The sequence below is a fragment of the Excalfactoria chinensis genome, chromosome 2 (genome assembly GCF_039878825.1).
Source record: "Excalfactoria chinensis isolate bCotChi1 chromosome 2, bCotChi1.hap2, whole genome shotgun sequence".
Classification (NCBI taxonomy): domain Eukaryota; kingdom Metazoa; phylum Chordata; class Aves; order Galliformes; family Phasianidae; genus Excalfactoria; species Excalfactoria chinensis.
The window spans coordinates 125216067-125360245 of record NC_092826.1 but is presented as its reverse complement, the minus strand read 5'-3'; the positions used below and the strand labels follow the sequence as shown (position 1 = coordinate 125360245).

At 41.9% G+C, this 144179-nt stretch overlaps 3 protein-coding genes across 3 annotated transcripts; 1 reads left to right on the top strand and 2 right to left on the bottom strand.

The window, feature by feature from the left end:
• The first annotated feature begins 835 nt into the window (after window positions 1–835).
• On the top strand, window positions 836–36828 carry C2H10orf67 (chromosome 2 C10orf67 homolog). The gene is made up of 13 exons (XM_072329956.1): window positions 836–942; window positions 1493–1613; window positions 3598–3741; window positions 4482–4556; window positions 5693–5842; window positions 12853–12997; window positions 14117–14175; window positions 17705–17770; window positions 29401–29504; window positions 29599–29658; window positions 33283–33370; window positions 34301–34381; window positions 35806–36828. The coding sequence occupies exons 1-13, from the start codon at window positions 836–838 to the stop codon at window positions 35815–35817; spliced, it is 1212 nt and encodes a 403-aa protein (XP_072186057.1). The 3' UTR covers window positions 35818–36828.
• Window positions 36829–48255: 11427 nt separating this feature from the next.
• On the bottom strand, window positions 48256–49178 carry PTF1A (pancreas associated transcription factor 1a). The gene is made up of 2 exons (XM_072330014.1): window positions 48554–49178; window positions 48256–48465 (listed from the first exon to the last, which is right to left on the bottom strand). Exons 1-2 carry the CDS (start codon window positions 49176–49178, stop codon window positions 48263–48265), a joined length of 828 nt encoding a protein of 275 aa, XP_072186115.1. The 3' UTR covers window positions 48256–48262.
• Window positions 49179–80422: 31244 nt separating this feature from the next.
• ARMC3 (armadillo repeat containing 3) lies at window positions 80423–136514 on the bottom strand. Its single transcript, XM_072328943.1, has 19 exons — window positions 136399–136514; window positions 134120–134266; window positions 129088–129136; window positions 122513–122630; window positions 120955–121080; window positions 119825–119893; window positions 119338–119513; window positions 117853–118047; window positions 116888–117071; window positions 111622–111774; window positions 111399–111504; window positions 97707–97956; window positions 96429–96565; window positions 93242–93410; window positions 92279–92379; window positions 91120–91215; window positions 85500–85703; window positions 82447–82609; window positions 80423–80953 (listed from the first exon to the last, which is right to left on the bottom strand). Exons 3-19 carry the CDS (start codon window positions 129133–129135, stop codon window positions 80744–80746), a joined length of 2505 nt encoding a protein of 834 aa, XP_072185044.1. The 5' UTR covers window position 129136; window positions 134120–134266; window positions 136399–136514; the 3' UTR covers window positions 80423–80743.
• Window positions 136515–144179: the final 7665 nt, after the last annotated feature.

The following is a 144179-nucleotide window of genomic DNA, read 5'->3' as shown; positions in this document are numbered from 1 at the left end:
CAGCTTGAGTTCGAGCAAAGCTGAGGTGATTTTTAGTGTAAATGCTAAAGTCACTGAGACCAGAACACTACAGATCATATACTGCATTCAAATATTATTAACTAAATTGTTTTTCCAGATGGCCCATACTCTGATGGACTTCCATCAAGGGAGAATTATGAGAAAATTAGTCACTGTTAATCATCTCACTGTTATCTCAACTATTTCAACGCTAAACTGTCAAGCAGACAGACACTATTAACTCACATTTTACATCATCTTCTATCCTGCAGTCTGAATCTGCAAGAAATTGCATTTTCTTCTACCTGTGTCACATAGGCCGCTGTTCCTTATTTGATTCATCTTTGGTTCAGTCTCACATACTTCAAAGAGCCCCATTCGGGCTCCTCGCCTCCACATTCACACAGGCTGGAGCAGGGAGGGCTGGGTTAAGCCTAAGGACATGCCGAGAGAATTGCTGCATTTGGGTGCAGTGATGTATCGTAAAATCTCCTTTGAAACACGCTCTGATGTCCCTGAGGCAGATGCGTTTCCTGGCCTGGCAAGAACTAAAGCGCTCAGGTTGAATAGCAGGGAAAGGTTTTTCATGAGAGCGGCAGACATGGAGCAGGCTGTTCAGGGTCGGTGACGGTTGCGGGTCCCTCCCAACTCAGGATAATCTATTCATTCCGTACGGGTGAAACAAAGGCGGGGCTCTCGACGCGAACACACCGACCAGCCGCCAACGGCAACACAACGCACCCACCACAAGCCGGCGCCGACCGGAAGCGCCGTCCGCCTGTTTCCGCCTCTCTCCGAGAGGCGCGGCGGGCTGGGGGGCGGGTCGCTGGTTGCCATGGCTTCTGTGGGGCGGGGCGGCCCGCTGCCGTGGGCTCGCCTGCTGGCTCCGGCGACGCTGGAACTGTTGGCGCTGCCTTGCGGCCTGCAGGAGACCGAGCGTCGGTGAGGCTTTCACCAGCCTGTGGTGGTTTTCCTTTGGGCCTCTCAGCTAGCCGTCCGTCCTGCCCGCTCAGTGCTGTTCTGTGCCTCTTGCTCCTTGGCCTAGCAGGGATACATTGCATCTGACAGCAGCACTGCACAGCTGCGGCTGCTGCAGCTGCACTGTTTCCTGCACAAATATACTGCCCAGGATTCTCATCCCGGTTTTGCTACAGAACACTGAACAAATAGTTTACTTGCTATTAGAATGCATTCTGTTCTTTGGCATTTTCTTATACGTTCTTCAGTGTAACAATTGCATTGCTTACATTTCAGTTGTTATTCAGTATTTTATTGAAGACATTTGTCTTCATGAAACAAACACAAGGAAGCTGCTGGTGTGTTTGTTACACTCTTAAGTTCCTGACTTTAAAAATTGCCATGCAAGTGAAATGATTAAAAAATACTTACTTTATAGCTGAGTATCCATTATTGATAGAAGAATGATTAACCTGATTAATGCAATTGCTGCTCTATTTAAGTTGTTTATTCAAATGGATTTTTTTTTTTACAGGCCTTGCATTTCAGATGATTTAAGAATAGGAAATGACAGCAGAGATCATGCAACGCAAACAGATATCAAAGAAATACCAGAATTAAATGAATTAGCAATTGCTACACAAGCTTTAATTGAGGTAAACTAGGAAGATAACTGAGACTTTTTCATGTTGTAGAACAAATCCTTTTGTCACTGTCACCTGTTTTATATAATACTTAGTCAATGTTTTGACATTTATCCTATTTTCACATACCATATAGATGAATTTTTATTTTCAAAATAAGCCAACATAAAAATGTTGATAGGTGAATTAGAGGCTGGGCTACTCAACTAACTGAATCAGAGAAGATTTCATCAAGATTATCATTGTTTAATTTTGAAAGTGATAAACTCTAAAGTCTCAAACCTGTCTGATCATGGCTGAGTGTGGCAATAAATGGGCCTACCAGTTCCATTTATATTCGCCTTGAGTCAGTTATGAGCATAGCTAGCGTGCCCTGCTGCTTCTGCTTAAATGAAATAGCGTAGTGCTTTTGCTTTGTACAAATCATATACAGAGTTAGAAAGAAGATCCAGATGGCATTATCTGCACTTGCTTAGGTAGATTTGTAATGTAAACAGAGTCGTACTGAAATTAAATGCTTAGATTTTGGAGGGAAGATGCAGTCCATAATGAGGAAAAGTAAAGCTTTCTTAACATAAATGCGAGAGTTTGTGAAGATAGATGCCTCTAGGGACCTGTAGAGGGAGATCTGTTACATCAAAATGGTACGTTGCTATCTGTCCCTTCACTGTGTTAAGAAATTACAAAAGAAGATGCTTCAGGATATGGAGCAATCATGTGTGCAGGGAGTTTAATTTCCTTGAAGAAAAAAAACAAAAACAAACAAAAAGCAAAACAAAACAAACAAACAAACAAACAAAAACCTCACATCTTTCCAGATCATGAATAGGGTGTAGATATAGAAAAGGGCAAAAATTCAATGTTTTTGGTTCTGCTTATATTTCTACCTTGTGCCTCATAAAGGTTTCTGAGTGCTTTGCTCATCAAAGTCAGTGGAAAGTCAAATGTATTTCCTTTAACGCTTCCTCTGTTACATCTTGCTAAAATACAGTCATTTTTGCTCATTTGCAGTAAAAAAAGACTTTGCAGACTACCAGCTTAGGTTTTATGGACATGTTTTGACCACTTTCTAGGATTCCATTGTGATACTGATGTATCCATACATCTGTATGGATCTCTGCTGCAGAACCCAACTAATGACCATCTGGCAGAGACTTGAGTATTCCAAAAATAGTTATTTCCTAAGGAAGTCATGCAGTCATGAAAATTCTCTTCAGAACTGAAGGTTTCTGAGGGGCATTTTTAATTTGGCAGCAAGCACTGTACATGTGGATGCAAACTATATCAAGGGTCGGTTCTCGTTATGCTTTCTTTGCTTGGTGTTATTTAATTATGTATGTAATATTGTATATTCAAATTTTCTATTTCATGAGTTATAGTTTTCTAAGTTTCATTTTTCAGTATTTATCTTCCAGAGTAGCGATACAGTAGAGTGGTGCCTACAACTTTTTGTCTCATGGAAGTAACTTTTAACTGAGCAAGGCAGCTAAACTTCTCATGCAGTGAGTGCAGATCTATCCTTGCAGTCAGTGGAGATGTCTTGGGATATGATACTTTGTCTCTGGTTTCAGAAAGGAACAGGTTTCTGTCACCTCCACCAGCCCTGCATAAGATGACTTTTATACCCCGTTTCTTATGACACTAAGCCACATGTGCATGAGGAACTGGGTCAAGTGCCCCTGAGTTCATTGTGACAGAAACTTATTCATCTGTTTCCTATGTACAAAGATACCAAATTTGAAATTCTACTCTGCATGCTGGAACCCATCTTTAAGATGTCCAAACCATGGGCATAAAGCAGGGAGCTCCTGCCAGTGTAGAGACACGTGCTATTCTAAGCTGACTGTTGCAGACCAAAGGGGATACCACAAGAACTGCATTAGATGCTTGTGTTTAAATGAATAATTGGCATCACTGTATCATTTTTGTTGTTGTTGTTGTTTTTCTAGTTTACTTTGTGTATAAGAATAAGTAATAACAGGATTTTTATTTTTAGCTCACTCGTTCCCTCCAGAAAGATTTGTTCATCTACAAAAGCGCCATTCAAGCTCAATATCAAGAAAAAATTGAAGAGCAAGCTTCAAATCTCTATAAATATGTAAATGATAGACTGGCAGACATCGAGACTTTTCATAAACAGGTAAAGAGAAAAGTTCTTGTTCAGTCAAGTGTCAACCTTCACTAGATTCCAGTTCTTATTTCTGTATCATTGTTCTGCAGATTGATGTTTTATTTAATGAAAAATAATTCACAGAAGTATTGAAAATAAGCAGATAAAGCAAAATATTAATATAGATTTTTTTTAATGACTAAGTTGTCTTTGGAAATTTGCAATTAATAAAACATGGATTACATTGTACTCTGTATATTAACAACCATAGCTATGAAGATGCCTTACATTCTAGTGCAGTTATTTCTAAAATGCATCTATATACATTATTTACAGTTCTTCTCCACATATTTCTTTGAAAATATAGATTCACTGATTTTTAGATAGTAAACCACTGCCCACACCAGCATTAATGCTCCTAGGCAACTAGTGAGCACTCACTACCAAGGGAGAAACAAGAGTCAACTTTCAGCCTTCAATATGTTCAAGCTTCTGATGTGAGCATATGAAAAGTAAAAGTTTAATTAATGTGTTAATTCCTATCTTAAACATCTTTAATAAGTGCTTGTCTCTAAAGCGGTTTGGAATCTTCAGTTTCTAGAGGAAGAGATACAGTTTCATTAATTAGCCAAAAGCTAAGAAGAGACTGAAGAATGAAAGATAAAAAAGGAACACAAGTGTAGTGTTTTCTCTGTTTTTTCTTTATTTGTTTGCTTGCTTGCTTAATTTAGTGATTGCCTGCCTCCTTTTTTTTGTACATTAAATTCCAGAAAGAAGTCCAAATTCGACAATGTTACCAACAACAGTTATGTGATGCACTGGCTGTTCTCAGAGCAAACATTGAGGTAGGTTTTAACCATTCACAATGTTAAATTGTGAACTGCCAATTGTACTAGTGAGAGGTCATAAGCCAATTCTGACAATATCTGGAGAAGGATGTATTTGTGTAATTCATGAAGACTAAGCACATAAATCACATCAAATAGAAAGAAAATAGCACAAAATTACAGTTTTTACACATCCTGTTTGTCCCCTCCCGTCGTGTTGGACTATGTAGTTTTGCATACTTGAATGCTGTTTTAGAAGAGACAGAGGATATGACTGGCTCTCTTCATAAGAAGAAAGATAGTAGTCACATGTAATAGTGCTTGGTTCAATCAGAAATGAATATGTCTCAGTAGATTTGGAAATTGAATGCTCAGGCTACAAGAGAAGGATGACCAATCGTACACTCCTGGTGACTTTTTACTATGCTCTATGAACTGTGCCTTAAGCTTTTGTATCAACAGATTTCAGAGTGTAGTATGAACACTAAGCATGATCCAATTTAGAAAGTTTGGAACTTAAATTTGTCATCCTTTTGTTATAAAAATGAGGTTACAAGCTGACATGCAGATGTCTACATATGATCAGGTCGCTGCTACACAAGCCACATGGAAAAATGTAAATTTCATTTTGTACTTTGAAAAGTTCCCTTTCCCACCTCCTGTTCATGTAATCATTCTGCAGTAAAAATAAAGTGCACATATACTCCATGGAGTCTGTAGTAACAGTGTTCTCAGTAGGAAACTGCAGGGTTAGGTTCCCTTTGCTTGGCCTTCCCCTTGTAAAATCTGGTGTTACTTTTCAATTCTTTAAGTCCAGCTTCAGTAAACAGGTAGAGATTCACCCCATGACAGATGAGTATAATTCAGTAGGCAGGGTGCTCTGAGAAAAAACTGTGTTTGACTCCTTAATAAGTGCTACAAATATGAATGCATTGTATTATTATAGATTATATACAAGATATAATACATTTCTTGATTAAATATCTGAAATATCAGATACAGTAACATTTTATTCATTTTATTTTCTGTACCAGATACTCTGGAATGCGTCCTATGATGTGCTCAAATTGAAAATCTATATATTGTAACATTAGAAAAAAATGGGCTATGTGTTTTATGCCATAATCTCATTAAATAATCTCTTCTTCTAATAGAAGTATTACAACATAGATATAGAAGAAATCGAATGTTCACAAGGAAAACTTTTGAGGTTTTTACGTGACAAACTGCATGAGAAAGAGTCCATAATTGAAGATATGAAGAGCAAAATGTGGGAATATCAAGAAAACAAAAGGACTAAAATGGTATGTTTAGGAAAAAAAAAAAAAAAGACTATAAACATATTACCAAACCTAGGAACATTTAAACACTGAAAAATGTGAATGGAGAGTTTGGCAGAGAGGAATTCCCAAGGACAAGTGTAGAGTCCTACAGCTGGGGATGAATAACTGAAAGCATCAGTACAGGTTAGAGACTGACCTGCTAGAGATGAGCTCCACAGAGAAGAATCTGGGTGTCCTGGTGGGCTGTGAGCAGCAGTGTGCCCTTGTGGCCAAGCAGGTCAGTGCTATCCTGGGGTGCATTAAAAATAGAGTGACCAGTAGGTCGAGGGAGGCAATCCTCCCCCTCTACTCTGCCCTGGCAAGGTCATGCCTGGAGTGCTGTGTCCATTTCTGGGCTCCTCAGTTCAAGAAAGGCAGGAACTTCCAGAGAGTAAGCAGAGGTCCACAGAGATGATAGGTGAATTGGAGCACCTCCCCTATAAGGAAAAGCTGTTTAGCCTAGAGAAGACTGAAGCAGGATCTTATCAATGCTTATAAATAAAGGGCAGGAGTCGAGTGGATGTGGCCAGGATTTTTCAGCAGTGCACAGCAGCTGAACAAGGTATAATGGGCACAAACTGGAACACAGGAAAATTCTCATGTCCATACAAACATGAGAAAGAACTTCTTTTTTGTGAGGGTTACAAAGCAGTGGAAAAAGCTACCCAAAGATGTTGTGGAGTCTCCTCTGGAGATTCTGAAAACCTTTGAGGATACTTTCCTTTGCGATCTGCTGCAGGGAACCTGCTTTAGCGGAGGGTTGGACTTTGCTCTCCAGAGGCCCATTCAGACCCTTACAATTCTGTGATTCTGTGATTTCTGGTTTCATTATTTTCCCAGTAAACATAAAGATAGGAAAATATAGAACACTTCTTTGTGATATCTCTCGCTAAAGATAGGTATTTTGACTAAAGGAGTCTATAGTACTCTATTAATGTCACTCAATTCAATGTGATAGTGTAATCAGTGATAGTTTGACTAAGAGATTACAGATAGTGTTTCTTTTGATCTGTTTTTAGTAGAATAAAATATTTTATAAGATATTTTTGTGACTCCTCAAGGAAAAAAAAAAAAGAAAAAAGAAAAAGAAAAAAAAATGTTTAAAAATGTAGTACTTTGATAAAATATTGCTCTGAGTTCCATTTCAGTTACAGAAAAGTCCACCTCTGTACTTAAATTACTTCTCTTGTTTTCTTTGTTCCTTCTGAAATAAATCATTTTCTTCTTCAGAATTGTGTTGTTGGTCATTTAAGTTGGCATTTCAGATGTCCAGATGAAGATCAAAATCCTTCATGTTTAATTTTTCTTAACTCCTGCAATAGTTCTCAGAGTTCAACAACCACTTGGGTATAACCATTCATAGACATGAGAAGACCCTTTGAATAATTTTCCCCACACAAATGTAGACATAAATAGCTAGTTATAATGGCTGAGAACTGTCTTAATTATTCATCCTGTAGCCTTCAAATGGGACACTTAATTCAGCTACATATTTCTGTCTATCATTTCCCTTCAGTAATATAAACATGTCCTTCCCAAGTTAACAACTCTTGTCAGCAGTTCACTGAAATGTGAGAAATCTGTAATGCCTTTTTGAACTTCACATATACTTTAGTCTGATAAAAAGCATTCTCAAGTTCTACAGAGGTTTTAGCTAAGCCTGACAGTAGATTGCTTTTTGATCTCAGCTCCCTGTGCATCATTAAAATGTATGGTAGTAATGAAATCCGAAAGTGCCATCTTCTGCTGGCAGCCACATAAGTTAGACAGTGTTGCCTGTAAAGGGGAAAGATGAAGTCTCAGATGTACCCTCTGAGGAAACAAGGTATCTCTCTCCATTTGGAATTGATAGCTATGCAGTTCGAGAACAGGATTTTTTAAGCTGTGTCAGTAGTTCTTGTTAACAGAAGGAACTGATAGTAATTCATTCTTGTAACAGTCTGTTAGCTACAACAGTCAACAGCAGTACATTTTATTTATTCGCTGCTTCATTTGGGCATCTTCCATTGCTTTGCATTCCAATGCACTGGGTATTTGCTATTATTGGAAGTTTTGCAAGGCTTTAAAATAGTGAAGCAAAGAAAGGACTATAAATGGCAATCGTAGAATCATAGAATCACTCAGGTTGGAAAAGACCTTAAGATCATCAAGTCCAACCATGACCTAACAAACAACCCTCTGCTAAATCATGTCCCTGAGCACCACATCCAGACAGCTCTTAAACACATCCAGACATGGTGACCTCCCTGGGGATCCTATTCCAGTGCTTAACAGCCCTTTCTGTAAAGAGGTTTTTCATGATATCCAACCTAAACTTACCCTGGTACTTGAGGCTGTTTCCCCTCATCCTGTCACCTGTCACCAGTGAGAAGAGACCAACCCCGCTCTCACTGCAAGCACCTTCCAAATACTGGAAGAGCAATAAGGTCTCCCCTCAGCCTCCTTTTCCTCAGTCTGAACATCCCCAGTTCCCTCAGCCTCTCCTCATGGGCATATTCTCCAAGCTTTGTTGCCCTTCTTTGGACCTGCTCCATCACCTCAATGTCCTTTCTGTACTGAGGTGCACAAAACTGAACACAGTACTCAAGGTGAGGCCTCACCAGTGCCAAATACAGGGGGAGGATGACTTCCCTAGTCCTGCTCACAGATTTAGATGTCATGTGAATAAAAAATCTTAACATATTGGGAGTGGCTGTAATTGTATGAGCTTATAAGTAGGTGATAGTTGTAGAATGGTTAATAACGTGAAAACCCTGGGGGTCAATGTAAAAAAAGATATGCTCTGTGTAGGAGGAGGCAGAATGGTGTGCTTTTATTACAAAATAATGATTACTTTCCGATTTATCAACCACTAAAAAGGATTCTAAATATCTGCAGAAAATAGTAGATGGGGAAGCCAAGAGGCTTAGATTTAGGAGCCCCACAGAAACAGCTGAGCTGTTTGTGATAGGTGTTTTACATAACAGAAAACTTAGTGTGGCTTTTCTTAATCAGCATTTTCCAACAAGGCTGATTTTGCTATTTCAGAAGATTCCACATTCAGTTGAGCGATACCTGTGAACACAAGATATTGGCAAGTTGTTTAGTTTAGTAGCAGTGCTTAAAAGATAGCATTCGGTGTGCTATAGTAAGATATGTCCTGCCTTAGAATTTAGTGATGTGACCTTCCACTAAGGAGTGGAAAACAACCATAAGTCTTTAGTTTCAGACCTCAGGAAGAGGAAGGTAGACACAGATGAGACCTTTTGCCTACCAGGAAAACTAGGAAGGTATAGTGGTGATATTTTCTCTTATAAGAAGTTCAGTCCATGTTAGTAACACTGGCTGTGGAGTTTGTAGGCTAAATATCTACAGTTATATTTGTCACTCCAGTAAGATGGGATGCTGTCCATTAGGGTAATCTATAAAAGAGGTAAAATATTCTTTGAGCAAAGCCCTCATTAGCCAGTAAGAGATCTCAAAAAATACATGGAAATAAGGAATTAACTCTACCTGTTCTCTGAGAATTCTGCTTTCACACAAAAGGGAGCATTCTCTATTTTCCTGTCGAGGAATTTGCAATGAAATGCCTATTCTTGTTCCAAAGTTATGCTGTCTGAACTTCTTTTCCAGCTCTCATTTGCCTTAAAAAAAAATGAAAGGATTTATCTGGGCCAGTAGTAATTTGTTAGTCCCATCCTTTCTGATGCCTCCATTTTGTTACATTTAAAAGACCTGCATAGTTGACATAACAAAATACAGTGTCCAGAACATGAACTACACGGGAAAATGATTGCCACTTGGAGTATGTTATCAGAGAATCTTGGTCCCCTGAAATCTCCTGGAGGACTGGAAGCCCTTTTAGAATGTACCCATTAGTTGAATTGAAGATAAGAGTGTAATAGAAAAGTAATGTGTTGTGTGCAACCAGTGGCCATACTAAAACCTTCCACTTTCAACCTTGACATTTTAGATGTAAAAGTGAAACAGTTACAATTATAAATGTGCTCTGTAGCATGTTATGGATATATGATTTTCCAACAATAAATGTAAATAAATAATAGAATAATCATTTCCCCTGCAGCTCTAAACTGGCGTACTTTGCGTGTTTTTTATGACGACTTGTACAATTGCACCCTCTTGTGGTGTAAATAATAAGCTTTAAATGCCTAAAATACAGCTTTGGAAGGAAAAGGCAGATGATAATTTAAATGACAGGTTTTCAACAGCGATTTTGTTACCAAGGCAAATTCATAATAAGCCAACAGCAATAACAACTTCAGTTTATAATTTTAACTGAAATATGCTCAAGTGTTGTCTTTTTTGGTATCATATGAGAGCATCAGCAATTTTCATTGTGTATTTTTGCAGTAAAAGAGAAAAAATCCTACCTGTTTTTCAAGCACCCCTTTACTTATCTTGTGTGCATACGAAATACTTTGAGATACCAAAGAGAATAATAAATAGCATAATAAATATCTGTATTCTCCCACCTTTACCTCAAGAGCCATTTGCCTTTAAAACTGTCATTATAGGTGGATAAATGTAGTATAAGTTTTTTATGGTCCAAAATTATGAATGCACATAAATACCTAAAGTACCTAATGTATGCAGGTAACAACCTGCATTATGTCACTTTAATGAAAGGGTAGTTGGATTTATTTAGGCTTACATATACTTCTATTCATTTATTTATTTGTTTGTCTTAAAGTAGTAAAACTGTTAAAGCGGAGATAATAAAATAGATAAGGTGAGAAATGCTGAAGTCTCTTGTCTAAGCCTTGTCATAATTGCCTTCCAGCCTCCAGCCCTTTTTTCTTACATCTTAAAAGTTCCCCAGTTTAAGCAAGCCAAACGCTACCGCTGTGGGCAGATGGTAGAGAGAACATTGCTACAAAACCTGCCACTCAAAGTGTAACAGATGACTGTAGCTACAGAAAATTGTCCCTTTGTTCATTTTGCTAATGAGTGTCCTCATTGCAGCAGGAGTCTGAATAGTTAATGACGTGCAGTTCTGGTCCTTGGCAGGCGGTGGGGCTACAGCTAAAGGCTGCCTCGGTAACGTGCAAAGTCCAAGTGGAGAAAGTGGTGTGTGGGGTGTTTGTATCCTTTCACTAAAACACTAAAGGACTACGCACGCACTTCTTGTTGTGGCACCGTTTAACACTTATTCACGGGAATCATTGAATCGTTTGGGCTTTACGATAAACTCAAGGTTCTTCTCCGAGCATTGGCTGCTCAAATACCTCCTGAGGAAGGGACCTCAGCCTGTGAAGAGCTGTAACAGCTTCTTAGAAGCTCACTAGAAATCCAAAGCTGGTTTTGCAGTGGGCTGAGTTGGCTACGGCCAGAGCAATTAACTCTGCAATATTGCACGTGCTTTTCTCCTAGCGCTGCTATTTCCTTTGCTTGGTGCAGCTTCTCAACACAAACATGCCATCTGGTAATTACCATGTAAGAATAATTTAAGTTTCTTACTGCACAAAGATTGTTTAAGGCGAGATCCTGTTGAAACATTCTCCTCGAGTTTCTGAAGATGCCTTGCATTCATAAAAGTAACGTTTTTGCTAAGAATACTTGCTCTTTATGTAAACTTTATTCAGGAAAGGATGGGGAAGCACAAGCTTGTATGAATTACTTTTCAGAACTCTTCGCATTTTATTTACACAATTTCTTATAAAACCAATGAAAACATTGCAGCCAAAACTTTGTATAGAACAGTGATAATTTGTTCTTGTTACTCTGAGATCAAAATTGTTTTTTCTGAGGCAAAACAGAAAGTTCTGGGCAAAATGTTACCCCTAAGTACCTTCCAGTTCAAGTTTCTGTGCCATTTGAAAACCTCAGTTTTGTTTTCAAGTAATTTTTTTAAACAGAGTTCATATTTTTACCAAGGAAAGCAAACAACATCCTAAATTTTCCTTAGTAAGCAAAGTAGCTGCTGTCTGAGTCTTCTCTTTTGTGTTAATATTTTAAAGAGATCCAGGAGTTAGTTAATATTCTGGTATTACTATAAAGATCCGTGCCAGTGCTGAAAGCTTTTCTATAATTTTAAAAGAAATATGTGGCAGTAAAATCTAGACAGCCATAAGACAGTATATTCAAATGTTTTCAATAGCTTTGAGACCAACAAGAGAAAAAGAGTAGCTGTCCCAATAAGCTTCAGTTGCATAAGAAGTCTTTTCCATAATGGACGTGGCAAGATTTAAACAAAGGACACGCATAATAAAAATGTAAATGAGTTTGCTTTACTAAAACTATAACTTTAAAGTCTTTTGTTGTATGTTATCCTGGAACCTTCTTACAAGGTAATCACTGTTTGCATAGAGATTTAAACCGTTGTCTTCAATAGCATTAAACCCCTGCACGGTCTATGTGTGACAGGCATGCAAAGCCATGTTAATGTTCAGAATATGAATTGCCTCTGGGTGGCTCCGACACCAAGTAGCAAACCAACTGTGTTGATATCAGAAGGCCTGATGGACTCCATGCGGCTCCCAGCCTGAAAACTTCACCGCTTTGACATGTGATGTGCTCCTCATGACACTGGCAGCACTGTCACTGAGAAATGGCACAAAGGCAACAAGCCCCCCTCCTTAGCCATGCACTTTGCAACCCCCTGGTGTTGCCTGTCCGCAGCCTCTCCTGCCTGCCTAGTTACGGACAGCGCTTCAGAAACACGGGGGGAAGTGTGGGTGGATAGGCCCCAGCTGCCTTCCTGGACTCAGCCTCCATAATAAATTGACCTGAATGATGAGGGCACACAAACAGTATGATATGCATTATTCCTGTCAATAAAACGTCCCCATGTGTTATAGTCTTTGTATATAATGTACTGCAGCCTTTCTTCTTGCAGGAACCTATTTAGAGCCTCAACTTTTTTCTATTCACATTATGACTCTGTAATAGAATTCAGAAATTATATGATACTGTGTTGTATAATATTATAGCAGCGCAGCATACTGAAATCCCTGATTCCTTACTTATAAATTCAAGGCACTGCGATCTTTTAGGTCGTCTTTGAAGACGATGACCGTGGAAACAAAAAGCCTGAAAAAGAGAATGAAGAGTTCAAAGAAGAGGTTTTCAAGCTACGCAATGAGATTGCTCGTCTTGAAAATTCCCTGCAACACTCTGAAAAAGAAAAGCGTGCATTAGGTAAAACTTGAAGCCGATGTGGTGCAGGATGTTTGGCTGAAATGCTGCTGAAGTAGGAATTAATTGTTAGTGCACTTCAGAAGGATGGTGACTTATTTCTGGGCTGTTGTTTTTTTCTGGTATTCAATGCTAATTTTGTGTGTATTTGTACAGAAAATCATACATATTTATTCTAATTTTAATGCATATATTTACATATTTTTATTTGATGACAAAGGAATATTTGCTGTGGCTTTTGGGACTCGTAATGTTGCCTAGCAATGCAGTTGAATTTATATTTTGGGGCAGATAAGTGCTGTAAAGTTAGCGAAGTAGAACAGCATTATATGTCAATATGTTTGCTTTTAAATGACAGTCTGCTATTTTATCTTCATTATATGAAATTCTATCTGGGGTAGTTTTTGAGCTTCTGCAGAATATCCAAATGTACACTTTTTCATCTAATTACAGTACTTCTGTGTTTCTGTGGAAGTTTCCTAACAGAAACGGTTTCTCTCAAATAATCTATCACTACTTTTGATATTTTTGCTTTATTACAGTTCTGAGAAGGAGATTTTTTCTTTTTTCCCCAAAATAAAGTACAATGTTTCTTGTATATTTTCTTTATGAAATTTTTAATGAAGAACTGGAAACTGTGGCAATAAATTCAGATTTGGCTGTTTAGTTTCGTAACATCCATGTGGTTTAGACCCAGTATAGTCTTTATTAGGTACAAGATGAATTTGACACAGAAAAAATTCCTGATTCCTGTTTATCATCTGATTCAATGGTGCTTCTTATCTTATGGAAGTTTTGTGTGAACAATAAAGAACCACCTGCTAAAACACTTTGTACTGGCTGTGACTAACAGCAAGGATGTCCAGAATTAGTATTAATGAAAAGCTGTGGGCTCTCAGTCACACTTGGCTCTTGAACTTACTTCTCAATCTCAATCTGACCAGCCAGACAAACAGCAGGAAGAAGGCTGTGAATGTCAAGGGCAGTGATGAAGGTCACCATTCTGCCAGGACTCTTCCACTGTGCATTCCATTGGGTTTATAGACTGACATGCAAACATTTTGCATACAATAATGAAGGCATATAATTTCAAGGTATTTCTCTTTCTCCTCATGTTTTCAGATAGGCAAGTTCAAAGAATGCAAATAAAAATGGAAAGTGATGAGCAAACCATTCAACAGGTATGGTAATTTTTACATTTGTGAGCTACAGTCCTGGAGGAACATTAACAGACTTGGACTGTTAGCAGTGTACAGGCCAAATAATGCTAGGAAGATGAAAAATAGTCTTAGATTTGAATGATGTTACGTTAAGTTTTATGGTAGTGTGACTCACTGTAGAGTAATAATGAACTGGTGTTCCTTTAATCAGTATGGTTGTTTCTTGGCCCATCCTACTGCATCATTTTGTTGAAATACAGTGAAAGTTCTGAACTTCAATATACAACACTGAAGTGATTGACTAGTTTAGTACAGAAAGAAATACATTCAATAAGATTTTGAAGGTAAGAGCAAATAACTAGTTACATCCACCAAAGGCCTTTTAAGTAACCAACAATCTGTAAAATATTCCATTATCCATGGACAGACCCATGACTATTTGTGACTTATTATTTATGTGTTATCTAAGCAACACAGTATCTGAGCAAGGCATAAAATACTACTTTCTAAAAAGCGTTTCTAGCGCTAATATCTGTTTGGTAACAAATGATAAAACATGGACAGGTCTCAGTGTTTTCTTGGTATAACTTCTAGATATCTTTCCAGTGGGCTTTCTGTCTTGTGACAGTTCTCAAAGGACTTTTTTTTCTGCAGGGCTCAGATTTCATTCCTGAGATCTATTCATTTTTAATAGAAAATTGTAAAACAGACACAAATCTTCTTCCAGTAGAGAACATTCCTTCTGTGAAAAATCCCCAAGAGATTCTGCAGAAAACTCACTTATCTGTGGTAAATCTGAAGGGAAATAATGGCATTTCTTTGTGCTTATTAAGGATTACAAAATTCTTGCAAAACTTAATGTTAAAAAAAAAAAAACAAAACAAATTGAGGGTGAACTAAGGCATTGGAATTCTAAGGTCATCCCTTTCATTGGCTTTCCTTGTGACTGTGGATGAATCCACCTTCTATGACCAAGTTTCCCACTTCAAAATACAGAAACCTACTTATCTGTAAAGGACTATTGAAAGGTTACATTCATTGAAGTTTAAAAAAGAGATACTGTATATGAAATCTAAAATTGGAAATGGAAAATTAGTTGGTCAGCCTACTCACTGCACTGTCAGGGAAGGGATGCTACTGTTATCAATATGGCTACTAAGGTTTGACCATGTCCAGGAATACCCCTCAGGTTTGAAATCTCATTACGCTGAAAAGAAAGTGCCAGTCATCAGTTCCTATACTATGTAATTCTTCTTTTGCAAAGTCCAAATAATAAGTCCAATATTTTTTATTGCACATTATTTTACGCCCTTTCACTTACAGGGTTTTTTCTCCTGAAGCTTACTTTTTGTTTTCCTTTTCTTCACTTCATCTCAGTGCAGTGGAGGTTTTTGTCTCACACACTGCATCTTCCTGCAGATTCTCCCTCAGCCAGTGGATTTGAGCAGCAGTGTAGGAACTCTTCTACCTATCTCTCATGTGATTTCAAAGTGCTACATTTGTGTAAATATGGATCACACACTTTCATCCCAAACTTCTTCCAGTACCACAATCCATACAGGTAGCCCTTCATGACTGCTGCACTTTCTGTCAAATAGGTAAGACTGAAGTACTGTCAGGAGCCTTTGGAGCAGTCCTTCTCATTATAATTCTGACAACTGTATCTATAAAAGAAAAATATATATATATACAGTTCCATAACATTAACTACATTACTGATGTTTCTGATATTTTTTTTCATATCTTCTTCATATCCCACTGAAAGTTATTCTTTTGGTAGCCAGAATATGGTAAAATTCTTACATTAGAAAACCTTCATTTTTAGTAAGAGGAGTTGGGCCAGAAGGCACACACTGCTGTAGTGCTCAGCAGTTGGACTTTTCACTCCAGAAGTAGAGTTTACAAAACTGATACAGATGCCAGTTTCTTATACACGCTATACAAGGAAAAGTCGAGGCTTAAAAATGAAACTGAGAGCACACTGTGTTGAGTCAGTAAGTGATGGTGAAACATGCTGGGAGCACTTTTACTTGGACTAATTAGAAAATATTGTTCTATGTCTTATAGTTAGGAATCAGAGTCTGACAGGTTTCCCTGTGCCCAGGCAGCCCAGCTGTGCCCAGCTGTGCCCCAGCTCTCTAGATTCCCTCAAAGCATCATGAGAGATGGCAAGCACTGGCTTTTTCCCAAGGACTTGAGCGCCTGCCCAGCATTCTGCTCACTGGTGAACTTGAGGATGTTTGAATAGATAGCTCTATATAGCAGTGATTTTAGTGCTTGCTTACACTGTGGTCTGATTGGAAAATATTTTCTTTAAGGAAGAGCCATGCTCTCTAGAGTACAGGCAAGGATTCTCCACATGGAGAAAGGAGTATTTCCTTAAGTTTGTTCACTGAATTATTACAGAGTATCTGTGTTTAGTTTTTATGTGTCCATATGCATTGTGTGGGTTTGTAGTTTTGTTTGTCTGTTGTTTTTTTCTTGTGCTCTAATGTAAAATTCATAAATGATCCAGCAAGTCATAACACAACATTCCCCTTTCTCATGCAGTCACGGCTCTGCTATGCCGTGAAGCTCATGCGTGAGCATTCTGTATCTAGTCTCATGAATTTCATATTCTTTGAGTCGAATGGCACAGCTTGAACAGAACTGGTGGCTTATTCTCATCACAGAGTGGTAGTTAAGGCACTTTTCCATGACTTGGGATATTGTAATCAAGCCCCATAAAACTCCCAGAGGCACACAATGTGGGCTGCCCTGATTTGTGGCTGAGCATTCCAGCTTCTGGGTTATTGTGCTGAAGGGGAGCGTTTCTCCATTTTTATGAAAGAAAATGAATGACAGTGTTGTGTTCAACATTGTCTGGTTTTAATAATGTCCTAAATGCAAATTCAGTAAGCAACAAACTCTGCTCCTCGTCACATTTGGAAATATAGATGTTTAAGTTGCCGGTCCTGACTGACAGCAACAGTGACAGCTCCAACCCAGCAGAACCCAAGGACACTTTGCCGTGCAGTGTAATGTTTAAGTGTGTTTGATTCTGAAACTTCTGAAGAATCTCTGAGAAATCCTTCTTGCGCTCTTCTGTAGGCACAGCCCTTTGTCCTTGGCGAGACCAGATGTATCATTTGCTGACAAATCTTATTTCCTGCAGATCTTTTAGAACTCTGCAAACTATTCACAACTCTGCCATCTTTTCCACAAGTGTGTTCTTGTCTACAAGACACATTTCAGAGAGTTCAAATCTCTGTTTCTGATGTTTTTGTCATCTTTCAACCTGCTGTGACATCACGCTCTGTTTTACTTATATCAGAAGGCTTTTATGTCCACAACTCATGACACTATTAAATCCCACAGGAAAGTGGCTAGCTGTAAGTCAAGATCCCTATCTGGTACTGTAGCTGGTAGTGCTGCTACCAGCACTAATACAGAACTGTTTGTCCATGTGTCATCTCATGATCAGGGAATTGTCTCTAGAAATAATTTTCAGAGAATTATGCCTGCCTGGAATACAAAATCCAACATTAGTCTTCATGTGCTTGCATTTTAGTTGGTTGAATTTCAAGAACAGATGAAGGCAGAACTTGAAAATGGAAGATCATTAGGAAAAAATCTGGTAAGATATTTGTGTAAACCTTTGTTTGTGTGAACCATCACTTATTGAAAATATAATAATATGTACAAAGCTTTTTCAATATCCCATAGATTAAATGTGCTTGTTCTTTAGGTCAGCATGTTGCTTTACAGGTGAAAAAGCCATTGCAAATTTGTGTTAGGGTTTTGTTTTGTGTGTGTGGTATTTTGAGAGGGATAGATATAAACAATGCTACTAGAAATGTTTAGGAAAAAAAAAAACACAAATATTTTGTTTTAGATGGGCTTGGAAAACATTTAATACAAGTAACGTTATTTGTAAAGGTTTACGGCTGCTGTTAACAAATGCCGTAGGCAAAGATACAGAGTTTTGTCTTTAAATATTTTTGTATTCTGCATTAGTCTCATAAGAACACAGCCTTTTATTTTCTTTTTACATGATTCAGGAACTTTCCAGACGGCTGGTCCTTTATTTTGCCATTTGACTTTTTTTTTTTCCTAGCCTGATTTCGTACTGGCTTTCACACTGATCACCACTAGTATGTCTTTGTTACAGTAAACTGACTGGGTTTATTATAATAAAAAATAAAACACAGCTTGACTTGCGATCTAAATGTGCTGGAAAAGAATATGATACTGTTTAGAAGAGAAAAGGTTGTGAATAGAAAATCAGTACCACTTCAGTTATTTAAACATTTGCTTTTCTGCAGCTTGTCAAACTTTGTGCCAAGTCATAGCTGCTGCACTTTGTTTTGTTAATCTCAGCACCATGTGTCGTGGGCTTTTTAGCGAGGGGGCCAATCCTGTGCTCCTTCCTCAGTTCTTGGTTTCAGTGAGTCTGGGTGAGTATTGTAGGACTGCGTTTTTTTAAACTGGAGGAAAACAAAATGTAACATTATAGGACAGGACTTTCGGACCAGTTTTCGAAGGTGAGCAGCCACCAAATAAATTCCCTGTTATATGAATCCAAATCAGCATCTTCATAATGAAAATAATTTTCATTATGAATTAAAAAAAAAAAAAAAAAAAAAAAAAAAAAAAAAAAAAAAAGATACATGCACAATTCTCTTGGAATTAGGAAATGATGAATGAAAGAATTTAAAATCTGCCTCTCTGAATTTAGCCTGCTAAGACAGGGCGTGCAAGCTGCTCTATAAAGAAATATCTTTTGGGATAGAAATGCAGAGTAGAAAATCCTGGCTGATGCTAAGAAGTGCAGTCTGATCTGTGGATTTGTTGTATCATATATTTATCAAAAATGCTTGAACACAATGTTGTTAGATGGTGAAGCTGGGGGTTGATTTGGTTTCCTAGTTTGTTTCTGAACTGATTTATAACACGAGAAGAACTCAGACTTCTGGACCTGAAATCATAACTGAGGTGCCTGGAGAAATCATTTTAAGTTACAAATTGAGTTGTGGTAGTTCTAGAAATCCCTGAGGAACCTCCAACACTGAAATTTAGGCAGTTGGGATTGATATATCCTTTATATATATTAAAAACAAACAAACAAATCCACCAGAGACTGAAGCTTTTAATAATTCATGAGTAAAATAAAAAAGTTCTTAAAATGAATAAATACTGATTCTTAGACATTCAGTTCTATTTTCACCCTGGAGTTAGTTCCATATTTTACCTAGAAAATACTTCATCTTACTGAAAGAACTGCGAAAACATTCCTAGCTCAGAAATGGTCCAAGTTCCAAACAAAGGAGTGCATGGCAGCCCACCCTCTGCAAAGGATATTGAGCAAGGCTTGGCCTCATTCTTCCCTCTCCTCCCAATTCTCCTTGAAGTCAAGCACAGTTACCAAATATCTAGGACTCACATTGTGAGCATGGCTCTAAGGTCCCATGGTACCTTAAGATAAACATGGAATGTCTGCATTGCAACAACTTATGAAACATACTAAAGATGCCTCGACTACCCCACAAGACCTACTAATTTAGAGTATATCTTTTTGTGGACTTATCTTTTCATTGTGTATCATCAAACAAATCATCTCAAAACATGAAAGAAATACAGCAGTAATGCAGTAAGGCTGACAGGTTGGAGCAGTAATGTGCACAGTTAAGTGGCATATTATCCGGAGGGAAACAACAAGGAAGGGGTAGACTCAGTGCAAACTTGCACACTTTGCTCACTGAGACTTCTTGTTGGTACTCTGAGTGCATACAAATGTGGGAATGAAAGATGGACAAGCAAGAGAATAAAAACCAGCTCAGAACACATTGATCACATGAGTAATAGAAGTGAGTGCTGAATGTCAAAAGTTCATTGCATGTAAGGTTGAAATGTAATGAAAATATAAATCCTATGACATATGGTGGAATAAAGCATCGCCACTCTCAAAAGGTCTCTAAGTACTGGCAAGCTTTTAAAGGATTGCCATGAAGATTATTATGTGAACTAATTTCTGTATTACCACAAACTTCTGCATATTTTGACTTTATTACAATAAATGTCAGAAAGTGATACAGAATGGCATTTCCTAATAGTGTAAATCTTGGCAAATGTAATATTGTTAGATTAAATTACGTAACAGTATCAGTAAAGCACACAAATTTGAAACAAGAGCAGAATTCTAGAATAAATCTAAGGAGAAAAGCATTCATTTAAATGTTTTTCCCTTTTTGTCTGCTTCAGTGATTCTTTCAGTATTTGGATCAGGATCACCATTTATAAATTTTGCTTTCCTGCCATGTAATACAGACTCATAATCAGCATTGAAAAGTAACAGAGAAATGATTGGCTCTGTTACAGCTCAGTGCCAGCCAAGGATTTGCTGTTTTCTGTTGTTTCCTGATGTGGTTAACTGTCCCAGTTCATAACCAGTGGAGATTTCAAAGGCAAAGTGTTTTTCTAATTATCGCGTCCCCTGTCTGTGAACAAGTAATTTTGCCTTCTCATAGATCAAGATTCAAATGCATATTTATACAACTTTCTGTCAATAGAAAGTCATTTGCCTTTTGAGCACACTATTTATAAGGTACTTCTTTTCTCATTTTAAGAAAAATTGTCAGTAAATGATAACAAGGAATTAATATTAGGCTTTTTCCAACTCTGTGCCTACGATTTCATTCGTATCTCTCAGTAGTATGCCAGTTGTCCTGGGTGGTATACAAAGAGTAATATACAAGTTTTTGTTTTAAGTAAAATACAACTAGATTTTATTAGCCAATGTTTCAAAATGCCCTGCTTGTGTCATGCCTCTTTTTTAATTGTCTTAATCCAGTTTTTTCTTTTCCCACTGGTTTCCCTGTAAACTTGTGTTTTAGTTGAGTAAAAGAATACTTTCCTTGTCCTGCACTAGTAGCACTCTACTCTCATTACAACTTTTTTAGTCTCTTTTTCATTTGCTTCCAGATGGAGTCAAGTAACATCGCTCCTAGACTTTATCCTTATCTCAATACCCCTTTGAATCTAGATGTTCCTCACTGTTCCTTGCTCTTTAATCTAAGTGGAGCAAAGGTAGCAGACCATAGGGGATGATGTTTGACAACTATGGTTAGCTGGTAAGCATAGCTCAAGGTCCATCCATGAAAATGAAAATCTGTTCTATATACAACACAAGAATCTTATGGAATAAATCATTTTATTACCATTTTACTTCATAAATAGCTGAAAATACTGAACCTATAGCACCGGGCTGCTAATCCTAGCTTTGTGCATGGGCAGTAGTATTTTACCTAAAAAAAAAAGAGATAGAAAACCAGGGTGTTGTTTGACATAATATCTTCACATTTCAAGAACAAAGCAGTACAAAGTCAGCTTTAAGTTCATGCCATGGTACTGCAGTAGGCCAATATCTTACTGTGCTGTACGGCACTGCAGGTTTCTAAAAGATAGTCTTTATTTATATTAAATAACCTTCAATTTCTGAATTTGTTAAGCTGAGAATCAGTTTTATCCACATGAGAGAAATATTTCCTCTTCTTTATCAAGATTAACAGTAGGATATGATCCTGAAGGAATTGTGAAAATAGAAAATAGAAAAGCAAAGATTACTGCAAAACAAGAAACATCTCTGAAGTATAGAGAAGCCTGCAAATTCATGGCTACCAAACCACAGTTAGAAAGGGGTTTTAATACTGAGTGTAATTTTCCAGAGCCTGAAGTCATCTATCTACTGAACACTCTCATGGTCAAACAAGTGTACTAATTCCACGGAGTGGTTCATTCACTCCTTCATGAGAATCTAGTTTCATTTGAGAGTGCATGGGAGGGGATATCTGCAGCAGAGGCCTAAAGGATTTTGTAAGAAAATTACGTCTTTGTATTCCAGTCAATATTGATGGAGTTATTCTCATCTCATTATTCCCTTCTATTCATGCTTAATGATCAAAAACACTTATCTGATTTACAGAGAGAGAGAAAGGATGGTCTGTTTTACTTGAGTTGTCCTTCCTTCCCAAAGATAGCCCCTTCTTTTAAGTCCTTCTCCTTATTTGCCAAATTTGGAATTCTTTAGATAGACAAACGCGTGTGAACAAGGAAAAATCTTGAAATATTTTAATAGCATTCGAAAGTTTTCCTTTATAATTGACACTTTCCTCCTTGTAAGAATGATTAGCCCCTGTGAATCTAAAACCTGTAAGGTTATTTGAACTATTAAAGCCATCCCTCCACTGTGGGTTTTATGATTGTAATCATAATCAAATAAGAATATTATCTATCATTTGTACCTACTGCTACATCCTGTCATTCACCAACAGTGAGAATAGATAAAGGGTTTGTATTTCTCTTTTGCTTTGAATTGTGTTGTAAATGTTTTAGAGAAACAACTGGCTGAAAAGGGCGTACGTATTTGAGGATGTTTTTTAACTTTTGTAGGATATATTCATAATATCAAAATAAACACAGAGAATCACTGTAAAAACAAAGGACTTTTCGATTATTTATTACCCCTGAAGTTATATTGAATTCAAGTTTAATAGTGTACTTCTTTCAGTGGAGGACTGCTGATATCCCTCGTCTTCCTAAAAGTTGAAATAATGTTAAAAACAAACAAAAAAGCCAGTGCTCAGAAGTTAATATCTAAATTTTTCTCATCAGCCTGACATTTGAAGTTGAATTTCCTTAGACAGTTATTTGACATATCCTATTAATCAGAGTTACACTTGGAAATCTATGGCATGTGGTGAGAACGAGCCATATGCTGAGATAAACTGAACATCTTGGATGGTTGGAACACATGCAATGTTTGAAAGCAGCATGTGATTGCCTTAAAATAAACAAACACACAAACACAAAACTATGGTATACTAGTAGTAATTTTCTATCTGTTGGACTTCTTGTAGCTCAAAACACTGTAGCAGGAGGAGATTTTTGTCCAAAGTCAAACAAAGATGCTTAGATACTATGAGAATTTTCTTACTACAGAATTTTTCCTGCTCTTGCATAGGTACACATCCTAAAAGTGTAGGGGTTGAAAGTTAGGTCTTCACCAGCAACTTGGCTGACATAGCTGTGATGTTGAAAGGTGAGGGCATAAAGAACTCTAGGCATCCATTACAAGGTTTCCATACTCAAAAAGCCCAGGTTCAAGTGTTTCTGCCTGTTTAGACTCCTACCAGCGTGCTGTTAGAATTGCCAGCAAGCCTTGCCCAGGGGTGGACTTGTCTGTTTGGAGAGCAGAACTTAAGCTAAAGGTAACACAGCCAGCTGCAGGGAAGGAAAGGCATGAAACTGAAAAGTTAAAAGAAAATTCTAGATTATGTAAAGAAATAGCACTTAACACATATGCATGAATCATTCTTCAGATCTCATTTCTTATCCCACAACAATTTGATTAAATAATAAGGTTGGTTTCTTAAGTATTTTATTAGGCATAGTTTTTGTTGTTACAAATGCTTTGTTCCTCTTGCTTCTTTTTGTAGTTTGTGAATTTTACTGTTAGAACTGTGTCAAAAACTACTGAGGAACTGAAGGAGCTCTGGATTACAGTTTCACCTTTACAACATCCCATCTATTTTTTCTCCTGTTAGAAATGTTTTGATGAGGTTGAAATGTTGCTTACATTTTCCCATATTTCTTTAATACCTGATTCTCCTGTTCTATCCTTTATTACCCTTGGCCACAGACTATTACTTGACCGACTTAGTGCTGCCATTTCATAATCTTTCTTTTCTTTTTTCTTTTTGTTAACTGAATCTCCAGGAGTATTCCATCCATAACAATTGTAATTCTATTACAATCTTACCAGTACTCACACAGTTGTTCTTTCCAGTGCCTACAACCCTTCATAATTGCTATTATGCTTAAAAACATATCAAAGATAGTAGGATTTTGGCTTGGTGAATTGAAAATTATTAAACCTGTACTGTTTAGTATTGGCATTGATCAATACTGTATTGATTCTGCAAAAGAGTACATGAACCCTCCTCCTCCTCTCCTTCACATGCTTATCAAAAAGTAGTTCTTACAAAAAGCAATGCATGTTTATTCCATTCACTCTCTTAAGTACATGCATAAATTCCCAGCCCTGATCACTCTTCAGTGACCATCCCAAAGGCCACAGTGTGAACATCAAGGCCTAACCAGACATACTGCCTATGTAGGACAATGTTTCTAAGAAAGTACAGAGAGTTCCATGCAGCCTCTAGTGTTTTCAAGATACAGTCTGTTTGTAATTAATAAAACCATAAATGATACTGATGTCTCAGATGTACAGGGTTATTAAATTTTTGAGTGTGGATTTGAAGGAGCACATAATAGTACATTCAATAAAGTAAAATTACTATTCAATTACTATTAAGTACACATACGGTGTTAGCTGATATTTTGTTCTGTGTTTGTACTGTAGCAGACTTGATTGTACAATTCTGTTTTGTAGACAGAGCAAGCGGACACCTGCATTCACCTCACAAATTTTTATGTATCTAGATAGGGATTTTATTTACATTGGAAAAAAGAAGAAAAGAAAAAAAGAAAAAAGGAAAATCCATTTTGTTATAGATTAAGATACCAAAAATAATAGGATATCTGTTTATACTGCTTCTGTGGTAGCTGATGACTGCATAATGCACTACTGAGCAAAGAGGAGATGGATGTAATTTTATTAGGGTAACAGTAGGTTGGAGATGGAAAAGTACATTGTTCTACCTGCTTTCATCAAACAGATTTAAAATATTTTTTACAATATTTTCTCTATTTAGAGCTAATAATTCATGTTCAAGAAACGTAATAGCAAGAAGGGTATTGTAGTCGTACAGGATGAATGTCGAAGTCTTGTCATGGTTCTTCTGAAATCTGTTTCATAGCTTCATCATTTTCAACTTCATTTCTTGGTTCCATTTTATTCTCTACCTTCCATAAATTTGCCCCTTAGCTCGTAGTGTTTAGTACAGACTCTATATTTTGATTATTTCACGCATGCTCATTTTTATTGTAAAATCCTGTAATCGTTATAGTTATTGGGAAAAAAAAATACTTACTGAGGTTAAAATCTGTGGTTCAGATTTCAAATAGTATTGAGGCTCATTCAAGTTCTCCAAACTTTTTGAGCTTAAGAGCAAAATGTAGTTTAGTTTCTCAAGTAGGTGTAATTTCAGAACTTATGAAGAAAGAAATAATACTTCTGAAGCTCCCCAGTGTAGAAGATTCTCAGTCAGGTCACTGTGTCTGATATAACACTCATCTGCATTAGGTAGAAAGTAAAGTCTATATATCCACTGCATTTTCATCCATCTCTGGGCCTTCATGTCTGTTGAGCCCACAGTGATCACATTTAGAAACTTTCAGGCAAATAGCAGTCTTCCCAAGGTGAATTTCTCTCTGTAATAGAAATAATTTTTGTTCTAAGTACGGTACATTGAGTTTCACCTTTCACCTTTTAAGATGAAAATGAGACTTGGATGAGGGGATATTCTATCAAAATAATAGGTGCCGAGTGCTCTTTCCCAGCTGTCTTTCTTTCTACCCAGCAAGTTGCAGCTCCAGTGTCTGAAAGCCAAGTCTATTTGAACAGTGGATGGAAAGCATACTAAGCATGTAAAGCTTCAATTATTAGATTCCGGCTATTCTGCATTTTCTGGAAATTAATTATATATTTTATTACAGGTAGAAATATATGAAATGTCTCTCCCAAAATGTGATTCTTATAATCAACAAGTGAATTTGCTACAGAAGACCAACACATCCCTACCAAAGTTAAATTTTGGAATCCTTTGATAGGATTCATATTTTGTTTTCCAGAAGACAATAGACTTTTTTAGCAAGGTTTAGATCAAGGTTCAGTTCTTTTAGGTTGCCTGAGGTTCCGAGGTGTTGTAACCATGCTGAAACCATCGCCAGTTAACTACTTCCACAGCTAAATATGTAGCTTGCTTTCATCTCTACTAACCTGTAACAGGTAAACATAATATATGTAACGAATTTTTGAAGACAATTTTGTTCAGTTAAAATAACATGCCCTCACAACTCCTGTTACCTAAAAGCTTACACAAGTAGACAAATATATAGTTATGTGCTGCAAATACTTCATTAATGACACAGAGAAAGGATTTCCTGTGGAACAGATGGCCCTTGTAGTGTTAACCAAACTGCTCATCTAAACCAGCATTGTCTGGAACCTAATGCCCTCAGGCAAGGGTCCGACCCAGTTGTGGAGAGGCACCATGCAATGATGACAGATGGTCATGTGTTGAGGCAGTCCAAAGACCATGCATATGTACCATGGGTGGCTGTTGAGAGCTCAGGTTCACAGTGGAGATTACTCGGGAGGCTTATGGATGGGGTGTCCTAATCTGAACAACATTAATCTAACATGGGAACTTAAATCAGATGGAAAGACGAAAGCAATAGTTTCTCAGCCCTTCAGCAGCGTTTCATTGGATAGATCAATAGGGGGCAGAAATTTGTTTCATTAGCTTCAATCAGCTTAAAGAGGATATAACATTTAGTCAATCACTCTGCACTAAATTGAGTGACTGACAAAAATAAATACCTATAATGATACAACCCTAATTTTGAAAAGCAAAAATGAAAACTAACTAATAATTCAAGTGATGGGAAGAGGCAAATAACCTTTACTGTTTAGATCAATTTCATATTTAGTTCTGAATAAAATCTTAATTTGCCTTTGTGAGGTTTTCAAACTAAAGGAGAAGAAGAATACAGTAAATAGCAAGGATTTTTGTGATTAAAAGTTTGATTAAGATTTCTTCTGTATTAAGAATACACTTCTATATGCTGGAGATGCTCTTGGCATGGGGCAGGAGTTTCACTTATCTCCCAAAGTTGATCTTTTATCCAGTTTATGGTTGCTTTCCACTTTTGCAAAGATATTTATTCTTCTTTTCAGACAGGAAGTGCATCATTTGAGAGATACACCTGATGACAGAGATTGAAGAAGATTTTATTATTATTTTTAAGTTAAAAAATTACAATCCCTGTAGGGGATTAAAGTTAACTATTGTTTTTTTAATCCATTTTTTCACATGAGAACAGGTACAGATCCCATTTTCTTTTTTACTTCCATCCTGAACTAGGGCTCAGAACAGCTACTGCTTCCTCAGGGGACCATTCCAAGAGCTAGGGATCTTCCAACAACTAAAATACTTTAGATGTGGCCTTATCTACCCTAACCTGTCTCAGCAATCAGTGAGAGGATCAGTCAAGGTTACATGAACACTATTAGCCTTATGTTTCTAGCATCTGTAATTCTTTAAAAGAATCAGCTGGAAATGAAATCTTAGGACTTCAGAGCTGCCTTGCAACATTATGTAGACGGTTTCATATTTTGTGTGTAGTTACAGTGGGCCTAATTCTGTTTTTACAGCTCTGCATTTACCCAGCTGTATTGCTACTGAAATCCGGAGTGTTAACAGTGAAAATCAGTGTTGGAAGATGAATTTGATCATGTGATTTTCTAAAAGTCTTTTACTAATAATTTATATCTGCAATTAATTTAATTTGATTTTTAATAGTATCTCAGTAAAATGTCTTTATTTAAAAGGCTTGGTACTGCCCTGTATCTGCAATACTATCTGTTCTTTAACTCTGATGTTTACACCTCTGAAGTAGCCACACAACCACCAGCATCTGTATTTGAGAGAAAATGGAATGCATCTGCAGCTGAAAAAACAAAATGATGACTTGATGTGGAAAGGGCAAGGGTTTAATACAAAACATTACTGACGGCTTGAAATTTCTATTCAAACAGACAAGTGCAGAACATACCAGATTCAAGTACAGTGTGTCTGTGTGGAGAACTGTGGAAATATAACAGGGATTTAATGTTGCTCTTGGAGGAAGGGATACGTACTTGGATGAGGTGTGAAGAAGAAGGAAATGACTGAGGAGTAGACTGAGGCTTCTCATCTTTATTGTTTTTTTTTTCATTTGATTTTTTATTTTCCCTGTGTAGTGTAGGCTATAACTTACAGTTGGAGAAAGTAGTATCTATGACATCTTGCTGAGAGAGAATGGTGTGTTTGAGGTGGGTTAGTGTGTTGCAGATTCCTGACATGTCATGCCCTATTAATGGCATTCCAATTTCATGAAGGATAAAAGTATTATAGGATACTAAACCAGGTTTTCGTGGCCACTATTAGATTTCAGCACTGCAAGTAGAAGAAAAAGAAATTGCAATAACTAATCTGCCAGTGTGACATGAATCTGAAACAGTGCTGCCTGAGGAGAAAATGTAATTTCAAAGAGAACTTCTTATGAAGAGAAACTGTGGAATCATTCAGGTTGGAAAAAACCTTCAAGATCATCAAGTCCAACCATAACATGACCTCCCAAGTCCCATGCCCTTTAGTGCCATGCACAAATGTCTATTAAATACCTCCAGGGATACGAACTCCACCACTGCCCTGTGCGGTCCATTCCAATGTTTGACCACTCTTTCCTCTGAAAAAATTCTTTCTAATATCCAATCTAAGCCTCCCGTAGCACGACTTGAGACTTTTTCTTTGTGTCCTACTACTTGTCATGCAAGAGAAGAGGCCAACACTCTCCTTGCTGCAACCTCCTTTCAAGTACTTGCAGGGAGCAATGAGGTCTCCCCTATGTGTGCTCCACTGGCACCTGTGTATGTCCTTCCATCCAGTGATCCATGCTGGAAATGGACTGCAGCTTCCTTCTTAGTCTGGCATTTCCTGCCCTTACACTTGATTTGGAGCTGATTAGTGGCAGGTCATCCACACAGAACCAAAGATCAGGAAGTATTACTGGGCTCAAAGTAGAGACACAACTGTGCAAATTGGGTCTAGATCTGATAGTCAACATTTTTCTAGTTTCTTTACTGTATACTTTCCACATACATTTTGCTGGTTTTGCTCTGGGGAATTTTCAGTGATCAGTCTTATGTCCTCCTACATTTAAGGCAGTGGTAATTTTCCCACTCATAGTACTAAGATGAGGTTCAGACACATAAACTTAGGCCAGGTGTATTTAATGGCCCACTGTGCTGCTTTTGTTACGATTGCCAAAGCATTGCCTAACTGTCACCATTCTTAGAAACAAAACTAAAAATGAGCCGACTTTGAACTGCTGGCTTAGGCTACAAAATCTTTCAATTATTAGCAGAGTACTGGAAATATTTAATAGACGAAAACTTGTCACAAGAATAACACTGCATATGAGCAAAACCTGTATTTGTTTTTGCAAGATGATTAAGAAAATAAATGTTTTACTTATGTTTAGATAACCAATGTAGCACCTGAGCAGCAGCCTGATGAAAAGTCCCTGACTGCTGAAAATGGGGAACTGAAGAAATGTGAAGGTCAAGAGAGACAAACCATAGCAAGGTAGTGGTCAGCATTTCTAAGATGTGCTTTGAAGACATTTGAGAATCCCCTACACGATTTCAACCACTTCTTTTTCTGTTTTTATCCTTTGTAGAAAGAAAGCTGAGGAAAGTAATGCTATATGGAAAAAGAAATTCCAGATTGTCCAAAACAGGTGTAGTATTATAACAGTGTTGATAAAATACTAAAATACAGACATTGCAAATTATATTCATGAAAACTGAGGTTGCTATATATATTGCTCAGTTACATAGTTATTAGCATCTGATGATAGAATACCTAGATTTTAAAAACTGAAATTAAATAGCACTGAGTTGAATAATACACTTTTCACCTGCTTGTAGCAGATCATAAGCACTTCAAGCAGGTAATTTTGTATAATTCAGTAAATAGTAACCAAATAGAAACAAAACTTGTGTGCATAGACTAATTTTTCATTGAGGACTCTCTGTAATGTGTTCGAATGTGGTTTCAATCTGCTAAAACCCATGTTCTTTAACCAGTTTGTTTCTCAGTGACTTCCTTCCTTATGCTCCTCTTTCTATCAAAGATCTTTTTCATCTCTCTTCTTTCATGTTTTCGTATGTTCTGTAATTACTCTCTATCCCAGAATTAGAGGACTTTCTTCTGCTTTTTTCATGTAGTCGCAATTGTCTTCTCTGTGTGCTCTTCTACTCAGATGGTTTTCTTCTTCATCTTCCTTCTCTGCATTCTGAAACGTTTTGTCTGGAACAGGCTGGTTTGTTTCCTTCAGTTGTCAAATGTAACAAATTTCTAGCAAAAGGATTCCATGGGTTGCTGCCCAGCCATAGATACCTATTGAGAATTGTGATCTGTATCACGCCCCTTCAGCATAGTTTCCCTGTTTGTCTGTTAGTCTGTGACTAATACTGAAAACTCTGGAAAAGATAGGAGTTCCCCTTGTTCTTAAGCCAGTCTTTTTACAAATCCCGACAACTGGAAAGCCCTGATGGTGTTTCAAGGGCAAGAAACACTTGGGTAGCCAGGTGTGCTATGACTATTCTTACACTGGCAAGTAATTTTTCATTATGAAGAAAACTACATCACTCATATATTCTCATTTGGAATAAAGCAATCAGTTCTTCAAGATAAAACCCTAGGGCTGTTCTGACTCTTGTCTATACTCTATAGGCAGCACAGATCAGATGGCATTAGGTTTGGCTCACTCTGCACTATGCAGTCCCCTGCTGCTATCTCTAGAAACCTTGAATTTTCAAACACGCACATAACACCAATCTGTATCTTAGAAAGAGCAACATACATATTTGGAACCATGGTGTAAAAACACAATTCTCGTTGGCCATGATAGCTCCATGATAGTGTATCCACATATCATAGAATCATAGAATCATGGCACCACAGAATCATTAAGGTTGGAAAAGATCGTCTAGTCCAACCCCAACCCACCCCCACCCCCCATGCCCACTAACCATGTCCCTGCTATCCACATCTACATGGTTCTTCAACAGACAGGTTGTTTTCTGAGAATTTCAAGAGAGTTTCAAATCCAACTGGGCTGATATCATGTTTTAGAAAGACAAATTCTCCTCCATCTGCATACTCTACTGTACTTCAGGTGGTTATTTTCCTTTATTTTTTTATCTCTGCAACACTTTTCAGTGGTGTGAGAATGCTGTAATTCCTGTCCTACAAATGGCGAACTGTTATGAAGGTACATCCATTGCACAGCAAACATTTGTCCTTTGTGCTTGTACAGTTTGATACAATACCCCTAAGGTCAATGGAGAGCTTCTTGTCAAGTTTGTTATTCACTGAAATTGGCCCCAAGTTATCCTCTCATCTGAAAATTATGAGAATACATTCTGTTGATACAGTGATAACATAATGACAGTCTTATCAGCGTTCTTAGCAATTATACAAGTCTATGTAGAAAAATAAAATTCTATTATTGTTATCTACTCAGCTCTATCTTAATGAGTATTTGCTGTGTTACCTGAATGGGCAGGGACTGGAGCATTTTTTAACGGAGAACATTAAAATCAGTTGCTTAAGAAAGAGATTAATTTCTCACTTTATATGCAGCAAGGAACTCTCACATCATGGAAACAGATAAATTTTGATTAAATAAAGGCAATTAATGATAAGATATAAATAGTGTATAGGGAGGAAAAACATTATTTTGCTTCTTTTTTCTGCCTGACAGTTTATTAATGGACTGTGCAATTTACTTTTACATGACAGTAGGATTACCTGGGCAGCATATTTACCTTGAATTCTATGCTGTATATTGCTATAAATTGTTATTCTCTTATGTTCATAGTTTAAAAATTTAACAATAAAATATGTGAGCCCCTTTGTGACCAGAAAAACTTGTATGTGTTTATGAATATCATCAAAGACTGTGGCCTGGTGGATGAAATGCCTGAAAAAATATCTAGATAGCACTGAATGTTGGTTGCTCCAAAAGTGATGCCTTCTATTTATTCCCAGTGAAATGACAACTGATACGAAGAGCACAATAATAGCATTTGGTAGAGCAAATTCACACCTACGAAACACTATTTTTCAACTCAGTCACCACCATTAGCTACGCATTTCCTCCAGCAACAAACGAAAGCCTGCATGCCATGCTTCTAAAATCTGGACCATTGGAGGTGGCCCACTGTCACTGTCTCCACTGTTGAATCACACCACCACCCACCACCTCACTGTGCTCACATTCTCTGGTTGGTCTCCAGAAACATACAACAAGCATCAGTGAATGTCAATGGATGCCATTTTATCCATATGGAGCAATTAAGTTACACTCCTTTACTTCCTATGAACTCTCATGTCAGATGCCATTCAGTCATACTGCACCTCTGATGCCATCTCTCACACAGCAGTGAAATGTGCCAGAATATTGGCAGGAAGGCTCAACCCCTACTGCCATACCACCAGCATCCGCCTCTGACAGTGTGGCCAACACAGTAAAACAGGAAGCATTACTTTTGGAGCAGCTTTCATGTGGCTCTGGTGTAACAGCTGTGAAAGGTGCTAATTCATGTAAAATGTTTTTTGTAATTATAAATGTCACAGACTTGAGTCATATCATGTCATGTTGTCTTCTGGTATTACTTAACTGCAACTGAACTTCATATGTTTATTTTGTGGCACAAGAGGCTGTTTAAATGCCTGTTATCAAACTAATGACAAATACAGAGAAAATAATCCAAATCATCCAAACTATTACCCTTACTTACTATTACCCTTACCACCCAGTACAACTTTCATCTTAGTTCTTTTCCCTTTGCTTACCTTAATTTAAAATTCCCGTATCGGTATTGTAATACCTTTCTTTGTACAGAGAGAGGAAAAAAAACATACAGCTGTTCAAATTACCTCCTGAGCTGGACCTTGAGAAATTAGGTAGCAATTTTCATTGATTAGATAAAGTATCAGCTCTCGGTGGTTATAGATACAGTAAATTTACAGACAGGAAAATTAAAGTATTTAAAATTCCAGTTCTGTTTCTATTCCTCCCAGATTTTTCCACTGCCTAGGATCTGTTACTTTACTCATGTGTTTAGTATAATATAATTCATATAATATGTTAATGGCATTTTAATACATATGGATTGCTGAATTCTTCCTGGTTATTTGCACAATTTTTGCTGACCAATAGTGTTTCCCTAACTATTTCCCCTGGAAAAGATGATTTTCTCTAACTGGCAATTTAAAACTTTAATGTTATATATTGTAACTCTTAAGAGTGGCAGCATAATGTAAGTTTGTTTAATGTGAGATTTTTTTTCAGTCTGCATGCAATTAAGGACGAGATGTTTCTTAGACAAACACTGCAACGCCAGTTACTGGCACTCAGATATACGTCTCCTGGTGAAACAGTAAGTAGAGAGACAGCAGCTGGATTGTGGTCTTAATTGTTATGTCTTTATTGAAAGTCATGCTGACTTTTCTAATATAACAAGTCATAGAAGCCAGCCTATAGCGTAAAGTCAAACACCTTTGATAGCAAAAATTGTGGAATGGTAAATCCAATGAAGACAGATTGTCAAGGCTGGATATGCTCAGCTTCACACAGCATAATATTGTGTACGTAATACGTGTACAAATATCACATGTTTTACATTTGCTGGAATAAATCACTAGGCTGACATAATGTCTATCTGCAGCATATGAAAAAGTTTTGATGATAACTTTTTCAGACTGTGAATTTGGACTAAAACTATAGACTTCCCCTTGTTTCACCTGACAGAAAGTAGAGGGATTAGGAACTTTAAGACTTAGTGCATTTCTTGCTCTGTGGGCTACTCACATTTTATGTCTTAGCACAGCAGGGAGAGCGGTTCCTAAAAAGGTACCTATCCTCCTCCTATGCAAGTGTGTACAAATGTCAAGAGTGGCATTTAGACCCTTTTTTCTGGAAAAGTTTAATAGGGTGAAATACACCCTAGATTAAGGTACAGGACTTGCACAGACTTATTACTTCGGTTACTTCAGATGACTTTTCTTCTGATAAAGGAAATATATCTGATACATTCATACATACATAGGATATTAATATATCAACTTTAGTTGCAAATATGTTCAACTCCTCTTGTAAATAAATGGGCAATTCATGAAAAGACAAGTTGAAGTATATTCTTCTGATTTATAAAAGATTATGCATTGCAATTCCAAATTCAATAAGAGTCAAAAATGTTGCATCCTTTTCAAAATCTTCTATTAATGTTGATTTCTTGCTTATCAGCTCATATGTTTAAACTAAACTGTCTTAAAATGTGTTTAATACATATCTGGTCTGCCATTTACAGATGGTTTGCCCTGTTTGTATTGAAAATGACATAAAAGGCACCAACAGATTCAAAGCTGGCTCATATTTACCTTCAACTTTGGTAAGCATTCTTCTTTTTCAGAACATAAAAGCTTAGATATTCTCTGCAGTCAATAGGGGTAGCATTTTTGACAACTTCGTGAGGCATAAGACTTCAATGTATCCAGGTATCAACATTCATAATTCTCATAATGGGCAATTGTTTCAGTGAAAGGATTTCTCAATGTCAGACAATGTCTTGTTGCTGAGACAGAGATATTTTTCTTTACAACATGAATTATGATTATTTAAGTGCATTTTACATGATAGTAATATTTAACATATTCATATCTTCCAAATGTTTTCTATCATATGCATGCAGTAACACTTATGTAAAGCAATCTACATTCAGTTTCAAAACTAGTGTAACTTGAAATAATAAATAGATGTTTGTGGCTGCAACTGTAACTACCTGACTATGAAACAAATTAGCATTGTCTCTGTGAGTGACACGACTGATAGTAGCTTGATTCATCTAGTATCAAAATAAATGGGAAGACCAGAGTGGCTTAAATGAGAAATAAATGACATTCTAAAGTTCTGAGTAGCACAGTTGCCCAAAATAATAACACTGCGTTTTTTCTTTTAAGCCTAATGCCTCAACCTCAGTTGATGGATTATCAGATAATTTCAGGGGAGGGATCCAAATTACAATAAACCAGTAGCTTCTAATGGTCTTCAACAAGAAAATATTTCTCACCTAGCTCCCACTGTATTCCCAGTCTACTGGAGAGTAGAAAGAAGACACAGATAAATTTCCTAGGCTTCCAAACACAATAAAAATGGCCAGAGTTTGAAGATGGTGAATTTGAAATCTTTGATGCAACATACCCTATTCTGCAATTTAAGTATTTGTTTCTAAGTCTTTATTGTATACTTGAACATAATCATATTTCCCCATCTTTTTATTGCAAACCTTTGATGTATGCAGTGGTTGGGGGGTCTCCTTCTTTGGTGATATTCAAAACCTGCGTGGATGCTTTCCTGTGCAACCTACTCTAGGGAATCTGTGTTAGCAGGGAGTTTGAACTAAATGATCTTCACACAATCAAATTAACATTACTTTCCTTTACTCTTTGAAGTCTGTCTAATAAAGGCATAACCCCTTTAAATACCTACCAAGCAGGAACTTGTCCAGATAGGCATTGTTACTAGAAGCTCTTAGTAATTGCCAGTGTTTGAGCCAAATGTTGTATTATTCAAAACAAGAGCACCCTTATTATGCAAGACTCTCCATGAATCAAAGATTAAACACATTACATAGAACTATGTGAAGTATGTGAGGCTGTATTTGTTATATTCAACAGATTATACTAAGTACAATTAAACAGTTATAAAGCCAAATAATATACAAATAAGTAGACTTGGAATTCAGATTGTGAGCTACTGTGTTTTTTTCTACTTTGTTTTTGCCATTGTTGTTTTGTTTTGTTTTGCTTTTAACAGGACCAAGATTAAAAATATTGCTGTGCTGTAGTGCTTTTTCATACTGTTCATTGATTGTTAATAGAAGAAGCCACACAGTAATTCAGTTTGATTCTTTCCATGCAAGCAGAGTTCAATCTTCTAGCAGTTTTGCCTACATGAGGTCTTTCTCTTACCAGATCTCCCAAACAGATATGGACAAATATAGGCAGTTTTGATGTTTCTTTTGCAACAAGCTCCGTCTACTGACTGTCGTTTTTTCTGAAAAGAATTGCTGCTAGCATTTTAACAAGTGCTGATCTTTGTGAAAAAGAGAGACGGGAGAAATTTAACCCAAGTCCTAGACCGCTGCCAGCCCCCCGGCCCACAACTACCTGAGGCCGTGCCATCCACCCACGCCGAGCTTCAGCACCACGGACAGGTGCCGCGCCCCGCTCCGCGCTTCAGCACCTCTGACAGCTCCACGCCCGCACAAGGCCGCGCACCGACGGCCCCGCCGGAGCCGTAGAACAAACCGCAGGGAGAACCACCAGCTCCGGGGGCGGCTTCCAGCTCTGCCGTGGAAGCCATGGCCTTGCTGTCCTTCCTTTCCAGCAGCCAGCCTTTCAGCCCTTCTCAGTGCCTGTTATCAGAGACCTGTCTGCAAACAGCCAGCGGAGAGTATCTCTGATACGTGCAGATGTCATTTTGTTCAAAGGTAGAACGGCATTCTGCAAAGATTGCGTGAGTTCTAGTCAGCGGGAAGTTATTTGATGATTTTGTATACCTTTCATTTTGTTGTTGCTTTAAAAGTACATGATAAACAGATGAATTTAAGTGTGTGACAGGATTGCTTGAATGTCCTTCTTAAGCTTGTGCCTCACTTGCTTCTTGGCTATTCCTCTTAAAGGCATGTGCTCAAACTGCTCCACAGGCATTAGCAACTGGGCCTTTCACAAACAGCAGCAGCACCTGTGCAGAATTCAGCCTGCTCTTGAGTAACTTTCCACTTTCGGAAACACACCTGCTTTTGGAACATTTTGGAAATACATTTTGGAAATACTTATGGTTTTGTTTTTACTTTTTTCTCGCAAAACTTAAAAATGATACAAGGTAATTCTTGCAGGGATTTTAAAAAGTATTATTCAAATTAACATGAGACTTAGAAGTTTGGTACCACTCACCCAGCTGCGCACTTCAGCCTGCTCATGCATAAGTGCCCTCTACTGTAGATTGGGTTGGAGCTGAGGTTTTGCCTAGTTTTATTTATAGTTTATTTAATGTACAAGCACAGATAAAAGAATACTGGGAATGTGTATGTTTTAATATTAACAACATGTACATATAACTCCAATGTGTTAGGGAAGAAAACACTAAAATTCCAGGCCTAAAGGCACCTCTTAACAACTTAAACCTTTTCAGGGCTCAGGATCCCTCGGGGTGAATGAAATTAATGAGCCCCAGTGAGATCAGTTATCCCGTTAGAGGATGACCCATAAACGTAGCCATAGAGTTATCCCATCCAGGTCCTCTGTGTTGCAACTGGACTGATTATTAGTGCTGCTGTTTTGTGTAAGAAACTAAAAATACCTGCAAACCATAGTTCAGTTAAACCGTTCACTAAATTTGCCATTAGGAAAGGTTGAGGATAACTACAGATCAGCCTCCGGGAATGACAAAAGGAAGTGCACAACACTGGAAGGCAAAGTTTTGCCACAATATTTACTCCCATTACTCTTGTTTGAAGATGATAAAACGGAACACCTACAAATATCTATGCTTTCCATTGTATGGCATCCACTGCTGTTGGTTTTTATGTACCCAGGGAGATTTTTCTCACAGTCTGGTGTTTGCATCTATTGACTTTGTAATCTGTAGACAGACTCTTAATGAGCAGAAAAGACAAGAACCACAGAGATAAACCCTTAGAATAACAGTGGGCCTTTACAGCTTGTCAGCAAGAGAAAGCTCAAACATAAATATCTGATTTACAGAAGTAACACAACTTATTTTGATAGATTACATTGTTTCTGTTTCAAATTACTCTGTCAAAAGGGGAAGAAAAGGTTATGAGGTCATAATTTTACAAATGCTTGAAAGGGCTCTTTCAAGGGTTTGGTTGGTTTGGGGTGTTTTTCTTCACAAATATCAACCCTATGTTTAATCAGTTATTCGTGGTGGTGCATGAGCTCTACTTTGCCTGCCTGTCAAAGGTGATGATTTTGTTAAATTCAATTCTAGAAGTCCCCTCAAATGGGCAGGAACGGGATCTAAAGACCCCAGAGGCGGGCAGCAAACTGGAGACATTATTTGATGGTTTTCCTGTTGAGCGAGGTTTTCTTTGCTGCTTTGAGTCCCTTTTCTTGAGAGTAGGGGACTTTTAAGCAGAAGGGAGTTCAAAGTTTGCCTTTCTTTTTTATTTATTTATTTATTATTTTTAAGAAAGTTTTAAACAACGGGTATCCACTGTGACACGAGGAAGTCAAAGAGATCATATTCACACGGTTTAATCCGCGTCAAAAGAGAAGAAAAAATTCTCCTGGCAGCGTGGGGCTGAATCAGCTATGTTGGCTATCAGCACAGCATCCCCCGCGTGCCCGTACACCACAGACAGACCCCTCTGCTTCTCCCACACCTGGCGCCGGTGCACGGCCACTCAGCGCCCGCCCCGTCTGGGGCAGACAGCGGGACCGGCTGAGGCCGGGGCCCGACGGGGACGGGGTGAAGGCACTGCTCGACACGCGGGACGGCGCCTCTCGTGGGTCCCCTCGTGCTGCGGATCCCGGCGCCGCCGATGCGCGGTGCGGGCGGAGCGCGGGCACGGCCCTGCCCCGGGCGCTCGGTTCACCGGCAGCCCGGAGCCGGAATAAATCACAAAGGCACGTTTAACGTTAGTGACTCTTTAAATGGAATTTTTCATTCAAACTTTGTCATTAAAATAGAAAGGCCTTTTGGCCGTGACCATACGAGCATAATAAATTGTATATGTTTGCGATACTGAATGAATCTCGCCCATATGCTGCGCTGCAAGGCTACATGAATGAAGCATTTACCAAATCAGGCCCACCACATTAAACAGAAAAACAATCTTTATTCATGGTAACTTATCAGTTACAATTAATCAACCTCGACAATAGAAATTCTGATGTGTTCAAGCAACTTGAAAGCAATAGGTCATCTCCAGGGCAGCCATGTTGTGTCTTTGTGCCTATGGCTTCGAACAAAGCAACATCTCCGATAAATGTACATCCCCACACACATGTGTGCGCCTCCGTGGATAAATATCTCGGCACGCCGAGGGCTGCGGCGTACGCGCACGGCTGCGCGGAGAGTGTTTATCTTTTTGTCATACAAAAAGTAATTGTTTTCTAGTATTTTTGAGCTCCGCAAGTTTAAACAAAAGCAAAGAAATTTCCATTGGATGACCATCCTTTCAGTTTCTCTGCTGCTATGTGAATAGCATTGTGCAAACCATTCCAACGGTATTGAAAAGGGGTAACCATTGGTTTGATTTGGTTACACGGTTTCGTAAAGAGCTCCCTCCCACTGCCTTAGGGTCTGTGAAAGGTCCGTGACCTGTTTAGAACTGCCGAGGGAAATGTCATGTCGCCCCTCCCAAATGGGAGTATCTGCATTCATTTGATCAGTATAAAAAATGATTGGGGATGGCGAGATCAGGGCTTTTGAATTGCAATTTATAGCAGTTTACAAAAATGCACATTGTTGGAAAAGAAAACATGGAAGTGTTGCTTTCTAAATTGCATTACCTGTGAAATGTCATTAGTCTTTTTAGGATATCGCGTCCTATTTTTTATGATCTCAGAGAGAGATTAAACGCAGAAGTTCGGTGTTTGCCCGCGATCGGAGCGCACAGGGCGCTACCGGTGCTGCGCGGCGAGTTTCGCCGCCAGGAAATGTCCCCCGGTTCTGCCCCGGGCTCCTCCTGCGGTTCCGCTCCCACCGCGTCGAGGGACGGAATCGTTTCCCGAGACCCCTCCGTCCCCGTTGGAGTCCAGCCGTGCTCGGGGCTCAGCCTCCACCTCCCTCCGAGCGGAGCGCTCCGACCGCCGCCTCCCCGCCCGGTCTCGGAGTCCTTGAGCGCTGAATTTGTCATCCTGCCGCCCCGCACCTTGCAAAAACCAAACGCGGGGAAACTGTTACGCTTCGTTTAAACCATCCGCCCTCGAATGAGTCAGCTCTCGCACGCGGAGGTGGCCGTCGGGGAGTCCCTGTTGTCCCGTTCCGTGCCTCTGCCTGGCGGTACCGAGAGGGTCCGGCACGGAAACGGGAGCGGGGGTGAGCTGCGGGACGGGGCAGGCGGGGCCCCGGCAACACCCTTCCCCCCGGAGGTGGCTTTCACCCCCAGGCTTTTCTCTGTGGTCCACAGGAGCGGCGGGACACTCCACCCCCACCCCCCGCTCTCGGGGGTGCCGGGCCTCGGCTGGTCCTCCTTGGGCCCTTTCCCCGGCCTTTGCTCTTCGGGAGCCAAAAGTTGCTCGCCGAAAGAGGAGACTCACAGGGAGCCTCCAGACCCGGAGGTGTCATCCCTGACACCGGGCAAAAGTTTGGCTATGCCTCCGCCCCGGTGGTTTTTAAGTCCCGTAGCAGTCGCCCACGGCCGAAGCGCTGCAACGAGGCGGATAAATTATCGGAGGAGTCAAAGCCTTGAAGGGCTTAATTGGGAAACGCGGCCTCGGTTCCAACCAACGTCCGTACAATTGCACACTGCGGTCCACCATTATTCGAGCTTCATCTACTATGCACTATATACCACCGCCTCCAAAGGATTGTTGCCCTAGAAACTTGTTTTAAATCTCCAGCTATATATCAACACCTCGTTTTAGCAGTCCTTGGCTGAATTACAGTTACACAGTTTGGCGCTTCTTTCAAATTTCCTCCCATCACTTTGGCCAAAGAAAGGAATTTTTCTCCTTTAGAAATGAATTGGCTTAATTAGTAAGTAGATTAATGGCAATTGCTGGTGAGTTGGTTTCCAGCAGAGTTTCACCAGAGAGGGTTAATCGGAGTCAGGTCTGGAATCTTTCCCAGAACTGGCTGCCAGCCATTTCCGTCAACCAATCAGCCCCTAAACAAACGCCATCCGCCGAAATGGGGCTTCTTTCTGACTGTCACCCGCCGGAGCCGCCGCCCCGAGCGGACCTCGCGGAGGTTCCGAGCGGAGCGCCCCGCGTGGGGACCGCCGACCGCGACCGCTTCCCCAAAGCATCGGGAGAGAGCGAGAGGAGACGCGCTGCGCGCACGGGCACCCGGCGAGCACAGAACCCGCAACCCGAACCCTCCTCGTTTCTCTGTCCCGAGTTTTTCCCCTCCGAGGAGCTGCGAATTCGAGGCAGAAGCCGTTAGTAACAGCACGGGGCGGCTCGCAGCGCTTTCCCAAAGCCAATGCCTCGGACAGGGGCGGGCGAGAAAACCTCCGCCGCGGAACTTTGACATCTTTTACAGCCTTTCCGACGATCTTTTTCTATCCCGATCAAACGCATTCATACTCAGCTCGCAGCTGCATTAGTCTTGCAAAAAAAAAAAAAAAAAAAAAAAAAAAAAAAAAATCCCCGCTGAGAAATGCATATAATAGGAAAAACAGATCGGTCGGACAGCGGCGTAATTAATGCCAGAAGGGCCGAGGCCGGTTTCATAGTTTGTCTTTTGAGGATATCGAGACGAGACCTGGTGAAAAATGACGCATGCTTTAACATTTCAGAGAGCTGGCAACGGGCAGCTCCCCCCGCGCCCCCTCCTCCTTTTTTAACTTTATGCCTCGGAACAAAGGGGTCGGCAGAACTAGCTAGGTTGTAATGAGTCCTGTGTCCCTCGCACATTGAGTGCATCATGGAAACATATTGTATCGAAATAGTTCGGAGGAGAATACTGGGGATGAAAGAGAAAGGGTGCTTTGATCAGCTCCCTGGGGTCCTGAGTGCGCGCAGACCGACTGCAAGGCCGCATTCAGCTCCAGCGAGACACACTTACAACGCCATTCAAAGAAATTTGCATATCTGTAATTTATCACATTGGTCCCGAACATTTTTGCAAGGTAAATAAAAGTTGCCTGAATAAAAAATATCAATCATCACGGAGCGGAGCGAGCGGGAGAGAGAGGAGGGACGAGGGTTTATTCAGCCCCGCTCCGTTTGGAAAATTCCGGCGGAACGCGGAGCAAAGCTGCCGAGGAGCAAAGCTGTGCGCGGAGCGATGCGGAGTCGTGCGCGGCCCTCCCTGCCCTGAGCCGCCCCCCACCCCCCGTCACTCCCCCCGCGGCCCCGCGCCCCTCCGCGCTGAGCTCGAGTCTGTGCCACCGAGCCCCACGAGGAGCCGTTCGGCACAGACAGGGGGAAGAACGGGAAAAGGGAGGTGAGGGTGGAAAAACCAACTCCGGGAGCCCCCCGCCCCTCACCCAACCCACGAGGGCCCCGCGCCGGGCATTGTTCGTCAGCGAAACCGCCACCGGGATCTTCAACTTGACCTTGGAGAGAGCTACGCGCCTTCTCCTCATCAGTCACCCGGCGCGCTGACAGCGACGCATTCGCGGCATTGTCGCAGCGGGGCACGGGCAGAGCCGTCGGGGCCGGGCCGGGGCGAGGAGCCGAGGCTGAAGAGCGGCCGTCCCTCCTCAGTGCTCTGTGCCGGGCGGTGGCGGGCAGCAAAAGCCGTGGCGAGCCGCCTTCGTGGTTAATCGCGGAGCAGCCACGTTTCCGTGCCCCCGAGGACGGCTCGGGGCAGCTCGCCGAGGTGCAACAGGCATCGCGGAGCCTCCCGGTCGAGCCGCCCGCCCCGTCGGGGCGCGCCTGCCGCTATTCGCTCGCTGCCACCCGTCCCTGTTCCATTTCTCCGTGCTCCCCCGCTCCACCACGTCCTTTTTCTCCCAGACTCTACCGGCCTCGGCCAGGCACCTGCTGGGCTGCCCGAAAAGCACTGAGCACTGACGGACGGCCTCGCTTCCCTCCTCCGGGACGCGAGGCATCCCCTGGGGCTGGGCTCGGCGCCGTCGGGGTAACACCGCCGTACGCCGGGAAGCCCCGAGGCCGGGCGGCGGATTTCCCTCGTCCGTCGCTCCGACCAGGGCTGGAGAACGGCAACTGCGGCGCTGAGCGGCCGTTCTCGGTCCCTGCGGGTTCAGGAGGCGGGGGAGGGAATCCGCCGTCGCGTCCGAAGGAGACATTTTCTCATCACCACCTCCGCCCGCCAGGCGCGGAGTTCCTCCGGCCGCAGCTCGCGTCCGCTCGGCGCGCACCGCGGAGTCTTAGGGCTCTGGATCCCCGTCGGGGCTCGAGGTGGCGGCGGCGTGAGCCCGTCCTTGCAGCCTCGGGGCGCTACCTAGCCCCGGGGGCGGGGAGGCTCCGCCCGGCGGCGCCGCAGGTTCGAGTCGCGCCTCTCTGCCTGGGGTTGGTGGTGCGGAGAAGGCCGGGGGACCCGGCCGGGGGTACCCGGCGGGTCAGGGTGTAACCGGGCTGAGAGTCCGGAGGTGCTCCGAGCTCCGGGATTGCCGCGAGGGGGGCCTCTCCCGAGCCGTGAGCGACGCGGTTGGGCCATCCCGGGCCTCTCCAAGCCGCTCAGCGTTAACGAGCCGCGCCGAGCAGGTGCACGGGAAAGCCTCGAAGACGAGGTCGGCCGGGGCGGTGGGCGGCGGCGGGGGACGCGGGGGCCGCTGTGGAACGGACGCTCCCGCGGGGCCCCCCAGGGCGCGGCTCCGCGCCGCTCCGATAGCCACCGCGCCGGCCGCCGCCGAGCCGAGCGCTGCCTCCGGAGCCCGCGCCGCCACCCCAGGGGCCGCCCGGGGGGAACCCCGCTTCGCTCGGCGGGGCCGCCGCCAGACGGGGCTCCGCGGCGCGGCTCCGCGGCCCCACGCCGGGAACCGTTCGGGGCCGCCCTCGGCGGAGCCGCCGCTCCGGGGCGCCGCCGCCCTCGCCTCCCAGGCCGCCCCGCAACCGGGCCCCCTCTTGGAGACCTCCATGCGCAACGCGGAGCGGCGGGCAGGAGAGCCCCGCCGCAGTCGCCCGCAGCCGCCCGCGGGGGCCCCGACGGCGGCGGGGCGGCGGCGTGGGCCGCGGCAGGGAGCCGCCCCCGGCGCGGGGCCGCCCCGCCGGGCTCCTCCAGGGCGCGGGGGCGACGCGGGGAGCGGCGGGGAGCGGAGGGGCGCACGCGCGCCCGCGCGGGGTCCGGTCCCGCGGCGGGGAGGGAGGCGGCGCGGGCGCGGGGCGGCTCGGGGCGCGGGCGGGCGCGGGGCGGCGCGGAGCGGCGCGGGGGCGGCGCGGGGCCCTCGGTGCCCTCCGGGGCGGCCCCCTCGAGCGGCGGGAGCGGCGCGCTCGGCCCCGCCGGGCGGTCTCCGGCGAGGCTCGCGGCGGCCGGGAGCGCTTCATTTACAGCCGGAGCCATTCATCCCCCCGCCCCTTTGTTCGGCCTGAAAGTAATGCCGTGAATTAAAAGAAATGACAATATTTCGTATCTGCTTGAAAGTCCACGAGAAGGGCCCTTGAGCTTGGCAAAAATCAGGCGAATCATTCATCGTGCCACCCCGCACCTGTGGGCTTGGCATTGAAAACCCCGCGGACCTATTCCTATTAAACTTAATTATTCCCCAAAGGCGCACAATGGTTGAAATGGAGCAGGTTGGAGTCTGTTTATTGGTCGTAAATGTTTTTCTGAAGATCTTCTGAATCTCATTGTTAGCTCGTTGTTTGAGGCTGCCCTCTTTCTTTCAGACTAGAGTAGCCTTGGACTTTTCAATTTTCAATCGTAACATCTGCTTAATCGTACGGATCAAAATATGGAGACACAAAACATATGTAATGGTTGATTTGTTAAATCCTGGTAATGAGTTATTAACAAGGGAAAACAATGGGGCAGGATGGTGAGAGCCTTATGGTAACAGAGTCACTTTATGTAACGCCTGACGTTTCCCTTCTTGATAAATGGAACTAAGGTCTGAGCGCCAGGTGATAGCAAGAAAATCAATGTCTTTAGGGGCCAGCCCCGAGACTTTTTTTCTATGTGAAAAATTAGGAGACGTAAAATTTAATTGGCCGATCGGGGGAGAAGCAGTGGTCTTAAGTTTAATTGCCAGTGGGCTCAGCGAGGGAGACAAAACAAGGTTTGGGCCTGTTTGTTTGCTCGCGTCCCAGCCCCGAGTCCAAGTGTATCATTGAAAATGTGTTTTATTATAACACATGTCATGCTTTACAGTTCCCATATTGTGTAAAGACAATGGTTAATGGTACATTAAAGACAAGCAAACCATGCCAACACGTCTTGGACACATTGTAAGGGCCTCTCTCTTTGCTCGCTTTAGGCAGCTGCAATCCAGGACCCAGAAGCACAAAAAGAACAAGTTTGAAATACCAGGTGCATCCGAGAGAACCACGACAGGGATTGATATGTTATAGCCCAGGACATGAACCTAGCAATAAAGATATCATTGCGATTGTTTGCGGCTTCCACGCCATGTAAAGCCGGAGGCGCCGGCGCAGGCTGCTTGCTGGCAGCGAGGCTCGGCCTCCCCGGAGTCCCCCGGCGCCCTCCGCCAGAGCCGAGCACCTGTTGGCAGCCCCCGGCCCCTCCGTGGGAATCGCCTCCCGCCCGCGCTTCCAGGTCCCGGCGGCGCGGAGCGCTCTCGGGGCGTTCCCACCGGCTGCGGCACGCCTTTGGAAAGAGGGAGATTTACCCGGGGACACTCAACTGGTGTTTGTCAGACCTCGCAGCTGGCACTCGGTGCCCGCGAGGGGTGCGTGAATGCGAGCGGCGCGGCGGCCGGGCCGGGCGGCTCCGTGCGGGGCGCGGCCGGGCAGCTGCGGGCCTGGGAACCGCACCGGGGGCCGCGTTCACGGTGCCCCGACGGCCTCGCGCCTCGCACTGCGGGAGGAGCCGCGCCGCCCCGTCCCGCTTCGGGGTGCCGGGCAGGGCCCGTCGTCGCCTCTCATTCCGCTGCCGCCCGTGGGCTTCGTGTTTCCTAACGGACCCCTCGGGGCGGGCCGGGTGCCGGGATATAATAAACGCGGGCGCCGGGCTCGCGGGGCAGCTCCGGTCCGGGCACCGGGCTCCCACCAGGGAAGCGGGGCTCTCGCAAGCGTCTCCCCCCATCCCGTCCGACGGGACTCGGGATCCTCCTTCACCGTTCCCCTCTCAACAGCCCCGAGGGTGCCCCCTCTCCACCTGGAACGGACCCCCTCGGGGCGCCGTCGGGGCAGCGCGACTGAGGTCAGGCTGGCGGGTGCCGTCGGTGCGCTGCGGGGCTCCCGGTGCGGGGTACAACAGGCATTTATCAGCCGGGGGGGGAGGGGGGGAGGATGGCCGGAGCTGCCCCCCGTCGCGGCCGCTAGAAGAAAAGGGGTAGGCAGGCGGTGGGAGCTGAATGGCCGTCACTCGCGGCTGCCCCGCGCCGCGTCGCGCTGCCCACCCGCAATAGCCCGGCACTGCCCCGAGGTCGTGTGCGGGAGCGACCCGGGCCCGCCTGCTCCCTCCGGGCCAGGGACCTGCACGGGCCCTTCGGCCGCCCCTTCTGCTGCGGGATTCTGCCGCAGAAGCGCGGCGCTCGGGTGAATGGATGCTGAGGAAGTCAAAAGAAGCTGTCAGTCTCTTTGAAGGTCGCGTTTAAAGGGACTTGGCAAGTCGGGACGGGAGAGTGACAAGATAGAGACCCTGGTGTTCTCCCCGCGAGGGCCGGCTCTTCCGCTTCATCTGCACCATACTAAAGGATGTGTTGAAGCATTGAATCACAAAAAAAGTGGCACGCCGAAGAAAAGGTGCCCCATAACAATGATTGTAGTGTTTTAATGGTGGGGTACCGCATCGCCACAGCCAATTGAGACGGACGGGGCCATACACAGAAGGAAGCGGTACGACACTTCCATAACTTATAATTAAGCCGAAGTCCGACTACCATTTGACTTTCTAATGAGTGTAATGAGATTACATGCCTGATGGAAGCATTTGTGCCAAAGCGACTTTCTGTGTTTAATGAGGTCCTAATACAGGACAAGATCGAGTTATAGGTCGGCGTTTTTCTCGCTCAAAGAGCCCCGTTTAAGTTCAACGCCGCCGGCGCAGCTTCCCTCCGTCGCAGGACGGTGCGAGGCTCGCGGCATTGCGGGATCCGGGGAAAGCTAGCAAAGAAATAAGGAAGAGCCTTTCTCGGGCCCCGTTAGTGTGGGTAAGTAGCTCCTCTAATTGCTATTGGAATAGATCCATGCCATCCGCGCTAGGGAACTAAATGTGTCTAACTAGGTTAATGCAATTAGCATGCATACAACATATTGCTCCCACTTTGCGGCTGCTTTGAAAAAAAAAAAAAAAAAAAAAAAAAAAAAAGACAGCGAGAGATGCGCTCTCAGTGATGATGATGAATAATTACACCTCGGCTCACCAGGTCCATTCCCATCCGCCTGTCCCTCCCTGGGACAGCACTGCTCCGCCATGGGCCGGGCATCTGGGGCTCCCGGGAGCCGTCGGGGCCGCGCCGTCGGGGCAGATCCGCGGATGCCACGGGAAAAACAGCACCTGCGGCGCTGGGCCGAGCCCCCACCCCATCCCGGGCCACGCTGGGCCGCCCCCCTCCTCCCCCTCGGCTCTCGTCGGTGGCATTCGCTGCCCCCAACCCCCACCCCCGTCCCTGGGCAGGTGCAGGGCCCGGGCCCTCGACCGCCCCCCGGCAAGCTGAGCTGCAGCTCCCAGAGTTTCTCTGCCACCGGTTGCCCGACAACTTTCCCTCCCGCCACCACCCACCCTCCCCCGCCTCGTTTCTGCGGTGTCCCCGAGGCGAGGGGAGCGGGAGCCATTCTACAGGTGCGGCAGTGCTCTGTCCCCTTCCCCGGCGCTTCTTTGTCAGTCTGGAGGCGGGAGGGGGAACGGGAGCCTATCCCCGTGTCTGCGGGGCCGGGAATGAAGCCGCGGGGGTGGGGGGCAAACCTCGCAGGGGGGGTATTGCAGGACCAGGGGACGTTCTGCTGGAAACCACGAGCAGAACGAAGGCTTTGAAAGAACGGGACCTCCTGGAGACAGACAAAGACATCACTTGGAAACACTTCAGGAGGGGACGTCAGAAGGGGTGGAGAGAAAATGGAAAGTGCCCCCCCGCCGTCCCTCCGGCACTATTAAGTGCGGCCCCGGGCGACAGAAGAGCCGGAGAGCTCCCCACTGCCACGCTGCTCAGAAGGTGTGCTCCGAGTTTATTATTCACAGACACAGGAAGAGTCCGCGTGGCAATAAATTATTTTCACAGGTTCCAGCATTAAAAAAAAAAAAAAAAAAAAAAAAAAAAAAAAAAAGAAAAAGAAAAAGTGCTGGTGGGATAATAAACCTATTGCATATCTTTAAAAAATCACCATAAATTATATAAATTATACATTCAGAACAGACGATTCTACCTCATCATTATGTCTACTCCGTAATAAATAGATAAATAAGTTTGATTGCCCTTAGAGTCTGAATCTTAAGTTACACTTCGGGTGGAGGTCTGTCCGTGCAGCATTGGGGGTGGAGGGGCGCAGCCTCACGGCACGAAGCCGAGGGGGGGTTCGTTCTCGATGTCGCTGAGCGAGGGTTTGGCGTTCGCCTTCCGCGGGTCCTCGGGGGTCCACACCTTGGCCGTCCGGATGACGTTCTGCTCCTTGAGCTGTTTCTCGTCGGTCCACGACAGAGAGTGGCCGGCCAGCGGGGGGAGGCCGTAGTCGGGGTCGCTCGGGGAAGGAGATCCTGGCCGAGGGAGAGAGAGACAGGAGGTTACGGCGAGGCCGCCCCGGCGGGAGCCGCGACGGGGCGGGCGGCAGCGGGGGCCACTTACTTGTGCCGCGGTGGCAGATGATAATTTTCTTGGGCTGGCTCGGGCCGTCCCCGCCGGCGCTGCGCAGCGGCAGGTCGGAGCGCACCAGCTCGCTGAGGAAGTTGATGTAGCCGATGGCGAGGCGCAGCGTGTCCACCTTGGAGAGCCTCTTCTCGTAGGGCAGCGTGGGGATGTGCGAGCGCAGCCCCTCGAAGGCGTCGTTGATGGACTGCATCCGCCGGCGCTCCCGCACGTTGGCCGCCTGCCGCAGTTGCTGCAGCTCCGCCTCGGAGCGCTCCCGCCGCCGCCGCTTGGCCGAGCCCAGCGCCCGGAGCCGCCCCCCCGGCGACAGCAGCCCCGCGCCCGCCGCCCCGCAGCACTCGTAGGCGAAGCCGGGAGAGGCGGGCGACGGCGGGAAGGCGGCGGTCGCCGCCTCGCAGCAGTAGCCGCCGTCGGGGTCCCCGCCGTCGCGGTAGTACTCGTGCAGCTGCCGGCCGAGGAAGTCCACGTCGGGCTCCGGCAGCCCGTCGGCGCCCAGCGCCTCCCGCGGGGGCGGCTCGGGGAAGAAGTCCTCCTCGTCGAAGTAAGGCGGCGAGGAGAAGGAGTCCAGCCCCGCGGGGAAGTGCTCCAGCAGCACCGTCTCCATGCCCAGACGAGAGGCCCCCGCCGGGACGCTCCTCCGCCCGCTCCCTCCGGCCCCGCTCGCGGCCGCCCCGGCCCCCGCCCCTCCCCGCCCCCGGCGGAACGGCGGCGCGCTGGGAGGCCGGGCCCGGTGCCGCCGCTCTCCGGGGAGGAGGCCGGAGCCGGCTGGCGCGGCGGGCCGGCACGCGAGGAGTCTTATAACGACATCCCCGGGCGCGTGCCAGTGACCGCCGCCGCCAGCCAATCAGCGCCCGCCGGGGGAGCCGCCCGACCCAACCCCCGCCTCGCCCGGGGGGGGCTGCGTGAGGGGCGGGGGCCGGGGGGCACCTCAGGGATGCCGTCGGGCGAGGGGCGGGCGGAGAGGGAGCCCCCGGCCCCGCCGGCCCCGGGCAGCGCACCGTCCAATGGGGACGGGCTGCGGCGTCGTCGAAGGCTCCGAGCCGCCCGCGGTTCACGCACGTCGGGCGCGCGGCCCCGGTGCCTCCGGAGCGTGCGGTGTCACCGCGGGGCTCAGCCGCCGCTGGTAGAGCCGCGGGCAGAGCGAAGCTTTCCGTGCGGCGCTGGCCGGGTAACATCCAGTTGCACCGCGGCGGCCGGCCCTGCCCCGTCGGTGTGCGGCACACGGGGCCGCGCCGCGTTCTTCCTTTCCCTGCAGCCGTCCCGTTTGGCTGAGGCCCGGTTAATAATTCCCCAATGGACTCTCACTGATGAAAGCGTTCACAATTCTCGCTGCGGGGAAATGGATTACACATCAGATTAGGGCAGGATTATCTCTGTCATTAGCGCTGCGATATTTTGCCGGCAAAGGCTGTCGAGGTTTTATCGAAAGTGGCTTCGCACGGCGCAGGCGGAGATCAAACCGGAGGGGGAAGCGAACCCCTCTATCAGCGGAGCGAGCCGGGGCCGCTCCGCAAAGTAACAAATGACCGCGACTTCAAAGCGGCTGACAGCGCCGTGATAACGGGGGGGGGGGGGGGGGGGACGTCGAGTCCCGGGGGGAACAAAGAGCCTCGCACAACCCTTCTCCGAACGCCTTCAGACTGCGTTGGGGACGGGCGGGAGCGAGGGAAACTCCGCGCGAGGCCGTGGACGAGCCCACGCGTGGCCGCAGCCACCGCCACGGCGAGGGGGGGACACTTGGGAAAAAGCCCCGCTCTCTGTCCGCCCCCCCGGCGTCGGAGCGAGCGCTTCCTGACAGCAGGAGCCGCTCTTTCCTCCCAGTGGGAAAAGGCTTCCCGTGTGCCCCATCGTACAGCGCGTCCCCGCTGGGTACGAAGGCGTCGTGCCTGGAAACACGCGTGCAAATCTCCCACACTCCGCGCACGGACCGCTCGGACAGTGCCACCCGCACTCAGGGACAAACCACCGCTCAGGCGACTTCAAGGGACCGAATTAACGGTGCCGCTCCTTCTCCCCCCGTGCTCGGAGGGCAGCACCCACGGGTCACAACCCCCTGTTCTGCCACGCTCACCCAGGAGGCGATGGAGAGTTTCGGAACCTCCCGTGATCAGCGCGACTGCCGTGTGCCACCCGCATGTCCCTGCGGGGCAGCTCCATCGGTTCTGGGGACATTTTGTGGGTCTCTCACATCGTCCCGCTGCTGGGAGAACGGAGGGTTATTCTGGAAACCCGCAGAGTTATCGGGATCGAGATTTCCGAGTTCAGAACTCCTGGGCTGCCAGGGGGAAGGTCTTCAGGGAATGACTGCTGGAAAGAGAGGACAAGCTGCTGGTGGCTTCCTGATGGGGATGGGACGACAGCTCTGAGCCCCGCGTCCGGGGCACGCAGCTCAGGGGCATCTCCTGAACGCAGCCGTGTCTGTGGGGCAGAAGATTGTAACGCTACCGTTCCGCCCCGCGCATTTGCGCATGGGAAAGGAACGCGCATCGCCCTGAGGGATGCCTGACGCAAGAGTTGCCCAAGACTTCATGGAAAGGAAACTTGTGACAAGAGGAAGGCGGTCGCAGCACCGTGGCCAAGCACCTGGGCAAGCACTGCCCGTGTTGCAAACGCCTTTGGTGCGGTATTTGCCTGCCCGTCGGGGATCGCCCTGACATCTGCCGACGTGCGGCAGTGACGCTCCCGGCAGCACCTCCAGCGGGGAGTGCCCGAGTAGCACCCAATGCACAGCATTCCGATTCCCTGAGGGCAGGAACTGGAGGGAGGGCACCAACAAAGTCTGGGACGATAAGACAAATCCAGCCCCAGCAGGGTGCCGGGAAGAAGCTCTACATCCCCTCGTTGCCCAACTCAGTCCAACCCTAACTCAACACTAGCCCAACCTTAACTAAGCCCTAAATCAACCCAAATCCAATCCTAACCCAACCTGAACTGAGCCCTAACCCAACATTAAGTGAGCGCTAACTCAACCCTAACCCTAATTATCCCCGAGGATGCTGCACGCTCCCGAGACCCTGCTGTGTGTGTACCCACGTGTGCTCCCCTTCTTGTGCATTCTGTCCAGAACTGCTCCAAGATGGAAGTAGGGACACGTGTCAGCACCGATGGGGAAATAAGGGAGCAGTGGCAAAGTCCTGTCTATGAGAACCAAGGTCTGTGTCCCATTCGTTGTCCTTCACTCCAAAGTCTTCTGAAGCATTTCCAAATCCATGTGATGTTCCAGAATAACGAAACCTCTTATTTAGAGCTGAGATGCTTCAGGTGCCCTCAGAGGTGTGTGTGGGATTGTACAGCCAGGCCTCAACTCCAGCTATTACTCCCAGGTTACTTGCATGTTTTGGCTAACTCGTGGTGCTAAACCAGTGCCATGAAACCACAGACACAAGGAGACAAGCCGGGGGAGTTCCCCCTTCCCTCGTGTCAATGTTTTTTTTTCTGCAGATCTCCATTTCCACCCCGCCAGTTTCTGTTGAAGCAGAGGTCTGGAGGCCAAAGAGACACAATGGGGCAAATAGAGGCTGTGACGTTTTCTTTCCCTTTTCCATCGGATTACAAAACTCACCGGCTCCTGCTGCGATTCCTTCGTGTGTTGGGCTCTTTCAGAGATCCAATGTTTGACGCAGAAAGGGAGGAGTCTTTTAAAAATCGGCCTAAAGTTGGCCCAGCCAACGAATGATATTTTAGCAGGAAAAGATTAAAAGCAAACGGACAACGTGACAGCCCTACTGCAACCCCTGATTTCAAACGGCACTTCGGCTGATTGAGAATAGCATCTCCTCTGCTCTGTTTACCATCAACAAGCTGCGACTGAAGCCAAGTGCAGCACAGCAGTGAGGAGCTGCCCGCTCCCTGCCCGCCTGCTCCGTTCCTTGTCCCGAAGCCAGGGACACCCGGGCCAGAAGCGCTCCCGGCGACGCCCGGCCCCGCTCGGGGCTGTCTCAGGGCGTCTCACGCGGCCACAGGCGCGGGCCCGGCTGCGTGCTGGGAGCACGGCCCGGCTCCGCCACCACGTGGGGGCCGTAAATAAGCCGACGTGAGCTTCTCCCCCCGCCCTCGGCATCGCTCGTGGAGCGAGCGTGGCGCCGTGGGGAGGGGGGAGGCACCTGCAGCCGGGGTCGGGCTCCCCTCGGCGCCGGTACCTGGGCGCCTGGCTTTTAATGCAGCGTAAAGAGCCTCCTTTCAGGCTCTTTCAAGGCGAGATCGCGGAGGTCACCGTGTCTACAAACCCCCCTCTGTCGGCCGCGCGGCCCGGGGTGCCAGCACGGCAAGCTGGAGAGCAGCGCAGCCCATGGGAATCCCAACACTTGTGCCGGCGGCGGGCGGCGGGCGGGGGGCGGAGGGAGGGCTCCCCCGGCCCGCCTTTCTCCCCCGCTCTCCCTCCCCGAGGAGCCGCTGAATGTAACAAATGAGCTGCAATCGATCTACGGGCACGGGGGAAAATCAAATTATATGGTGCGGCTGGGCGGCCGAGGCCGGCGAGGTGCGGGCGGGCGGGCGTACGGCTCGCTCCTCGCCGGCTGCCGGCTTCTCCCCGGCCGGAGCGGGATCGGAGCCAGCCCCGGGCTCGGCGGAGGGGAGGCCGTACTCGGAGCGCTGCCCTTGCCGGGCCGGGGGCGGCCGCGAGCGCTGCACCGATCCCGCTGCGCGCGGCACGGCCCGACGCTGCTCCCCCGCCCCGGAGCGCCCCGTCGAGCGGTCGCCGTCCTAAGGGCACCGCGCCCGCAGCCGCGCCTCCCCCGCCGGCAGGGCAGCACCTGCCCGGATCCTGAATGGAGGAGCTCCCAGCGGCGAGCTCGTACCTGCGCCCCATTCTCCACTCCCAGACGTGCGCGTCGGCACCGCGCCGGCCGTTCCGCTTGGGAAAAGCCTCGCGCAAGGCCGGCGTTTGTCTGCGGCAAAGCTGCCGTCCATGGGAATCTCGCCACTTGTGCCGGCCGCAGCCGGGAGGGGGCTGTGCTTCCTTTACAAAAAGAGACACAATTAAGCAAAATGCTCAATGAACATTATAAATGATGTGCAATCGCCTCGCAGATTGCTTAGCAAATCAAATTATATGGTTGCTCACGGGTGATTTCCATGCGCTTTAAAACTCAAACAGGTACTTTCTGATTTTTTTCCTTTTTTTTTTTTTTTTTTTTTTTTTTTTTTTGGTCTAAAAAAAAAAAAAGGCTTTAAACATAGCGGAGAAATGCCACACGCTGAAAGGCGGCTGTGTGAATATTCACGTTCTCCTTTGTTCCCTCCTGAATTTCACAATAGCCCGGGGAGGGCACGTCCATTGCGCTCTTGTAAATTTACCAATCCTTGACTAAAACCGCCAGGCACCTGCTTGGCAAAGCACAAAGCTGCCTACGTTTCAACCACCAACAATTTACTGTTTCATCGTCTTCTAAATTGCCCTGACAATAGCGGGGTGCAACGCTAATACCATTTAAATCAGGGGAGCCGGCCGAGCCCCGGGCCGACGAGCAGCCTGAGGCCGTGTGAGGGAGCGGCTCAGGTGTGAGAGCTGCCACAGCAACCCCCGGGCGCCCCCGGAGGTCGAGGCAATCCCGAGCCGCAGGTACCGGCGGCAGGGAGCCTGCTCCCCCCGGAGGACTCGTGCTCAAGGCCACCGGAGGAAAGCAGAACTTAACAAGCACAGTTTGATAAGGAATCCCGTTTGCCAGTGCACACAAGCACTCATGGGGTGAGGGAACGGCTTGGAATTAAGTTTTGCCTCTTGTTGCTCCTCTGTGGGTTAGAGAATCTCTCTGTTTTCTAATTCCCTTCCTTTATTTCTTCCTTCCTGGGTTATGACTGTTTGTTCTTGTGCAAGAGTGAGTGCCCATTGAAGATCTCTCTCTTCAGGGGATTTTCCCTTAGGTTTATATACAGTTTCCACATTCCTTCCTGGCTCTCATTTTGCCGGTATACGCAAATGAAACTCAGTGTTCGACAGATCCAAACCACCTTTCCTTGACCTTTTCTCAATAAGAATTCATCTAGTGGGACAACCGGAACTGTGACTGCACACTTTCATCCAGGAGAGTCCTCACGGCTCCTTGGAGACCACTGTCAGCCCTCACCTTTCTGCCAAAAGCCCTCAAGTCACACTGCGATGGTAATATTTACTCTTTCCATGGCCAGGTTCCTTCAGTGGCTCGTAACCACTTGGTCATTAACTAGTGACCAAGGTCGTCTTCTCTATCGGCAAGGACTACTGAGATCACAGCACAGTACATGTTCTTACTATACTCCCTCATTGCATGGCCTCTTCACGCTGGACTTAATTCCTTCTCTCTCATTCTACTACTTCCAGTTGTAGGCTTCCTCCTGATGATTTTTCAAGCCTCCCCAGTGCCAAGATGCCTTTCTTGCTCCGTGACTTAGAAGATTCTTTCCTTACAAAACTCTTCACGAGTTTTGACTCTGTGTGAACAAAGAGGAAGCTGTGAGTGTCCTGGGCCATGGCACAGGTCCATCCTGTTCCTTCAACCACCTGTGACAGTGGAAGGAGCTCAGGGACTTCTTTTGCCAGACACTGATCCTGAGGGTCTAAGAGCTAACAGGTCTCTCTGTCTTTTCTGTGAACTTGTCTAATAGCTTTTAAACTCAAGCTGTGAGTCATGCTATTAAAATTTATAGATACTCTTCAGTAGAGCTGAGTTTTGAGTGAACAATTCCTGTTTTGAAGGCACAAGACTTATAGGTGCAGGAAAACCCACACACCACAAAGCACCTGAGGGCCCATGTTTATATGAATCTCTTCAGCTACTGTCTAACCCCACTGGTGTCTCCCCTGAGAAAGCATGCTACGTGGCTGCTGTGTTGCTGCAATAAGACATGAAAACTAATGCAATGACTTAGAGCTCTGAAGACCTGAGCTTCCTTAGTTGTTCATTTCCAAGAAAGGATACCCAGAGGAGATCCTTCAGTCCCCATTTGTAGGTGCAGTCGGGGTGTTCTCCAGCCCAGAGATGATTTATAGCATCAGTTGGCTCCTTGCCGAGCTCATTGGCTTGCTCCTGCACTCTTTGTTGATCACCTGCCTCTCGCCATACCCAGAGCCTTGGGGCTGGGTGCCCAGCACCTACAATTCAGTCATTGCAAAACCACATCTCTGCATCTTTTAGCCCTGAGGCGTTTATCTTTGTGGCCAATTATTAACTAAGTCAGGGACATGAAAAAACATCTGCACAAGGAGATGCTGCACTTTCTTTGGAAGTGCTCCACACATGCACTGCATTGCTCTGTTTTACCTACCTTGGTACCTCTTCTTCTACTCTCAACTTCTGACAGGCACAGGAGAACACTGTTCATTCCACCCTCTAAGCCCCTTTTTCAGAATGAGAACTTTTACCACGTCACCTAGCAAAGATCACTTCCTGAGGCTACCCAAACCCCTTTGGCTTCAGTGGGTACTTTTTAAACACCTTTATATCTCTGTTTTCTGTTATTTCCCTGTGGCTTTTCTTCAAATGTAATGTCTAAAACTGGACACTGTGCTCAAGCTAAGCCTCAACAGTGCCAAGTAGAGCAGAATAATTACCTCAGTGTTTTACCCAAGACACTGCTGCTAATATATCGCCAAACAACATTTGTTTTTCTGTATAAGCTTTAACCTAGCTTTAACTTGCAAGCGGTTCACAATAGCCAGTTGATCCATTCCTGTAGCACTGCTGCCTTATCAGTTATTTCCCATTTCACACACCATGCATTTGAACTGTCTTTTGTCCTAGAAGTGCATTTCATACTTGTCCTTATCACAGTGAGGCTTATTGATTTCAGACAAGCTCTCCAATCTGTGAAGATCAATTTGAGTCCCAGTCCTGCTCTCCGAATCAGCCTCTCTCGGCCTGTTCCAGTCAGTGCTTGCAGGAACTTTGTTCAGTTCCCCCTTTCCCAGTAGACAATTTACTGTTGAAAACATTGAGGCTGCAGCAGATGCATGCAGGGCCCAAATGGCATGTCCAACTTTGGCAGTGTACAACAGATCAGTGCTTCCACGCGATTCAAACATTATGTTCTCATTCTAATCCCTATTTCATTCTGATCTCATTACAGATTTGTTTATAAGAGCAAGTAATCTGACACTAACAAAGTCAACATAGATCGTATCTATCCCTTTATACACTTGGCCAGACAGTCCTTCAAATAAGGACCCTGAATTAATTTGAAGTGATATGTTCCTGATTAATCCATTTCGATATGTGCTACTGCCTTCTTATCACTTATGTGCTTACACATTGATTAATAATTGACTCTCATTATCATGGCTAAGCTGATAGTTTTATACTTCCCAGGATCCTCTCCTCTTTTGGGCTTGTAAACATATGATTCTGGCATCAATGTTCCGTGACCTCAAGAAAGTGACTTAGAGAGTGAGTCATTATTGCCAATAACTTCAGCCACTCGAAAGCTGGATAGGAACTAGGAGATTGATTCAGTTCTTTGCACACAGCAACATGACGTCACATTAAGTACTGCACAGCAGCCAAGACATTTCCTGGAGTTTGCTGAAATGACACAAGACCCAGGTCTCTGCAAGGTCAGTTGGAGACCGTGCAGGATACCTGAGATCACTGATGATGGGGAAGGACATCTGTGTTGAAGTGGCTGAATCCCTGAATACGAGTTTTTCATAAGTAGTCAAGAGGAAAATAATGGTTGTAACAAACCACCTTCAAGAGGGAACTTCCTTAAGATGAAGTCAGTTGGCCTTTGGAGACTCCACTTCCTTTTCACAGGTAATAGAAGGAACCAAAAAGAATTTAGCTTCAGGTTAGAGATCTCGTACTTAAGAAGCTACACGTTTTAAAGGGCACTGTGACACTTAAAGGTCCAAATGCCTCCTCAAAGTATGTAAGTGCAGTATCTAAGTGCCTATCACCTAGACTGGTCCATGTTTATTTTCTCTGATTTTCAATACTACTCAAGATACCTAAGGTAGGAAGATAATTACTTCAAAGCATCCTGAAATCTGGAATACCCTCTTGATATGCTTATAGCCCTTTAACAATTACTGAGAGAATCTGCACTGATTAAACCTTAGTTTTGGAATTTCTGTTCACTGAGAGGAATTCAAGGTTTTATAGCTCAGCGCTATCTATTAAGTGCATATAACAGAACTTTGACCACATGAAAGCTTGCAAGACACTCTAATCTGTAGCAGCAGAGCCACATATACCCAACACACGAGGTTTCGATATATCCATTAGTACAGAATGAGAAGCTGAAACTCATCTGTGCTGCCCACAGCCCAAGATGTATTACAACCTTTCCCCAGATCTACAGTGTAGATATCTACAGTAATGTCAACACCCAGCTAATGCCAACAGCAAATGCAGTAAATTAAGAAAACATCAAAGATCAGATTGGATGACAATTGCCTCATTTTTGTTATTGAAATACTGAAGGTCTCTTCTGAATATCATCGGTCCCAAAGGTTCATGAGAACTGTTACTCATGGGTTTTAGCTCTTTGCATGCACTCATCTCACATGCAAGACCTCTGTCATCAGTTATGGCTAAACAAACAAGTGTTTCTGCCTTTATTTGCAAGCTGTCAAAAATCTGTAGGAATAATTCCATTGCCAGTTACACACAGGCTGTTTGATTTAATCCATGCCTTCGTCAGCTTCCACATCAATACAGCCCACAAGGAGTTATCAGATCCAAATGAGCTGCTACAGTTTCCCACCCTAGCATGAGGATGGAACCCGAATTACCCTAGGCCACCTGTCCCTGCTCACCACTGCTATGTACAGTAGAGGGATTTAGCCCTTATTTGTAATCTTTTGTCTGTAGCGTTGTTGTTTGGGTGGGGCTGCACCTGTTCTTGGGCAGTGGGAATCCCTTAATTAACGCAGTGGGGCTGGGCAGCGGGAGCTGGCCCTACGGGCTGGCACACAAAGGCTTAGGGGAACGCGTGTGAATTCACTGCCCTCTGTATGCCATGCCAACATTCATTTCAAATCCTCTGCAGGTCTTTACGGCTCAGCTCCTGCATTCCCAGGGCTTCTGCCTGGGAACCCACACACTGGGCTTTCCTTTCCCTAGAACGTAGGGATGCTGCCTCCTTATATTTTAGATTCTGAGAGGTCTCAATTCTTTAGGAATAGCTGCTGAGGGACAAGAATATATTTTAGGATGTATTGTATTGTTCTTTCCTGCCACCAAAACTAAATTGAGTTTATATGGTGAATACAGCTCCACAGCTTTGAAGTGTCGTGCTAATAAATATAGCCTAAGCCACAACATTCACCCAGGTTATACGTGAATGCTCACAGCAGGTGCATCCCAAATTTCTGCCCTCATCTATCCCACTTACTTACCAAATTTCATATCCATGTCAGCTCATTTTGGTGAGTGCCCAATTCCCTTGCCTGTCACAGAATCATACAATTGTTTGAGTGGGAAGGGATCTTTTAAAGGCCATTTAGTCCAACTCCCCTACAATGAACAGGGACACCTACATTAGATCAGGTGCTCAGAGCCCTGTCTAGCCTGACAGTGAAATGTCCCCAGGGACGGGGCATCCACCATCCCTCTGGGCAGCCTGTTGCAGTGCCCAGTGCCAGAGCTGCCGTCCTCTTTTGCAAGCTATGCTGCTCCGGAGATGGCAGCCAAGCCCACAGGTGGAACTCCACGAAGCCCCGCGGATCCCCCCTCAGGCTACACGGGCTGGACGCTCAGCAGCCTCGCGCTCCATCGCCAGGTTGCCGGCAAACCGCGACGCTGCCCCGCAGGCCCGGCCGTGCCTCGGCTCTCTGCCGCCATCTTGTGACGCCGCGCGGAACGGCAGCGGCCTGGAGTGGCGCTGCGCCCCGCCGCCCCGCGCTGCCCTGAGAGGACGCAGGGAGCCCGCCTCAGCTTCGGGCCTAGCTCTGCCTTGCCATGTCCTTCATAGCACTGAAAGCTCCCTGCAAATGGTTGACATTTGCAGTCCTGCCCTTGCAAATGGAAAAAGGGAAGCAGCCCCTCTCAGCCCTTCCTCCAAATGCTACTATCCTCTCTGGGCAGCTTGCAGACTTCCAGCCCTTCTCCAAACCTGTCCTAAGCCGCAGGGCTGAGAGCCAGCTGTGAGGAGCTTATGTGGCAAACGAGAGGTTCAGATGTAAGGCTGATAGCAATTACATTGCCACCTGCTATTGCTTTCATCTGTACCCTGGATTTCTAATTGCGAGGAGGCTGCTGGCACATGAATACACGAGGGCTATCTTAAAAGGCACAAGCATTAGGATGCATCCCTACCATCATGGATGGGGCTGCCCCAGATCGTAGTTTTAACCTCTGCTGTGAGTTTTGGCCTCATTTTTCATCAGTTTGCCCTCAACTTTCTAGCATTTCATGCATGAGTTCCATACGTGATTTCATCTATTTGTTTCTTTTGAAAACGCAGGTGATTTTATGTTAGGTTTGGACAGCTCTTTCCAGTTTGGCTTCCTGACAGCCTTCTGCTGTCAAGTGGCCCGCATTCATCTGTGTTGTGTCTGATTTTCAGCAGGTCCCTCTCTGAGGCCTATTTCTCCTGGCTGTTACCCAGGTGAGCGGTCCTACTGCAGTCAGTGTGATAATAGCTACCAGTAATTGCTACTTCCACAGGTTTATGGGGTCAGGGCTTGCTTCTTCCTTTGCTTTGGTTGGTTCCAATTTGCTTTCGAGTCATGCTTCATCAGAAAAAGAGAATGCCAAGAATTTTGAAAGGTTTGCTATCTAGTTCCACAAAGGGATATGTTTGGGAGAAACATGTTGATTCTATTGGAGAGATGCACAAAATAGGCTATGATTTGCATAAGGAGCTACTGAGAGAGGGGAACTGAATGAAGGGCTGAGGGAAGGCTTTGCAATGACTTCAAAGAGCATTGGATCAGATCCATGCTGAGCATCTGCAACTTCCTTTGATGCAACAGCAAGCTGTAGATAACAGGCCTCCCCTCTCAATACGTGATCTACCTAAAGCATTGTGTGGAGAAAGACTCAGAGAGAGAAAGTAGGTCTGTATAATCTATTTGTGGGAAGCTGCTTTTTCTAGGTGATTTTCTAGCTGTAGCAGGTCTGTGAGCAAACACGCCTTAGACATCAATGCAGAGCAGGCATCTGAGCTGCTCTGCGTTCTCAAAGAAAACTGCCAGGTTATTCTGGGATATAAAAGTAGAGTTTTCAAGAAGGTATTTGCAGGTAATCCTGAGAAGCCACTGTTCACCCCCTTCCAAAACCATCCATCCATCCACCTCCACAGAGCAGTATCCCCCAGCCATACCATGCTATCTTTCTCAAGAAGAATGGCACCTCCTTTGCGCTACACCTTCTACCTCAGTTCCCACTTACTCCCTACACCACACTTCACTCCATGAGGTCTTCCTGCTGTGGTGCATGTCAACCCCATAATCATGCCTGTATTTGCCCAGCACCCACAAGCTGCCGCCCCTCCACAGTCATAATAAACGGTCTCATTTGTCCTTCTCCAGCCAGTAGGACAGTTCTCACAGCAGACGGGTCCTTGCAGACACCACTGTGGTGGCTGCAGGCTGGGAAGCCATCAGAAGTGGAGCTTAACCTCTCAGCTCGGCTGTAGTTATCCGTGGGGAGGTGCTCAATGACTGGTTAAATACCACTGCATGGGTAGAGTGGAGCAGTTTTGTTATGCCTCTTCGGTGTGATTTGTTCACACCGCACACACTGTTCTAGGCAGTGTTTTTTAATTGGCTCTTTCTGCCTGATCTTGAGGCAGGTGAAGTGTGAGAAGGTGAAATCTTGCAGAGAAGAAGATAAATTGAGACAAGGGTGGTAGGGTAATAGAACAGGCATCATAGGAATTTCTACAGCCCTTTTCAATAGTGGATATCAACTTGCAAGAACCAAAAAGGTTAAGCCTAGCAGTGCTAGGAAGTCAGAAGTACATCAGATTGTTTCGCCTACTGCCTAACTGCTGTCCCCCCTGAGTTAAGACACAGAAGCTGTTCATTGCTCAAGGCAACAACGCCTAGCAATTTAGGGTGTGAGAGGCTAACTCAAACTGTAAGACAAGGCAGCATTTAGTGTCTAGAGTTGGCCAGGCCACTGCCTTACAAAAAGAGCCATGGATCTTTAACACCAAGTGGTCAGGCCTCAGTTTGACGTCTTAGCTGATAAAACAGGAAAGGTGAAAGCAGGGGCAGAACCAATCTTTTAACAGCTGGCTATAGGAGAAGACAAATTTGTAAACTGAAAGAGGGACAAAGAAAAAACATTTACCCCCTGCTTTTAATAGAGATTCATTCATAAAAGTAAAGTGAAGGCTACAAGGTCACTGAAAGTTACATGTGATCGGGTTTTGGAAAATGCCCTCCTTACAGCCCAGGCCCAAAGGCAAGCGGCTGTTTGGACTATTGCCAAGGAGAAGTGTCATGGAGCCCCTTTTTTCCTTCTCTGGGGGCCTAAGGAAACTCCAGCTAGACATTGTACATGACAAGGTTTAATGACCTTTGTTCATAATGGACCCAAGCATGAATACCCAAGTGCATTCAGGAGAGGCCCAGGACTGAGTGGTAATGTAAAGCCTAAAATAGGGAGTGAAGATTTTCTGGATTGGGAATAGGGTCATTCCTGGGGCAGTGGATGTGTGAGGGTTCACTTTGCACCTGGTATTCTGATTAACAGTGTGGTCAGTCTCTTAAACTTCCCAAGCAGGAACACCTGCTTGTAGCTCTGCTCAGATCCTAGCCCTTCACAAGGCTTTCTCCTTCAGCAATCCAAGAAAACGGGAAGGTGTCTCATAGGTCAGTCAGAACTATCCCCAAGAGACTGTCACATCAGGAAGCATTGACCTCAGCACCCCATTCCTGAGAGCTCACTCTCTAGCTGCCAACAGTCACTCTTACTGGACTTATTGTCACCTCTGAGTTCTGACTCCTTCTTGAAATGGAGGTGCTGATTCTCATAATCTCTTTTGGGCTCTTGTGCCTTCTTTTGTGCTATGTTTGACCCTTTCCTAATGAGTACTGGACATGAGCCAGCAATGTGCCCTAACAGCCCAGACAGCCAACTGTATCCTGGGTTGTATCAAATGAGGCATGGTCAGTAGGTCAGGGAGGTGATCCTGCTCCTCAGCACTGTGAGATCTCACCTGGAGTACTGCATCCTCAGTATGGGACAGACATGGACCTGTTGGAGCATGTCCACAAAAATGATCCCAGGGATGGAACACCTCCCTGTGAAGACAGGCTGAGAGAGCTGAGGCTGTTCAGCCTGGAGAAGAGAAGGCTCTGGGGAGAGCAGAGAAGGAGCTGTAAGAAAGAAGGGGGCAGACTCTTTAGCAGGGTCTGTTGTGATATGACAAGGGGAAATGGTTTCAAAGAGGGGAGATTTCAATTGGATGTTAGGAAGAAGTTTTTTACAATAAAGGTGGTGAGGCACTGGCACAGGCTGCCCAAAGAGAGGCCTCATAGTCAGGCCGGATGGGGCTCTGAGCACCTGATCTAGTGTAGGTGTCCCTGTTCATTGCAGGGCAGTTGGACCAGATGACATTAAAGGTCTCTACCAATTCAAACAACTCTGTGATTTTCAGATTCTATGAATTGTACAAAATATCTGGTCTTCTCCTGTTCCTTCTTCCTATTATAAATGTCCTGATCTGCCTTTTGGTCATTCAGAAGTGACATCTGAGCACAGCTCTGATCCAAATTCTGTGTTTCAGTAATGCATCAGGACTGCAGAGTCTTTGTTTCCAGAACTGAGCTGGATACTTAAGCATCACTGGTGAACTGTGTCTTTTCCCCCAGTTTCTGTAGCAGCTTCTCTGTAAATGACATTTTGCTTTGTAAATGCTGACAGACTGTGTGTGCAGAGGAGGTCTGCACATGCATCTGATACCTGCTCTACCAGCCCCCCTGCAGCCTGCAGGCCAGGTCCCCACAGTTCCCCCCCTCCCCTCCCAGTGCATGCAAGTAGCTGCTGACTCAGCTGTGAGCACTTGGCTGTGTGTTTGGTCGTGTCTGGAGCTGGGGGAAGTGGACTGAAGGATGGAAGCTAAGATGGTTCCAACAAAGGGTGAGTTCAGTCAAGAAAGACTGTTTTGGGAGTAGATTATGAAGAGATTTCTAGGGAGGAGAGAGGAAAGATACCGTAGAGCTAAAGGGAGGCGTGGAGAGAGAAAGAGAGAAGACAGCAAAATGAACGATAATAATGAGCATGAATTTCTCTTTCTTCTGCCCTGTGGCAAACTGCCAATCCCTTCCACACACATTCCTCAGCGCTACTAAAACCAGTCCCCATGGACACACCTGCCTTCAGAGAAATTCTTTCAGTCTTGAAAAAATCTGGGCACTTCTTCAATAAGGGCTTTGCTTTTAAGCTACTTTGCCTTTGTGAATTTTGGCAGCAGCTCACACTTGGAGAGCTTTTGAGAATCCTTTCTGTAATTAGATTTCCCTGCCCTGCCCCAGGGAACTGTGGGCAAGTCACTTCCCACAGCTGTCCCTCAGCTTCCTATTCCGTGACATGTGGCTTACCGCTGCCTCAAAGGCTGGGGCTGGGCATTATTTATGCATAAAGAGCTGTGAAATCCGTGAGGTGATGGGGTACTGAGCAGTACGTGGCATGCTATGGGTGTCGTGTTTCCACAGCCCATGGCATGGGTGAGGTAGGAGGTGGGAAAGGCACGGGAGTGTGGCTGTAAAACACTTGGCTTCCTGGTGCAAGAAGTCATTAAGCGAGTGGAGAAAGAGGCAGTTCAGTTGTGTGCTGCAGGACTTGTTTCTTCTGCCTAGGTTGACGACCAGGAAATACCAACACAAGGACTAGCTAAGCCTTCACCATCTTGCTGAAAAGCAATGATTCTATGATTCTAAAGAACTTCTATGGTTCTATGATTCTAAGAAGTCTTCCTTCTACCCACAGTCAGACTAGGTTGTCAACAAGCTTGAAGGAAAGTCTGAATGGCTTGCAGCATGGTGCCACAGGACAGAGCATCACTGCAGTTCTGTGGATACATGGATAACGTAATGAACGTTTCTGGTGAAAGCAGGGTGAAGCTGCTAGTAATACAAGAGTAATCTGCTCCTTCTCTCCTTATCTCTCTTTGAGCTGACAAAGAAAACCACACTGCCTCCCAAGCAAGGAAGATACTGTTAGCAATCTGCTTTACACCATTTCTATCTAAAGCTGGCTTGGAACATAAAGTACATCATTATAAAATACATCTTCTTGGTACATAAAATGCATAAAGTACATAAAATACATTTGGGGCTGCATGGAAATACACAGCACAGCTAGAGACTATAGCCACCCATTTCCCAACCAAACCTGTATCACCTTTGCTCTGAAAAAGACATCAAGTGTTGCACTTTATATGCCAATATTGCCCTGTTTGGCTTAGTTCTGTGGTTTTGATACCACAGTTGGAAAAATATGTGCTAAATGATACTTCCTCTCTTTCAGTAATTCACCCTCTCCAAACAATTAAGTGCCAAAAAAGTTTTAGAAAAATAATGTCTGAAAATCTGGACACCATCAGGAGTCGCACAGTCTAATTCTGGCTTGGCTGCAGTCTTCAGCAAGTCAGTGAAGTTATTCTAATTGAGTCTTCCCTCGGCAAAACTGAGAGTAATTACTTACTTGGAGAGATGCTGCAAGGACTAAGGAAGGCCTGAAATAGTTTATTTAAGGAGTCAAAATCTCTTGAGAATTACACAGAAAAATAAATTAGGGTTTGTTAAAAAGGTTATTTAAAAACACAATGGGAGAAAAAGTATCATTATTGGAACTAATTAATGAAATGGTAATGTTGAAAGACTTCTCACATGTCAAGGATGGAACATTGATTTACAGTTGCCTGGCAGATTATATTCGGCTCAGAGAAGCAACTGTTCTTTATTTGCTATTGTGGAACAAATTCAGTGAAGATGCACAAGGGAATTCTTGTAGTCTATGATGATCTTTAATAGTGGATTGTAACACCTTGGGCCTTTAGCTGGGTCTGTCATGCTGAGGTTGGTACTGTAGGCACAGACAATAATGCCGTTTCCATCCCAAAGATCTCAGGATCAGAGGTCTTGAATGGCCAGCAGTTCACATCACGTGGGGATTGAGGCCATTCGTGTCAGCAGCTCTGTTTATACACATAGAATTAGTTTGTATAATTGCATCTTTGTAGGACACATGCTCAAATACACGATGATGTTATAGAGGAGTACTGAAGAGTACCCCCTTTGATCCAGATATTTTTTTGCAAGTGATAATTTAAAAAGAGATGAAGAAAGCCATGCCTTACACCCCTAATACTACACGAGGTCACTGTGCAACCATTTCCACGCAGTGATGCAGCACAGAATGAGAGGCAGTTTGTCAAAGAAACAAACAAATCAACCCCCCCCCCCCCCCCAAACCACCAGCCCAAACAAACAAAACATCAGGAGAGCTTAAGTACTTTTACCTCCCTTACCTACCATCTCAGTTTTTCACCTTTCTTCTTGTAGCTGAATTCTAGTAGAAAGGGTGGCCATGCTTACAAAGAAAGATGATGTTCCCTGTTCCTCTACTGACATACACACATGGGTATGTGCAGACATCTGAACACGTTTGGAGGTACAGTGAAGTGTAAAGGGTGGGATGTAGAATGTCTCTCAATGTGGCTCCTTCAAACCACAGGGCAGAGCCACACTGGAAGATGATGTGCCATCCCTCTAATTTTACAAAGACAGCGGGAGCCAAACCTTCTTCTTCCACTATTTTAATTTGAATAAATGGAGTAAAGTTGCTTAGGTCACTGATTTCTCTAGGGCAACTGAGTTATGCTCTACACTGCTGCTTGGTGATATACTGATATACTGTAGGCCAGGTGCTGTCTGTGAAGGTATGGGACTGTGCCTATATTTACATACCTGTAATTAGCACAAGCCAAACCTGAGCCTTACGGGAGGGCTCCTTCTCAGGTTATTCTGTTGTATGAGTAAAGAGGCTCCAGCTGCTGCTTACCTCCAACACCCATTTGTGCACTATGATGTTTACAGGTGTAAATGCTCTCTCACTCAGGCAAACTTCCCAGCCAGTACTAACATGCTAGTTCACTAGGAGGTGGTCTCTCCTGGCTGCTTACATTCAAGGTGCTGAACTGAGTGCAATTTGCACTCAAGTGTTTGTGGGTATGGGGTTTCTTTGCTGTCTATTTTGCTGGTATGGCATTCACTCTTTTACCTCCAGAAGGCGTCAGTGAGATCTGGTGTCCCTGGGCACAGATTGGAAGTGTCTGTTTTGCCATTTCTCATCCTACCTATGATGGCCTATTTTGATCTTCACAAAGACTGTGCATGTCTTAAGGAAAACTTAAGTTTAAAACCACTGTCATTACCCTGCTGTAACCCCACCCAGGTAAGTGAAACTCTATGTTAAGACGTGACAGGATGCATGTGCAGATAGGAGGAGCACTTCAGCTTGGTATCCCAGCCAAAATCTCAGTACTCAGGCAGGTGTTGCCTGGTTTGCCAGCATCTGACTGCATGCAGGAGCCCAGCCACCTCTGATGGCAGTGCAGCCATTGCCAGCTGTGACACTGTGCCACACCAGTAGCTGCAGCTATTCTTGCTGCTTCACACCTTCCAGGGCTCTGGTGCAGCTCTGTTTTTTAGGCTGGCTGTGATAATCACCATTCCCGTCTGATGTTTGTAAAAGGGTGATGAACTTGCTTAGAAAGCACAGGGAGAATGAGAAAAAGTGTAGAGCTCCAAAGACACAAGATTAGGAGGAAAGGTAAATTCAGTGCGCTCGAGATTTCTGAAGACATTAAACACATTTCAATACTACATCAGGCCGCAGAAGTCTAAGTAAGTGAACACACCCTTTTTATTACTGAGGCAGCAGAGCCAGGGAGAATGGAAACAGCCTGTTATAGGTGAAGCCAAATGAGATGTTGCCTAGTAACTCTCAGCAGGGAGGCGTTTCAGCCCAGCCAGTTTCATGAAGCTGATGTTCCGACTTAGACATTATTTTTGCTAAGAAAAAATCTGAAAGCAGGAAAGCTCAATTTAACAAACACGATTTATTTTCCTGCTACAGCAAACCACAGTGACAATGCTTGGAGGAATACAAAGTATTTACAAACTTGTACAAGGAAGAACAGACTGGGCATGTTTTCAACAAAAGGATCACATTACTGAACATGTATTTTAATGCTGTTTTGTTTTGGGGTGTTTTTTCCCCCCTAAATTCAGGAAGCTTCACGTGCATTTTTATTTTCAGATTCTGAAGCACACAAGAGATAACAGCAGTCTGAGGATACTACACAGATCATTACTTTATTATAGCATTATTTTTATGAGAGGAAGTTCCTGGAGCAAATCGTTCTTCAGCTCTGCTATTGGACACAGAATCCAAGTCGTTGGTTTAAAAGAAGAAAGACTCCCTGCTTCCACTGGTTCCATTTCCTGAAAGAGTTTTAGTTAGGTTAATGGAAGGTTATGGTTCACGGGAAGGACTGCTTTGGCTAAAGATCTCTTGCATCATACTGCAAAGATGAACTACATTGTGGTAACTGACCACAGAGAGTGCCTCTGATGTTCACAAATGATACTTAATGCTTTTAGAAGGGGCTGCAAGACCACTGGAGGAGAGTAACGGAATAAAAAGCAACCTTAATTCACAGTTGGTTAGGCAAGTAGATCAGTCCCCTGACAATGCAATTCCTTAAACTCAATTGCATACTTTCACACCTTAACACAAGTAATAAACAGCAGAGATTTAGGGTTGGGAAGAAATGGCTGTGGTGGCAGTTCTTTATGCAAGGCCCTGGGTGTTGCAGCAGGTCACAGTGCATGTGTGGGTCATGGGCTGTGGAAAGGTGAAGGTGTGTAGGCAGGAGCACCCACACAACCTCTAATTGCTGAGGCAGGTTGGGCCCAGCTGCTGCGTCGTGTCCAGCTTTGTACTGTGCTTCAAGAAAAAGGATCGATTGAAAGGAGAGAAAACAGGGCAGCAGAAGGATCAGCCTCTGCAAAACACCGCATAAAATGGAAGGATTGAAGGGGCTGAACCTTTCTAGTCCAGGAGGGAGATGACTGAGGGAATAAAGACAGCGTCCTAGAAGGGCAGCTTCTATGAAACGAGAGAACAGTGTTTGTGGGGCAAACAGCAATAAGCTTGCAGTGCTGCAAAGGGAGCCCAGCCTTTTCCCCAGAGCCTAACCAGTGATTGCAAGACCTAAGCAATCCACCTCATTGCATTGTGAGGATGTAGACTTTAAGAACGTCTTAAGCAAATATTTGACTGGACTGCATTAGGAAGCGCTGACTCTGTAATGGGATGGATGGTTGGACTAAATCCCTTCCCGCAGCTCACCTGAGGTTCTCTCAATACATTTTCTAAGTTCCAGCCTTCAGCTCTATTTGAACAGCTACATTCTCACCAGTCTCATCATTTTCTCCATCCAAAACCAACCGTATGCTCTTGATACTTAGAACTCTACTCATGTACGTATTTTATACAAGGAAGGGAGGACAGAATTTTTCCACCACTGCCGCCACTCTCTGTGTCCAGGTGGATACATTCATTGTCACAAAGAAGATAACTTCTGTTCCCATAGATCTCAGTAGGTTGTCTGGTCATCTCACAGTATTGGCATTGCTTTCATGTCTGCCACAAGTACCACATACCTCAGAAAACAATAGCCATCCAGTCCCATCATTGTACTTATTTTCTGAACTATAGTGGAAACCAGACTTTCTTGTTGATTAAGAACAGAGATGCCACAGAAACATCTGCATTTAATAAGAGCACCAGCTTCTTTCCTCATTGTGCACTAATATTAACAATATTTGGCATTGCCGAAGTTTTCTCACTGGCACTGAACTGTGTTGGAATCTCTGTTCCAAAGGGCATTGTCCACCAACCTACTACAGGAGCTTTGGCCATTTCTGTTTCACTGACAGCTAAGTATGTTACAAAGCTTGAAAGAAGCTTTTTTTTCCCCCAGTAACTAAACACATTGGTAGCTGAACTACACCTGTAAAGTCGCAGCTCAAAGTGTGGCACAATGGAGCACAACCTCTGAGAGCAGTTTATGATGCGAAATGAGATGTGACATAAAACCAAAGCAAGTATGGAGAGCGGCTGTGCTGGCCCACCAAGCCAGTTCCTTGGGGGATGGTGGCTTCTGTGTGCAGCCAGCAGCGTGCCACAGCCCAGCTGGTAAATAAAACTGGGCCTTGCTCAAAGCTTAATCCACCGATGGGAAAATTCTGTCAGCACAAGATTTGCTTCGCCCAAGAGATATCCATTGCCAGAAGAAAAAGCACTACAGATTGTCCCCTTGTGGGTGCCTCCTGTTAATGTGCAGGATTACCAGCACTGCTCAGCTGTATATTAAAACCTAGAGCATATTGTAAATAGGACCAGAGAATATTTTGGGGGTTTAGCACAAAGAAATGTGAAAATCCCATCGATTTAAAGATACTGATAGTAGAAGTGAACTGCAAACAAAGAGCTGTTCTTCCCTTCTCCCTACTCCAGGATGATGCAGAGACAGAAATGAAGACCGGCTCACACGCTGTTACAAGAAATACATGGAGAGCCACAAGCAGCCCCTCCGGATCCCCCACCTCAGCCACTCGTCTCCCAAAAGCAATGCTCCTACTGGCACCTAGTGGTGGATGGAGACATCAGCGGGAGCTTTGATGTGAGAGGAGATTTTTACATCACTCGATGTACGACTTTAAACAATGGTGAAAAGAAACACGCGTATTTTGCTGGGATCCTAACACAGTGAAAGCAAGTCTTAGAATCTTCTCTAAAAAGAGCCTTTTAGAGAGACACAGTAACAAGCTGGCCAACAAACCTAACAAACGCAAAGCAGAAAACTGCATTAGAGCTTCAGCGTGCATTTTGTAATTACCGGATGTGGCTTTCTCGGTGCGGTGTAACTATGGAGATAAAAGAGGATTTGCAAACAGAGATGACCAAGGGCTGGTTTCTGTGCAGGCTGCTGTGCAGGCTGCTACACTGATCAGTGAAGATGCATGGGAAATGTACTGCTTCCTCCTCCTCTCCACGAAACCAGGGAGAAATAGAACATGCAGGAGGCTGCACCAAACATGCTCTGCAGGTTCTCGTCCTTGTGTGAGGGTGTTCTGGGCTCCCGACCTATTGCTTTCAGCCAAAGCACGCTCTCTGCTCTTCAAAATCCCTCAGACCCCGCGCCTGCTGAGCACAGGTTCCCGAATGGTAACCTGGGTGAGCTCAAACATCCATGTGCCTTGAATTTCCCTGGTGCAGACTCGTGTAATTCTCCTTTTACCTTCAAAAGGAGTTCTTCATTTGCTGGCACAAGGACCCTTCTGCTGTTTCAGACACAGGGAAGACACACCAGGCTCGCTCTGAAACCTGGCAAAGCCCAGGAAGCTCTTCCTGCTGTAATTCTGTGTGGGTTTTGCATCCAACCCCTGCTGACTCCATCCTTTACTTGCCACTCACAATATGTGGGTTCATTGTAGGTGTTTTCCACTGCTAATGGATCGATCTTCAGAGCTGTTAAACCAGTCTGCATGGAAACGGTCTCTGTGTGGTTTTACTAATGGTAACATCCCTTAGATTCCCTAATAGAAACATCTTAGTACCCCAAAATATTGCTGCTCAAGATCATAGTTGTCCTTTGAAGTATTTCACCGCTTAATTTATGGATAGATGGTCTTTCCCTAAACATATGCATTAGATTAGCCTCCAACACACCATTCCTCCAGCACATGTCATTTACTTTGATCCCTATTTCGGTCATCCTGGATAGAATCCAGATAATTCTAAGAACTGCTTTTTGCTGTATGAATCTCAGCTGTAGGTTTGTGGCTCACGGAGGGTTTGAGATTTCATTAAAGCTCCTCAATTTGCTATTGCTACAGGCTTGAGGTTTGTTGCGTGTATTTCCAACTCTTGCAAACAAAAATTTGGTAGCAGAAGGTGATAAATGAAGGTATAAATACACACACACACACACATATACTTGGAAGGAGAGTAGGAGACGCTTCATGTTTATCTACAGCTGATGATCTAATGCATTTCAAAAAGAAAGGACACTTTTAATGCACCGGGAAATAAACACAAAGAATGAATCTCTTATCAAAGGGCCATTTTTTCCCTGACTGTTGGTGTCCTTTGCAACAGAATGCATTCATGGGGAAAAAAAACAAACCACTTTCAGGCCACTTTGCACACTTAACCATTCTCAATTTCCTTAAAAGGCCCCTTCTTTCTTTCTGTTTTCTTCCTTCCTTTAAATATATATCTTATTTTAAATCTCCTGTATCGGCCTGCAAGGTTTTGCACGAGTTCACGCTTTAAACAAAGTAGCCGTATCCTCTGTGAGCGGGACGCTGCAAAAAGCAGCATGGCTGTTGGGTTATATTGGCGGATGGTTATTAGTTTAGCAATTCCCCTCAGCGCTCACATTGCTCAGTGCCGCCTGCCAGTGGCCGTCACCTGACACCAAGGGTGCCCACGCTGAAGGAGCGTTTGAAGGAACAGAAGTAACTCTTCCACAGCGATTTAAAATGTCTCCGAGTGATGTGAATCTTCGCGAGATATCTGTGGGTTTTGTGTTTGCCCTCAGGTGATTCTGCAGTGCCTCACAAGCTTCTGAAATCGTCTTATCGGAAAGCGTTGATTAGCAAGCTTCTGTGCAAAAACACGCTGCTGTTCGTTTGTATAGCAACAACAAACTATTGTTATCAGCCTCTAACATTATTTTTCTCTTATATATCATTTTTGAATATATTTTTAGTTTTATTTTTTTAATACAGTCTTTGCATGTTTCCCAACTCTTACTACCCAGATATTTTACCCCTCAGCTTCCCATCTGATATTCCGATGTATGATGAACCCTCTAAAGTAGTCACAAAAGCATCACCAAAAAGAAGGGCTGTACATATTGGCTGTATCTTAGTTGGAAAGGTAGAAAGGCTGTTTTCTGGATCAAAAATGAGGAACTGTCCTTTCTGGTTCAGTTACAGAGAACAGAACACCATCTGCACGTCCTACACTGAGGCACTCTATTTCCTTTTACTCAGACTTTAATGAAGTTGCAAAGTATACAGTATTGTAAAGAGCACAGAGGTTAATGGCACAGTCATTCGCAGGCAGGTTTTTAAAAGTAAATGCAACCAAAAAGGCAAAAATAGTGGAATTTAATTTAGGGAGCAAGAAGGAGGAGGGGCAGAGGTCTCGAGCTCTGGTACAAGGAGGGCAGCAATGGGAACAGTGAGAGCCAGTGCCCCGAGCACCAGGAGATGGCTACGGGAAACACAAAACCAAAGCGGGCATGCAGTGGTACCCAGCACAGACACATGGGTTTGTGCCAGTCTGTAGCTCAAGGAGCTCTTAAATGGAGAACTGTTGTCAGCCAGAGAGAGCAGTGAGTGCAACAGAAGAATGCAGATCCTGATTCAACAACTGCCGGCTGCTGGAGACCTTTGTCAGTGGGAAAAAGCACTCCAGTGAGAAGGGACTGCTTCTCTCTGCCAACTCAGCTTTCCATTCCTGCCATGAACAGACACAGCTCCTCCTCCAGACACTCAGGATATGGCCAGGATGCTGAGATCAAGGGGATGTTACCTGGGCATGGCACACTGCACACACAGCAGTGTGTTCCTGGTCCCACATTCTTCAGATAGATCCCATGGGGAAATAAGATAAGTCAGTAGTGTGTGTCTTTAAAAGATCACCAGATCAAGCATGTAGAAATCAGGTTGAAAACATGGGAAGAATCATAAAACAAGGGCTTCCCAGTGGGGCTTCGAAGAATGAATATTAGCAACCTTAAAGAAATGAAAGAGGGATGCCTTTGGATTAACAGGGAAGACTTTCCCCTGCCCCAAAAACTTGGAGACCCATCAGACATAAACCACCCAGATTTCAGTGCTGGAGTCACCACCCCCAAGGAACTCACAGAACACTCAGGATCCCAAACACCAAACCCCTGGTACAGGGCTCCTCAGCTTCAAAGTGGCTCTGCAGAGGCACCCTCCTCCTGCATCTGTGGTCTGGAATGAGTGCCCTGGTTGTGCAAACAAGGGCCTGGGTGCAGCTTGCAAGTCCATCCCATGGAGCACACTTAGTGCCCGTGCTCCCTGCAGCACCCTGGGGCACCACCTGGCTGCCTTTGATTCCAGTTCATATTGAAGTTCTAGCATGTCCAGCATGGCAGCACTCACTGGTGGCACGACTTCATTCAGGCCATGATAACCCCCTGTTGCCCTCCACTCTACTTTGGACTGTTGCACTGGCCTTGTGGGACTGCTAAAATGTCAGTGAGTTTTGCTGATTACTCCTTGGCCCTTCGGATGATGACAAGCGCAGCAAGCTGTAACTCTTTGGCATTGCCAGGATCAGGGAATATCCTTCTGAAACACTCTGTTTGCTTTTTAGGATTCTGCACTCGTTCAGGGGTGCGTTTCGGAGCCACTGGAGGTGACAGTCATGGTAGATACCCGTCCATATCCTCCCCCAACACTTTGCCACCCACAGCCATAGATCTCTGAATGGTATTTATGAATTGTGTCTTTATATTAAAATGTTTCAGCATCAGTTTTAGCTTGCCTAGAGTAGAGCAGAGTGAGGTTCCTGAAGGCTGAGAATGATGGTACTACTGAGTACAAGAATCAAATTAAATCCTTGACAAGTGTAACATACAGGCGGGCAGAACCATAAAGAATCCTAGGCCTGTCCTCAGAGGAGATAAACAACATGGACAGAGTTAAGGAAAACTTTGAAAGCAAATAAAATCACGCTGTGAACAAAAGGAGCAGCATTGTGACCAGCAGCTATTGAGCTCCTACACTGCTGAAAACAGGTCTGTCCGAACACACCCCGGTCCGAACAGGGCATCCAAAGCAGTGAGCTGGGCAGGCATCAGTCACCTCTCACTTCTGTCAGATTGCAATTAAATTCATGCTGCAGCCAGCAGATGTAGTGTGCACACTAATTGGTGCCAGGGAAAAAAATCCTGTCGAGACACTTGTTTGTGGCTGTTATGGATTGACTTTACAGAGAGGCCAGCGTCTGCATGCAGAAATGCTCATGCTTTTGCTCTCTTAAATGCACATTACAAGCATTGCTCTTTGCTATATTGATCAAGTAATTGTGAAGGTGGTGTGCTATCTGCATCTCTCTACCACTGGCCCTGTCCCCAGCCCCCAACAGGCAGGTCATTGCGGCTCTGCCTTAGGTACCAGGAAATGAAGCAGGGTAAGAGATAGTGATTAGTCTTGAAACACGTGCCTTTTAATGCAATTGACATTGATTTAACTGCTGGTTGGATTTTTGAAGACAAAATTCAATAAAAAATGGACTGTCAATACCTTCCTTACAGCTGTTTGTTGCTGGTTCTACTGCAACATGCAACCATTTGGAGGCAGTGAGAAATTAAATACGGCAGATCTGTTGCTGTGTCCCCTTCCTTGTGCTCTGCATGGCATTGCAGCACACAGGCTGTGCAAGCAGGGCAGCAGTGGGAGCAGAAGGTGCCATGTTCATCACCATCCTCTTTACTGCCCACAATGTTGCAAGCTGCTTGTTGATCACAGTCAGCACAAAGGTAGGACGTGCAGATCCAGGTAATGCCAACATCCCCATTTCACATTTGAGATCTTGCAGTCAGAGCTGTGCCACCCTCTGCAGCACACAGCACTGCAGGGCCCATCACTTCAGGACCCATTGCTGCAGGGCCCATCACTGCACCCTGCTGCCCCTTCACCTTGCTGGCTGTCAGTCCTACTCGCTGGGCAGAGTGTAGGTGAGAGGAGGCAGCAGAGCAGCAGCTCCTCAGCTGCCTTCTCCACCCAGCGCCTGACCTGCCACCCTCCAGTCACTTCACACATCCTTCCCAGGCAGAAAGCTGCCCCCAAATGGAGATATTTTGTTTTTCTGATCTTGTTGAAAAGCAAATAAATAAATAAATAAATAATCACTGTCCCATCACGCCGGTAATACGGCCTCCCCTGGTTACAGCACACACTGTGCTTTGTAGCTAGGCAGAGAACAGGCCTGCACTTCCCCCTGCAGACTGCTATAAAAGCCAATTAAGTTGTTACTTAATTTTCCTCTTTTTTCTTTTTTTCCCCCATTACGCACAAGGGGAAGCAGCTGAAAGTCTCCCCTAGCAACAGGATGTAAAATTTAAAGTAAATTCTCCCCAAACTGCGATTCAGCTGGTGTATTGCTACAAATGCCTTCTGACTGCGGTGCACGGACACACTGTGCTGAGGAATGGGTCCCTCCCTAAAAGCTCAGTGTCTATTTAAGGGAGTGCACAGAGTGCTCATGTTCATCAAAGCTCTGATCATGTCCCAGCCCAGCTCAGCCTCGGCTGCCAGCTCTGGAGACAAGTGGAGTGTCACCATCCAGTCAGTTCTGAGGTGCAGAAATCATACAAATATCCTTTTGCAAACCCAAATCCACGCTTAGGCAGTTTTTGTTCATAGAATCATACAACCGTGAAGGTTGGAAAAGACCTTTAAGATTATCTTGTCCAACTGCCTACCTACCACCACCACTGCTCACCAGACCACGTCCGTTAGTACTACACCTACCCCTTTCTTGAACACCTGCAGGGACGATGACTGCACCACCTCCCTGGGCAGCTCATTCCAGTGCCTGACCACTCTTTCAGAGAAGATCTTCCTAATATCCAACCTGAACCACCACTGGCACAACCTGAGCCCATTCCCTCTCATCCTTCTTGAGCCGCATGGCCAGGAACAACATGTTCCCCACAGCCATGCGTGTGTTTTCTCATCCCTTGTAGCTCAGGCAGTAAAAAACCATGCTGCTTCTCCTTCCACCCAGCACCCAAAGCCTGAACAGAACATTGAGTGATTATTTGGCAACTGCTACAGCAGCAGCTTCCTGTAGGTTATCTTAATGGATTTATCGCCCTGAACTAAGCCCTGACCATCTGCTCTACTCTCTAATTACAAATGCAGAAAGAACTAATTCACGACTGTATCATAAAAAAGTGAAATAGAAATGATTGAGGAGCGGGGTAAGCTCTGCTCCTCCCTCCAGTGCCCCAACAACAGCTCTCCTCCTCCCCAGTGAGTGGCAGCTTCCGAGGAACGGGGCTCACTAGCACAGCCTTCGTTCCCACTCATTCATTTGGTTGCATCATTTAATCTGGGATTCATATAAGCGCTGTTACAAACCTTTCCTTCTCTCTCAGATGATCCCCCAAAGATGTACTTGTAATGCATTTTCTAATCAGGAGAAGCACAAAACCAAGCTGCCGAAAAATACCCTAAACCTCTTCATTTCCTCCAACTCACAGTGAAACCCATCCCTTCACTCACTGAAGACACGGAGCCATTCCCTGGCATTGTGCTGCTCACTCATCTCCACCTCAGTGCTGCTGGTTTGGGAGAGCAGGGGCTGAGCAGCCATCACCACTGCCCAGGAATCGCTCTACCAAGAAGGACCAATTCCCAGCACACGGTCCAGGAAGATGGGAGTATCTCAAAACAAGTTGTTTGGCACTGGGCTTTGGGAGACTTTCTTTTTCCCTCAGCTATCTAGAAACAGATTGTGATTTCCCCAAATGCATATGTTATTTGAGAAATAAGAACTGTGTGGGAGAGCGGAGCAGAGTGAGAGGTTGTTCCAACCAGAAGGATTGCCTGAGGAACTGACAGAGAGAATCACAGAATCATCGAACCATCAGGGCTGGAAAAGACCACCCAGATCATCTAGTTGAACCCCAACCCATTCTCACCACACCTACAAACCACGGCCCTCGGTGCCACATCCAAACAGTTCTTCAACTCCTCCAGGGTCAGTGACTCCCCCACCTCCCTGGGCAGCCTGTCCCAATACACCACCACTCTTTCTGAGAATCAGTTCTCCCCACCATCCAACCAGAACCTCCCCTGGCACAGCCTGAGGCCATTCCCTCTCATCCAATCGCCGTTACCTGTGAGAAGAGTCTGTATGACAGCAGCAATTTACCATGGGTAAATTGTGTCTGAAGAGGGCCCATTTATCAGAAAACATGCTGGTTTTGCAACTTTAGATATTAGATGTTATCAACAAAATCTCTTGTATCTTGGGATACAGAGCAGAACTCCACCTATATCCTTTCTAATTTGTTCCATAACGCCAATTAAAATTAATGACATTTTGAAAATCCCTTTGACCCTAGAATATCCTCTTGACGCTTGGCCTTTAAGGACTTTTCTTTCAAGCTCTATCACTAGAAGCTTCCTGTGCAGAGAAGTTGAATTAAAAAGGAATTTAATGCACTCCATTGCTATTACATTTTCAGGTGTGTTGTTGTTTTTTTCTTGTTTTGTTTTGTTTTTTTCCTCGCCAAATCCTTGAATCCTTTCATAACTAGGAAGAGCTGCTCATTTCTCAAAGGACGTAAGGTAACACAATCAACTAATATCAGAAACAATGAGTCAGCCTAGGGACATCTCATGGAGATAGCATGAGAGAGAAGAACAAAGCAGTGGGAAGCAGGACCTGCAGGCTGGGAGCTCCCTGGCTCCCCAGTGCTCGGCACAGCCCTTTGCAGCAGGGCATGCACTCCCTGGAGCAGCTCCTGCTCCACAGGAAGGCAGCACCGTGCTCTGGAGCAAGCCTGTGTGATGCCAGCACCTCAAAGGGGAACGTGTTGCACGCTAAAGAATTCATACAGGAGTTTGTTGTATTCAGCAGTTTTCTGCAGCAGTCGCAAGGGAGCAATGGGCAGCAGCGGGCAGATATAGGAAGACTAGAAAATGCTGCCCAACCAAACAGTGCTGCACTTTTTAGGAGAGCCTTTTACTAAAGAGTTGTGAGTTTTTTGTCTCATAACCTAAAACAGGCCTTTGGCTGCAGCTGCCCAGCCCAGGGAGGTCGGACGTTCCAGCCTTCCATTTGCCTTAAATATGAATAAATGTCAGCTTCAAGCAGGAGCTGTCTTTGGTTCTGCTTTGTGCACAGTTTCCATAGATGGCATCTCAGCATGTCAGTGAAACATCAATGAGCTGGAAGAGCAGGCTGGTTAATTAGCATGCAAATAGGCTCCCTCCTTAATGAGAAAGAAGCTTTTACTAGCTCGCTGAGCCTCCAACACATGAGTTCCTGCTATGTCCTACAAATAACATTTTTTATAGGTCAAAGACACACGTGCACATTTTTGGCCCCACACTGCTGGCATTGCTTCACATACACCACCTGTATCTGAAGTGTGACAAGGAAGGCCAGGTAAAGTCATCCCAATATACCTGATATCTTTCAGTGTCAGAGGTAGCGTTTTTATAATAGAAAAACAATCAGCTCATTAAGAGGTCTGAAGAGCTTTCCATTTATCTGCAAAGTTCTGCTCTAATGGCCGTACTGGTAAAGAGCAGGAACCAATCACACCCCACAGCCACACAGTGGTCCTGCAAGGCCCTGCAAACTGCTCTGGAAACGTAAAAGTGCGTTTGTGCCAAGTTCTTAACCTTTGCTTTATCGATCTTTACTGGAGATAGGCTACTTGGGCAGACAGACTGTTGCCATGTGTTGTTCTTCTGCTTTGCTGTAATGGCATATACAAGGGTTTCAATGCATGTTATTTTGTGGCTTTGCATTGCCTGGGGAACTTTTTGCTTATTTTAAGTCTTCCGAAGAAAACAGGCACTGCAACAAGTTGTGGGGGGAGATGGCTCTTGTAAAAACCATCACGAAAGCTATGAATATAATGAGTGCATTAATGCACTTTTCTATTTTAACTAAAATGGCATGCTAGCCAGTAAAAGCCTGTTGCCTCTGCACAGCCTCTATTTTGACACTGACACTGTGTTGGTAACAAGTTGCAGTTTTGGAGAAGGGAGTCATATAATAGAAAAGGTTTAGATTCATGCAGAGGAGCTGTGCATAAATTAGTACATCATCATCCCAAATCCTCATCCACTAACAGAAGATTTGTTTGTTTTACCTGAAGCCAAATTTTATATATATATACATATATATACACACATACATACATACATATATATATATAAAGATTTAAAAAGTTCCTCTTGTATCTGAAAAGAGACATCTGTTTTGCTTCACGAGCTCTGGATCCTTCTCAGGGTCCAGAGTTAAACAGTGAGATTTACTGGGTAAAGTGTCAACTTTTTCAGTACAAGGGAGTACAGAGTTTGAAGGAGCGACATATTGGAAGTCTTCTGCTGTTGCTGTTGTTTAGCAATAGAAAATCAGAAAGTACCTGAAATGCATTAATTCCATGAATTAGACAGCAGTTGTCCCTTGCTAACATAAAGATAAAACAAGTAGAAGTTAACCTGGATGCTCCTACTACTGGTCAGAGACCAAGAGCAACAGAGGGGAAGCATGGAAACACTGGTACTGCTGCTGCCAGTAACCTGTGCTGCCTCTGCATCTACTGTGGGGAAAACAGAAGAATCCTTTTCTGTAGTGATGTGTAGCTACAGAAGGCTCAGAAATGTCTCTGAGCCAGCAAACTAGTCTAAAAAGCCTGGAATTATCTACTTAGAATCCTGTTTGTTGTAATGTCCTCCACACGCGCAGAACAAGCAAACAAAGAGAAGTACGCAGGGTCAAGGCTATACGTCCTCCCATATCAAAATCTCACTGACAGCACCACCCACCTTCAGTCTGTTGCGTTGCCGGTTTACATTCATCAGAAAGGTAGAAATCATAGAATCATAGAATCCTTAGAGTTAGAAATTAAAGGGAGATTGCAAGCAATAACTTATCAATCATCTGTCTTCTCTGTGCCAGGATAAACAGTATTTACTTTTACCTACAGTATAATATTATCCATCCAGAGACAGAAAGTACACTGTTGAAGGACCATAAGAAAAGAAATATAGTTTGGAAATCTATTTGGAAAAATCTATTTACTAAGCACAACATACCAAGTATTCTTCATCTAATACATTTTAATCTTACTCTTAAAATAGCACCAACATTAACAGCTTCCACTCCCTCCCTAGTTTCTAAGAACTGAGGTTGGCTATGTTTAATTCGATGTTTAGAACATACCGAATGCAGATATCTAAAGTGAAGTCTCAGAAAATGAAGAATGCCTTTCAGCAAATGCCTGTAGAAATAGATGCTTTTTCTTTGGATAGCTGGACCGCAACCCCCATTTGTTTCATAAATAATAGCATGTAATCATCTTAGAATGCTTATTTTTAAGAAATTTGGGTGTGTGTCATGGTTTTGTAACGTTGCAACAGTGTGATTAAATATATTTGTACTGATCAGCCTCTACACTTTCTTGTTTCATCAGAAAGCCCGGCACAAACATCAGATCTACAATATACTCTTGAGGAGGAAGCAGCAGCCCAGTTACTCCTTGAGGAGAATCATCGACCAATTTAACTTCATTCCAAGCTCTGTTATATTCGCCACGAACTAAACTACAGCCAATTCCAAGTCTGTCTGCTATCACCTAAAAGAGAAAGAAAAGGCGTTAATCAGTTAGTACATTTAGCTTGTGTGATAGAGAGCGATGCTTAAAAAGAAAAGAAATACCATAAAAAGCTTTATTGAAACAGACTGTGTAAATATCTGTGGTGTTCCAAACTGCAAATAATTACTGTTGGTTGTGCTTAGACAGACTGCTTATAGATGCTATGTCTGCCACATCCTATGCACTGCATAAAACCGATTCATTTTTACTCTTCTTGGGCACCAACATATCCACGCATCAGCCTGTCTTTCAGATCTCAAATGAAGAACAATAACCATGCTGCACTGACAGGTATTCTTCTTCCTGGAAGACTGTTTTGCGCAATATTCTGAAGATCCATGAACACAAGTAATGATAGATGTACCTCGCATACTTTGCATGCACTATTCAGTGTAGAAAGGAAACATTTTTATTAGTGTTACATTTAGGGCTGCTGCTTCACCCCAAAGCATGCTCTTTGCTCCTCAGCACCTTCAGTGTATGAAGTAATGAAATGTGAGGTGAACTATATAGAACACCTCCATGGCCTCAACTCTATGTTGTCCCCAGCAGTGCTGCAAGGGCTTCCAGCTACAAAAGGCACTTTCTTCAAACACATCTGCCACGAAGAAATAAAATCCTGAAAAATGTTTACTTCTTACAAAGATAGTCCATGCTGAGGTTGCAGTAGCGTCAAGAGAGAGGATTTGTCCCTGCAAACGTTTCTTTGGAAACATAATGGTGAGAGGACAGTGGAGGGTAAGAGAACATCAGTACTGCTTCAGCACAATTAATTCCTTCTCTCAGACCTCCGCAGTACATGCCAGGAACCTTCTCTCCCCATGGATGCCATGTATGTTGCATTGTACTCTTTCTCCTCTATACTACTTCCCAGGTCCTTCCCACTTAGTGCCTAAGCCCTTCTTTTCTTTTTCTTTTCATACAAGAAGGAGAAGAGGCCAGCTATAGAGGGCACAGATAAGCAGGCTGACATGAAGACAGAGGAAGAAACAAAGCTTTCCAGCCTACGCAACTGGAACATAAAAGCTGTTATGCGTTGTCACAGAATACAGGACAGATAATGAACAGAAATTGTCCTGACACATTTACATTTGCAGCATACAACAAACAAACAAACAACAACAGAAAAACAACCCAGGAAACTGCATAATTCAATATTTTACAGTTACAGAAAATATAAAATGTTTTGACTGCCAAATAAATATCTTGACTCCTCGCCATTTATCAAGTGTTCTGCTGGTATCACTTGAGGCAATTGAATGAGAAAAAGAATGTTTACAAAAAGAAGCCATGCTGGCTTTTGTTCACTGGGAAATCAATTTTGCCAGTAAAGTATGTATACACTCCTGCAGACTTAGACATATACACAAGATATTACATGAATATAAATATTAGATTACACTGATGAAACTCTAGTTTTAATATCCATTTAGCAAGAATAACAATATGTTGTAAAGTAAATGTTAACATACCTTGAAAAGTAAAGCCCTGTGGTAAAATGTTCCTTTTTTCACTTTCCCAATAGGCACAAGGTTGGATTTTAGTTCAAATTCTATTTCACTTATGTGAAGCTCCCAGCTGAAATTGTGTAGTTTGTCTCTTTCAATTGCACCGCCCATCTGGTCTGCAACAAACCTGTTCCAATGAACACCAAGATCAATTAAACCTACGGTTCCTCTTGAATTTATCACAAAATGGAAGGTACAGAAGCAATAAGAGAATGATATATGCAACTTCAAACTGTTGCTATGAATGCTGTAATTGTTTTATTTGCTGGTTTTTGTTTGTTTGCTTTACTATTAACTACAGTTAAACATCGCTGTAAACATAAATATCACAGACCAAAGTCAAAGCTGCCAGCAGTGGTTGTGGAGAGGTCTAGTGTGGGCATCAAGTACTTAAATACATCATCATCAAAACTGAAATCACTGAGTACATAGTTCAGAAACTAATGGCCATCTCTGCAGCTAACAGATTACTTGAGTAATGTAGTACAATCCCAGCCCTAGCATTTGTTTGAAATTTAATTAAAGCATGACAATATGTGACAAAAATAAAGTCATTAGACAATATTCCCAACACAGGAAAGTATCTACATTCAGAAAGGGTACCTCAGTCTCTATATGTGTTTTCTTACGCCAAAGCCAATATTTGGGGTGAGAGGTTATCTTTATCCTTAAAAAAAATTAATAGTTTAAACAAAGAAAGAGAAGATCAGAACCCACAAGCTATGCAAACACTGCAAAAAGGATGTCTTCTAGGTGACTGCACACAGATAGGATCCAACTCTGATTTATACATCCCTGCCTCCTCTTACATCTTTACCTCCCTTCTGTCACAGCTCCTCTATGCACAGACCTCTGTTCCTTGCAGTGCCCTCAGTTGAAAGCATGGTTATTCCTGAGGGCTGTAATTCTGGACAAGGTGCTGCAGAGCTGACATGACAGCCACTACCTCAGACTGGGAACAAACTTCTGCGTCACTGCCTCCATAATAAACATATGCAAACAGGTTTTAGCCTCACACTGCATGCAAAACTATTTAAGAGGTCTTATTTCTCAAAATTCAGGGCCTAGGGAGGTGCTAGTAGCAGCAGCACAGGGATGAGCAGACTGGATGTGATATTGCAAAGTTGGCAATTACAGCGTGAGCCTGAAGAAGCAAAGGGCTCCAAGTGGTCTCTTGTGCTACTCGTGCCTGCAGCCAGCTCTCAACAAAGGGAGCAAAGGCCCCTGAGCCTACATGCACACCACTCCTGCACATGCAGAGATGTGCTGCACTTGTTTAAAAGGAGGCAGCCAGTACCATGGTGCATTCCCTAACCCATGCTGGCTTCTTCCCAGCAAACACAGCAGGGATGTGCACGGGCTCCTGCAGCTGCCTCATCCCCCAACCATTCAGCACATGCTCCCCAGGCACACACAGAAAATGCAGTATAGGAATACAAATCCCTGCAGAAAACATTTTACTTCTGTCCCCGATGATCGTTTCACCAGGTTGTGTATTTGCAAATATTTCATTTGCGTGTCTGAAGAGTGGATTTGAAAGAGTATTTTATGAGTTCCACCTTGAGAAAGACAGCGTAATTTATACTCAGCTGGATAGTTAAGGATGAATCCCTGTCTTGTCAACTTTTGCAATCAACAGAGAAGTCGTTCCTCATATCACAGCGGACCACTTCATTAAAAATGTGGTTAATAGAACAAAAAAACAAACTTTGAGAGACTCAGTGGGATCTGACGCCAAAGTCTCCAGGTTCAGGAGGCAGTCAGGAAACTGCTAAGATAGTAAAGGTTAAATGAAGGAGAAGATGAAAGAAGACGCACTGCTTGGAGATGACAGTGATTGGTGCCTTGGCTGAGTGGCCAGCGCTACTAATGAATCGCACATTGATAACAACTGTCTGTACACACATCATTGCAATGTTCTGGAACTATTAAATCATCAGGATGTTAATTATAGTAGCACCTTAAAACTCCTTTGAAGAATGTTTTGTGCTTTTGGTATAGAAAACAAAATACAAGACGGTTCTTATCCTGAGGAGTTTCTAAACAAACAGAGCAAGAAAGATCCTAAGGCAAGGAACAGACGTAAGTTGCAACAATCTCAACTACTGTGCAGTTTTTTCTTCACTGATAATGTCTGGTTAATTACAATGATACATCACACCAACTGGGTGCATGCATAGACAGCGGCAATTGTACAAAGTTCTACATGTAAGAAATTAAAAGGGCACCTTCTGGGAATCTGGACCTTCTCCTACAGAACAAAACAGTTTTGCATTTGGGTCAGTTTTTTAACCCTCATCCAAACCCCATTGGAGTCAACAGAAAGGCTCACAGCACCCTTCTGTGCTGGGCCATACCCCAGTAGCAGTGAGAAAATAATGGCAAGTAATGCTTCTTTCTAGTTGTTTGCTTTAAAATCCAGGGGATAAAAAAACATTAATTACTCTCCTAACATTGACTGCTGTTCAACAACCTTCAGGGCATCATCACAGCCAAGATGACAACTAAGAATAAGGGCCATCTGTATTATCAAAAATAGGTGCTATGTCAAGAGGAATAAGAGGGGACATATTTCACAAAACAAGCTCTTTAATGATAGGAAATATTTTAAATACTTTAATGACAGTCTTCATTGTGCATTCATTTGTAGAATGAATAGGAAAGCTTACAAGGAAACACCAGAAATCCTGATTTATCCAAAATGGTCAATGGAAAGACTCAGTACAGATATATAAATGTCAAAAACCTGAAACTGACAGCATGAACATTTTCAGAATGAGAAAATTACACCCTTTTGTTGCAAACGATATTTTAAGTACTTTAATTATAATCAAATAATAAAGAAGAAACTTAAAACCAAAAATCATACTAGAATACCAGGCCAAAGCTGTTATTAATTCCAATTATGGGTGGGGAAAAAAGAACAAACTGGAAAATGTTGTCCAGTGAAAAGAAAACTGTTACTTTCCCAAATCAACTTATTTGCATTATTTATGGAAACATAATCAGGTACTCACCGTGCAAGAGCCACAACCTGCTCCCGAGTGGTGGTGAGTGGTAGAATTGTTTTGGAAGCATCATTAATATAATTCATTAACATGAAGTCAGGTGGTGGTTGCCACTGTGCATCTTCTAGATTTATTTCCTCTTGGATTTCGGATATAATCTCAATAACCTCTTTCATTTTTTCCTCTTCTTTCTTCCCTTTCCCTTTTCTTACACTGAAAAAAACAATAATACCATTGTTTACTGTACTGTTACTTCTTAAGTCCAAATCCGGAACAGGCCCCATAGCCACCTAGCAGAAGAACAAATGAAATGCTTGCTTTGCTCAGAGAAAACACTGCGCATTTCACAAGTTTCGCGGGAACTACAAAATCAGCGTCTTATTGGGGCTATTATGCAGATCCACAGAATCAGACATTTTAGGATTTTTTATTTGTAGGAACGCGTAGAACTTTGTAAGCATTGTTTCTTTTTTCAACATCCATCTTGAGTAATCCTACTGGGAAATTGGACAGAATTCCTTTCATTGCCTTGTTTTTTTTTTAATCCATAATACTTTCATCATTCTTGGAAGAAAAAGAAAAGAAATAAAGGGCCACAAGAGAGCGTGCTTCAGGGTACAATATAATTACTGTATGCTCTTCCAATTATTCTTAAAAACTTTACAATGAATTGCACTCTTAAGACTTAAGAAGGCTTTGTACAAAGCATAAAGGCATTTACCTTTATCAGTAGTCTAATTCAAGCAATTTGTCTTCAGAATATTTTTCAACTTTTACCTATTAAGATTTATCATATTCACAAAAAGCCCTTTTCACGGGTTTCAAAAAAGCACATTTTTTTTCGAAGGACAACCAATTAAGATTTAATCTTCAAAGTATAGAAAATTCACCACTGTCTTAAATAAACTATTCTGGTTATTAATTACACTTATACTCTAAAAAAGCAGGCAAACTGTTTTTGTTATCTGTTTTGACTCTATAGCAAGGGGACCTCATAATAGTAGCTCTAACAACCACTGCTCCATTCATGCACTTAGTATTATGCTTGAGAATAACTTGTTAAAGGGAACAACATCAAAATGAACTACTCTCACCTGTCCAGTGTCTGATTTAGCAGGTTTTCAAAATAACAGACATCTATGGATGGTGTATTTCTTGCTCTTTGACTGTCTTTTTTTTTTTCTGCTCCTCCCAAAACTTTATCTTCCCGAAGAGGAGTGTGCTGAGTGACTGCGCTACAACAGGAACATTAGTTTCCTGTTCCTTTCTACTCAAATGACTGTTGAAACACTTTTGTTCTCCTCCATCCCAATTTTTCAGGAAAAGAACAAAGACCTCGAGAGAAGGGCGCCCACCCTTCTCTTACTGGTTTGGTTTCTTGCTGCTTATTTCCTGGAGGTACAACTACATTCTGTTCCTTGGTGAAGTGGCTGTTTTAACGTCTTCCACATCTGTGTCTGCCCTGCTCCTCAACAGACCACCATGTCTGCCTAAAAATTTGTCTCATAAGGAACTGTGGCATTACTGCCTTACAGCTGAAGGCTGTAAAATGAACAGTGACGATCACAGCAGGCTTCTATTAACCTTTTCATATCCTGTTTTATCCCCATTTTATTATGGGAATTATGACATCAGGAGGAAAAAAAACCCTCTCCTATTTCTGAAAATTGCCTTACTGCTCATGATGAAGTTCTCCACAGAGAGAGTGGTGAGGTGCTGGCACAGGATGCCCAGGGATGTGGATGCCCCATCCCTGGAGGTGTTCAAGGCCAGGTTGGATGTGGCCCTGGGCAACCTGTTCTAGTGCCAGATCTGGAAGTTGGTGGCCCTGCCTGTGGCAGAGGGGCTGGAACTGGATGATTCCTGGGGTCCCTTCCAACCCAAGCCATTCTATGATTCTTTGACATGCTGCAAATGCAAAACAGTAATGTAGAGGAAAATTAACTGTGGTAAATAGTTTTCAAGCTGCTAGGATTCCTGTTGCAAATTCAGCATGGATGTCCTGTGGAATACCAAAGAGCCAGCATGAGGAAAATGGCAGCCAATGCACTATACTGCCACCAAGGAACAGCAATTGCTCCTACTTTTTTTTCCTTTTGTGTACAATAAAATTTCTTTCCTGTCTTTCAGAAAGGAGGAAATGAGCATTGGAAAGTATTTTCTTGAATGCTCTGTAAGTATATAGCGCGCGAGAGATACACGTTTATCAGTCTACATTAAGGTTAACAGTTTAGTTCAGTCATCATATATATCAAATATGCAACTGTTTGATCAAAAATGTTGCTATCTGTCTATGCAAATACATGTCAAACTATCAGCTAAGCACTTTCTCTACATCTAATTCAAACACTTCCAGCAGACAACTATAATTCTCCTTTCTCTTAGCTTTCAACTACAGTTTATATAAACCAGTATCACTTTTCAAAAACAATGGTTTTAAACTGTGCTCAGTGGTACTTTGCAAAATAATGTTGAACAGAAACATATGATCAAAGGAAAAAAATATGTAGAAAAAAAGTATAAGCATGTTTAAGACTTGGAGTCAGCCACTGACCTTCAAGTAACTTCCATATATCTCACAAATTAATAGTAATAATGATGTATGAATTATGGATTCAAAATGAATGACAATGGGGTTATAAATCATGCAACTTGATTATGGCATTCAAAAGCAATTATTTTATACTCAAAGAAAGAAGTCTTTGTATCCCTGCAAGTTTACTGTGGGGAAACTGAGCCAGGCATTTGTTTGTTTCTAAATAAAAATTTCTGCTTTCCACAAGAGTTAAGATCACTACCAGTGCAGTTATTTACTGTGTAATTGACACAGATTACATTGGTCACTCCAAAAGTAATGCCTCCTGTATGTTTCCATGGAAACTACAACAGATACAAAAAGCAGAGTAACACGACTTGATAGAGAAAATTCTCACAAAAATCTGCATGGCTGCTCAGAAGATGATTTGTCTCTCATGTCACTGTCACCACTGCTGAAATGTATCACCACTGACTCACTGGGCTCACATTCACATTTTGGTCTCCAGAAACATTCGTCAAGCATCAATGAACATCAATGGGTGCAATTTTTTTCCACACCTTTGCTTCCCATACCCTTTCATGTCAGACACCATTTTGTCAAACTGCTCCTTTGCAGTCATCTGGAATAGGATATTGGCAGGAAGGTTCAACCTCTACTGCCATGCCACCAACATTCGCTTCTGGCCCTCTGGGCCAACATAACAAAATAGAAAGCATTACGTTTGGAGCAGCCCTTGTATGTTAAAAAGCAACTACCCAAGGGTGCCCTCACACAGTAGTAAACAAACACATTATCTTGTCAGAACAGATCTCTAAGCTTTGCACTTTATGACGGTGCAAAGTAGTCTCAGTCTCTAGTCTCTAGAGCATCTCCTGAAATGACAGAAATGCCCACAAGTACAAAGCAAATAGTATTGGCTTTGTATTCCCCCATCAATTCTGTTTCCTTTAAGTAAACTGCCATAGACTTGGGATGGACATCAGGAGGACACCACCCAAATCAGCACATGTTAGAGTAGGCCTGGTAAGATACTAAAGACACTTCCACTTCTCTTCATCCTGAAACAAGAACCTTGCACAACATCCAGGTGGCAAGTAGTTCATTATTGCTTTTTTTAAAATTATTATTATTTTTTTATTTTTTTTCCTTTCCTCTGTCTTAGCAAACAGTTTTTATCTCAACCCATGAGTTCTATTTTGTTTCCAATTTCTCCCTTATCCTCCCGATTGGGGGAAATCAAGCAAACAGCTGTGTGGTGTTGAGCTGCTCCCGGGTTAAACCACAACAAACTCATTTCAAGTATTTAATATGAAATGATTCAAACAGAATTCCAGAAGTACTTACAGAATTACTAGCCCAATTGTAACTCAGTAACTTTTGGCTAGATGAATCCCACAATTTGGTTTGAACTCAGAACCTCAACACTTGACCATCAGTAGCTATTAGCTATCAAAAATTTGCATTTCACTTCTAAATTAATACAATTCAGAGTGTGACACCTTAAAGCTTTTTCTCTGCTGCGGCTTATGCAGACCAAAAGACCTTCTTCCAGACAGCTCCTGCTTTTCCTCCACTGGAGATACCATTAAGTTATTGAGATCACAAGTCCCAATTTTCCCTTGTTTTTCCTTATGGCACATTTAATCTCCCAGGCACACACAAAGATTCATAAGCACAGAAACACACAGCAGTGCAAGAAATCAGTAATTACCTCTATCAATAAAAGCTCTGTATAGATAGTAGCATATCATAGTTCATGGATAAGCTCCAAGCTGAAAATTGCAACCATGGTGCCCTTGCTCCTGCAACAGACACTCGCATTTTTGCAACCCTGAAATTGTTAACATTCTGTAATGCTACTGGTGACAAGAATTCACAGCCCTGAGAAGTGGCAAAAGACCCCTATACCACAAAATTAGGTAAATTTGGAAGTCAGGACTGAGACCCGCAGAAACCTGAATGATAAATGGTCATAACCCTAAGTTAGGTAACCGAAAATCTGAGTACAGTTGTAGGCTGTGTCACGTTCCTATCAAGGATTACACACCATCCCCTGGATTGCAAAGAGGTTCTGCTTGGACTGGCTTTGCAGTCCTGAACATTCCCCTGGATCTAAGCATGTACTCCTGTCTTCTCTGAAGGGCACTCATGCAGCGGTGACTGTGCAGCTATTCAGTTCAGGTGAACTGAACTGAAGGTGAGTCAGTTCAGTTGGGAGACTGTGGTTCACTTTTCCACACTAACAAAATATAAATTAAGTATTTTAACTAGAAATCATTAAGACCAGGATGAGAACTTTGATCTCAGCTCTCTCAGAAGAAATGCCTTAACAGCCAGAGCTTTCTACTATATCTGTTATGCCTTGTTTTGAGCAGGTTTACAACAAACCAGAATAAGACTGGTAAACCCCAAGCATCAAGCAGGGATAGGCTCAAATACTCTTTCTACAGAGGAAGGAAATAAATTTTCCATGGGATTAGAGATTTGTACCTCTTTGGTAGAAGAAAACCTGCTCAACAGATCAGCCCCACAAAAAGGACCAGTAAAACTCTACCTAGTGTACTGTATGGATCAGAGGGAGCTCTCCACGACTGAGGCATTTTTAGGCTCACTGCTGTCAAAACTGAAATAGTACTGAACACAGTCTTTACTGCTTTTAGTCACTTGTGGAATTTCACTGGAAGAAATTTAATCTATGAAAATGGATGGATGTGGGCAGTAGAGGGACTTCTCATTCATAGGTGTAGCTTTTAATTTGAAAAAGAACTACCATAATTTCCCTGTGGCTTAATTGTCAAGCACTAAAATAATTGCATTTCACTGTCTTCTAGGGATATCGAAAGGAAAAACAGCCAAATTAACGGGAGATCTTCAAATACAGTATGGGGAGGACAAATAACAACTAAGATAGACAAAGGAAGATTACTGCAATCAGGATGGGAAAGAAAGATTCTGAAAACCTATTTAAGATTGTATTTGAGCTATTGTACACTGTTAGGAAACTGTCTATTACTATTTTCAATCAGAATTCTATTTTGAACTATAGCACAATAACAGAACACTGACAACTAGTACATTTTAAGACCATACCTTAGTTTTTCTCTACTGCTTTTCCTTGAAGTTAAAGGTGACGAGGTAGCCTGTTCATAAGATACATGCTGTGGCTTTTCCTCTATTGCAGGGACACTGCAAAGAAGTAAGATATTTTTGTGTATCATTTGTAAGACAGCATTTGCATGTTAAATTATGAAAATAGAGCTTTGAATTTAAAGGACAGTAAAAATATTAATAAGAAATATATAAGGGGAAGAAACAATAGAAATAAACATAACGCTGATTCAAGGATCAAAAGTGAAGTACAGAATACCAATGATGGACACAAAAGTAACTGGGTAGTAGGACTGATGCTAAGGTGCAAAGGCAATAAGCTGTGCAAAAGTCAAAGAAAAAAAAGCCAATAGTTAAAGGACAAGCTTAGGATCAACAAAGAGCATGAAAGGTTAATTTGTCATAGATATTCTCAGACATCTTTATGGTGTCATATACAAGCTTAAAAGGGAAGCTTATGATACTGTAAACCAAATATGTGATGTGTTGACAGAGAAGAAGATTTTGGACTTGCAAAATACTGGTAGAGCATTCTTTGATCTGTGAGACTGTTTATACGAAATGACTCCCAGTTAAACAAGGCCAATACCAACTTCCTGCATTCAAATCTAAGAAGATTTGTTAGGCTGGCTTCAACTTAAACAGAGAAATAACTGACATAGATTCTCCATCAAGCCCAAAAGCTTTGTGCTGCTTCCTGGGATGCTGTGCTTAAAATTCCACGCATTTGTCTGCTCATGAAGATCATCAAATCATAGGTTTCATTGCTGCATGCTGATGTTCAGTTTGGATGACATAATTATTATGGCAGATGACAAGCTCTGTTATAGCTATTAATAAAATGGATGTCTCACCATGGGAAACCAAAGAGTGTTCAGTGAGTGAGTCTTCTTCGCTAAGTTTTCTAACAAAAAACAGATCAAATCAAGTGAATAAATATTTTCTGTCTAAAGGGAAAAAAAAGCCATTTTACAATTTTTTGTTTTATGAAATACCGATCACTTGGCTTCTAGGACATGTAGCACTCTGTTGAAATTAAAATAGATCTCTCACAGTACAAAGTATAGAGTATTTTCATATCAGAAACAGTGGGAACAATGGAAAAATGAGTTACTGCAATAAATATTACTAGATGACTCACTCTTCTTGTGTCTTAGTGTTAATGTAGATTATGGCCCGACGGTCAGTAAGCTCTTGCATACTCAGTTCCTCCAAAGATGGAAGTTTTACGCCAGGTTTTATCTACAAGAAAATTACAGCAAAAGATAAGGTGGTGCTCTCAGTTAGAAATGAAGACAAAAAATAGTTTAAAAGAGTCATGTAAACTTTTAACAGAAGACTCACATGAGAACTTATAAAACTCATTCTAAATATACAAAAACAGTGTCTTCTCTATTTGCATTTTCCTTCTTCAATTTTCTTAGAAAAGATAATTTGTAAATAATTTAACTTGAGGTTATTGTTATGTCCTAAAATCTAGGATAAGGAAATATTATTCCTGACTTTGAAGACGTTACAACTTAGGATGGAATTTTCAAAAGTAAGTAAATGCTTTAAAGGCATGTATTTCACTGATCTTTCAGTAAGACTAATATTTTTAATTTATTTGGGCATTTTGAAAAGAACTTTCCTAATTTAAACTGAACACGGTAACTGGTGATATATAGTGGAGTCAGTCTTGATATATCAGCAGTGCTGTGTGAGAGAAAGGGTCATGACCAAGGTGAAAATACGAACCCTTCTTTATGTAAAAATAAACAAAAAGTCCACAGGTCATTCAGAGTCAGATCACTATCAAATATACTGCAGTGAAAGATACCAGAAGAACTAACTTCCAAGAAAGTCCCTGGTACGGAACTAGGAGCTCAGCAGATTAAACAGGATTGGAAGGAGATTGGGAAGAGTGTAATCGGGGGATATCATAAAGATTTTACCATAAAGAAAGATAAACAAAAGAAATCATTATAAAACCTGGTGCCAGCATAACAAGAAAACAAAGTTATTTAGGTAGCCAGATGCTGGCTGTTGCTACAGTCCTCTTACTTTTTCAAAACGAAGAAGAAAATTTTACTGTTTGTAAGCAAAGTAATTTAAGGTAACTTACCTTACCATAATCATAGAATCCATCAGTGATGACATTACTTGATGATAAATAACCCGTTTGGCTGTACTTTTGGGAGAGATTGTTATCAAGTAGCCTTTCCAGAGCAGCTTCACTGAAGTTATTTCTGCGCCCTGTTGACTGATTAATTTCTTCTAGGATGTCTATCGCACTGTTAAACAAAACACAATGGCTAATTCATCACTACGTACCAATTCATTGTTATTGCACAGTTTTCAGCATTACCAAGGCCAAGACACAGACTTCTTTCTACAAGCTAGCTTAATGCTCTTTAGACCATCAAGAAGCTTGCTGTGCTATGCTGAATTCTTTCTCTAGAAGAGAAAAAATGCCTTACTGTGCCCAAAAGCAAAACCAATCCTTTTCAGCAGTTGAACAGTTACATAAAGAAATGCTAATCTGGACTCCATAGTTGGACTGTCCATTTCTCTCACTGAACTACACGAGATGCCTCAGGGGTGGACATTTACAAGACAGACTTCTGAAAGTACGTCAGATGAAATTCAGAAAACAAGTTTTGCAGACAAGGCATGTGACAACCATCTCTCTTAGAAGAGAGCACTGGGAGAAAATAGTAGAACAACCATACAGACTACTTGTCATAAAGCAAATCTCAACAAGATCAGTAAGATAATGTAAGACAATGAAGGAAAGAATTTTCAAAGGGAAAACTAAGTCTAGTGAGTACAGCAAAGTCTAAAACATGACATTAGAGGCACATTGGCCTCACATGGAGGAAAGACAAGCCACAAAAAGGGACAAAATGCAGAAGCACTAACAATTCTGTGACTACCTGAAAATCCAGAAAGGACTCAGGCAGAAATGGGAATATGGAGACTTCCAACAGGGAAGTAAAAATAAGGGACAAAACCAAAAAAGCCCACAGACAAACTGAGATACAACTATTCAGAGACCCGAAACAAAAATAAATGTTTCATATACTACAATAAAAGAGAAAAATGTAAGTCTATGACTCAGTGTGGGAAGAAAACTCATAACAGATGGCATAGAAAAGACTGAAGCATCTGCTGCCTTTCTTGCTTCAGTTTTGATAAAATGGTTGCAAACAGATGCCTAACAGCAATATTAACAAGAAGGCAGAAGCAGTAGGCATAACATGTAAGCTTCAGAAGACTAAGTTAGCAGTGCCTGACATTCACCCCATACTGTGTTTTGAAATGACAAAATCAACTTCTAAAGTATTTATAATTATCTTTGAAAATGTAGGGAGAAGAGGTGCAGAGCCAGAAGAATGGAGAAGGTCATAGATAGCATCTAGATTTAAAAAGAATCAACAAGGAAATGGTGGAGATCATTCAGCTGAATTTCAGTGTCCAAAGAATATCGTATCAGAATACTAAACAAACAATTTGCAAGCATGCAAGAGATAAGGCAGCCAGAAATAACCATTACGTAACATTATAAACAAATCACATAAAGTCAATTTAATCCTTTCTGCGATAGGGTAACTGACTTAACGCATAGACACAAGGAGTAGATGTGAGATATGTCTTGACTTTGAGATATGTTGTGACTTTAATAAGTTCTCTCAAATATTCATTTTTGAATAGTCATGAGCAAGTCAGGGAAATATGATCTATATGAAAATAACGTAAAGCAGTGCCTGACTGGTTGAAAAACCATGTTTAATGTATTATTATCAATAATATGCTGTCAAACTAGAAGGACATATAAATTAGAGTTCTACTCGGATGCTGCCAGAAAGAAGGAATTAAATAAGAACAGTGCTATGTGCAAGACATGGAAAATAATTACTGAGCTTTGATTGGTGGTGGTTTGACTACAGCTGAAATACCTCATCCAGACTGGGAAACAACACTTCAAAATAGCATAAATAACTGGGAGGAATTTAGAGATGTGTGAAAGAATGATACCAGATTTCAAAACAAAAAGCAGTTCAATGTTTTTGCTTTGTCATGAAAAGGAAAGTGAGAAATTTACATGGAGCATAAGAAACTGCATAGACTCAATGAATCATTAAGGTCGGAAAAGACCTCTAAGATCTGCTTGTCCACTTGTCCACCCACCACCAATGTTGCCCACTAAACCATGTTCCTTAGTACCACATCTACACAGTTCAGGGATGATGAATTCACCACCTCCACGGATGGCCCATTCCAGTGTCTAAACACTCTTTCAGAGTGTTTCCTAGTTCCAACCTGAATCTCCCATGGCACAACTTTAGGCCATTTCCTCTTGTCCGTTACCTGGGAGAAGCGACCGACCCCCAACTTGCCAGTATCTCCCTTCAGGCAGTTGTAGAGAGTGACATGGTCTACCCTGAGCCTCCTCCAGAATGAACAATCCTATTTCCTCCAGCCACTCCTCATAAGACTCATGCTCCAGACCACTCATCAGCTGTGTTGTCCTTCCCTGGACAAATTCCAGGGCCTCAGTGTCTTTCTTGTAGTTGGGGGCACAAAACTGAACACAGTACTTGAGATGCGGCCTCAATCAGAGCTGAGTACAGGGGGACAGTCATCTCCCTGCTCCTGCTGGCTATGCTATTTCTGATACAAAATTCAGCAAGTTAAAAATAAACTGCTATTAAAAGGTGGTTATTCAATACCACTGAAATTAGGACGAGATATAATTGGACAGAATTGCTGCAAGAAACATTTAAAAACTGAAAAACCTTCTAATTATAACAACACCTCATCACCAGAAGAGGTTACCTCAGAAGTTGTAAAACCCCTTCATAATGAGTACTCACAATCACACTGAACAAGCTGAAGTATGGCAGTGTACCTGATTCAGTCACAGTAGGCAGACAGACAGAACTACATTTGAGGTCTCCTCCAGATCTATTTCTGCGGTCTGACTGCAGAATTCCCTCACAGATGGGCTGCAAGCATCAGTGCAGCAACCAGAGAAGTGTCCAGCAGAGGGAGCAGGGCAATAACATATATTTCACTTTAACAATAGAAGAGTCACCTCATATACAAATCTTGATCTTTTTTCAGGCTCGCAGTTTTTCTTCTGTAAAATCAGGACCATTTCAGCTGTAACACTGGCAATGCAAAAGTAGTTTCTGTTTGCCAAAAAGCATAGCTTAACTTTGTCCTTCTGTTGTTAATACACAAAAATCAACTTTAATAGTTATCTCATTAAAATCCTCCCTCTGCTCCTTGATATTATTTCTACTCACCCTAGCCTGCACAGTTCAACAGCGGTTAGCTCATCACTTGCACAGACCATGACAGCCCAACAGGCATTTCTTCTGACTTCTTTGTCCTTTGAGTGTAGCAGCTCAACAAGTGGCTCCAGTCCACCTGCATTTCTTAACTATAAGAACATGAAGACACAGCCGCTGATATATTTTACCCACTTCATTCCAGCAAGAACAACATATTAAATTCTCCATCCAAAGCTTGATTCAAGACTTGTAGACAAGCAACACTGGGCTGGCAGATAGGCCATTTATGGTAGTTCTCTGCTTCTGTGCTGTTCTGACCTGAAGTGAGGTTCAGAGTGGCACACATCCTTTCTGACTGCTTTTCAGTTATAAGATTGCAATGTAGAAACTGAAGAGACTATGCAGCCCAAGACTGCCACGGAGAGTTGTACACCTTTTTCTCTTTCTCTTGCCTCCTAGCAACTAATTTACATTACAATACATTTGAATTTGTATTGTACTATATGTATGGCAATCTTATTAACATCCTGTTCTCTCATGTGCTACAGTGTATTTCCTACACATGCTGGAGAAAACATTGCTCATTTGGATTTCTGAAGATAAAGACATTTTAAGGACACCGAAAGAGGTAGATTGATTACCTACCCCCCTTATTCATGTCCTAAGTAACAGCTTTGACCCTTGAGAAATCTCCAGCTTATGATCCATGAACGCACAAAGCACCATCCTTATTTATGAAAAGAAAGTAATATCACCACTGATAAACAGTGAAACGTTCAACTAGCTGAATGCTACCGATGGAGGAATTAATTACATTTTGAGTTTTGCTTGAATCACATTTACTCTGTGCACATTCAATATCTCATAAATCAAAATTAGGCATTGCCATTCAGGCCTTGAAACTGGACAGTAATAAAACACTCAGAGGAGCAACAAGAACTTCTCATCTTCAGAATGCAGCTGTCAGTTGCAGCTGAAAGAAACCTTAATGTTTACTACTCATAAATATAAGGATTAAGATACAGTCCTGGCAGAAACTTGTTGAAGCTACAGGAAAGCTGTGTAGCATGAATTTGTGCAGGCAAACACAACGGTAAAAATAAAAATTAAGGAAAACCTTTTCCAAGTCTTTATAACAAATGGAGGTGAACAAGCTTATCATACTAGTTACTATCTAGAAGCCAAGGACTTTTAGAGCAGACAAACAAAATACAGGGATTCTCAGTAAGCGTAACAAGAACTTGAGCACTCAGAATTCTTACAAACAATCCCAACCTTGGAGATTTTTACCTCACTTCTCGCGTTAGCATCACAACCAAAGGCAGCCACGGTGAGTGCTGCCCTGCTTTGCACCTGGCTGCTGGCAGAACGCAGTGGCTCTGTGAGCACACTCATCACGCCGTGGCTCTGAATACTTAAGCGCAAAGGCTCTTGCATGGCCATATTTATTAGCACTGTAGCAGCGTTAGCAATGGCTCCATGTCTCTCAGCGTTTAAGATCTTTACTAAAGGCTTGATTCCTTCAGCTTCTGCAACAGCACTAAGAAAATGAAGAAGAAAAAAACTGTTAGCTATTTTTAGGACATTTATTTCCACTCATTGTGTTACATTTACCAATGAAATTAGTATTACATTTCAAGAATGTAAAATGTTGCTTACCTGCAATAACTTGAAAGGCTAATTTTTATGCTCTTAATCACTGTGTGAAACAGAAGGTAAAAGCTGAATTGTGAAAGCCCTCCTTCTGATGCCTTACCTAGATCTGACTCACAGAGTGAAGCACTGCTCAAGAGGCACAACCTAAGCATGAAAACTGAGCCATTCAACCTATCAGGACACTTTTTTTCTTTCAGAAGTTTCAAATAAGCAAATTAAATCCTGCAACTTTTCTTAGATGCTGAGTTTCTCTATCTTCAGCTCCAGCTTAACGTCTCTCCTGAATCCTATCATCTCTTCACATAACCATTCTTGCACTTTTTCTAATGAGGATTTTAGTGCACAGAACATCACATTGCTATTCTTTTTGCTGTCTCCTTGAATTTCTGTGATAGCATGAGTGGGTGGCATGAATAGTACAGCAAGCTCCTGCCATTCTTACAGGGCAACCTGTTGCAGTTCAGTGCAATGTAGAAACTACTAAGCTGCCTTTGCAGAAGCAGGAGTACAGCAGACACATTAGTACAGGCACGTCCAACTGCAGCCCAGCCTGTCTGGCAACGAGTCACCCCCACCCCATGCTATAAATGGCAGCAGCTCTTCCCAGCAGAGTGGCCCTGTGCACACCCAACACTCAGCCACAACCAAACTGCTGGCACCTTACTAATGACAACTACATTAATGGAACCCTGGGCACAAGGAGGGTGGTGCCGTGCAGTGCTGACTCAAGTGATGGTAAACAACTGTGGGCACACAGGGCTCTGAAGAGAGAAAAATACCCAGCTGTGCCTTCCTTTTAAATACAGGAGTTTGTTTCAATATTGCAAAAAAAAAAAAAAAAACAACACCATCAATTTATGTTTGTGGCACCATTTTCAGTTGTTATAAACCCACGACCTGCACATTTTCCAATGGGATGTACAGGGCTGCAATCAGATATTCAACTCAAAAATTTGACCGTGTATCCTTACAGGACTTTTATAATCCCTGTTTTACCAGAGAAAAGTATCCTTCGCTTCACAGTCACACCTTACTCACATCATTGCTTTTTGGCAGTATGCACATTTGTGAACAGTTGTCAAGGATGAAGTACAGGAAGAGTAAAATTACATCAGGAATCTCTGACAAACACCTTGAGAGCTCACTGAGAATTGCAACCACTGCCATCTCACCAGGGAGCAATGTGTTACTTTCACAGAACAGGGTCAGAATTCCCACTAGTTTTATGTATTTACTCCTCTCTTCTTAAAAAAAAATTAAGAACTATAAAAGACTAAAATAAGTTTTGTTACTTATAGATATTAACGATAGTATATATTTTATGACGGCTGCTCCAAAAGTAATGCCTCTGGCTTTACTATGTTGGTCCACGACAGCAGAGGCGGATGTTGGTGGTATGGCAGCAGGAGCAGAACCTTCCCACCAATACTGTCACATTTTGTTGCCATGAGACAGATGGCAGCATAGGGGCAGTCTGACAGAATGGTGTCTGACATGGAAGTGCAGATGAAGCAAAGGTGTGGAATTGGATTTCTCCATGAAGAAAAAATGGCACACATTGACATACAGTGATGCTTGCTGAATGTTTATGGAGACCAACCAGTGGTAGTGAGCACAGTGAGGCTGTCAGTGGTATATTTCAGGAGTGGCAGCGATGGGTCACCTCCACTGGCACTGATTTTAGGAGCGCAGCTTGCAGGCTCTTGTTCATGGCTGGTGAAAATGCATAGCTAATGGTGGTGACTATACTGAAAAGTAATGTTTTGTAGCTAAGGATTTGCCCTATCAAATAGTGTTATTGTGCTCTTTATATCTTCTGTAGTTTCCATGGAAATAAATAGGAGGCATTACATTAAGAGCAACTTATATGCATCCCAGGACAGTTCCTCTTCACTCAGTGTGGTCCATGTAAGCCAAAAGGTTGGACACTCATGCATTAATACCAAGTTTTGTGGCTCCACACTACCAGCCAATCAGTAGCAAACAAATATTCTCCCTGCTCCCACACCTGCAGCCTGTGACTGAAGGTCTAAGTTAGACCAGCAAAATAGCTTGTTTGCAAAAAAACCCAAACAAACAGGGGGACAAATGCTGAAATGCTTTTGAGGGTCTCTTCATAGAGCTAGGTAAGAGAACAGCCAAGCTGAAGCAGCACTATTGAGGAAGCAATAAATTAAGGCAGAAGACAGCAGATGTGGGCAGCTGTACTATTGGAGGCCGCATTTGGAAGATGTAAATCTGTACTGTAAATAGCTACTCAAGAATTGAACTCAGTCACAGCAGAAGGAACTGGCCTATGAGCACTGCCCCTTAACGCTGCTATTCATTCACCTGAACAGTGCTTCCATTTTTTTTCTTTTTTCCCCAAATCAGCTTCACACCTAATTTGTGGGATACAGAATATATTTGAAAGCAGCTGGTGATGTGTCTCCTAAGTGAGAATACAACTGATGCAGACCCCAGAAGAGAGAACGTGGGTTTAGCTTAGAGGAAACTACTACCCTCTAACAAATCCAGATCTCGAACACTGGATAGGCACGTGTTTTGGAGTTGCCACCTCATTATGTATTCCTTGGTTTCTATGCCAGAGGCAAAAGAGACTACTGATACAAATACAGTTTACATTCTTCAAATACCATAAGATATTCCATAACTTAAGATTCTTGTTAACCTTCTTGCCAAGGCTTTCTTTCAACTAGAGAACAGACTCATTTCTTTGTCCGCATCATCTTACATCTGTGTTATCTTAGTCCATTTCAGTGGTAATTTTTCCAATGTCGCTATAAAACAGCACACTATAAAAACTGAATTGTCTTCCCACTGGGTTTGTACATAAAATGTGATCAAATGATTTCAGGCATATGCCCAATGTACTGTCTGCCCTTAGTAATTTTATATTGGGTTCATCTGTCTGTTAAACAAAAGTTGGTAATGTTATTAGCAAAGGAAATGTGCAGGTGGCAATTTGAATTTTCCATGCAACTGCTTTTTTATATGATCTCTTTAGTACATTTTGTTTCAAAAATGTAATGAAGCCTCCCTATACAGGCATATCTGAGCACTTTTGCAATAAAAAAAACACACAGACTTTATAAGTTTTGCTGACTTTCTGGCCTCACATTAATAGGGGAAAGCTGGATGTGAAAACTTTACACTTACTGGAATGGCTTCTTACCAAAAATCTAATTCACATTTTGGTAAATTTTACAAGTAAACACAAGCTTCAAATTACTGCATAAACAAGAGAGAGTTACACTATCAAAGACTGTCAAACTGTTGATAAAACATGAAAATCTCAGGAATGCTGACGGTCGCTCATTTCTGCAAAGAGTATACAAAGCAAACACATGGCGAACCCTGCCATATAATCACATTACACGGTGACACATGTATCAGTGATTTAATGTACCTACCAGCAAAGTGTGGGAGAGACTCATCAAACACGTGCACAGCCATGCACAGTAAGGCACGTCCATAAGCTATCAGATTTACAGCATTGTACAGTACGTACACACACACTTTATTCAGAAAATAAACAGATTGTTTTTCCTGTGCAGTGGATGCATGCAAATTCCAGTACTTCCAGAATGCATGAGACAAAGCCGCTGCTCATGGATTGCATCCCTGCATCTCACAGGTGTAATACAGCCAACATCTCACCAAAGGGTGGACTTACTACTCCTGTGCTACACCCCACCGCATGTGGATTCCCCAGTAAAAAATCCTAATAAACACACGGTCCCTATTGATTGCCAGACAGAACAGAGCCAGGTAGCCAACTGCATTATAAGCAGATTTGCTACAATCTGCATAAGGCACACAAGTACACCGGTACTCAACAAACGAGCAAGGTGCAGCTCCTTGTGCTTTCAGAACTGACCTCAGCAAGGTACAGAGCACAGCCAATTTTCTCAAGTGCCACTCAACTTCAAAGAGGTTGAGAATCACCAATTTAGACAATCATACATATTTATTTCAATCCTGCATTCTACTTCCACACAGATTCATTCTGAATCACCATTTTATGACTGCAGTTTAATCAAGGAGCACAGCAGATCACATGGCAACAAGAATTCATCTGAGAAGTGACAACAGCAGGTAATGAGATTTGAAAGTAACCTTTGGGGACTCGATTTTAAGAGGAGCTGGAACACCTTGGGGAAGCACCGTGACCTGCTAAAGGATGTCTACAGAAGAGGTATGAGAGAACCCACAGTTCTACTCACTCCTACCCACAGTCCTCTGGAAAATACAAAAGGGTCACAGAGCTCCAGGTGCTGAAGAGACAGCAGCATCTGACCTCTAAAGGGAACCAAAAGAAGGAATGTAAGTTCTTAAGACTGTGAAATACTACAACTTAACACTTAAGTATGGAAGAAATTCTTTTTGGGTTTTTGTTTTGTCCCCTATATGAGTAGATGCATCAAATTCCCTAATCATGGAGAGGTGAGAGAAAAAAAAAAAATAAGATGGTGACAAAGGAAAAAGAATAAAAGGATGTTGCATTTAACATTGCTACCTTTCTCTGACAAGCAAAAGATGACTGAATCACAAAAAAAAAAGAGCTCAAATTAGAGGCAAAGTAGTTAAAATGTCATGATACGGAAATACGTTGCTGTGATAATTAGGGTGTCTAAATTAACAGGGTTAGGCATTTACCTTAACTGGAGCATACAGCACAAGAGGATTACATTTGAATTGTTCCAAATGCCAACATTCAAGAATAGCTAAAATATTTTTCTTACACATCAATGGAAAAACAAGCATTAAATGTTCAGATATTAAAAACTTAAAAGTATTAATTTTAAATATACATTGTAACAAGTTATTAAGATATAAACTTTAAAATTCTCTGTAAGATCACTCAGAACTCAAAGAATAAATGCTAAGAGCTTGGGGAAAACAAGCTTTGCTCACTGTCTTTTACTGCACAAATTAAATTCAAAGTAGACAATAAAATTGTTACCAAAAATGTCACAATACAAGCTATTTTTAAACAGTTAAGATGGGGATGCATATGATTTTCATTTAACTCAATATGCCATTGTTTTAATTGTCAGGGGTGCCATAGGAAAGCTCAGAAATCAGTAGAGAGCCGTTGTGTAAACAATCATCAGTAAAAATCCGACTAAACAACCAGATTATTGTTTTTTCAGGAGTGCAGGTTCTCTGGGGCAAGAGCCACGGCTTTGTTGGCATCACATCAAGCATAATAGCTCTGCTCCCCGCCCAGCCACCCCAAGAAAGAGAGCAGATTATTGACTCTCTCAGTGCGTACGGACGGACCCAGCTAGCTTTTCCTCCTGAAGAGAAGGTTCAGTATAATGGAGAGAGCAACTGTCTGTGTTCAAATTGCCGACAGAAACCACGGAGTCCACCCCCCAAGCTGCTAAACTGAGCCACCTCACATGGATTGGAGACGGAGCGGAAGAGCTGTGGTACAGCTTCACACCACTGTTTGCTCTGGATTTGCTCTGGTTTAATTAACACTTGTGAGATTGACAGTTCATAAAAATGATGATGTTTGTTTCTGCTCCTTCTACCACTACTGAAAATAAATGGGTTTGTATTAAATTTTACTTCTGGTTCTACTCTATGCTGTTTAATTCTCCGTTTCTTGACTGAAGAAGAATCGAACCCATTTCTTTTCCTCAGGAAAATAAATAGATTTCCTTCTCACAAAGGCCACTGGACTCCTCACGGACTTAGTTTTCCAAAATGAATTCGCAACTGCATGTTTAATTTCTGTGCAAAATTACTGTGATTGTGTGTGAGGTGCTTAGCTAGCCATTTATGCATGTGCATATCTCATTTTCATACATAATTGCATGTAAATTATGCATAAGAATTATGCATCTAATTACACACACATTTTTTTAAATCAACTCTATCTGTGTTAAATCGCATGACTTCTTTTTCACACAAGGCATTTTTGATCCAGCTCTATTACATAATTTCTAACTGGAAGGCAACTTCAGAGACTGAAAAAGAACATCTTAACCAGAAGCTGAAAAACCTCAAGAAATAGATTCCTTTTTGTCCCTTAAGTCTATTAGTTCGATAATTCTTTATTTACCTTGTTATGTAATCATGTTTGGTAAACATCTTCTGCATTTAGCCAAATGTTCACTTTGCAGTTTAATCATTTGCAAAACCAGCTGACTGTTTTTTTTTATACAGCCACTCTTATTTTATTTAATGATTACCATTACTTCTGTTTTCTTCACTATCCCAAGTAAACTAACATCAGTGAGTTTATTCCAGGTAAGAATCTAGCACATGGGAAGCTGATCTACAGTTTGGGAGCTCTTTGTAGTGCAAAACAAATATCAATTACATCAACAATATTCATTTCTCATTTCAGGAACAGAATCTTCCATTCCTATTTTTTAAGTAACTTGTTTAAACATCAACTGACCCAGAACTCAATAACCATCGTGGTCTGGAAGCAATCAAACCTTATGCTGTCTGGGTTAGAAGTCTGCGATATCTGACCCTCATTGAGAAATATACTCAAGTTTTCTGATGCCTGTCACTGAATTTACCTGACAGAGTAATGAAGATCTCACCACTAGAACCCCGATATCCCAAACCTGAGTTTGAAATATTGCAGGAGTACTGATAATGAAATATCTGTTCCTGATAACTGAGCCTTTCAATTATAGTCTTATTTGCAACCTCCATAAAGAAGTTCTGACGCTTCCACTGTTAGAAGAATGGATGAAATTCAGCAAAGTCCTTTTAAAAATCTCACATAGTGTCTGTTTCATGAGCTTATCTGGGCTGAAGCTATCCCCCCTCTCATTTTTCTAATACAAAAAACAGCATATGGAAAAATCAATAACAGCACAAGTGTTGGGAGTCTGGAATCCACATTGTCACAAAAGCAAAACAGCAGAGAACATTCAGGAATTGCCAGAGCAGCTTCATGGAGGTGTAATGAAAAAAGCAAGGAAAGAGCCAGAGCAGAGTCTCCACACCAACTGCTTGAAACACAGTGCCTGAGCTGCCAGCAGCTTCCCTCCATCTTTGGAAGCACCAGATGAGGAGGATGACAAAACTGTGCCAAGTCAGTCTCTCTACAAATAGTACTTGGACTGTGAAACTTGAGATTTCTACCCCTTCTGGTTAAATCTCTTCTGGACAACCGCTAACTTATCTCAAATGGCAGCAATCTGTTTTGCCCTGCTAATGGTTCAAGTGCACAGAATGATTCAAAGCAGAGGAACTTACATTATTTTCCTCTTTCTTAAAATTTAAATCTCTAAGTACACATACAGTACTACGTTAACATAAATTACCTAAACTGCAAATCTAAAGGTTTTAAGTTACTTGTTTAAGCTTATTTTTACTCTCTTGTGCATATGACAGCCTCTAATCAGATAATAAGCCACAGTCGGCGCACAGCTTAAATTCACAGCAGCACAGAAGTTTGCATAATCAGACTTGCTCTTTTCTTACATGCACTTAAATAATTTCAAACTAGACTAAAATAAGTTAAATCATTAAATGTCTTATGTTTAATTAGATTCATAATAAGTAAATAGCTACAAAGATAATATATATATAAAAACATCAATGGATTTGTCAGAAATTTACTCCAAGGTGAGATACCCTCTACCTCCTTTAATTCAACTCAGTGAGTACCAGTGAATGTCATTGCAGGGATTCACACTTCAGAGGACACTTATGTCCTTGTGAGACTTAGAATATGGTACATGAAATTTGTGTTAGACATGAATACACCGAACTCTGTTTTCAATATAACTCCTGATGGCAACACCGTTTAAAAAAAAAAAAAAAGAAAGAAAAAAAAAAAAAGAAAAAAAAAAGAAAAAGAAACAACTAGCAAAATAGTTTTCTTTCACCAAAAAATAAAAATTAAAATTAAAAATAAAGAAAAAAAAAAGAGTTGTACAAAATGCAGCTGTAGTGTCTATAGTTCCTAGGTCTGTAGATTACATATCCACACATTCACAAGTCTAAGAAAGAACAGCAGGTGGTTGTATGAAACATTTTGCACCTATCAGTGGAAGATGATTTAGGGTACAGTCCATGAGTTGCGTACCAGTCAACTGACGTGATGTTAAAGTCATAGAGCAAACCCATTTCTGCATGACATCACAGCATTAAGCTTTGATTCAGCTTTTTTAACAAGGAAGAAATCTACCATAAAACATTCTGCAGTTTTCAATCAAAACAATATGTAACTTGTACAGAAAAGCTTGTGTAGTTAATGACCGTCCTGTCTTTTCTGTTTAGAAAGTCCCCACCACACTACAGATATACAGCAAGAGAAAGTCAAAACAGGAATCTATTCATGGCACGAGTTAACTGGTTGTATTTGTATAGAGCTCAGCAGAACAGGCACTAATGGGAAAAATAACAACACATATCACAAAACTCCCCTTATCGTGGCAGAGCTGTAGCTCAAAAAGATTATTCTGTCACTAGGGGTCAGTATTAAAACATATTACCTTAATTCAATACAGCTAGTGGAATTCCATTGTTGATTTCCTCCTTCCGGATTACAAACTTACGTTAAACAATGAAAAAGACAAAACCCATATTATGGATTATTACCTGTATGTGTTTCTAAATTTAGCATTCACATACTAGGATTTTTTTGCATCTTTTCTCATAAATTCACACATACATTCATGTAAATATATATTATCTCATGGCTCTTCAGTTTTCATCTGTTTATGTGAATTAGATTCCACCAACAGTCTTGAAAGAGAGAATGTATGACTAAGTTTTCCATTTTCTAATAGAAAAGATTGCTAATGATATTTATACCTAATGGCAATAACCATTACTTTTTAATGACAATAACAAAATCTGAAACGTAAGAAAATGAGACAGCCTTTTAATTTATTCCTTGACAGCCAAAAATTCTAAAAAAGAAAAAAAAAAACAAATCTACTGTGAACAACGAAAATCTCCCTTTAAGAAGGTAGGAGACTCTCGCTATAGGTGGGCACTGCCCACACATTGAGGACCAAGGATATATTTTGAATCATTAGATCAGAATATGAATTTCAGCTCGGAATAGATGCAAAATTGATATAAGTCAAGGGAGAAACACATTTGCTCCTCAGTGGGCACTGCCTATAAGCAGTGATTTCCCAGCCTAGCTTTCTGCTCTCAGTCTACTCACATATCTCAGAAATCTCCGTGCACATCACAAAGCACATATTCAGATTCTGTAATAATACCTATAACTGCCTATATGAATGTAGTTTTCCTGATGTAGATAGGTCCAGAGATTCCTCTGAAGAATTCAAGAGAGAATCATGTAACATTAAGCCTTGCTGATTTTTGTATGATATTTTTGCTATCTTGAGCCTGGATAGGATACTTAGAAATGTGTAGCATGACATGAATTATAAACCCCAGGAGAAATATTTTGCCAGATTGTCAGTCCAAAGGGTACCACAGTTTCCTGCAGTTTCTAGTACAGAAAAAGAAAATCCATGCTTTCCTTTCTTCCCCCAGACCAAATTAACTGAATGCTATAAATTTTGCACTTAAAATAAACAATTTAAGACAAATATTATGGAGGCTGTTAATGAGTTAATTAGTTAGTACAAAGCAATACATTTCAGAATATATGTTTACCTTTAGTGGCAATTCTAGTAGATGCCCAGCATTCTGACAGTGCCAGATTTACGAAGCCAGCTATCAGAAATGGCATTTGTGCTAAGACAATGCTGAAGGAAATGGCTGGTCAAGTTAAATAATACCTAACTGGTACATTCGATATCTTATTTCTATTTGTTACTTCGAACCGATATCATTCTTATATTTAACATGACTAGCTTACCATAAATACACGAAGTGCAAAAATAACTGGTTACACTTTAAACAGGAAAATGTCGGCAGAAGAGAAAGTGAAACGGTTGTTCTGGAGGCAGTTGTGTAACGCAGAATGACTTATTTTTCTGTCCAATAGATGGCACTGCTGTTTCTTCATTTATACGTAATTCTTCAATTTGTGCATAATGAACATCATTGAAGTGACTGTGCCTACATTTCCTGATGCCTGGATACATCTAAAAAGGACGGACTCCGTAGATTCTATAAAATGGCATTCAACCATCCATATAAGTGTATACGGCTTTCAACAATGCAAGTTACCATTCTGGATTAAAAAAATTTAAATGGATGCAAATAGTTGAACATGATTTTTTTCTTCCCAGAAGCAGGGAATCAGAAACCAATTCTGGCATATATCACAAGCGTGGTCTCAGAGCAATGCGCACAGTAACAACCCCAAGCCACTTTTATCATATGTTAGAATAAGTACATGAGATTCTAAGTCGCAATATGGCTCAAAATTTTGCAATTTTCTTTTTATTTACCCGAGTGTTTTCTGTTTTACAAAGACCTTGTAATCAACATAGAGAACAACAAAAATGCCATCCTACTTGATGATAAAATTCTGATAAAATCATAATCTGACAATGTCAGTTTTTAAATTAATGAGGCATTTGACTGTATTTTTTTAATGTGCTACTGAAGCATGACATAACATCAGCTGTGCAGCCAAAGGTTAAATGATGGAACATACTAAAAGTTACTTACAGTAATTTTTATGTATTCTGGCAGAGACTATATTGAATATCCACGTTTTCCAGTGAAATTGTTAGTATTGGACTCATGTTCTCTTCTGCTCTAGACCTTTTGTTCAAATACGATGGGGGCTGAAGTCGCTGATCAGTTTATTTATTTTTGCCAAATAACAGTTGCTCGGGGACTGGTGTAAAATGACAACCTAGTCTCTGTCCCATACATTGTGAACAGGTGTTCTAATTACAAAAGCCTTACCATATTTGACACCTTTATTAGCTGTCTCAGTTGAGAAACAAAGGATTGATTGGGCAGGAGTGCAGAACTAGCCTTTCATTGCTGTGGGGAAGCACCTAGAGGTCAAGGTTAATATACATTAGTGGGGGGCAGTGTTGCCCATTGCCTGTGCTGCTCTTGTGTTATTAATCAGTGGAAGACTATTTCCTAATAAGATAGCTATTGTTGGAGTCAAGTATACATTTTGTTTTAACTTGTATTTTCTTCCATATTACAAGAAAAGCAAGTAACTTTTCTTCATCAAATATTCCTAAAAACAACAATGATTCTCCAGGAAAAAACCAAAAAACAAAAGCAAGCAGTGTTTTGTCTATTTGCATTCTGTTAATACACATTGTATACGATGAACGGGAGAGGTACATATCCTTCAATCAATGTAACACATGCCACAACAGTCATAAAAATAAATACAGCAGAACACAAGTATATATGTTCAACAAGAACAAATTTTGTGATCTGGTGGGATGGTAAATAGTGAAAACACACTTAGAGTAAGTGGTTTTCCCTTCTGCTGCAGCCATTTTCTGGTGCTTTCCCTGTGAGGTCTTCCTGATACTACTAGCTTTATGATTTAATGTTCTTTGAGGGTTTTTAACAAGAATCAAATACATAGCCAATAAAAGGACACTAGTCTCATTAGTCCAATTTGGGACCTGAATATTGTCAACATAATTATACACCAAGGTCACATCATTAAAAAAGTATATCAGCATCTTCATTATATATACACTTACTTCCAATGATTTATAAGATAGACACACCAAATATTCTGGAATGAAATATGATTATGGTAACTCAATCTGCAATGCATTTTTTCCAAACTACTTTTTTCACAGTTATTTGAATGTAGAATAAATATGGGCCAGGCAGTTGGTCAGTGAGCTGGAACTATACCAATTTGTATCAGCTGCGGTTTCAATTCTATATATTCATTTGTAGATCCCAGTCACACTTGGAGCCATCTATGACTTATTAACGGTTTTGATTTAGAAAAGAAGCTTTGAAGTAATTATATAGTCACATGGCATTCATCCAATATACATATTTAATGTAAATTATTGCCTCCTGATTTTCACAGAAGACCTGTGATTAGATTATCTGGTGCTTCCATATTGTAGTTGGAGCTGGATTGCAAGGAGAGAGAAGTATATGCAAGCCACCTTTACAATTTCCTGACTGCCTAGCAGGAAAAAACACAGCCGCAATTATAATTCAGAGGAACAGAGACAGCTATTTCCCTGCCTGAAATCTAAGAGAATTGTTCTAGCAGTTGAGCTAAACAATGTCATGACTATCTCCCTGGCAAAAGAAACTGAATGAGTTGGCATAAGCTGCTATACCAACTTGAAACTCTCCAGAGATCCCTTTTTCACAATGTGAAACCTCAAAGGGTTGCACTACGAAAAACAGCTGTAGCAGAGCTGAGAGCTTGACCCCTGGACTCCAGTACGGTGCTCTTTTTATGTGTGTATGACTCCCACTGACACCAAGTGGAGTCACACACATGAGGAGAGCAGAAAATCAGACCCCCAAAAGAAAAAAAAGATCTACTATGTGAATCTGAAAACAGAATATTATTCTCTTGTGTCACATTATGGCTCCATCTGGCAACATAAAGTGAATACCGGTGACTATTAGAGCTGAATCAATAAATTGAAACAAATAATTTATTTGGTGCGTTATTTTATTTTTCACTTCAAAGAATGCTTGTGAATGGATTACAACTTCCTTGAGTATATTCCAGGAAACTTTTAAGGAATTTTATTTTATGGTTTGTTGGTTACATGTGATTGCTCATATATGTCAGACTGCTCTGTTTCTTTTCCTTGAACAGAACTTTTAATAGAGTTGGGAACTCTGCAACTGACAATAGAATTTAGTTGGTACAATTATGTTGGAACTTACAGTCAGCTAACCAACCACTGTTAATTACTTTGGATACTGACAGTACACTTCTTTTAGAGAATGCACTATGAGCATTCTTTATTACTTGGGAAGCAATAAGAAGAGAATGACAGCACCAGTATCAGAATATCTGAGTATCAACTGTCACAAATCAGTTAAAAAAAACAAACTGATGAGTCATCAAATTTTATAAAATAACTTTCTGATAGTGAATTTTGAAAAACCACCCCACATTTAATGTCTTAGGATACGAGTCATATTTTTGTCATATGTTCCCTTCAAAACATGACCTATACCTCTGCTTTCATCACATCTGCTTCATACCTCTCTCTGATAGAGCCAACATTAGCAAGGATAGCATAACATTTGTAAACCTGATGAGAACCAACCAATTCCAGATGACTCATGAGCACCACAGAAGGCCTTACAGGCTAATTCAAGAGTCCTGCTTTGTAGGATAAGGACAAGATGAGACATTCATTAAAAACCCAAACATTACCATTTGCATTCAAATTAGTGCTTCAAATAATAATTTGATTATTGCAGACTCACCTTGCATTACTATGACTGGCTGTTGTCAAATTGGCTAATGCTATGACTGCAGCTTCTTTTACCTCTTCATCATCACTGCTTAACAACTGTACTAGCTGGGGAATACCTTTAAAACAAACAGTTGTATACATGAACATTTAAATAAACCATGGCAATCTACAAAGTCATAATATGTTCCTTACAAAAAAAAAAAACACAGATTCTCATTTCCCACCTTACTTACCCTGGAGTCCAAATGCACGCTTGCTAGCTACATTCTCACACATGGCAGAAATAGCTTGGGAAGCAGCAACTTTAACTCCATCATCATCAACTTCCAAAAGATTTATGAGACAATTCTCAATGTCTTCCTCATTTAAGATTTTTCTATTTTCAGCTTTAAACAAAACAAGAACAATAGTATTAATCTGCGTTCATTTTACCAGTCAGCAAGAGAACACAAATTTGATTTCATATACTTACTTCCTATAAAAATTTGCTTTTGATACCATGAAAATGAGAACATTTTGCTAACAGACACACTAGCAATTAAGAAATGTGCATGAAGGATGTGATCCAAAACCCATTAGACTTCAGTGAACTCTGAATCAAGTCCAAAAGATACCTATTAAATACAGCTTTAAACACACATAGCCTATATAACAGAAAGCAAAGTTTGATTGCTATAAGTTGCTATTGCAATGCCTACAGGTTTGATTAATAGAGATTTTTCCATTCAGTAGATTACACTTTAGTTAATGCTGACACAGATCAAACGTATCCACAGGAGTCTGACAAGCATGCTAACAACCTCATTCATTCCAGAATGGATTAGATCAGAAGTCTGGAGGAAAGGTCCAGACATTCTCTTCTCCCAGCATACAGGTATCTGAGTTAAACTTCCTTACAAAAGCACTGGACAGCATATAAACCTTACAGTTACAAGGGTCAATAAACGTTTAACCACACACATAATTTGAAGCAGATTAATTACATTCCTGAAGTTACAGTTAATTGGTAAAATTTTAAACTGTATCAAAGAAATTGAGGAGCCATGAAGTCCATACGCACATTTGGAAATTGCACTACCACCAGTTAATTTTTTAAGGGATCAATGTCTCTGTGTAGTCTGTTGTCTAAAGAAAAAATTAGAAAGAAAAAACAAAGAAAAATAGTGGAAGTATTCTTTAAAATAAAACTAAATCTATGGTGAATGGACGTTAACAAATCTGTCCACAAAACCAAAGGAAAAACAATGTGATTAAATGCTTTCTTGTGAAAAAAAAAAAGGCTCGATGTTGTTTTCTCCTCTCTAGATCAATTTTAACTGTTTTTAGAATCATCAGAGATATGCAATTGAAGTCACAAACTAAAAGATGTAACAGATAAAACAGAGAGAACTGTAAGCATCTGCAGAACCTTGGCCACAACCCTGATGTGTATCAGCAAGCTCTCAAGAGAGGGCCTTAATTGGGATTACAGACCGTTTTGACAAGCAATCAAGTATGCTGCTGGCCTGTTGCTTGCCAAAGTAGTCCATAATCCCTAATAATGATCTCTAGAGGTTCTTCATGCCTCAATAATTTGGTTCTTGTACAGAGTTACTCAGTACTACACAGATTTTTTACAATTATTCTTGTCTTTAAAGATAGTTAATAGAAAACACTGTTACATTTTAGAGATAATTTATGCCTATATGACATGAAAATAATTCATTTGAATGGGTGAAAATGGTGGTTTAAAATATTTTAAGCAGAATAAAGAACTTTTCAAGGATGGAGAAAAACAGATTTTGAATTACTGTAAGCATTATGCACCTGTATTTGGCTAGCTAGCTAAATAGATGAAAACTATTAAGATTTTAAGATCCAGGTGCCAATTCTTCTTAAGGGAAGAATATTTTATACTGGCCCTCTGTTTGTACGCATTGTTCCCTGTGCTTTTTACAACAGAAGGAATATAGAGCTGAATAGCATCCTGTCTTTAGGCATTTCTCACATTCAGTGCCAACATTTACAGAGATGGATCTCTTGATCCTTAGGTCATTTGAATGCATTTCATTTAATTTAAAATAGTTAGGCACATCTAACCAAAACAGCCTGGAGTACTAACACCTCTGTCCAGTATTTCGTGAATTGACACTGTCACAAGCTAACCTTTGTTTTTCAATGGATTTTCCTGTTTCCAATTCTTACTGTAAAGTCATGATCAAAGAGTTCTACTGACCATCCATTCATCTCTCCATTGTCAATTCATGGAACTAGCTACACCAATTTCAAATGGAAAAAACATTAACTATTACCATGAACTCCCATTGACCTTGAGTTGAGATAACCCAGACAAATAAAAACTCATATTATAAACTATCATATGTTAATTAGGTTACAATACTCATTTAATATGCTCCGGGTTGGAATGAATTGCATTTAGATATATGTTAAGAACTTAGACAGCTTCAAACCAGAAGTCTGTCAGTGTGAAACTAAACTTGAGTGAGCACAGTCATCACTTTCTCCATATACACTCCATAGCATTTTGCTGTTGTGATATGTCAGAGGAAAGTCAGGCACTCCTTAAGCAACAGTCCAAACAACCTGCTCACAGACATTCAGTAATTGACAGCATTAAACTATGTTTTGCAAGGTGACTGCATTATTTGCTGGGCAAGGAAGGAATCACAGTAAAATTTACCACTATAAATCTCAGTATGCAAAGTAGAACTGTTGATAGATTAACACATTAAATTTAAAATAACACTGTAGAACAAAACTAATTTTCAGTGTCAAAGGAATAATCATGTTTAGAAATGTGATCAATTTAAACTTAAACAGAGTAGCATCCTGAAGATGCTACTCAGAATTGAATATAGTGTTTGTACCAGGTAGGATATTCTGATAGAGAGAATAGCTCTTAAGTGATTGAGCCTGCATTATAACAGCAAGATCAACAAACAAGTTACAGGAATCCTTTCTAAATGGTTGATAGTGGCACAAAACAAAACTGTTTGCTATGATCACATCAGGAAAAAGCTAATCATTTCAAAACCAGATACTACAGTATGCATAGCTAATAAGGTTAAAAAAAAATCATGCTCTATCATAGCAGAAGTATAGTTTTTCATTTAATGAAAATCAGTCTTTTTTTTCTCAAGTATGCAGGAAATATTCATAAAATGCAATCAATTATCAAACCTGAAAAATGTGGGCTCCTGTATGGCTACCGCAAATTAATGAAAAAGCCATGTGAGAACTTAAGAGTTATGTTTTACCACATTGGATTTACAATGAGTCAAATATTAGTATAGTAAAAATCAGAGCTGCTGTTTGGACAGGCCTTTTGGTAGATTTACAACCATGATCCAAACAGAAAAAATAAAATAAAATAAAAGAAAAAAGAAAAAAAAGCACTATCTGCATATTGGGATAAATATGTGTTTTCTTTTTGCTTTTGCAGTATTCTTTTAAATGACCTCAGTGCATCACTTTTCTTTCCGCTGGAAGACTGACTTTAGATCAGTAGCTCAAGGTATTTGAAATAAACTCAATATTTCTGGGGGTCATGCTGAATAGCAACTGGATTGCGTTTCTATTGCACCACTACATATCGTCCTTTATCTAACTGGTTGTCACCAAAATTCTGCAGCTTGGAAGAAAATATTTTAAATCTTCTTCTGATCTATTTTCCCAGCTTGCTCCATCTATACCAACTGTCGTAGGCTGAAGAAGAGAGCAAACCTTTATAATGAAACCACGTTGACTCCATTTGTAAAGATATATGACAAGAAGATGCATCTTTGCTGACGGTAACATTCAATGATATAAGATCATATGCCATACTGCAATATATTATGTGTACTTCTTGCCACCGTGCTTTAAAAATGTTGTGTTCAGACATGCTTCCACTAACAGCTGCTAAAATATTAGGCCACAAAAACTGAAAAAGGAGGGAAAGAGGGAAAGAAGGCTATGCTTATTTGAAAATAAATATGAAAAAAGATGAAGATGCGATAGAAAGTAGCAGGAGCAAATATAAATCTGCATAGCATACCACTTACAAGACTGTCACAAGACTATAAAAATGATACTGACAGTCCTAAGTAGCATAATAAAATAACAATGCTGGAAAAATACACTAAGAAAACACTGGCATAAGAAGGTTCCTTCCCATCTTTGATATCTAAACGTTAAAGAAAATAATTTTCTGTGATTTGCAAAGCTTCCAGCAGATAAAGATAAAAGCACACTGAAACAGAATACTGGGAAAGGTAGGTTCTACTCTTTTAATATATAATTTACAATCCAAATAATTACAAATTTTCAGAAAGTCAAACTAAGGAAGGTGAGAAAAGAATAGGAAAAGAGAAGATGAAGAAGAAAGACAGGAGGTCTGAAATACTGTAGAGAGGTTATTTTAGCTGTGTATTAAATCAGATACTTGTAGAATACATGTAAATTAAAACCATGATATAACGAGATGATAGGAATATGAACAAAATATTTAAACTCTGCAGTCATAGTTACTGTTATCGAAATCCCTTAACAAAATCAAAATGTACAGAAGACAGAAGTATATTGTTTCTTACATTGCATTTTCTTATATAGCTGTACTAGGCAGAAATTGCAACTCAGAAACCAGTGCATGGATGGAATTAGAAAAGTGCATTTATTTAAAAAGCATCACTGTGGGCAAAAATAATGATGAGTGTGTACTGTCTAATTCAGGATTCCTTGGAGAATTATAGAAAAGTCTACCAAAAGAACCATAGGATGAATCATTATAAAATATGACAATGAAACTATTTAACCCCACTGGGAATATTAATCTTCAAGCCATTTGAAATGTTGTTTTTTTTTTCATGTCCTCATTAAAGGAATTTGTACTTGAAACTTAATCATAGAATCATGGAAAAGATCTCTAAGAACGTGAAGCCCAACTGTCGACCCGTCAACAACATGCCCACTAAACTGTGTCCCTAACATCCAGGGACAGCGACTCCATCATTTTCCTGGACAGCCTGTTCCAATGCATTATCACACTTTCTGAGAAGACTTTTTTCCTAATATCCAATATCTTGATATCGTAATATCCAATTGCCTGACATTTAGATTAGCAGTTGCATACAAAAGGAACTAAGCTTACAACTACGTCTTAATTGATATCAATGAGAAATTATGTCACTAGAGGTGGTTTAAGATTTAAGTTAGCTGGCATCACCAAACAAAAGATGAAAGCCATATTTTCAGACCTATGTATTTTATCCTATTTTCCTATTTGAGAACAGCATTTTGCCAGAATACATTACATTTAAAAATAACTCAATCTAAAGTTAATCTTTAGATGTTCATATTATATATGAACATTATCCAGCTGCTGCTCAGACTGCCAAGATCCTTCACTTAAATGTGTTCTTACAGACGTACTGTCCTCAATCAGATAATATCACCTAATTCTGGATGGAAATTTACTTCATAAACAAATTCTCACACACAGATTTTTTTAAAGTCACATACAATCACAAGCTGCTCTGGCAATTGCCTTTGCTGCATTCTTCTGAATATCAGGAACAGTAGAGACTCCAACAAATGAAAGTAGCTTTTTAAGGCCTCCTGTCTGCTGAATCAATTGCATAGTATGCACGTCTTCAAGGCAATTTCCCAACACAGCAAGAGCTTCCACATGTAGATCACTGAATTCCTAGTGAGGAAAAAAGCCCAAATAACCTTCAGACCACAATTAAAATATCTTTGGCTTTTAACTTTGGAGGATAATTGTCATAACTTTCTCTTGGACAGTTTGATTATAGTGTAAATCTTTTCATTTTTGTACCTTCTGTATATATACTTTGATGTGCTTTAGAACTCAACTTATTCAAAACTGTAAAAACAACAACAAAAACATTTCTCATTTATATCTAAATGGGTTAGGCAAGTATTCAGAAAGGACCTGTCACCTCAGAATTTCAATAACTTCACAAATTTCTCAATTCATTCTATTTCCCTTGGTGACATGTGAAGTCAGGAAGCACTATATTGAGTGTCACAATAACATAAACAATGTCATTTCCAAGGAAGGAAATTATATTTAAAGGCATGGATATCAAAGGAAACTCAAAAAACAACATCAGTACTCAAACTGCAAACCAGCACCAGAGTTCAGCATCTAATGAAGATTTTGGAGAAAACATCATGAAAAAGCACACCACAAATTTGCCTGATATTTACAATCATTTGAGAAAGGACAGCAAATGCAAAAGAGTATCACAAATAAGGCAATAAAACAAACAAACATTTTTTTGAATCCCTTTGCTTTTTGTAGCAAGCTGGGTATGCCTGCTTATTTTGTTTCCATCATAGCTAGCTCCAAGAAAGAAGCTATTTCTACTGTTACCTTTTTTTCACAACATGCACAATATTTCTCATTAGTCACACAAACGTTAGCAGCAAGAACAAGAAACTTGTAAGGCAAGTAACTATACATTGGTTTCCAGTATCTGCAGAAGATGATCTAATCCTTGATTTTCTCCCAGTATTATCCTTGTTTCTCTGTCTTTGCTAATTACTTCCAAGGTTTTAAGGGCTAGCAACTGAATAACTGGATATTCAGATTTCAGTAGTTCCAGCAAGGGTGGGATTACATTCAGTTCACAAACAGCAGCACGGCTTTGAAAATCCTGTAGTAAAATATTCAACAAGGAATGTTAGCAATAGAGAATATAGCAGTACAATAATTCCTGAGTTTATAGAAAGAACATCAAAAATCTAATTTCAAAAATACAAAAAGCAGTCAATACTTAAGAACATGCAGTTCTAAACATTTCTTCCTTTTTGTCCATGAATCAAATTTAGTACAGTCTCCACCGCATTACATTAAAATCCAAACATTTTGTGCTATTGAGGTATACACTGCAATATCTAGCCCTAGCTAAACAACCCTGTTTACATTGGCTTTGCCATATTTATCTCAACATACACATTTTTTTAAGAAAGTTTTTAAAATTTAGTTTCATCATTTTTATTTATCTCAATGGGAGGAAAAATAGTTTTCCCACTACACTGTGGTTGCCTGGTTACGTCTTTCAATAATTATAAAACAATGATTAAAATTTTTGAATTTAAACAAAATATATGCTGCTTAATAAAAAGACAGTAGTAGATTATATTAAAATAGAAAAAATATAAATAAATTACAATTTGCTTTTAAATAGCTCATTGCACATGTGCAGCATGCAATTATCCTTATCAATATAAGCAAGCACCAGGTGCAGTTATCCAGATATACTCTGCAACAAAGACAGCGAGATAGTAAAAAAGGAGAAAGAGTAAAATGTGATTCTGAATAGACATGCTCTGATGCCCCAAAAGAGATAGAGTTATAAACGGAATCCATTATTGAATTGATTCGCTTAAGCTTTGGAAGAGAACTGACATACAAATGCACCATTCTTTTGCTAAGCAGCATATGGATGACATTAGTGCTGAGTGTGAAAATAGCCAATAACAAATCTATTCCTCTAGTATGGAAAGTAGCTGTTGACAGCATCCACCTATCATTAGAAAGATGTTCACAATCGTAACTATGGACTTGCTGGCCAAAAGAAGGCATAATGAAATTACTAATATAGTTCTATAATTATTCCAGCCTTTTAGATAGACTGGTTATAACTCTCATTACCAAGACTAATATTTCCCAAATAAGAAAACAAATACATATTTAATTGAAAACACATCTGAATCTGATTCTGATCTCACGTTGCTGTTCAGCATGGATAATTGCATTAGGTTGGACATGAGTATAGTCAGATCAGCTATATATTCACAGTTAATGCGACAACTAATGTTTTCATAGACATTGACGAGTGCTGGAGAGTAAAGGAACCAAATATTTTAAAACTATTGACCCCATGGGAAAATATTTATCTGCCTCTGTAATTTTTACTCTTTTCTAAATCAATAAACTTTACCTGTACCAGGAGATAAATACATTCAACTGAATTCTTCGTAACATCAGGGTCAGGACTACCTAGTAGACTTATAAGTGGTTCTAATCCGCCTTGCTCAAATATTTGTACTTTAGTAGTATATTCAACAGCCATATGCGCCAGACACAGAGTAGCAAATTCATGAATAACCACATCTTCTATAAGAAAAAAAATACATATTTTGATCCACGTTTATTCAGCACAGTATATGCTCACAGATCTGGTGGTTTAAGATATTGTAGAAAATAGATCAACATTAGCTGTTAATTGTACCTCAATTCTCCATTAACATGCTGCTCCATCTGTACAACATAAAATATTACTCAATGAATAACCAAGCTCTGCCTATAAAAGGGATCATCTATTTAATATGTATTAGGGCAAATTATAAGAGAAACATTTTCTTAAACTGCTTGGTTTAGCAAATGATTTTTGAGAGTATTTTTGCACAAGGAATGCTGTAAGTTACCTTCTGGTACCAGGTGTGACAGAAGTGAACTTGTGACATTCAGTTCCCTCAGTAACTTCTTGACATCATCTACAATGAAATAAATACGTGAGGTCTTTCATTCGGCAAGCATGTAAGGAAAAAGATTCTGCTCCTAGGGAAATGTACTTAAGGTTACTTCATGAGTGACAAAAGGACCTGACTGGGACTGACGTAACCAAAGTTAAACAAAGGAAATCGGCCCAGAAAACGCACAGGAGATTTTAAAGTACCAGATAATGTTCTTCATTATTTTATATATGAGAAGTTCCTCAATATTTCACATTGAAAATACTTGCATCTAGCAGGTTCTTGCTATGGATTACATAACATTAGTTGTCAAAGAAGTTATACTTGAATAGGTAAAATATTTTTGCTTACAGTAATCAAGCTAAAAGCAATACTTCCTTTAATTAGTTTTCAAGCTACCACTACCTATTTGTCTACAGAAGGTTCAATGTAACATTATATTGTGGTTAATGCATCCAGTAACGGTACTGCTGTACAAGATACACGAGTTCGCCATAATTGAAATGTTTCTGAGAGATGTTTGAGATAGCTCCATTTCAGTAACTCAGAAACAGATAACAAATAATTGCATCAGCACTGACCAGACAAGGAAGTTGGGTAAATATGCATATCAGTGCTTCATAGTTCAGGACTTTTTTTTGCTACTGATACCTAAGTTAGATGCTATAAACCTAATGCATTTCTTCTCCTACCGTTGTAGCTATATCAATGCCTTCGGTAAACACAGCATTTTCTGTACATGATAAATAGTATTTTATCCCTCATTTCCAGCTTTTGTAAATGTTCAGAATTTGTCATATCCACATTAGCCGGGCATCATAAATAGTCAGGCATTCTCAGATAGACAGAATTCCAGTAGTAATCTCCTCCATTTTCACCCAGTCAAAGCAAAAATAATGACTGGGAGGAAAATTCACTTATCTTTTACATTTTTTTCCAAAATGAGTGGTGCTCTCCAGCAGGACCAGTTCTTTTGAGTTACTAATATGGGATTTTTTATTTTTTTTTCTTCACATGAGCCACCTATTGCTGTAACAGCTACAACCACATGCATGGAAAAATATTGAGAAACAGACTCTTACGATTAGAAGCCATGATGCCAAATACCATGATGGCATTTCTGCGTACAATCGGATCTTCGTGTGAGATGAGTTTATACAAACGTTCCACTGCTCCAAGACCAAGAAGTGTCACTTTGTTTTCATCACCTGAGGAGTAAATAGGTTAAAAGTTCTGTAAAAAAAAAAATGCAACAAGGTCATAGTTCTAATGTAACAAAGTATAACAGTATTTCAGTGACCTAAAATATAATAGAACATAAATTAGTCTGTATACATCAATAATACCATCAAAAAGTTACTTAAGATCTTTGAGTATCAAGCAAAATATATCAAACACACTCTTTAAAAATGTAGTTCATGGATCTAATGTCATTCTGTTCTCCTTCCTGGATCACAACATTAAAACAGCATCTCAGTCTCCAACAGAAAGAAACTTGTAGGTCTCAATATTAATGTAAAAAGTTTGAGAACATGTATCAGGACTAACTCCCTTCTGGAAAAAGCCTTGCACAGGGACTCTCAGCTTCCATATGAGGAACTGCATTTAAGTTGAGCCCTTGCTCTTTGTTTCACCTGGCCACTGATCCAGACTGTGACCACAGATTTGACTTCTTGATTTGACCTCAAACCTGCCTCATCACTATGGACTGCTCAGTGACCACTGGAGCATTGACTGTCTGGTTACCACTGTGGGATGTGTTCTCACTGTACTCATGGGACTGCACCCATTTCGGAGGCCATGATCCCTTGCCTGCTCTGCTGTCACTGACTCCTGTTTTCCTTTGCCTTACAGAGCAGCCTGCCCCTGCTGCTACATAGCAGCAGAGACTATTTTCAATAGTTTTGGTGACACTTGCTGTTAAATGAATTTACAGATAATCCAAAATGACTGCCTTGAAAGTTAGGTGCTTCACTGGCGTGATAACTGGATGGATAACATATTATTACACAACAGATCACCAGGGGAAATGGTGATCCCATACATCTCTTGAGAGAAGTAAGGAAGAACCTGTTCCTTACCACCGTGCCAAGTGGTGGGGAAGGATATAGGCTGGCTTTTCATCATCACATTATCAGGGACCGTTAATCTGTTTAATCTCTTTTTTGGATGCCTTTCAAAAGCTACAATAGTTACAACAGAATTCGTCTCAATCTGGCTATTTAATATAAAAGTGATAAAAACAATTACTTTATGAAACATTAAAGAAAGAAAAAGCAATCAGAAGCCAGAAGTTCCAGTACTAAAATTGACTATTTAAATTAAACTGTATCTTCTTAATGTGTGTAATGGATAGTCTTTAACATCATCACGCACTTCAGATTTTTAATTCAATGCATAGGAACAATTTGAAACAACTGTTTCTCCAATATAAATTTCTACAACAAAACATTAAAAATTTCCATACAAACCACAGGACTTCTTTTTAACTGCAAATACGGGAGTGACAGACATTTCTGAGAGAAACAAAACAAAACTTCAACAGAGGTTGAAAATTTTAGTGCTAGGAAATTAAAAAGTTCTGAACAGCTGGCAAAACATAAGTAAGGCAGAGGAAAGCTTTCTGCAACGAAGACTGACCTTTTGATGCAAATTTATATATAGCATCACATGCTTTGGCCAAAACTTCCTCTTCTGGAGAATCAAGCATTAGTACAACTGTTGCTACTTCTTTGCTTTCAATCAGTAAAGGCTCAAACTAGGAAAAAAAAAACAACAAAAAAGGAATAGTACGAGTTTATACTGAGCCTTGCTGTGTGCTGCAGTAGACTCCCACACTTGATTAATAAATGGAGAATTCTAACTTTTAGTAACAGTTTGAAATGCTTTTGAAAAACAACAAAGAATAATTGACTTAATGCAATCATCTTGTTTCATCTTGCATGAAGATTTTGGGAAAACCCTGACAGTTTCCTGTGCATCCTTTTGAAGGGAAAAGACTACACAATTCTGTAACAAGTAAAAGAGCATCTTACAGCTTCCAAACCAAATATGGGAAGAAGTAAGATTTGGTTACTCTGTGGCATTACTACTTAATGGGAGTGATTAAAAATAAATAAATTAAAATGACCCGTCCTGTGCTTTCATCAACTCATTTCACATACTGAACACTAGCTTACCACAGTCCTGCACATGCTGAAGTATTTCTGTGATAATCCCTGGTGAGCTTTGTGTCAGAAAAGATACAAAGGGTTCATTTCCAGTTCTGATTTCTCTGATGCAGAAAAAAATCTTCCAAGCTGTGGGGTAACACCAAGCTGTGGAGTAAGGTCAATACACCTGAGGAATGGGATGCCATCCAGAAGGACTCAGGCTGAGCAGTGAGCCCAGGAAAACTTCATGAGGCTCAAAAAATCCAAGTGCAAAGTCTTGCATCCGGGTCAAAGCAACTCCTGCAACTGATACAGGCTAGGGGATGAGAGGAATGAGCACAAAAGGACTTGGGTGTGATTGACAAGCTGGACATAAGCCAGCAATGTGCCCTCAGCCCAGAAAGCCAACCATATCCTGGGCTGCATCAAAAGAAGCGTGGCCAGCAGGGCAAGGGAGGTGATCCTGCCCCTCTACTCTGCACTGGTGAGGATTCACCTGGAGTACTTCATCCAGATGCGGAGTCCTCAGTACAGGAGAGACATGAACTGGTTGGAGTGTGTCCAGAGGAGTGCCACAAAAATGATCCAAGGGATAGAACACCTCCTCTACAAGGACAGGCTGAACGTACTGGGGCTATTCAGCCTGGAGAAGAGATGGCTGTGAGGTGACCGATGGTGGCCTTTCAATATCTACAGGGGAGCTACAGAAAAGAAGGGGACAGGCTCTTTAGCAGGGTCTGTGCTGATAGGACAAGAGGAAATTGTTTCAAGCTTAAAGAGGGTTAGATTTAGGTCCGTTCTAAGGTTAAAATCTTTTACAGTTGTCAACAGTTTGCAGGCTGGTTCGGCCTGGTTCTGTGACCAGTGGGGTGGAGGGATTTCGCAAAATCTGCACCTCCAGAAAACGGAGAAAAGGGATCCCAAAATAATTAAAAACAGTGGCAACGATCTGAGAAGAAACAAACTAATTTACTAAATACGGTATCAGAATGCAAGATAACACACTATAACACAATATAATTAGAATTGAAGCTAATAAATCAAATATAATGAGAGAGTATCTGAAAGCTGTAGGCCTCTGTGATGTGCACAGTCAGGATGGGCAGCAGCAAGGAGAGGTGAAGGAGAAGAGAGCCAGGAGTTCTATCTCCTTTCTGACTGCAAAGCCCCCCTGGGGAATGTAGTAGTTCTTCTCTTCTGGACAGGTACCCCCAACTGGATCATTAACACTTTAACTCCCAGTGCACTACATGATGTTATGCGGGATATCAGTAACCAAAAATCATAAAACCATGCCAACAGTGAGGGTGGTGAGGCACTGGAACAGGTTGCCCAGAGTGGTGGTGGTAGCCCCATCCATGGAGACACTGAAGAACAGGTTGAATCAGGCTCTGAGCCCCTGATCTAGCTCTGGACATCCCTGTTCACTGCAGGTCCCTTAAAAAAGTCCCTTAAAAGTCCCTTCCAACACTAAGGATTCTATGATTCCATGAAGATCCATGTTCAGGGCGGGTAAGCTCTACCTGCAAACTGCTGCAGACATGGATATAGATAAACACATAGAGTAGAACCTCTTTCTATAAAAAACAAACAAACAAACAAAAAAAGAGGCCAAATAGATCATACCTCTTTGACACTAAACTTATGTCTGTTCAGCTTGGCTCAATATGTACTACTTCTCTATGACCAAAGAAGATATGCTGTCAATATTTCTTACAAATATAAGCTTCTTGGGGAGGTTTTTAACTCTAGCAAGAGGATTTTTTTTTCCCAGCTACCATTTTTCATTCCCTTGCAGCTGCTCCACAAGGGTACACCTCTGGGACAGCACTTCAAGGGCTGAAGCTATGAGAAGGGTATTCACAAAACAGTCTGCTGCAGAGGAGAATCCTTGCCACACCTTGTGTGCCCTTTTTCCACACACTGATGAAAATGTTCCCTATCTCTATTGGTTGTAGGGCCTGATTATTGGTTATAAAAATATAAATAATAAAAGAATAAGCTACAATACGTATTTTCTACATTACAATTCAAAATGGATTCCTAACAGCTCTCCCAGGCAATTGCAGACATTTTAATTACATTAGGCTCTGAATGAAAAGTGATATATCAAGAGGCAAAGTTAAATCCAACCCTGTAGAAAATTCATTGGCAACAGCAGGGTCAAGTCTGGCCAAACACTTTGTGATAGTATGAAACTTTAATTTTTATTAAAGGATGCTATTCTTTCAGGGAAACATAAATTAAACTCAAAGATTGATCTCAGATGAAGGTTAATAAGAAATGAAGTAAGAGTTATAAATCTCAGTTTTTTATTTACTTTGACCTAATAATAAAAATACTACTATGTAGCTCCATTTTATTTGTCTCTCATGTTCACAGGTAATTGTATAAACTACAATTCATTGCTAACTCCTAGGCTCTAATTGCGGGTTTGCATACAGGCAGAGTCAAATTGGTCTTACATCCATACATTTATACAGGTATTAGATTCACTCCTACTTTCTGAAAAATCTAACAGGCACCTTCCTATCAGACTCACTTTTGGACTGATCCCACCTTTTGAAAGACGTATCATCTCCTTTCATTCTATTGTTTAATCATGCTATTTTTCTAAAATATCCTTTTAAAAGCTCTTTTTGGACAAAATGAACATCATCTATTAGTAAAAGAGATGGTGATAAGTGCTCCAAGCCCTTTGTGGCCCTTTGCCAGATTTGTTCTAGTGAGTCCATGTGACTGTTGTACCAGATGAACCCAGAATTGGACAAGGCACTCCAGATTGGATCTCACCAAAGTTGAGTGAAAGACAGCAGTTACATCCCACAAGTTACCATGGCAATGTTGTCTAGTGTACCCTACAGTGTTACTGGCCTTCTTTACAACAAGTGCACATTACTAGAGCATGGTCAACTTACTTCTCACCAAAGCTGCTTTGCAGCTGGTCCTCACCCAGGTTACTGGTTACTACCTTGCACCTCCCTTTAATGAACTTACTGAAATTCTCATTTTCTCTGTTTCTCTAGTCTCTTGAGGTCCCTTTGAATGGCAGCACAACAACTGGTGCATCGGTCACTCCCAGCAATTTCATATTGTCTGTAAACTTGCTGCAAATGCACTGTGTCCTGTCACTCAAGTCACTAATGAAGAGGTTAACCTCCGAGGCACAACAGTAGTGACTGGCCTCCAGCTGGGCTTCATGTTGCTGATCACAACCCTCTGAGTTCAGCAGCTCAGCCAGTTTTTAATTCACATCACTGTCTGTTTATCTTGTCCATGCTTCATCAGTTTGTCTATGGGGATGTTATGAAAGATGGTGTTGAAAGCCTTACTAAAATCAAGTCAAATTAATTAGTGATTCCTCAAAAGGTGTTCCTGTCCAGAGTTGACAGTATCACTTCCGTTCCTCCAAACTTTGATTTTTAACATCAGTGTCACAAGTGAAGCTCTTTTCAAAAATACCCAGATTGCTACATCGTTCTTTTAGGGATAAAGACTCAGTATTTTCTCTAGTGGCAACCCTAGGCTTTCTGTTAACACAAGGGCCCCAACTGATGAACAAATAGCAGGATTGAGTAGAACAAACTTAAGATACTACCTACATAGGTTGCTCTGAAAGTAATGCTTCCTATTTATTTTCATGGAAACTACATCAGATACAAAGAGCACAATAACACCACTTGATAAAAAAAAATCAGCTAAAAAACACTATTTTTCAACACAGACACCACCATTAGCTATGTATAATTGCTAGCAATAAACAAGAGTCCACATGCTGTGCTTGTAAAAATCTGCACGGTCATCCAGAACATGGCTTGTATTTCATGTCACTGTCACCACTGCTGAAACACAGCACCCACCAACTCTCTGTGCTCACTTCACTTTCCAGCCTCCATAAATGTTCAGCAAGAGTCAGTGAATGTCAGTGGGTACAATTTTCTCCACATGGAGGAATTCAATTACACACCTTTGCTTCACCCACACTACCACATCAGATGTCATTTTGCCAGACTGTCCCTTTGCTGCCATCTGTCACATGGCAACAAAATGTAACAGCATATTGGCAGGAAGATTCAACCTCTACTGCCATACCACTAACATCCACCTCCGACACTGTGGGCCAACATCATAAAATAGCACACAATATCCAGGTGAAATCTAAAGGTTTGAAATTTGCTTTGACATGACTGGTGTCAACAATATTCTCATAGCGAGAAGATTTTCTTGGCTGATAGTAAAAACTCATCAAGGATCTACATTCATTTTTAATACTGTTTTGCTATGCAACATTCAGTTGTTTTCTCCTGAAAGGACTGCTAGAAGAAATACGCTAGCCTGAAGTACAATAAGAGTAAGGGTCTAAGCCGAAAACCACAGATGCCATCTGGAGTTCACTCTTTCTACTGCTTTCCTTTTTAATGGTTTTATTAACCTTTATTGTAAGTTTACTTTCTTTTTCAATTGTTTAATATCTTTCTTAACATTATTCACAGCTGACCGTAGTAGGCAGAAGGCTGTAGCATTCTTTTCTTCAGAAACTCTAAATGGTGGCTTCTGAATACAGGAGCCACAGTCCTGCTTCTATTGATTTTCTAGATAATTACCAAATATTCTCTTTTTACTACTTTTGAAGGTGGTAGCGTATCTGTAGACCCTAAATACATTATTATGCCTTTCCATTTTTTTATTAGACTGTAAAGATATCTAGTTTTAATTATTCAAGTCTGTTTTACTTAGTCTTAGCCACATGTATCTTCTGTCTGTGTCCTTGTTTTTTGGGTTAGTGTTAGGTCAATTTACCCCCTCATGTTAAAGTTTTAACTCAAGTCTCCATTTATAAGCATTTATAATTGATTGGATCTTATGAATTACATTTGTAATATTAAACTTTCCACAGAACAGTTGTGTAGGATCAGACAACTGCTAAACCTCAGTGACATCACAGCTTCAGACATCTGAATTCAACCATAATGGCTACTTTTATTGTCTTGGACAAAATTATTTATGCTTAAATAGCACTGACACCATGATTTAGCTTTTGCTGATCAACTTTGCTATGATGTTTGAAAAAGCTCTTCTAGTTCCATTACTCTCAGAAATAAAACCTTTTTTGTCTTGTTTTGTTTAAAAACAAACAGAACAAAACCAAACCACATGTACTAAGCTTTGCCTTTATTCCTGTGCTCTGCTTGGGAACATACGATTCTTCATTAACTAACTCATACTGAATTTGTGATTTGTTTGTTCAGTGTTTCAGTCTCGTATCTTATACTTCTTTCTGAATAAGCCACTAGGACTTATAAAACTTCTGTACTTTCAGTTTCTACTTCTATTTGGGTCTCCCTGTACTTTGCAGCTTCAGAGAAACCCTCAGAATGTGTTCATTAGCTATTGTCAGATCTTTAATTTCCAGTTTTTTGGGGAAATAAAAAAAAAAAGTAATATACCATCATTATTCCATATTTGGCTTCAACTCTAAGTACTTCTCACTGTGGCACTTTTCAATGATACAAAAAAAGAACACAAAAAAACAATAAAAAACCTACTCCTAGAGACCATATACTTTTGCAAAAGATCCAGACCATATTCTACAAATATTCAAAATATCTGTAAAACTCTTTTATTCAGTTAAACAAGCAAGCAAGCAAACAAACAAAAAACAAACAACCCTGCAGATTTATTTAGGCTTTTAACTCTTTCATCCTTGGGAATGTTTCCACAGATCAAAAGAGAAGCAGATTGCAGGTCCCTCCCACCTTCTCCTTTTGATTTTTACAAATGGAAAACTAATACTGCTCCTCAAATAAAAAGCAGCCTGGATTGTTTCATACATTACTACTTGCAAAGCCTGCCAAAGACAACAGTCTCCTCAAAGAACTACACATGCCCAGTCAGTCTGGCTTGTATGCTGTCCAAAAAAAGCAGAAACAGAATTATCTTTAAAAGACATTTTTAGAATAATGTGGGCAAACTAGGAGAGTAAGGAACTACGTAAGGATGGTAGATCTGGGCCTATAATTGTGCAATGTTTATTTTATAGCATGTTGTAGTTTATAAACTTACCACATCCTTGGGTGGGGGCTCTACTTCCTTCTTCACTTTTTTACCCATTCTAAAAACAAAAACACAAAAATGAAAAATAAAAACAGACAAACAATCCCCCTCCTGTCGCATGAATCAGTTTACCAGCGCTTTAGGGAAACTTCTAAGACCGACCTATGCATTTGTTTGACCCATCTAATCAACTGGAAGAAGAATTCACTGACACTGTAATTTCTGTACAGAAGGACATCCCTTCAAACAGAAACACTTCATTTGTGCAACACAACAAACTTTCTAACAGTTGAGCACATTCAGTAAAACATCTCAATCAAAAAAACAGCCAACTAAAAGGGAAAATGCGAGACATCCCAGGCTCAAGGTGTTACATGGTACAAATAAACAAGACATGCACTTTTGTAAGTCAGTTTTGACTGCATCTATAAATCACACAAGAACAGGCTATTTCCCTATATTTGCCTATACATTATATGTTGGCAAACATTTTGTACAGCTGTAGAATGAACAAATGAGTTCTACCTTGAAAAAGGATTTCAAATTCAATTCAAATTCTCTGTCCATATTTAACAGGAGATAAAAATTATGTCTGTGGGTACAAAGAAACAGTTTTGCACAGTACAATTTTCAATGATTTTTTTTTTTTTAATTTAAAAATATTACACCAGGTTCCATCTTCTGCTTTTTTTGTACTAGCACATGTGCAAGTGAACCTGGAAGACCTTCTCAGCTGCATCTAATAGCAGCTTCTGAAGCGTATGGATTTAATAATCCCATGTGGACCTAATTTCACGTGGCTTGAAAAACCTCGTCTGAGAGCCTTCCAGTTAAGCTACAGGCAAAAAGTAAAGTACAACATGACCCTCTATCACTAACAATGCAGAGAATATAGCCCAAGTTATGCCAAACTTAGGTTTGTTTTAACACTGTGTAAAAAAGCTCTTAATATCCCTTAAAAATTCCTTGGTAGTTCTCAAGGGAAAAGCACACTATCACCCGTAGCCAGGCCTAACCCAGCAGCTTCTTGTGGTGCAACACACGATAATTACTAGTGCAATGAGATACACAGCTTGGCTGATTACAAAAGTCAGGGCTATTGCTTATTGTGGTCACTAAAACTTTGTAGCTCTTCTTGAGTACTCTGAACTTTTCCAGGTAGTGCTCCTCTACTGGCATCCCAAATAACCTACAGCACAGCAGCAGCGAATCCAGCTGATAAGCACATCCTAAAAGTGGATGTGAAGTTTAAAACTTCGGTCACTAACTGTAGCCTTGAGAGGAAAACTCAAAAAACCAGATGCTTTAGTTCCAGTCTCCTCTATCCTTGTGCACACATACATGCACAAGTATGAACACACAGACACAAAAGCATTCAGTGTTTCAAAACTGCAGTTTTGGCAAGGGACCAATTAACATATAAGAGAAACTGTTGTGCAACTGATGTTCACAGTTTCCAATACTGTACATATTCTAACACTGTGAATAACCAAAGCTTTTAGCAGTATTTCTTCATGCTTTATAAGTGCATCCAACTTCCAAGGATATTTTCAAGGAATGTGTGTGTTGCCCCCCATGTTCAGAAACATTTGGTTCCTTGGTAATACTGAAAAGGCAGTATCATATGCAGCAAGAAGCGCAGGGAACTGGATAATTACATTATCACAGATTATGCCTTTCAGGCTATTTCTTTACTGCAGTTACTGTGCTGGATTTCAGTGCACTCTGCCAACAACTGTTGTTGAGCTTGGTTGGTCCCCATACAACATTTTGTGTTCTGCCTTTAGTGAGAGAACGACTGCTATGACACATGTAGTATTCTAGAATATATTAAACATTAGAACTGCATCTTCTGTACTGAATACACATATTTAAGGGTTACTGGTCCATAAGTCAACTTCTCTCTCTAACTGTGTATAGAATGCATATTGTTGACTCAGTTTATTATTCTGAAGATTTTTAATTTAGACAGTTTTTAGTGGGATTTATATTTTAATGTGATTAAATGTTGGGTTTATGTTACTTGAAAATGCTTTGAAAACCACAACTCTATTCACAAATGATTAAATGTAGTTAATTAAGTCTTTATGACAAAATAAATAATGTTCTTATTTGAGTAATGTTCTGTACTTTATATTCCATAAGTTGCTAGGAACATAGTTTTTCCACTTCTGTCTTGAGATGAAAAGGGTTGATTGTTTAAATCATATAGAGCTAGAGGTACTAAAGAACTTTGACTAAACAGATGTGGCCAGTGCATAGCTGAGCAGTCTACAGAGCTATCATTCAGTGCTACTTCCTGTTCTTCACCTGGAATGCACTGATTTCAGTGCTAGATAAATGACCCTGCTTTACCCTGCTCCGAGCCCTCCTCAGTGCAGTGATGCGACCAGATGCTGTCTCGCAGCCAGTAAGGCAGACATTAGGTCTAACTACATCTTATTTCCAAAATGACTGTCCCCCAAACTCTCTCAGTGTCCTGTTTCACTCCAAATTTCAGAAGGGCCATCACCTTTACTGCAGGACGAGAACTAATTTAGGCATCAGTACTCAAGTTAGTCACTCTCCTTTATAACAGATGGAGATCTAGCCAGTACATCCAATAGCTGTTAGGGCAGATCATCCTAAAGTAAGTGTCTAAAATTGGTCAGGTGAATCACACCTACAGAATTGAACATTTTTTCTTCTGATCAGAAATGGAGCCTAGAGCTGCTAGCTCATATATTGGCACTTACACAGCTGACAATTAAAATGAGATGAATATTTCACCGTTTCTCCACATGAATCCACATGCCAGGCCATCAGTGGACTCTCAACTTGTTTTTCACCAATACCCTTGTTCACCAGTGAGCATGCACAGAAAGTGTTGGGCTACTTTAATCACCAGATGATGGATAGTTGATTAGTATCAATTAAAAAGGCAATTAACAAAAGATTTGTTTTATAACAGATCACACTTGGAAATACGAGAAAAGTCTTACAGTGGTTGTACTGATGAAAATATTGAAACCCTATAAATACTTCCTTTAGTCTATGAGGTACATACTGACACTGTCCAAGTCCTGCTGCATACAAGTAGAGGTCATATTATTTTATTGTTTTTAAGTCAAACAAAGCATTTACAAAACATTACGTGATCCATTTGCATCTTCTACCTTCTAAAATCTTAAACAGCTAACACAACAACCTAAGACCCAACACACACCAAATGCCAAGAAGATATGAGATGTAAAAGAATAAGTTCAAGACACACACAGCTGTGGAACTAATTCTGTCAAGGACGCAAACGTCCCCTTTGAAAACAACTACTCACAGCAGAGAAGTATCTAAGAATAGTTTCCAATTAGTTACTTATTACATGACCTGCTTTGGGATTTGACAGACTCGTGCTTTAAGGAAGTCTGAAGCTGTATTACTACTATCTGAGTATGACCACAGAATGACAGCATGGCCAATGTGGGCAGGGCCCTTTGTGTCCATGTGGCCCAAACCCTGCTGGAGCAGGGCCACCCAGAGCAGAGTGCCCAGGCAGCTCCTGAAGATCTCTCAGGAGGAGAACCCACAGCCTCTATGGGCAGCCCGTGCCAGTGCTCTGCCACCCACACAGCACAGCAGTGCTCCCTCACGTTCAAACAGAACACCTTATATTCCAGTTTGCATCTATTGCCTCTTGTTCTGGCATTGGGCACCACTGAAAAGAGCCTGAATACGACTTGCTTGCACCCTCCCTTTCGGTATTTACAGACACTGTAAGTACAGTCACATCTCCTTCTTCCTATTTATCCTATTCCTCTCAGCCAGAGGAAAGAAAAAGAACTGAAGAAAGATCCCAGGCCCATCAGTCTGATGAATAGTACTGCCTGTTTTTGTGTTGCCCAAGAACCACACTTGCAGTTTCCTGAAGTGTAACTGCTTGTCATCTGGTAAGAGGTGCACTAAGGAGTATTTCCCTCCTGTTGTGATTCTAAGCTAAAGTGACACAATTCATTATCAATTTGTGCAGTGTAAGAGACAGTGCATGAATGTGCATAAAATGAAGTAACAGGAATTAACAAACATGATGGCAAATCACAAAGCAACTGACTGGACTCAGAACAAAATACACTGGTAAGAAGTTTTCCATGGTAGATCAGTATACTGCTTCCTTGTGATATATCTGGTAAACGCATGAAATAATCCCAAAAGTCAGATTTCCTCCATCTGTTATGGGTTTTTATTTCCCCAAAGTAAAAAGGTTTAGACAACAAGTTGGTATGCTCTAACAACAGTACCTATTTTTAGTGGCCACATCAATGTTTAAACCCTCTACTCTTCATTCTATGGCACAATGTGGCACGGGTCCAAATGTCAAGTGTACTTCATAAGCAGCTAGTCCTTACATTTTAAAAATACATAAACAGTTTAAATGTGTTACTCAATTCAATACAACATTCCCACAATCTTGTACTACAAATTTAGTTAAAAGATGCCCTGCCTTGATCCTCTCTACTTTCTTTTATGGTTCCCTGTACATTCTGATTTATCACCTTTCTAAGCTGTCTTAATTATTTTTTCCATATAGCTTTTCCAGATGTATATGTTTCTTCTCCCAGAGCCCCTCTGTGACTGTTAAATCTTTCTCAGATATGATTAACCTAATCTGGAATACCACAATCAATTCTAGAACACCACTGATTTATTACAGTCGCATTATGCCTTTTTTGAGGATTAATTATTACCCAATTTCCTCAGTGAAGATTTTCACTAAGCTATCCACATGTGGTAAGCAGGTCATTCCCTCAACAGATTGTAGTTAATTCAGGTTCACTACTGAAAAGTGTGTTGTTCCAAATATTCCTGCCTGTGTAAATTACATTCCATGTGTAAACAACTAATTTCATCTGTCGTAGCGTTACCAGCTCACCTAACTGCAGAATAGCTGCAGACATCACTAGCAATCATCTTAATTAACAGAAACGATCTTATCTCAGTAGAAAATTGTGATTTCTCCACGTTATTGCTCATTTCCAAGTTATAATGAAGATATTAAGTAATATCAAACCTGGGGTCTATCCTTGGAGAATCCAAGCTGTGACAACTCGAATAAAGGAGATTTCTTAGAAATTATGTGTGTGATTTTAAATGTCTCACTGAGACTCACTGAAATCCCTCATCCCATGAGAAACCGTCTAAGAAAAATTGACTTAATCTAAAAAAAAGAGAGAGAGAGGAGAAAGAGAGAAGTTACCATTTTCTGAACAATGATAGCCGGATATTCCTCATATAGAAGCCAAAGAGGTCTGCCTTAGGAAGAAATAGATCTTTAAAATAAGTAAAAATTAAATACGCTCAAGATTTTAAGCAGCTGTACCAATACACATGTCTTAAAATGAATGTCTCCCTCTACCAGTTTCATAGGGACGTTATAGAGCTGAAAGTTGCAATCTAAATGATTGGATTCAATCCTGCCTGCCGCATGTACCACATCACATTCATCCCACCAGATAATTCCAATGCTACCACTTAAAAAAACAGTGTGTATTTTGTTCCCACTCCTCTCAGTGAAAAGCTGCTGCACAAGTTACTGCTCAGCAACTACAGATTTTTGTGTGTGTTTTTTTAAGTATAGCTTACTGTGCATCTGTGTATCCGTGTTATGTTCAAGCTTTTGTCAACTTCTTTCTTTCCTAGCACATGACAAAATATTTTAGTAGATTAGTAAATATTTATACTACACAGTATATATTTACTATACCCTATACATCTTATATAGTCCTAAATGTTTTTACTACACATCATATATTACCTATATCCCACTCATACTACATGCTATACCATTTATACGCAGTACTAACAAAATACATTTGAAGATAACAAAACCGTATTCAGCCTTCATTTGGTCAGGCTAAAGAGCTTTTCTAAGGTCCTATAAAACACCCAGTTCTTTATTATCCACATCCTTGCAAGTCTTTTCATAGAATCATTTGAGTTGGAAAGGCCAACTTAAAGGTCATCTGGCCCAACTCCCCTGCAATGAACAGGGACTCCCACACTGGATCAGGTGCTCAGAGCCCCGTCCAGCCTGACCTTGGGTATCTCCAGGGATAGGGTACCCACCACCTCTCTGGGCAACCTGTGCCAGTGCCTCACCACTTTTACTGTAAAAGAAACAGAAGCACTTCTACCTTATATCCAATCTAAATCTTTCCCCTTTCAATCATGAAATCCTTCCCAGGTTTATTTTAACTGAACCTCTTGAAAGCACAGCTGAACTCAGCTGAACACAGTGCCCCGGGTGAAGCCTCTCCTGCCTTGTACAAAATCATACTTATACTAAAGATCACATTTGGGATATTTAAGCTTAGAAGGATAGAGCTACTATTTTAAATCCTCACTAATTAACCTGTGATATATATTAACAGTGGAGTTAAAAAAAAAAGGTCTATTACAGGGTAAGATAGAAGTACGTGTAGTAGGTTTGCAGACAGCACTAGGAGCTGTAAGGATTCAGAGGCCCGTCTTGGCATTCACCATAGCAGCAGAACATGAGATAATCAGAAAATGGCAGCAGTGATAAAAGTCCCAAACATGTTGGTATTTCCATCAGCACAGGCGAGAAAGATAGCTTGCTCGTAGCCAACAAATAGCAGACAGCAGCTGTGCTTAACCTTTCACTGGTTAAGGTAATACAGCATTGAAAGTGTTACAAAGATGGTAATTCCAATCAGCAGTAAGGTTATGAGTCCTCTCACACAGATAATGCTCCGCTGTGACCAAACCTATGCTGGGTCTTAGTTCCTGCCTGCAGATACATCCCATACCTCTGAAGCATCATTAAACAGGGTGAGATTTAGTGATTTTGGGTAAATCTTCTGCATGTGAAGTTTTATTCTACTTTTTTTTTCCCCTCTCCTTTATTATCCATGTTATTTCGGATCTCATACTTGTTATGTTACTGTTTCAGAGGAAGTCTCCATAGCTACATAAGCCCTACAGCTTCACTATAAACCTTGTGCAGGGCCCACTTTCCTTCCAGGATCAGGTGCTGCCCAAGCAGGCACAGAGCGGCCGGTTTTGGCTCTGGCTGAAGGAATAACCTCTGCTCTCAAGCTAAAAAATAACCCAGGCTTTGGAGTTTTTAGAACTGCCCCGTGGTTTTTAAGACTCCCGGCTGCTGCTGAGCGGGGCGGGCACGAACCACACCGCCACCCGGAGCTGCGCGTTCCGCCACCCCCAACGGCGCCCTCAGCGCACGACGCGGCCGGGCCGAAACCTCCCCTGTCGCGGTTCCGACTTTAAACCTCTCACCGCTGCTTCCACAAACGCGTTATTTCTGCTTACTTGCAGCTGAAGGCACCCAAGCCTTAACGGGCCGCTTCCCGTCGCTCCGCCCGCCTGCCCTCGGGCGCCCCGGCCCCTCGCACCGCCCGGGGGCGATCGCGCCGCAGCGGCTCGCGCCGCTGTTTCCCCGTTGCTAGGAGACGGCTGCGGCGCATGCGCATCGCTGCGGGAGGGAAGGCGGGACAGCCGCTGGGGAGCGCCTGATGGCGCGGTGCCGCTTCTTGTGTTCCTGCTCGACCTCTCCGGGTTGTCGGCGGACAGCAAATGGAAACGGGCGAATATAATTCTTTTTTGAAGTAATTGCACCGAACTGCACGATTTCTGCCTGAAATTGGCCTGCAAACTGGCTGGTCTCCATGGGAGAGGTGGTGAATGATTGTTTTTTTGCGTTGATTTTTGACTTTTCTTCCTTCAGTTATTGAGCTTTCTGGATCTGCACCCACAACTCCTTTCTTGCTCTTGCTTTCCCCATTCCTTCTCCCATCCCGCTGGCAGTCGGTACTGAGCAAGTGGCTGCAGGATGTTTAGTTGCTAGCTGGGATGAGCTGGCTGGAAACAAAATGGTCTCCATGACGATAGCTTCTCCTTGTCTTCAGCGGTGGTAATTTTGATAATCAGAACTATATTTGACACAGCCAGTCTCCCCACTTAGTTGCATCTTTATTTCTGTATGAACAGTCAAATAATATTTGTTAGTGAAGAATTCAGGTGAAAGAAGAGGGATGTGGTAATGAGATCCATGGTCGCTGTTTCCAGGCAGTCCTGGAAGGACATGTTCAGTTACTTCAAGGTTAAAGATTCTCTTGCTTGTAATGAGCACCATCTCACAAACATTATGAATCTGCATCTATAAGGTGAAGCAGACTAGCATACAGGCAGTAAGGAGAAAGGATGACAGCAGGTGACTTGGAGAGAGATGAGCTTTGTCACAATCGCATGGATATATCAAGAAAAAAAAAAAGATTTTTAATTTAATTTTGTGAAAATAGTCCAACAGTGTCATTAAGGAACAACATACTAATTTGGAAGCAAAGGAAGGGGACGAATGAGAATCGTTACAAAGTGCCATGAGAATTTATAACTCTGAAAAACATTCACAAATGACAGAAATATTTTATTGAGATACAGTTTCTGTTAGCACAAAAATACATACAAAACAGAATAACACAAATTGCATTGAAGTTGGGAGATTATGAAGTTAAAGAGCTTTCTAGAGACTAAGTATCTAATAGAGTGAATAAGGACTTTATTAACTACACATTTTAATGAAATTTCTTCTGACGATTTAGCTTATGACAAAGCCACTATAGAATTTGTACACTTTCCTATGAAGGAACGGGGCCAGATGTCCTATCAATTTGATTAAATTAAGGTTTCTGCAAAAATAAATCAAGTGTGGATTAAAAACACATTTGAAAGAATATTATGAAACAACATTTGGAATATCTTTAGTTTCATAAGGGTTTAAGCACATGAGCTGCTGCGAAATCAAAGTGTTGAATGTAAGCGCTGGAAATTTGCATGTCGAGGTGTTTCAAATGATCTTCCTGGTGTTACTGAAAGCACTGCTGGGGGAGTCGTTTCTCATTTCCTGAGACATCAGAAGTGGAATTACTGTTAGCTGGATTGCTTGGCTGGAATAATTCTTCTTTTCCATTAAAAAGAAAATAAATAAAAAATCAGTCATAATTTATGCTTTAAGAAATACCTGATAACATATGGTACAAAAAAACCCTTGTCATATAACTTTTTTTTTTTTTATCAGTCTCAGAAGGCAGCTAAAAGGAACTTTCCTTTTTTGACAAGAAGCAGCTGGCTTTTAGAGTAACGAGTTTACGGCATATCTACTTTGCATTTCAGTTTGGTGTATTACTTCAACATTAAAATACCTGATATCAGTGTAAATTGACCTCTTTGGGAAAGAAAACAATAATCAGCACAGAGAACAAGCCTTTCAGTCTTTTGGTTTGCAAGAGGGCTTTTCTGCAGGCACCCTGCCTGGGAAATATGGGAAATGGGCTGGGAATACTGAAAAATGCCTTTGTAGTAGTATTCTCTAGGAGGTTTGCCTCCTACACCACATTAAAACTAAATTAACAGGTGATTATTTCTTGTGAATGTATTAGTCCTAGTTTTGAAATGACAAACTTCTTGGAACTTTCATTTAGAAACTGCACCTAGATCTGAAAACTGCCTGGATCAGATTGCTTGGTAATGGTGTGTCACGTTGTTGTACTTGTGCATCTGTATTTAGTGTCATCAGAGACAAATGGAAGGAGACAGGTGGTATGGCAGTGCAAGTTTTGAGCCTTGAACAGAGATCTCAGCCCTGCCATAGGCTTCCTGTGTAACCCTGAACAAGATGATGAAATGAAACTGATTTGGTGGTTTAACTGACGTGACTAAATAACTTAGGAAATACATCAGTATTTCTGTATTTGAATTTCTGCCTGTGAGAGATGACACTTCTGAAGCCACTATCATAACAAGTGCTGAAGTTTATTTACGTCCCCAGGTACTGCTGCTGAAACACATAAGCAATGCAAAATTAGGCAGGGTATCCCTAAGTGGTATCTGGTGAATCAGGAGGTAATACTTGTTTCTTAGGGCATGTGTATCTTAAGAAAATGAGATTGTGTTTTAAATTACCTTGCTATCGTACTTGTGGTTTTTAAAAACAAGTAGGTTAGCTAACATAGATTGAAATAAAGACCTGTGTTTGTTGCTGAAGGTGGTATTTGAAAACTGTGTATTGTCAGAGATGTTAAAGGATAAGTGTAAGGAATGACTGAAGGAAGGGATGACTGAAGGAATCAGCTTTGTCATCGTATATCTAACACAACTGACACTTCTGGCTACATATTTTCATAGCATGTCAGCAAATGTATTTAAAGCATTTCTTGCTTTCCCAAGACATGCATCCATTTTAAAGCTAAACTGAATTGGTTCTTTGGAATATTATTAAGCGTCACCCTAGACATATTAAGTTTGAAATCAGATGTTCTCAGAGCCTTGTGCTGATGAGATTGTGCTTTAAGATGGAGATTGTTTTGCCTACGTTTCAATTCACAACTTCAGCCTTCAAAAATCGAACACTCTGTAGTGTCCTCAGGACAAATTATGCTGTTTCGTTTCCATTCTTATAGCAGCGCTGTTCCTGGTAAGCCTTGCCAAAGGAATGACAACTCTGTCCTTGTTTTGGCTTTGAAGACTACTAAACTTGCTAAATATAGAAGATAGTTTAATGAATATTTTTAAGCTGTTTCACTGCTATATTATTCAAAACATAAATTTCTCTTGGTTAAAGTCTGCTCTTTTAATTATAGATTTAGAATTCTCATTTCTTGTTCATCATTTGGATGTTTTACTTCTTTTGTATTCCTCCCTTTGTTTCTTGTTTGGAGGGAAAAATGAGCAATTTTTTCCTTTTTCTTTCGTTCCTCTTCATTGATCTACTCTGTAATTTACATCACTTTCTCAACTCTGAACACAGTACAGGGTACACAATTACACTTCTATTTTCCTTTGGCTGAAAAAGTTGAGGCAAAATAGGTGAGAAAGAGACAAGAAGGTTTCCCTAAAGAGATTTTTCTTCTGAGTTCGGAGACCCAGAAAGCGACAACAAACATCTCTAAGTTTGTAGTGATGCAAACAAAAGTCATACAGATAATATTTGCTGAAAAAGACACAGCTTCAATGAAAGCTGTTATTTTTTATCAACTGAAAATAACCTCTTGGTTTAGAAAACTGGCTCAGAGATGAAAAGTATATTTAGAAGTTATTAAAAGTAACAGTTAATATATTGCTATAAAATGTTATTTATCACGTTCCCTAAATCTAGCTGGGATAGCTCCATTGTGCTTTCCAGTGCTTATCTGTGAGATTGTGGAAGCATTCTGTTATTTCTGAACTATTTTGAAGTCAGACAAACATATCTGGAGATAATGAAGTATCTTCACACTGGTTTTCTTTCTTACCCCTTCATCTCCAGGGGAATTTTTGTAAGAAATCAGAGCATCTGTTTATTCACACACCCTCCCTCCTGATCTTAAAGTAAACACTTGTGGAGAGGTCTTGCCAGACTCAGACTAGAGATGAGAATCCAGCATCTTCCTGGCCAGCGGCTTAATGAACCCATGGGTAGCTTGAAGCATGCCAGCACTGCTGTCTCCAAAGGCTGTTCGTGGTGCCAGGCCTTATTGTTGGAATAATGTAATTCACAGCTTGCATATAGATGTAAACCAGCCAAGCTCTTGCCTTTTTCCTCCTTTAAAAATCTACGCAAAGTGAAAGATGAGCACAAGAAGTGAATCCAGCTGTGCTTCGGGACCCTGAAACTGCATGGCACTGAGGCTCGTGTTTTAGCTGGAACTTAATTTCCACCCTCTTTCCTGGCTTTATTACTATCCAATTATTGTTTTGGCATCACTTGTTTTGGAAATTATCTTGGCTTGCTGTCAGCCTACCAAAATGTTTCCTATTTCTGGATATTAAGAAATTGGTCTTCAGCCCAATTTGGGATGTTTGGCAAAGTGTGTTCAGGGCTGTAGGGCATCTGCACTGGATGTTACAGAGCTGTGTGTAGAGTGTTGAATAACATACTGTGCAACACAGCTGGCCTTTGTCTTCTGCTTTCTGTGTTAAGTTAAAGGTTCTTGGATCTTGCGCTCGCTCTGCCTTTAGTAAAAGTACACATTTGGTACTTGCCTAGTGCTGAGTAGAAACTTCACTAAATCCCAGAATGGCTGAGGTTGGAAGGGGCCTCTGGGTCCATCTGGTCCAACCCCTGCTCAAGCAGGGCCAGCCAGAGCAGGGTGCCCGGGACCATATTTTGCTGTTCTTAGGTCAGAACAGGGCTAAGTGCTGTGTGGTTTTGCAGGATCACTGTTGTCCAGAATAGTGATAACTCATGTTCTGTTGCATTACATGGTTCATTGATGGTTGATACGAACACAGTAAAAACTTTCCAAAGAGGGACAGATCCTGGGACAGCAGCTTGTGGGTGCAGTTTCCAATGCACAGGGTAATGGTATTGAGCAATGTTTCTAGACTGTGTAGTTGGGTTTTTCTGTTGCCTTCCTTCCATACATAGGGCAATGGGTCCCACTGCATCTCTGTTTCAGAAGACTTGTCCCTGCAAAGAAGGGGTTGGGACTCCGTATGTGCATGCTGAATATATGGCTGCTCAGTGTCGCACTGGTGTTCTGATACTGCTGGGAGCTGCTGCAAGCGCTAATAAATCAGGAGCATGTGAATTGCCAGGTAGCCAGACAGAACAGGGTGGGCTTGGACTGGAGCTGTTTGTAGACTCTCCTGACTACGCTGAGTGAAGGAACTGGCACTGATTCTGAAATGAAAAGTATTTTCATATTTTCGTATTTTCATATTTTCGTGGCTTGGATGGGTACACTCTCGGCTGGGTAAGGAGCTGGCTGGAGGGCCGGGCTCAGAGAGTGGTGGTAAATGGAGTTAAATCCAGCTGGCGACCGGTCACAAGTGGTGTTCCCCAGGGGTCGGTGCTGGGGCCTGTCCTCTTCAACATCTTTATTGATGACCTCGATGGGGGCATTGAGTGCGCTCTCAGTAAGTTGCAGATGACACTAAATTGGCTGGGAGTGTGGATCTGCCTGGGGGTAGCGAGGCCCTACAGAGGGATCTGGACAGGCTGGAGAGCTGGGTTGAAGCCAATGGAATGAGGTTTAACAAGGCCAAATGCCGAGTCCTGCACTTCGGCCACAACAACCCCAGGCAGCGCTATAGGCTTGGGGCGGAGTGGCTGGAGGACTGTGTGGAGGAAATGGACCTGGGGGTACTGATTGATGCACGGCTGAACATGAGCCGACAGTGTGCCTGGGTGGCCAAGAAGGCCAACGGCATCCTGGCTTGTATCAAGAATGGTGTGCTGAGCAGGACTAAGGAAGTCATCCTGCCCCTGTACTCGGCATTGGTGAGGCCTCACCTCGAGTACTGTGTCCAGTTTTGGGCACCTCAGCACAAGAAAGATATGGAGGTACTGGAGCAGGTCCAGAGAAGGGCAACGAGGCTCGTGAAGGGCTTGGAGAATCAGCCCTATGAGGAGAGGCTAAGGAAGCTGGGGCTGTTTAGCCTGAGGAAGAGGAGACTGAGGGGAGACCTTATTGCCGTCTTCCAGTACCTGAAAGGTTCTTACAGTGAGAGTGGGGCAGGTCTCTTCTCACTAGTGACAAGTGACAGGACGAGGGGAAATGGCCTCAAGTTGCGCCAGGGCAAGTTCAGGTTGGATATTAGGAAGAACTTCTTTACAGAAAGGGTGGTTAGGTACTGGAATGGGCTCCCCAGGGAGGTGGTTGAATCGCCATCCCTGGATGTGTTTAAGAGCCGTTTGGATGTGGTACTCAGGGATATGATTTAGCAGAGGTTGGTTTTTTTTTGGTTTTTTTTTTTTGGTTTTTTTTTTTTTTTTTTCTTAGAGATGGGGTACTGGTTAGGCTGCGGTTGGACTTGATGATCTTCAAGGTCTTTTCCAACCTGGATAATTCTATGATTCTATGATTTATGTTTAAAATCACAGTTATTTTTTGTCTCTCCCTAAATTTGTTTCATTTGTTCATTTTTAACATGAACTTCTACCTCAGAAAGCATTGCTAGTATATAATTCTGCTGTTGGCAGTCAAACTGGTGCGATGCATTTAATAGATATATTTTAAAGCTCTAATTTACTGTTACAGGAAGTTATTTTAATGATCATTTGCCTGTTTGGTTGCTGTTTGGTTTTTGTTGTTTTTTTTCTCCCCTCATTCACTGTGCCAGGCTTTAAAATGTATCTGATAGACCCACGCTCTAATTTGAGCTCTTTTTATAAAGATACCTGACTTGGAGATGTGCTGAATTTGTGTTTATTATCTTTTTTAAACATTTAAATCTGTACACTAGAACTGTGGGTTTGCTGCTTGCTGATTGATTGGAGTTGTGTGTTAAATTTAGGTGGGAGAAGAGGAACTTTGGTTCTTGCAAAGGAAACCCAGTTTGGAAAAGCATTTAGAAAGCGATGGCTAGTTTCTTGCTGTCCTTCCAACCTTTTATCGTTTTAAGTCCTATTGTACATATACATCTTTTTTTTTCTTTATCAGGCCAAGTTCTGAGACATACTTCAGTTCCAGCAGCTGGTCACAGAGCTCATAAGGTTAAGCGGTGGGTTAACTGTTTCTCTCCTTGTGTCAGATCCTCACTTGGTATAGATTAGCAGAGCTGACTTCAGCAGAACCAGATCTATTTCCATCAGCTCTGAATACGGTCTCTTGGGCTGTGTTAGTATTAAACAAACTTGTTCAATTAGCAACAATTACTGTTGACAGTGAAAGGATAATAGAGGATTCTGCTCGCAGGTGCCCATCTTTGATCTCAGCCCACCGGTTCTGTTTGGCATCGTGCTGCAAGGCGCCGACCAGACCAAACAATTCTCAAAAATTAGTTCTGTAATTTTCAAAGGCCTTTGTCATTGGATGCTCATGCCAGAATCTCTTAGTGCATTACTAGGGAGGCAGCGGCGGCAAGAACTGCCTTGAGAAACAGCAGAATGAAAGAGATGCGAGGTGCCCAGATGAGGCTGAAATGGATCACTCAATGACAAAGCTGAAGCGCGAGCAGTCAGAGAAATAAATCAAAGGATGGTATTGCTTATTCTATTGGATTTTCCTGTATTCATGCAGGAGGCAGGGACATATGCTTGGGATTAAAGCTAATGTGCCTTTCAAACAAAAAATCATTCTCTGGGGCTTATGCTTCCCGTTCTCAGACCTCTT

Excerpts from the sequence above, each read along its gene's own strand:
- C2H10orf67 (XM_072329956.1), top strand. The coding sequence starts at position 836 with ATGGCTTCTGTGGGGCGGGGCGGCCCGCTGCCGTGGGCTCGCCTGCTG. Across the intron at positions 17,771-29,400 it reads GATCATTAGGAAAAAATCTG|ATAACCAATGTAGCACCTGA; the intron begins GTAAGATATTTG and ends ACTTATGTTTAG. Across the intron at positions 29,505-29,598 it reads GAGAGACAAACCATAGCAAG|AAAGAAAGCTGAGGAAAGTA; the intron begins GTAGTGGTCAGC and ends TATCCTTTGTAG.
- PTF1A (XM_072330014.1), bottom strand. The coding sequence starts at position 49,178 with ATGGAGACGGTGCTGCTGGAGCACTTCCCCGCGGGGCTGGACTCCTTC. Across the intron at positions 48,466-48,553 it reads CATCTGCCACCGCGGCACAA|GATCTCCTTCCCCGAGCGAC; the intron begins GTAAGTGGCCCC and ends TCCCTCGGCCAG.
- ARMC3 (XM_072328943.1), bottom strand. The coding sequence starts at position 129,135 with ATGGGTAAAAAAGTGAAGAAGGAAGTAGAGCCCCCACCCAAGGATGTG. Across the intron at positions 111,775-116,887 it reads TGCCAGAGCAGCTTGTGATT|CTGAAAATAGAAAAATCTTA; the intron begins GTATGTGACTTT and ends TTTTGTTTAAAG. Across the intron at positions 80,954-82,446 it reads ACAGGGCTTTACTTTTCAAG|GTGATAGCAGACAGACTTGG; the intron begins GTATGTTAACAT and ends TTTCTCTTTTAG.